General features: G+C 46.7%; 23 non-coding genes and 1 pseudogene across 23 annotated transcripts; 13 read left to right on the plus strand and 11 right to left on the minus strand.

Annotated features, from left to right (window-relative positions):
- The first annotated feature begins 2,405 nt into the window (after positions 1-2,405).
- Trnan-guu lies at positions 2,406-2,479 on the plus strand. The gene has a single exon. It is a non-coding gene; the product is annotated as a tRNA-Asn (tRNA).
- Positions 2,480-7,704: 5,225 nt separating this feature from the next.
- On the plus strand, positions 7,705-7,868 carry LOC121451154. Its single transcript, XR_005974686.1, has one exon. It is a non-coding gene; the product is annotated as a U1 spliceosomal RNA (small nuclear RNA).
- Positions 7,869-12,058: 4,190 nt separating this feature from the next.
- Trnav-cac lies at positions 12,059-12,131 on the plus strand. The gene has a single exon. It is a non-coding gene; the product is annotated as a tRNA-Val (tRNA).
- Positions 12,132-12,772: 641 nt separating this feature from the next.
- Positions 12,773-12,963, plus strand: LOC121451173 (annotated as a pseudogene).
- A 5,562-nt stretch (positions 12,964-18,525) lies between these two features.
- Positions 18,526-18,597, minus strand: Trnaq-cug. The gene has a single exon. It is a non-coding gene; the product is annotated as a tRNA-Gln (tRNA).
- Positions 18,598-34,001: 15,404 nt separating this feature from the next.
- On the minus strand, positions 34,002-34,072 carry Trnag-ccc. The gene has a single exon. It is a non-coding gene; the product is annotated as a tRNA-Gly (tRNA).
- Positions 34,073-37,064: 2,992 nt separating this feature from the next.
- Positions 37,065-37,228, plus strand: LOC121451149. Its single transcript, XR_005974681.1, has one exon. It is a non-coding gene; the product is annotated as a U1 spliceosomal RNA (small nuclear RNA).
- Positions 37,229-41,850: 4,622 nt separating this feature from the next.
- On the minus strand, positions 41,851-41,922 carry Trnae-cuc. Its single transcript has one exon. It is a non-coding gene; the product is annotated as a tRNA-Glu (tRNA).
- A 392-nt stretch (positions 41,923-42,314) lies between these two features.
- On the minus strand, positions 42,315-42,386 carry Trnag-ucc. Its single transcript has one exon. It is a non-coding gene; the product is annotated as a tRNA-Gly (tRNA).
- Positions 42,387-43,103: 717 nt separating this feature from the next.
- Trnad-guc lies at positions 43,104-43,175 on the minus strand. The gene has a single exon. It is a non-coding gene; the product is annotated as a tRNA-Asp (tRNA).
- Positions 43,176-43,566: 391 nt separating this feature from the next.
- Positions 43,567-43,649, plus strand: Trnal-cag. Its single transcript has one exon. It is a non-coding gene; the product is annotated as a tRNA-Leu (tRNA).
- Positions 43,650-44,396: 747 nt separating this feature from the next.
- Positions 44,397-44,467, plus strand: Trnag-gcc. The gene has a single exon. It is a non-coding gene; the product is annotated as a tRNA-Gly (tRNA).
- Positions 44,468-49,431: 4,964 nt separating this feature from the next.
- On the minus strand, positions 49,432-49,503 carry Trnaq-cug. The gene has a single exon. It is a non-coding gene; the product is annotated as a tRNA-Gln (tRNA).
- Positions 49,504-53,030: 3,527 nt separating this feature from the next.
- Positions 53,031-53,104, plus strand: Trnan-guu. Its single transcript has one exon. It is a non-coding gene; the product is annotated as a tRNA-Asn (tRNA).
- Positions 53,105-57,585: 4,481 nt separating this feature from the next.
- On the plus strand, positions 57,586-57,657 carry Trnae-cuc. The gene has a single exon. It is a non-coding gene; the product is annotated as a tRNA-Glu (tRNA).
- Positions 57,658-62,207: 4,550 nt separating this feature from the next.
- On the plus strand, positions 62,208-62,279 carry Trnae-uuc. Its single transcript has one exon. It is a non-coding gene; the product is annotated as a tRNA-Glu (tRNA).
- A 986-nt stretch (positions 62,280-63,265) lies between these two features.
- On the plus strand, positions 63,266-63,337 carry Trnah-gug. Its single transcript has one exon. It is a non-coding gene; the product is annotated as a tRNA-His (tRNA).
- Positions 63,338-66,474: 3,137 nt separating this feature from the next.
- Positions 66,475-66,548, plus strand: Trnan-guu. Its single transcript has one exon. It is a non-coding gene; the product is annotated as a tRNA-Asn (tRNA).
- A 16,706-nt stretch (positions 66,549-83,254) lies between these two features.
- Positions 83,255-83,418, minus strand: LOC121451157. The gene has a single exon (XR_005974688.1). It is a non-coding gene; the product is annotated as a U1 spliceosomal RNA (small nuclear RNA).
- Positions 83,419-89,359: 5,941 nt separating this feature from the next.
- Trnan-guu lies at positions 89,360-89,433 on the minus strand. Its single transcript has one exon. It is a non-coding gene; the product is annotated as a tRNA-Asn (tRNA).
- A 1,043-nt stretch (positions 89,434-90,476) lies between these two features.
- On the minus strand, positions 90,477-90,640 carry LOC121451150. Its single transcript, XR_005974682.1, has one exon. It is a non-coding gene; the product is annotated as a U1 spliceosomal RNA (small nuclear RNA).
- A 5,869-nt stretch (positions 90,641-96,509) lies between these two features.
- On the minus strand, positions 96,510-96,581 carry Trnah-gug. Its single transcript has one exon. It is a non-coding gene; the product is annotated as a tRNA-His (tRNA).
- Positions 96,582-101,024: 4,443 nt separating this feature from the next.
- Positions 101,025-101,095, plus strand: Trnag-ccc. The gene has a single exon. It is a non-coding gene; the product is annotated as a tRNA-Gly (tRNA).
- Positions 101,096-102,600: 1,505 nt separating this feature from the next.
- Positions 102,601-102,759, minus strand: LOC121451165. The gene has a single exon (XR_005974695.1). It is a non-coding gene; the product is annotated as a U1 spliceosomal RNA (small nuclear RNA).
- Between the last annotated feature and the right edge of the window lie 40,219 nt (positions 102,760-142,978).

The raw sequence follows: 142,978 nt of genomic DNA on the forward strand, positions 1-142,978 counted from the left end.
ACCAATAATTGACTGGAGAGCTGTTGCCAGATCAGATGAGGTAAGAGGTCATTTTGACCCCATTTCCCAGGGGACCGAACCAAAACATACGTATATGGGTAATTATTCAGGAACTGAGTACGTGTGAGTGTAGCTGTTTGGTCCTTGGTTCCCAGGGGAGGAGGGGAAGCACTATGGCACAGAGGCTGAGAGGATTCAGAATTGTCAAAAATGGCTTCAGGGTTGTCTTAAAGTCTTACAACCACTAGCTATGAGAAGCCCTCTTTTGAGTTGTTGCTTAGAGTCACCTCTCTCAAAAACATCACAGGTGATTGCAATTATTCTTGGTTGTCCCCTGGAGGTAGAAGGAAAGTCCCCACCGCTGAAGATACTGTGTACTTCAGACACAGGGCCCAGAGGACCCTGAGCTGGAACTAACCTGAGAGCCCTCTCCCTAAGGAGTTGTTTCCACGATACCAGAAGGCACCACACAAGCTTCCACAGGAGGAAAATAACCAACAGTCCTCCCCAGCTACAAATCACAACAATGACCAGCATTGCAAACAGGCATACACAGCAACCAACAGCTTTCTAATTGGACTTGAGGGAGTCACACCAACAGGCCTGGCTACCTACTAGGGCTAGTGAGATCACAGATATTGGAGGAGAATCTACAACCCCCCTTTGCTAAACCAGCATTATCCCTAATTTGCCTTTATAACTGCAGATAAACTGGGCAGTGGTGGCACACACCTTTAATCCCAGCACTCGGGAGGGAGAGGCAGGCAGATCTCTGTGAGTTCGAGGCCAGCCTGGTCTACAAGAGCTAGTTCCAGGACAGGCACCAAAGCTACAGAGAAACCTTGTCTTGAAAACAACAACAACAACAATAACAACTGCAGATAAGTGTAGTCCTCTCCTCTCAAGAAAACTCTTTGAAATAGAAAATCATGAACCAATCAAAATACGGAATTTTGGAGCCCAGTCCCAGTGGATATATCTATAAAACTCTCCAACCCCTAAGGCTCGGGAAACTTTTCGGAAGAGGGGCAAAAATACTTGAAGAGCCAGGGGATCAGGGAGTTTGCTGTGAGATTGTGTCGCCTAGTAATGTCAGAAGTGACATGAAGTCTCACCAGCAGGTCTGCCTCAGCGTGAACCGACCAAAGACAGCAACAATATGCTAACACCAGGCAGGATGGATGGGAGAAAGTCTACGAGGCCTCAGCCTTACACAGAGAACTGCAGGTGACCGAGGAATGCTGGGGGCAGGAGAAATAGCCTTCCCCAGGGAAGAGCGCAGCCGTCGGTTCCCTAATACCAAATGGTCAGCCCTGAAAACATACAAGCCAGTAAGTACACAGACCGAGTGGTTGTATTTAGGAACGTATATGTTTACACACCCACAGATGGAATTAACGCGAAAAGAGGCCATGCATTTGAAAGCGAGCAAGAAGGGGTCCATAGGAGGGTTTGGGGGGAAAGGGAAGGAGGAAATGATGTAATTCTAATCTCAAAAAAAAATTTAAATAGTAATAAAAAAATGCTGGAGACCATTCCAGAAAGGCACAACCAATCAAAATGTAGTTGTGGAGTCCAGTCCCAGGGCACACATCCACAAAACACTCTCAGACCTAAGTGATCTCAGGGATCACTGTAGAAGACAGACTGGAAAGACTGTAAGACCCAGAGTGCCTGGGAGTTTGCTGTAAGATTGTCTCCTAGTGATGTCTCACCAACGTGAGTGCCTAAGCCTGTTGAAGAGCGCCGGAAAGCCTCAGTCCTGCACAAAGGGCTTACTACCTGCAGCTAAGGAATGCTAAGGAATGGGTCCTTTCCCAGGGAAGAGCACACCAATTGGCGATCCAGTACCAAATGCTCAGCCTGAAAACATACATACGACTAACAGTATACAGAAACGAGCAGACTGCATTTATGTGTTTAGAAATATAGACCTATGCAATACAGTGAATATGTATATGTAACAACAATGGCAAAAGAGAGCGTGAGTTTGAGAGTACGGAGGGTTTGGTGGGGGAGGAAAGGCAAGGGGGAAAATGATGAAACTTCATTATCTCAACTAATAACTATTTAAAAAAGAAGAAAAGAGAGGACCGGTCCAACAAGTTCTACTGGAGCTCCCAGGGTGTTAGCTTCACGCAGGTCCCGCCTGGGCAGACCCGGATGGCAGACTTGTCGCAGGGCGGGACGGGACTTCTGAGTTTGGGAACGCTAAGGAGAAGGGGCGTTTCGGCGGCTGTTCAGGATCAAAACGCAGGCTTCAGCAGGCTTCAAACGACAAGAATTCGCCGTTCCAAACACTCCAGGTCTTCAAGGCGCTGGAATTAACCCAGTAATTTTGCAATAGCTGTGCGCTATTGGTTAGTGGGCACTCTCCATCAGGATGTAATGCATGAAGCAGCTGTGTTTCTGTGGCGCAATCGGTTAGCGCGTTCGGCTGTTAACCGAAAGGTTGGTGGTTCAAGCCCACCCAGGGACGTCCCATGAACTTTATGTTAAAGTCTGCAACAGGACGGACTTTCTTACAAAACTACTTTCTTGACCTCTAGGAAACTTGATTAGGTCCGCTGTTAACTGAGCAGATCGCCCCACCTCCAAATAAGCCCCTTTCTGTGTGGTCTTGGGCAAGAGGAAACGTTCTGTACCAATATTTTGTTTTTGTTTCTCTGTCAACTGTAATGTTAATATAATAATACATACTGCATTATTTACAGGACAAGGTGGCTTTAGTAATTGCTCCATCCCATAATGCTGCCAGGAAGGGCAAAAGTTCATTATTATCATGTTTGTCTGATATTCCTGAGCCCTGGGTTGATCCCCAGCACCTGAAAGGAGTTGTTGGAAGATTTAAGTTATAGATGAATGGATAGGATAGGTGTTGCTCCTACAGAGGCCCCGAGTTCAGTTCCCCACAACTGTGCCAGACATCACATTATCAGCAGGAAAATCCACCAGCGTCTGCCTCTCTAGGTGTCTATGCACACATACACAAGCCCTTTCTAAAAGTCTAATAACTGTGCCTCTTCTTCCTCTGTTGTGCCAGTATCTATTCCTACACAGGTGGCTTTTAAAATTAGGCTATTGGCCGGGCGATGGTGGCGCACGCCTTTAATCCCAGCACTCGGGAGGCAGAGGCAGAGGCAGGTGGATCTCTGTGAGTTCGAGACCAGCCTGGTCTACAGAATGAGTTCCAGGACAGGCTCCAAAGCCACAGAGAAACCCTGTCTCAAAAAACCAAAATAAATAAATAAATAAATAAAATTAGGCTATTTCCATGATTTTATGCTCACACACAGTGCTAGCCCAGCCATTCTCATACAAATATCATTTGCCAGTCATCCAAGTGTTTCTAGGAGGCTGAGCCCTAGACTTACAAATGTTGTGCCTCAGAGATTACAGCATACTCCGACTAGGAATGGCATCCTGTGAGAGTGTCGCTCTCCTTGGAAGTAGGAGGAAGGCACAGCACACAGCAAGGGCTAAGTAGGGTATCTCTCTGTCTGCCCATCAGCTACATCTTCAAGGTACTTTGTATAATTGTCATCTTCTGGTGACCTGGTCAGCCAGGGCTAGGGTGAATGCCCAGAGTGGCTCCTTGAGTAGTTTATACTCAGCCATCTTACCCAAAAGGATAACTGTGTCACTGACCCCTGATGTTTGTGCCTCCTCTCTCTCTCTTCTGTCGATGACAGGAGAGAATCAGTAAAACTCGCTCTGTTATTCAAAGTTTTCCAAGGGAACAGAACCAACTTCTATCTGTCTATTGATCAATCAATATTTATTTTAAGATATTGGCTCACGTAACTGTGGAGGCTCAGCAAATCCAAAATTGGCCGTGTGACCTGGCAAATGAGTTCTGGCAAAGTTTTGGTTTAAGTGTATCTTCTAGGACTAGTAATGTAACGTTAGAATTATATAAGTATGTTATGAAATTAATATATATAACTGATTCCCTCTTTGGGAAGGACAGCCATTTTAATTAAGGCCTTCAAGTGATTGGATAAATGTTGTGGAATATTTGTTTAATTAGTTAAAGATGTGTTGCTGCTTTATCTCTCCTGCCTAGGCACCTGGTCTAATAAAAAGCTGAACAGTCAATAGTGAGGGAGGAGGTATAGGCAGGACTTCCAGGCAGGGAGAGTAAGTAGTAGAAGAAATTTAGGCCCAAGGAAGAAAGAAAAAGAGATGCCAGGGGCCAGACAGACAGACGTGGAGGAAGCAAGAAAGTAGGATATACAGAATGAAAGAAAGATAAAAAGCCCCAAGGCAAAATGTAGATAAAGAGAAACAGATTAAGTTAAAAGAGTTAGTGGGACAAGTATAAGCTCAGCCGAGCATTTATAATTAACAATAAGCCTCCGTGTCTTTATTTGGGAGCTGGTTGGCAGCCCAAAGAAAATCCCAGCTGCAGATGAAACCACTCACATTCCGTTTCATTCAACATTTACTGATTTAAAAATTGATCTCACTTAAAATATACCTTTGCACCAGGCAGTGGTGGCACACACCTTTAGTCCTAACACTCAGGAGGCAGAGGCAGGTGGATCTCTGTGAGTTCGAGGCCAGCCTGGTCTACAGAGCGAGTTCCAGGACAGGCTCCAAAGCTACACAGAGAAACTTTGTCTCAAGAAAGAAAACAAAGCAACAACAACAAAAAAAATACTTTTGCCTAGTCTACACAGTGAGTTCAGAACAGCAAGGACTATGTAGAGAGGCAATGCCTTTTTAAAAAAAGTAAATATGCCTTTGCCAAAACATCCAACATCTTGTTGAACCAATTATCTATGTTCTGTGATCTAACTAGGTTGGCACATAAAATTGACTATGATGCTGTCTCTGTTATCTCTTGATTAGAGGGAGTGCTTTTTCCGTATAAACTGTTCATTCGAGGCATATGATAGTCAATAGAATCCCACACCTTTTGACATGGGTACAGAAACAGCTCCACAGAACTCATTCCTTTATCTGTAGACTCCAGCTCTTTTTGGTTTGTTTTTGGTTTTGATTTTTGTTTGTTTGGTTTTAGTTTTTCAAGACAGGGTTTCTCTGTGTAGCTCCGGCTGTCCTGGAACTCACTCTGTAGACCAGGCTGGCCTTGAACTCGGATCTGCCTGCCTCTGCTTCCTGAGTGCTGGGATTCAAGGCAGGCACCGCCGCCACCACCACCCAGTAACAACTTTTTCTCTCTATTGTACCCTGTCGGTTCTTCTTCTCCCATCAGTGGTGTGCATGTGGACTTCTGGTTTGATTTTGTGAACCGAGTGTCAGGAATGCTCTCTGCTGAGCAGTGGCCAGCACTGTTCTTTTGGTTTGATTTTGTGAACCGAGCGTCAAGAATGCTCTCTGCTGAGCAGTGGCTAGCACAGTTCCATTCTCCGTCAGGTGACACCCAGCAGCTAATGCATCTATGGGTTGTTTTTTATCGGCAGTTGATTTGTTCTGAGGTATTTGTTATGTTTTGAGTTTGGTACTCCTGGTATTTGACTCTACTGTGTTGAAATGGTTCACATTTTAGCTAACACTGGATAACAATTCTATGCGCCCAGCAGGTGTCAGTATATGTCTATAATATGAATGCTCTTCGGTCACCATCTGCTCCCTGAAGAACAGGAATGCCCATACGGGTGTCCCTGGCCTCCAGCAGAGCCATGAAGGAAGGGCTCGAGTGTTAGAATACTCTTACAGTTGTTTAACTGGGTCGGAGGAAGGCAGAAAGAGATTCTGTCATTGTCTGGCAGTAAATAAACATGTGGTTTGTCACGGGATCCAATGGGCACAGACCCTCAAGTCTCTGAGACTGGGGCTTTATAACACAGCCCTTAGGGGGACACTTAAGACCCAAGCTCTATGGCTCTATTGCGAGTCATTAAATGACTTTCTGAGTCTCAGAAAGTCAGGAGCCACCCAGACCATGGACACAGCCACCCGGACCATGGACACAGTCACCCGGACCATGGACACAGTCACCCGGACCATGGACACAGTTACCCGGACCATGGACACAGCCACGCGGACCATGGACACAGTCACCCAGACCATGGACACAGCCACCCAGACAATGGACACAGTCACCCGGACCATGGACACAGTCACCCGGACCATGGACACAGTCACCCGGACCATGAACACAGCCACGCGGACCATGGACACAGCCACCTGGACCATGGACACAGCCACCTGGACCATGGACACAGCCACCTGGACCATGGACACGGCTTCCTGGCTGTTCTAATTTCTAAACTACAAAGCAGTTTCTTTCTTCCTATGCTGGAGATCAAACCCAGAGCAAGTACACAACGGGATAACAGGCAAGTACCCTACCACCCCAATCCTAGGAAAAAAAAAAAAAAAGACCATCTCACTGTGGGATGCAGGCAGCCTCAAATCCATGGTCCTCCTGCCTCCACTTCCAGAGTGCTGGGAATAGAGGTGTGGGCCACCATGCCTGGCTTCTTTGCGGAACTTGACAAGGGCTAGAGTTGATGGTGCACACCTGGAACCTGAGCCTTACCTATTATCCCCACGCTTAGGAGTCTGAGGCAGGAAAACTGAAAGTCCAGGGACAACCTGGGCTACAGAACAAGATCTTGTCTCAAATAAAAGCCTAACTGTCACAATAAAACCCATCTACAATTTTTTCCCCTTTCTTGGTTTTTCAAGACAGGGCTTCTCTGTGAGTTCGAGGCTATCCTGATCAACATGTGGAGCTCCAGCAAAGCCAGGGCTATGTTGAGGGATATGCTTCAGAGAGAGACAGAGAAACAGCGATTTTAAGGTGTCTGAAGATGGCAGAAAGGCAAGGGCACTCGCCATTAGGCCTGACCATCCTAGAGCTTGATCCACGGAGCAGACACAGCAGAAAGAGATCCGACTGCTGCAAACTGTCCGCTGGCCTCCACACACGAGTCATGGCACACACACACCTGCCCCTCCCACACAAACACAACACAGAAAAGAGTACTTATTTATTTTGTGTATATGTGTTTGTGCCTGGGTATATGTGTGTACACAACACACATGCAGGAGCCTGAGGGGGACCAGGAACACAGACTGGGGTCACCCCAAGTCCCGACGTAGTGTCAGTCTCATGGTGTTTCTGTAGAAGGAACAGAGAAATCCATACATCAAGAGCCTTGTAAAATGCAGTGGTGGAGACATGCTGTAGGCAGGTGCCAGCGAAGCTGGAGACCTCTGCTGTAGGGCTGGCTCTCTTGCTGCCTGGCTTCTCTAACATCGTATTGGCAGAAGATAGGGGTCTGCCGGTACACACCGAAACCAGCGACAAGGCTGTTAGTCCACGGCTGTAAGCAACCATCGGCTATTTGGGGATTGGAGAAAATTCAAGATGATTTGTTTCTGGTCCTGCAACACTCCATCCAGCTCTCCTCCGCTAGCAAGAAAGTTTACTAAGCCAACGGGTCGAGGGTGAGGGGTGTGATGTCACCCTTGGGTGCCGGTTGGGGGCGTGGTCTATGCAGATGAGGGTCGCGCAGGGGCTGCCGGGTCCGCATCGGCTGCGGAAACGCCAACGATTTCTAGGATCTCTAGTGGCGTGGAAAGAAGGAAGCACGGGTCCGCGGGTGGCATCAGGGCGCAAGAATTGGATGCGCGTCCGGGGAGACCGTGCAACAGGCATGGTTAAGTGACCGTGTGTTAAGAGTGCAGGGTCGGTGGGCCTGAGTGGGGGTTGCGAGGGAGAAAAGCATACTTACCTGGCAGGGGAGATACCATGATCACGTAGGTGGTTTTCCCAGGGCGAGGTTCACCCATTGCACGTGGGGTGTGTTGACCCCTGCGATTTCCCCAAATGCGGGAAACTCGACTGCATAGTTTTTGTTAGTGGGGGACTGCGTTCGCGCTCTCCCCTAGTATCCCTGGTGAAAAATAACAGATTGGTCTTTCATACATACTTAGGTTAGCTGAAGCAACTGTTTCTACCTGCTATGAAACAGTTTGAAGTAAGTACTGAAGGTCAAAAGTATTAAGCAGGTTCCTATTTTTCAGTCTTACTTTCCTTGTAAAAAACTGAGCAGGTAGGCTCTGTATATACGCTGAAATAGTTCCAAGAATGTAAGATTTTGTTAAGGTTGCCCCAACTGTCAAGAAAATTAAGGCATTGGTTGGGCTTAGAAAGGAGTTTTATATTCCTTGTAAACCATATTTCAACAACTTTAGCTGCAAGACAAGTCAAATGGTCAGTTTGAAAATTGTGCTAGCTTGCTAATTTTATGTCAACTTGACATAAACTAGAGTTGTCTGAAGACATATTGGTGTGGGGTGGTGCCACCTCTGGGCAGGTAGTCCCAAAACGTAAGGAAGCAGGCTGAGCAAACCTTGAATACAGAGAAATTAGCTTTATCTTTCCATATAAATACTGTGCAGTATCAGCAGAAGGGTACACAGATCCTAAAACAGGTTGATGACAGAGGCCTACAAGGAGAATCAACATAGGTCTCCGTGGAGAACAGGGTTTGGTTTGGTTTCTGGGTTTTTCCCCCCATGGTAATGCTATTTTTTTTTTTTTTTTTGGTTTTTCGAGACAGGGTTTCTCTGTGGTTTTGGAGCCGGTAATGCTATTTTTATTTCCATGTTAGCAACACAGATATTTGGTAATATTTTACACTTGACTCCAAGTGCTCCCAGAGTCCTCTGTTTCTTTCAGCCTCTATGTATGGCCTATCTGGTGGCACAGGCCAGTAGGATTTGCTGATGGAGGCAGAGCCAGGAGCGTCTGGAGTTGAGATGCCTGTTAACATCTCTCTCAGTGCTGGCATCTCAAACTTTTTCTATCTTTCTGATTCTTTCCTTTCTTTCTTTCTTTCTTTCTTTTGGTTTTTCAAGACAGGGTTTCTCTGTAGCTTTTTTTTTTTTTTTTTTTTGGTTTTTCGAGACAGTATTTCTCTGTGGTTTTGGAGCCTGTCCTGAAACTAGCTCTTGTAGACCAGGCTGGTCTCGAACTCACAGAGATCCGCCTGCCTCTGCCTCCCGAGTGCTGGGATTAAAGGCGTGCGCCACCACCACCTGGAACTAGCTCTTGTAGACCAGGCTGGTCTCGAACTCACAGAGATTCGCCTGCCTCTGACTCCCTAGGCTGGGATTAAAGGTGTGTGCCACCATTGCCCAGTTTATCTTTCTGATTCTTAAAAGTTTCAAATTATAAAAATTATCCCCTGACTTCCAAAGAATCATTCCCTATGCCCTTTATCTTAAGTGTAGGAATTTAAAAATTAATCTTTTTGCCCTGTTCAAACTTCCTTTATCTTCATTCACTGATCTCATTGTTTTCCTACCACTCAGAGCCTCACTCACTCTGAGCCTCCTCCGTATCTTCCTGTAAACTAGCAGGGAGGTTTGTGCAGCGTGTGTATTCCTAGGAACTTCTTCAGTTTCTAGTGAGCATTCTGCATGCTGTGAGGACGCTCACCCCTCAGAGATGGGTGGGAATGGGGGTAGAGACTCACATGGATTGAATGATATATTTTTATTAAATTCTTGAAGCAAATTCACCAATCACGAAGTCTGTTCATTTAGTTCTGTAACTGAGGCTTCATTGATAAGTATTTCAGAATATAAGCAGCTTGAGTAAATTGCCAACTACTGTGTAGTTTGTAAGTGCAGAATCAGGATTTATCCGGATTGTACCCCCGCCCCCCACAGAAACTGGACTTGAACTCCTGATGCAGAAGAGAAACACCAGCACACCGAGCTATGAGATGGCTTTTATTTCTATCTCTAGGGAAAGTCCATTAAATTAATGCTTGTTTTTCAACAAATATATATAAATGTTTATGAAATGTTTTCTGTGACAGGCATTGTGTAAACACGCAGGTTATGAGGTAAACTCGGAAGCCCTTCTTTTCAAACAAAGATACTCGGCACTATGTAAACATCTCATTGTCATTGTGATGTATTATTCATTACTTGACAACTAAGAATAAACAATAAGCCTAAATAATGGTGCCCAGAATAATGAATAGGTCCTAGCTAAGACTCAGGGAGTACCTCAAAGTCAGACCAACGAGACACACAGCAATACAGTATTATATAGGGAGTGTCCACAAGTGGCAGAGGGTGTTGTCTTGTCTGGGACACACCTCACAACTGACCTGAAGATGTGCCTGCCTCTGCAAGGTCATGGTATGGAAGCTACACTAAGGGTGGGGGACCCGGGCATTAACCAGGGTGAGAAGGGTGGACCTTGGAGACCTAAGATCCCCCACATCTTAAAGGAATCTGAAGGATGAAGGAACTGAGACAGCCAGGATAGAAAGCTGCATCAATGTTTGGCTCCAGGGCCCTCAACTGATCCAAGCTTCCCTCTCTCCACGATGCACCTGGCGCTCTTGCAGTCCTGGGCGCCCATTCACCTTGAGTTTCTGTGAGAATCTAAGGCTCTGCTGCTGTTGTCCTCCGGACATTTTCCATCAAGTGTGTAGATCTTTGTCCCCACAATCCCTCCGTTTGTGAACTCTAACTTTGAGCAAAAGCTTTAACTGGAGTCTAAATTGACCTTGGAAGCGGTTGAATTGGTGTTTTCTTCGAAATTCTGGCTCTGTTCCCTAGAACCAGCAAGAGGAAGGACAGAGGTCCATCCAAGCGGCTCCTCTCTGGAGCAGAACTGCATACAGCTGCCGTTTCAGCCCGCAAGCTCACCAAGTCTACGGAACATGAAGGGCCAGGTGTTGAAGTGGGAGCCTCTGGCAGTCTGTGATCTCCGGGCCCACCTCCCTTCCAGCTTAGGTAGCAGAATGGGCATCTGCCACCTGTCTTGTCTTTGTTGGACCCCAAAGGACCTAGACGGGACCGAAGAGGAGACCTCTCTAGGTGGAAGTGGGTGTGGGGAGACAAACTATGAAGGGTAGGAGAGAAAAGTCCCTCGAGATTTCTCCATTTAAAGCTACCAGGAAGTTTCTTTGGGTACAGAGGAAAACAGGATTGGAGAAACTGGAGCGAGATGGATACATTGATTAATCTTCTCAGCTCGGCCTCTCTTTCCCTCTACTGGCAGCAGTTGCTCTTAGGTGAACTGTACTGGGTTAAAATTCTCATTTTATTCATAACCAGTTGAACAGGAAAATAACAAAATAGTAAATCAAAACAAGCAAACAAAAGGTGCTTCCAATTTTGTAAAGAATAAATTAAAGCTGTCATCCGAAAAAGAACCTCAAGACCAATTAAGTTCTGAAGTTGGCCTTAGGGATCCCAAAGTCTCCCAGTGACCTGGAGGCAGGATCCTAAAACCAGTACAATCCAGGCTGCAGACGCCTGGCTTGACCTGGCCTGGTGTTTGGCATTAAAATATATTTCTTAACTTGTAAGGTGATTGATTGAGTACTGGATTTTGAGTTGCACCGACTAAATGACCGCAACCGGAACCCAAGTGGGTCGCTAGGTGGAGGCACTAAAAGCTAAATTCGAACTTGAGAGGAGAGAGTGTGGGGTCAGGCCACTCGAGTCAGGGGAGAGAGCAGAGCCAGGGGAAGAATCCTACCGCTTCTGGGTGGAACGGACGCATCGATCTTAGTTCGAGAGTCAAGAACATTTATTGATTGCTGGTGCCGTGAAAAACGAATGAATGAATAAATGAATGAATGAATGAATGAATGAATAAATAAATAAATAAACCACCCTGTAGCTGCCGGCTTCTCAGGAGCGGGAGATAGTGAAGTGCCCAGAAGCTGCGACACACCCAAATGCCCGGGCTCCACAGCTTCTGAGAGCTTCCGAGTCCACCCGGAGAATAACACCTATTTTCAGTCCATGAACGTGAACCCTGGTGAGCCGCAGCATTCCGACCCACAGTGTGCGGCCCCAGGGCCTGCGCCCTCGGCGTGGGCAGACTTTGAAGACAGAGCTGCTGGTAGGCTGCTGTCTGCCTGTCTGAGGGATTGCTGGTGTGCGCAGGGCTGCTTCCTTTAAAATTTAAAAAGCCTAATCCTGCCTTGAAAAAACAAACAGACAAGAAATTTGAAATGCCTTTGGATTTCATCTGTTAGAAACTGATGGAGATAGCATGTCACCGTTTTCACAAAGTCTCTTAGGGCCGTTCTCATGCGCAGTTTCCGTAGTGTAGTGGTTATCACGTTCGCCTCACACGCGAAAGGTCCCCGGTTCGAAACCGGGCGGAAACAGGTGGTTATTTTTAACAGACTGAAATTGCAACTCTTTCATCTAGTGAACAATACACAAAAGCTGGCCCACCACAGTAGGGAAAGCCCCCGCTAGCTCTTTCTTGTGCTGCTTCTAAGTACTGGATGTTTTGTGGCGCCTTCAAGTGTCCCTAAATGAGGAAAACCGCGAGAGCTGTCTCTCCCTCCCTAGGGTGGTCTTCCTATTGGGAATAGGAACCACAGCTAGCGTAAAAGCAGCCATTGCAGTTGTTTAAAGTGTAGCCTTTGGTATTTTGTTACGATAACCTGAGCTGAAAATCCGCTGTTCTCTAGAAAACCCGCTGGCGTGGCCCTATGGAAAGTTCGGGTCTCCAGTGGATTTCGGTACTGCTGAGAGGCTAAGACTGGGCCTGGGAAGAGGAAGGACGCCGATGCTGGTGCACAGGTGGGGTATGCAGATGAGAGGGTCCAGGAGCTTAGCGTCCCGAGCCTCAGCTAAAACGTGGTCTGCTTGTCTGGACAGTGCGACATCACGTGAATGTCATGGAGTCTCCTGCACAGAGCGACCTGAAGCTATAATGACATTCGGATTGGAGGGAGAGTCGTGATCTTCGGGGAACATGACGATAGACGAGGCTTTAAAAGTGTCCCCAAGAGCACTCCTACTTACCTGGCTGGGGAAATTCCACAATCAACAAGGTTGTTCTCCCCGGCGAAACCCGCACCTCTGTAACTCCGGAGGCACTGGTCCATGCGGCTTCACCGTATAAGGGAATTTCGGCTGCATAATTTACGGTATTGGCGGACTGCAACAATACACTTTGAAGATCCACTCTGGCTGTGCTCCCCCCCACCCCAAACCAACTTGGTCAGGTATTGTCAGGTCTGTGTGGATGACTTGGGGGTTGAGGGGAGCGGGAGTGGCGCTGCTCTGCAGGCTTCTGTCTTCTTAGGTCAAGTCGCTCCAGCTCTGGTCCAGTAGGGTGCAGCAAAGTACTGCCCGGAAAAATCTGGGCGCATCGTGATCTCCCCAGTTCTGTGCGAGTGAATTTAGTCCCAAGTGTCTATTCAAAAGTCTGTAGACTGGCCCACGGCCCAGTGCACCAAACTGAGGCTCTCACCCAGTGTGGGGGTCTCCATCCTGCAGGCTCTGGCTGCTGGTACCAGAAAACAAGGCGCACGCTAGTCTGGGCATACTGGTTCATTCCCTTAGTTCTAGCACTCTGGAAGCAGTGTCGGTGGGTTCAAAGATAACCAAAAGAAAACAAACAAACAAAATCTACACGGGGCAGTTCAGCTTTCTCCCATGTCTCTCCTCATTTTCTTATAGTCTCCCACTTAATGAGGCTGTTTTCTTCCTTCCTTTCTTCCTTCTCACCACCGCATCCACAACTCCCTTCCCTGTGCTCTTCCTTTTGTCTCAGAAGAGCGAAGCAGGCGCAGTCTCTCAAGAGTGCTCCCTTCTCCCCTCTCTCTATTCAGAAGCCAGAACAAGAGAGCTGGTGCAGTACTTGTTGCTATTTTCTACTTAAAGGAGACACACAGAGAAAATCCAAGGTTTCTCCCCACCAGAACCCTGACATGCGCGCACACACACACACACACACACACACACACCCTCCCGCCCTCCAGCCCTATTCGGCTGCGGCCAGTGGTGTGACGGGAACTGGAAAAAGGCGAGAGGGTTAAAGGGGAGTAGAGAAGAGATGGGGGAAAGTAGATCAGAGGCACCGACCAGGTTCAGAGAAATGAGTTCGGATAAGAAGAAGAAAAGGGAGATGTAAAACTTTAAGACAATTCTGAAGCCATTTCTGACAATTCTGAACCCTCTCAGCCTCCGTGCCATAGTGCTTCCCCTCCTCCCCTGGGAACCAAGGACCTAACAGCTACACATGCATGTATGTTCTCCAGAAATTGGGGCAAGATAACCTTTAAGATGTTGACTCAGTTCCTGAACACATACACATAGTATGTTTTGATTCTGCCTCTGGGAAACCGGGTCAAAATGTCCTCTTACCTCATCTGATCTGGCAACAGCTCTCCAGCCAATTATTGGTAATAACCCTTTTGAATAAGCCAATCAGAATAGTCAAAGAACCGTGGCCTTCTCCTTTAAAAGTAGCCTGTACCCGCTATTCGAGGTCTCTCGGCTTCTGGCTTCCCGAATGCTGAGGGACCCTGTCATGACAGAATTAATAAAATCCCCATGCTTTTCCATCAGCTGTGGTGTGAGGGGTGGTCTCTAGGGGTGACTCCTCCTCGGTGTTTGGACTGTAGGGTCCAACAGGAGATACCAGAGAAAATTGAGACTCTCCATCTATAACATAGTAAAGTAGATTTTTTTAAAAATATTTATTTAGTTATTTATTATGTATACAATATTCTTTCTGCATGTATGCCTGAAGGACAGAAGAGGGCACCAGACCTCATTACAGATGGTTGTGAGCCACCATGTGGTTGCTGAGAATTGAACTCAGGACCTTTGGAAGAGCAGGGAATGCTCTTAACCGCTGAGCCATCTCTCCAGCCCCCTAAAGTAGATTTTTTAAAGTATAAATTAAGTCTGGTGGTGGTGGCACACGGCTTTAATCCCAGCACTTGGAAGGCAGAGGCAGGTGGATCTCTGTGAGTCTACAAGAGCTACGGCCACATCGATTCTGATCTGAGACCTGGTAGTGCCATATCCTCTCTTTGGCCCACTGGGGCTAACTCGGTATCTTTTGGTTTTCATTCAGTCCACACAGGCAGTCAGAGAGAGAGAGAGAGAGAGAGAGAGAGAGAGAGAGAGAGAGAGAGAGAGAATACTTTACCTCCTGCTGCCAAAATCCTAGCAAGAGCAGCAGGGCATGTGCAGGGAGAAAAAGCGAAAAAGCGGAGCCCAGCCGGAGGCAGGTGACCTGCTTCTTCAACAGTAGAACCTAGTACTCCCTGTCGCAATTGGTCAGCGAGTTTGGCCCATAACCAAAAGGTTGGTGGTTCGAGTTCACCTGGGGTCTTACTATTTTTTTTTTTATTTTTTATTTTTTTTGGTTTTTTCGAGACAGGGTTTCTCTGTGGTTTTGGAGCCTGTCCTGGAACTAGCTCTGTAGACCAGGCTGGCCTCGAACTCACAGAGATCCGCCTGCCTCTGCCTCCCGAGTGCTGGGATTAAAGGCGTGCGCCACCACCGCCCGGCTCGGGTCTTACTATTGAGAGGAGGAAAGTCTTGAGTACTTCTGGGAAGAGAGAATACTTCTCTCCCTTAAAGCTTCCTTCTTTCTGAATGCCACCCTATTTTCCAAGTACAAACGCCTTTCAGGTCCTTAAAAACTAAGTTCTGTGGGTAGGCAGAACCAAAACTATAAGATTTCCTTCCTATTGTTTTGCATCTAATATCTCTTCCATGGACTTTTGACATTTGGTCTCGTGTTTCATTGTTATAAATCACGATAACAGCCATTCTTGTGCACCCATCTGCAGTTGCTTGCGCAAACGCTTTGGTAAGGCAGTCCTGGAGAGCAATGCTAGTGGGTGGATTAAGACAAACAAAGAAGCAATTATCTCTTCTGTTGCCTTATTAGCTGGAACTCTTCTTTTCTTTTCCGAGGCAGGGTTTCTCTGTGGAGCTTTGGAGCTTGTCTGTAGGTAAACCAGGCTGTCCTGGAACTCACTCTGTGTTTTCTTTAAAGATGCTGCAAGCCATCTTTTTTTTTAAAATATTTATTTATTTATTCTGCACACAATATTCTGTCTGTGTGTATGCCTGCAGGCCAGAAGAGGGCGCCAGACCTCTTTACAGATGGTTGTGAGCCACCATGTGGTTGCTGGAAATTGAACTCAGGACCTTTGGAAGAGCAGGCAATGCTCTTAACCCCTGAGCCATCTCTCCAGTCCCCTGCAAGCCATCTTTTTATTACTTTTGTTTAGGGTTGCCAATGTTTAAGGGGATGGAAATAGGAAGACTACACTTGATCTTAGCCAAAAGGCCGAGAATAGCAAGACTAGAGATGCTATGCTCACCATTTTATTTGCATCGGTGTCCAACATGGAGACCATTTACAATGTTCCTCATTCTTAGTGTGCATACAGAGTCTCAGCTAGTGGCGGCTCCAGTCAGCTGGAAGACTCGGTTCTAGTGTGTAGAGCAGGAGGGCTGTCGCCCTTGACTCCCTCTCCCAGTCCTTTAAAGGTGAACCACTGATCTTTGTGCTTCGTGTATGTACCATCGCTTATCCCTCTGACTCATTTTGAGATTTTTTTTTCCTTTACCAATAAGTTTTAACCATTTAATTCTATGTGCTCAGATGTGGTTTTCCTTGAGTGTCTAGTGAGTAGGGTTGTTCAAATTCTTAGGTTGGTGAATCAATAATTCTCATTACAATTGGAAAATTTTCAATCACTGTTTCTAAAATTTTTTTGTCTTCTCCTTTGGTCCATTTAAGAGTCTTAGTTACTGGTTTTTAGGCCTCTTATACTGCTCTAATGTTCATTAATGCTCTTTCATAGACCATTCTCTCTCTCTCTCTCTCTCTCTCTCTCTCTCTTTCTCTCTCTCCTTTTGGTTTTCTGGGACAGGGTTTCTCTGTGCTGGAACTTGCTCTGTAGACCAGGCTGGCTTCAGTCTCATAGATTCTCCAGCCTCCAAGTGAACTCCACTTGAACTGCAGAGAAACTAAAATCAACTGAATTCTGCAAAGTGGCAAGCCCATTTTCAGGGAGAGAGGGAGAGAGAGAGAGAGAGAGAGAGAGAGAGTGTGTTTGTCTTTGGGAACTTCTGCACGTAGGAATATTACAGTGAATAAAGTTACACAGACTTTAACAATTTTGTTGTGGTCATATGCTAGTAACTCTAATGGGTGAGAACACCAACAAGTTCCCATCACAGGCCAAGTCATTTCAGGAAGGGTGAGTGGCAAAGGGAGGATTTGATCACCTAGAAGAGTCCTTGAGCAGCCTTTATTAAAGTGACTGTGCCGGGCGGGCAGTGGTGGCGCACGCCTTTAATCTTACTTAACATTTGGGAGGCAGAGGCAGGCAAATCTCTGTGAGTTCAAGGCCAGCCTGGTCTACAGAGCTAGTTCCAGGACAGGATCCAAAGCTACAGAGAAACCCTACCTTGAAAAACAAAACAAAACAAAAAGGTCTGTTCCCTGGTCTAGAGGCCAGGATTCGGCACTTTCACCACTGTGACTCAAGTCTGGTTCCTAGTCAAGGGTGCGTGTTTTGTAAACTTAGTCCTGGGGAGTGTTAAAAATTTAGACAATTGAGACACCATCCATCTTTCAGGAAAGGAGAAATGGACCTGCTCCAAGAGACGGCCTTACTTCAAGCCCCTCTAGGTGCTATTATTCTCTGTTAAGTCTTTCCTGCTTCTGAATTCTAACTTTGTCTAAAGGCCTCCTTCCCTTTCTGTCTCCCAGGATACTGGCTGAAACCCACGTATGTCTGCCCTGACACATTGAACATTCTTTCTCGGTGTCTGCCCTTTCTCCATTCCCTTCTTGCCCCGTTCAGGCTTTCACAGCTTGGCAAGCATTCGCGAGGCTCTGGGTTAATTCTACATAATGAAAAGGAATACAAAGGGAAATATAATGGTAATCTATTTTAAAACAGGAAATCTTGGAGACAGGAACAATGAGGAACTAAATGCTCAGTCTGGAAGAATGTTCCAGATTTGATTACATGATGGAAATGACAGGAAGTTAATGCACTTGGGAGAAATAGAAATCACAGACACGAAGCAGAGAGGGGACTGGGACAACTTTCCTAAAAATTAACAAAACTTAGGGACCTGTGGGAGTGATAGCAAAGGTTTCAACATTCAGGAAGATGAAGGAAATGTGGAAAAATCGTTGCTCACTACCACATTAGTTGAGACCGGCTATTGGCTAGCGCCTCCAGAGTACCTTGTTCCAGGAGAGGGTGTATGACCACAGACAACTGCAGCCTTCACACAGTGGAGAACATGTGTCATGGACCTCGCCTTTCCCGTGTCTGAAGGATCGCCTTCAGTCACAGCGTAATCTACACGTAATCAAGTTGATGAGGTCGAATTTGAATATAAAGCCACTTCAATCCGTGAATGACAGGGATGTGCAATAGAGCTGGAATAACTGCCTCACCAGGAGGCTGTGGTGACAGGATTTAGCAAAACCATTCAGAGAATATGCGAGCCCCAGGGAACTGCAAAAGTGTTCTAACAGGAGGAGGGCCGTCTTCCCAGGGCTGTTCCTGCCTGGTCCCAGGTGAGTCTGGGAAAGGAGTTGCCTCTTCCTGGAACACAATTGACCTAGGGCTGTATTCTTCCAGAGCCTCACCCCAACTCACTGAAGAGAACTTAGTACTTTCTAGTCTTTGGGAACCCGCAGAACGCCTGGAAGGAGCAGCTAAACTCAAATCTTGCATGAACACAGAAATGAAATGAAGAAAAGGGAAGAGGTCCCACCGAGATTTGAACTCAGATCGCTGGATTCAGAGTCCAGAGTGCTAACCATTACACCATGGAACCTGTATATGTGGCATCTCTGTATCATCCTCTTGGTTGTGTGAGATAACATTTATCCATTTTCTTATTTGTTTTGTGTATTTTATTTCATCTGTACCTCAGGAAATGAGGAACTAAAGTCAAGTCTCATATGGTCTTAAAACCAAACAAGAGCCCCCGTCAAAAGCAACAGGTTCCCTTCATTTACCACACTCTGTCCTGAGATGAAATTTCCGAAAACCAAGATGTTTATTTCCTTTGCCTGTCATTCTCTCCCTCTTCCTCCTCCGAGGATGCTGAGACGAAAGGGTGTGATCTGGGACTTCCTTCTTCCTTGGACGACTGGCCCTATTGATTCCATTCCAATTTCCTTATCATAACTAAAAATTTTCATTAAAGTAGATACTATCCAAAGGTACCCAAATCCCTCACTGGAGGGCCAAAGGCTATATGTATCCAAGGCGTCATAGAACACATAGATTGTCAGGAGCCAATTTCCTCCTAAAATCATTGCAGAAACCATCACCCTGGGGAGTCTGCAGAGAACCCCACACCCCTAATTGTGTTAGGAATCGTTCTATTGACAGAGCCTACCCCACACCCAAATTGGCTGTTAATGGAGAGCTATCTGTTAGCGGAACTCACCCCACATTCCAAACTATCTAGAGAACTAGGTGTGTCAACTCGTGACTTCCTGGCCTAGGTGACCTGACCGAAGGTAACCTCCGGACCATGTGACCAACAAGAACCACGTGGCAAGAGCCCAGGCCCCTGTGCCATCCCCCAACTCCTTACCCTATATAAGCTGTACCCCATCTCTAATAAACGGAGGCTCTGACAAACCTAGCATGGCCTCCTTCCTCTCTCTCAGCTCATATCTTCCAGATAGTGCCTCTCCGGGACCCTGGAATAACTGACTGCAGGGTGGGTTACAACCCCTAGACTGAGTAGCCCACCCAAAGGCAATCAACAATAGATAAAAATCAAAGTATCTCAAAAAAGTACTGTGCGCATATTGCAGGAACAGTCTCCAGGTGGCCTTGGATTGTTAAAGATAAGCCTGTATTCGTTAAGGTTTTAAATAAAAATCCTTCCATCACTCACTTATCTTTAATCTGAGCAGAATGTGGCAATTTTGTGCTTTTCAGGGAGAGGAAAGAGAGGAGAGAGTGATCATGAGAAACAAAGCAAAATAAAAAATTATGCTTGATTGGTCAGAGTGGAAGCCACTTAGTTAGTCCTTTATGATGGAGAAAGTCCCTGCTTTTGTTTATATCTGGTCTGAACTGTCTGGTTTGGAGCTAGGCAGCTTCCACCTCCCAGCCTTCCTGCCTCCGCCACCAGTGTACTGGGATTGCTGACACGCATGATCAACTCTCGCTGTTTATCCTGGGCTTCCGTGAGCTTATGCAGGATCCCAGAGATCAAGGCTTTCTTTCACACCCACCACACTTGCTTTCTACATTGTGTGTGCACACGCACACGAGTGCAGGCACCCATGGAAGGCCAGAGGCATTGGAGCCCCTGGAGCTGGAATTATTAAGGATTGTGAGCAGCTTGCCTGAATGCTGGGAACCCAAACTCTGGAAGAGCACTCAATAGATTCTTATTATTTGTTTATTTATTTATATTGTATACATAATAAATAAATACAATGCAATATTCTGTGCTGGGATTAAAGGTGTGTGCCACCACTGCCTAGCCAGGAGAGTTTTAATGGTCACACTTTGACTGTCTCTGGTCATGACACGGGACAATCTCTGGATGGCCCATACAGTAGACCGAAAGAGTGTCCTCTACCTTTGGAATACAATTTCCAGACCCGTCTTGTGATGTTTCAGGAACTGGGAAGATTATAGTATATATCAAAATTGTAAGGCTCCTGGGCTGGACCAGAGCCTGGTATTTCCAGAGTGTACCTAGAAATACATCATCCACTAAGCTGTATTTTTTTTCTAAAGTTGCCTAAATTTTTATTATGTGACATCAGAAATAATCTTTGCATGCAAAAATTGGGCTAGTGTTTATACAAGTACGGCAAGAAAATGATGGCCTGGCAGGGCATGGGGGTACACACCTTTAATCCCGGTACCCAGGAGACAGAGGCAGAAGGCCTGGTCTAGACAGAGAGCTTTGGGAAAGCCAAAGCTACATAGTGAGACCTTGTCTCAAAACAAAAGCAAAACAAACAAAACCAAAAGTTGATGGACTTTTGGCTCTTTTTCAATGACCTTTGATTTCTTTTTTTTCTTTTGAGATGGGTCTTGCTGTGCAGCATAGGTGTGTGTGGTGGTTTGGATGAGGACGGTTTCCCACAGGCACACGTATTTTGAATGTTTGTTTGCCAATTGGTTAGAAATGCCTGGACCAGCTCTCTGCGGGTCCGAGAGACTGGAGAGGAGGTGCGGCACCGGTGCAGCTGGGCACACCCACAAGAGACTTTGCTTAATTCTTCGTTTTCTTTTTCTTTCTTCTGCTGTTCCTCCTCTCTTCTGTTTTTTTTTTCACCACTATACAAACGAGGATCTCTTCTGTTTTTCTATCCTGTTGCTTCCCTCTTCTTTTCCCAGTTATTCTCCTTCTATCCCTTTTCTTCTACTGCTCTTATTTTTCTCCTATCCCTTTTGTACCTTCTAGGACAACAATTTCCACACAAGAAAAGATTCCCTCACAACCATAGGTTACATATTTTCCAGAAACAAGTTAAAATCTTTACACAGGAAGAAATCACATTATGATCATCACAAGTTACATTTTCCTTAGAAGCCCACAAGTAGTTAAACGTTTTCCTTTGTGTTAATTTTCACACCATAACGTCTTCACCCCAGAGCAATGATTCTTTTATTGCTGATTAATTTAACTAAGTTTGCCTCAGCCACTTCTCTTTGTGCTGGTGGGCAGGTGTTTGCAATTTCAGTGTAGCGGATTCGATTCTACAAAAAACTTTCAACAAGTGGTCTAGTCAACCACCTATTTTTCTTTACACACAATAGGGGTCACTTAATTTCCTTTTACAAATTTGTTTTTTCAAGGTGCATGCCAGAGCCTGTGGTTAATTCTGTAAGGTACATGATGAAGGAACTCAGGCTGAAGCTTGGGTATGGGGACGTAATTTTTTTCATCATTAGCTTGTTTTTCCACAGGCAGAATTCACGGGTCTATAATGCATAAGACTTCCTTGTTCTTACTTTTTTTTTTTTTTCCAGACAGGGTTTCTCTGTAGCTTTGGAGCCTGTCCTGGAACTAGCTCTTGTAGACCAGGCTGGTCTCGAACTCACAGAGATCCGCCTGCCTCTGCCTCCCGAGTGCTGGGATTAAAGGCGTGCGCCACCGTCGCCCGGCCCCTTGTTCTTACTTTTAATCCTCTGCAAATTTCACATCTAACAAGGGGGAAAGGTGACTTTCAGCCCATGTTTGCCTTTTTTGTATCTCTCATTGGAGCAATAGGCAGAATAACCTAAACCTTTTCCCTAACTGTTTTCACCGAGTTGCACCTGCATCTTTTAGGCTGACTCAGAAAGTTCAATTAAACCATAGATCTAACCAATTATCATTGTTCTTATGAAATTATCTTCATTGTGATCTGTAAATAAATTGCTCAGCGAGGTGTGGGATTTTCCCAAGAAACACTCACACTATACTAGACACGGTGGGATCCTTTCACATAGGAATCACACCGGAAGACCAGGAACTGTGGAGTTGCAGTTGGCTGAGAGAGCAGTAGCCTAAGGTCCAGCCACCGTCTCAATGATAAAACGTTTGACGCTCAACATGGGACCCAAATTTTTACATAGGGCCTGGGAAAGAGATATAGATAGATAGATAGATAGATAGATAGATAGATAGATAGATAGATAGATAGAGAACTAGCTCCTTTAAGAGGTGCTTTGCAGCCGCCGATCTCTTGAAGCTGGCACAACGCTAAGTAAAAGCGCCTGCCACAGTGTGGACACCAACTTCCTAGAGCTGGCTCAGTTAAATGTAGTTCTTTTTTTTTTTTTTTTTTTTTTTTTTCAGGGTGAGGTTGAATGTTTATTCAGGGGGTCATGGAGGAGGAAGGGTGAAGGGGGGACAGAGAGAGAGGGAGAGAGAGAGTGAAAAAAAGAGAAAGAGACAGAGAAGGGGGGAAGCGGAGAAGTGGGAAGAGAGGCAGAAGTGAAGCTGCCTCTCCGAGAGGAAGATGGAAAAAAGAAGCAAATGTAGTTCTTGGTTAAACGCCGCTCTCGCTCTCGGCCGGGCCCACAAGCTCCCTTAAGGCTCCTCTCTCCCGGACCGAGGAGGGGGTGGAGCCAACTGCCAGAAGCACCTGGAGGGCCCTTGGCTGCCTCTCAGCCCTTTAAGGTTTGGTTCTCGTGGTCAGAAAAGGCTACATCTACACAGTAGATTAAGACGCAAGAACACAGCAGCAACAAGCAGTAGGAAGCCCAGCAGAAGAAAGGGGCGTTCTGGAAACAATCTTCCCGGGGCTTTGCCTCTCCAAGATATACCCATCATAATTCCATAAGCTCCATTGCTGACTGCAGCTCCCCTGACGCGGCCACTGGCAATTAGGAGGTGTGACCTTGGACGATTAGAGGTTGTGTGTCATTGAGGGTGAGCTTTCAAAAGTCCTTGCCCAGTCTCTCCCCCCCTCCCCCCACTCCTGCCTGTGGATCAAAATGTAAGCTCCTAGGTACTGTTTCAGCCTCATTCCTGCTGCTCCCAGGCTCCCAAATATGATGTTACGGATTAACCCTCGGGAACTGTAAGCAAGCCCCCAGTTAGAAGCTATATTTTATAAAAATAGCTTTGGTCAGGATTTTTGTCACAGCAATAGAACATTAAGACAATAGGCTAACATCAAATCCACTATCTTCCTGCCTCAGCCTCCTGATTAGATCAGCTAAGACTAGAAGCATGTGCCACCAGAAGCAGGTTTACTAGAATATTTAATAACGAATCTTCAGACTACAGGCATGGTGGCGTACACCTATAGGCAGAGACAGGAGAATTGACCATGACTTTTGTGGGAGCCAGCCATGAAAGCTAAGTCTGGGCAGGTCATTCGAAGGAAGTCCTTTACTTTACTTCCAACCATTATCACCTGGGACTCTGGCCATCGATAAATTTAAATGGAGTCTGGATTAATCCCAGCACTAGGGAGGCAGAGGCAGGCGGATCTCTGTGAGTTCAAGGCCAGCCTGGTCTACAAGAGCTAGTTCCAGGACAGGAACCAAAAGCTACGGAGAAACCCTGTCTCGGAAAAAAAAAAAAATGGAGTCTGGAGTCTCAATAGTTTACCCTGAGACAATGCCTGGCAGGCTGAGATTACCTGACCCCACCCAAGAGCAGACCATTCAAAGGAAATTCCTGGCATTCCAAGCACTGTGGTTAGAAACACCTGCCAGTACTTCACCAGGACACCCTAAACAAATGTCAGCCAATCAGAGGTCCTGAACCTCAGAGACCCTTCACCCCCACCTTTACTACTATAAAAACCCAATTCTAATTGAGCTCGGGGCTCTCCGGTTATTCCAATACGTTGGACATGCAGAGAGACCGAGTTTGCAAACTTGATTAAAATAAAGGCTCTTTGCTTTTACATATGGGACTCGGTCTCCTTTGTTGGCTTTTGTGGGGACCCAAGGATTTGGGCTTAACAACTTTGAAGCTAGGCTGGTCTACATAAAGTTCCAAGCCAGCTAGAGCGTGAGAGTCTGTCACACAGAAGCATGCACACACACATGCACAGGTATACACACACGCACATATATACACACACATGCACATATATACACACACAAACTAAATTAAGTTTCCAAAACCCTCTTCTAACTAAAAGCCATTGCTATCCAGTTTGTCTATAATGCCTCAGATTTGGATGAATTCTTCTCCCAATGTCCTCAAACTAGCTATAATAATCTCAGGTCCTCCTTCCATAGAGTGAGGATAGGTATCAGGTTTTAATGACGAGTTTATTGTCTCCATAAAGTCCATCTTAGTTTGTTAGCTGCTTGGTGACATCGGATTCAATAAGACATCAGATTTGATGAACATTTTCAAACGTCCTGCTGGAGTCCAGCTCCAGCGGGGTTCGGGTTCCAAAGAGGAAGTGTGAAGTCAGTGAGGGAAGGAGACGAACACACCTAAGGGTGAATCAGGATGGCTGCTGGTTTACTGAAAACAGGCTACATCTCCCACACTTTGGAATTACATCGTAGTTTAACCACAAGCAATACTGAAAGCAGACTTAATGACTGGGATTCATTGTGGCATTTTTTCTTGAAGCAAAACTCAGTAAGTTCAGTAAGAACTTAAATGCCTATTGTTTTCTAAGGTTCAATAACCTTGCCAGGTACCTTTAAACTTCCTCAGCCCTTGTGGTCAGGAGGTGTCAGACACTGAGTTCTGAGAAACAAACCCATACGAGCCGTTTTTATTCCTCAAGAGCCGGATGCGGCATCTGTACCATGGAGCACAGCAAACACTGAGCTGTTTCCTAACTGCATTCGTATGTGCCTTGGTCTTATGGCTTGTTCCCCTCATAAGCTCCCAAAGGGGAAGGACCTGACATCTTACTCTTTTTCCATTATACTATACCATTCTGATTCCTTCAGTGTTTGCTTCTGTAATGGCAGAGGGGGATCAAGCCAGCCCAACTTCTTAACAGACTCTGTTCCTCGTGGGGTATACCAGATCTTGCCATTCATCCAGTAAGCCACTAGTCCTGGGCACTTTTCTATACTTTCTGAATTCTTGCCCTTAATGGCCTCTGGTTCTGGAAAGCTTTGCCAGTATAAACAGAACCAGTATTTCCTGTAACACCCGATTTTGTGTTACCCCCTCGGTACAGTTCGCACGCCACTGTACCGTAGGCGAGTTGGGCAAGGGCCTGGAGATTGAAAGAACACACAAAGAGACCTGGGTCATTCGAAGGAGATCAGCTGAATGCCGTTTATTCAACCTTGGGGAAATCCTTATATACCTAGCTGCTGCACAAGGATTTCTGCCCAGGCAGGTGGGAAATTACCACGCCAAAGATGGAGTCAACAATGCCCTACAGCTAATCACCAGGAGGGGCAGAGGGAGCACAGGAACAAGCAGAATGCTTTAGTTAGCTGACCAGAAACTGTCCTCAAGAAGAACCCCAGGAACAAGGGTAGGCCCGGGCCCTACAATTTCCAGGTATGTTCTGTTACATTTACTTATTTGTGTGTACACCAGTGTGTTGTTCCCATGTTGAAAAGTCAGACGTGGTGGCCGAAGGCTGTAATCCTAGCACTCCGAAGATGAGATGCAAGACAGAAGCTGGCCAGCCTGGGGCAGCAATAATGAAAAAGATTACAAGAAAGTTGCCCTCTGACCTTTACATGAATGTTGTAGCATGCATACCTATGAGTGTGCATACACTCTCTCACACACAAAAATAAATAAATCGATATTTGTTCCCAAAGTTTATCCTTATATTTGGAGAACATGACATTAGAACAATGTTTGAAACAAACACTACTTAAATGAATAATACTTCATCCAAAAAATTGGAAAAACCACTAATTATATTTCATCAGTTCATTAAGTCTCAGATAATTTTTGTCCCATTTGATGTTGACTTAACAGATTTATGAACTATCTATCAATCCTGAAACCTTACCTGTCAAATGGTATGACATTTTCAAATGATTTATTTTACTTTATTTTATTTGTATGGTGTTTTGCATGCATGTATGTCTGTGTACTCTGTTCATGCTTGGTGCCCACATTGGCCAGAAGAGGGTGTGACGTCATCTCTCCTGGAACTGCAGGTACAGATCATTGCTAACCTACTTGTGAGTTCTGGGAATCGAACCCTGGTCCTCTAGAAAGAGCTGCCAGTGCTCCTAACTGCTAAATAGTCTCTCCAGCCCCAAGCAGTATGATTTTAACTCTTAAAAAAAAAAAATGCGTGTCAATCCATTCCATGAACTTCTTGGAAGAAGAAAGAGTTTAGGTTGATAGATGCTTGGGAAAGCAACCGAACAAATCAATGAACTCTGTGGAAAAGATGACGTAACAGGGCCAGGGCTAAAGATCTGGTGAGAATCCATTACCGTGACAGTCCAGCTAACAAGAAAATTAGATTATTTCTGTGTCACACACTAGGTGAAGGTAATAGACTATGACTCTGTTATACCAAGACATAGTGGGTTTCTGAGGGATCACAGCAGTTCACAGAACCTGGTCACTAACGTGTTTGTTTGTGAGTATAACCCAAAGACAGTAAAATGCCATTTATTCTTCTGTGCTGAAGATGAACCCAAGGCTTCATGCAGGCTAGGAATTTAATCTACCATCAAAATATTTCACTAGGGGCCGGGCGATGGTGGCGCACGCCTTTAATCCCAGCACTCGGGAGGCAGAGGCAGGCGGATCTCTGTGAGTTCAAGACCAGCCTGGTCTACAGAGCTAGTTCCAGGACAGGCTTCAAAAAGCCACAGAGAAACCCTGTCTCGAAAAAACCAAAAAAAAAAAAAAAATTCACTAGGCCTTATCTAATACCACTTCCTATACAAATTAAATATAGCACGTAAGCATTATTTAGTGTCTATTTTTTATAAAGAAAAAGAATCATTTTTTTGTTTGTTTGAGACGGTGTGTAGCTCTGACTGGGCTGGAATTCACTGAGATCCTCCTGTCTCCGCCTTTAGTGATGGAATTAAAGGTGCGTGCCCCAAGCCTTTTGAAATTGTAACACATTTTAGATCATTTGTGGACTCTTTAGAAATCCTCAAAATTAGTTAAATATCAGATTTCACTTAGAGTTTGATGTTAGGAAATTTGTCCAAAATATTAACAAAGCCAGACATGGTGGCACATGACTTTAATCCCAGCACTGTAGAGGCGGAGACAGGAGGATCTCTGAGTTTAAGGCCAGCCTGGTCAATAGTATCGAGATTTATTGAGGTGTCTGCCCCCTAAACCTCTCAGGATCCAGAGGGAACAGTACAGCAAGCGAAAACTGACTGAAAGGGTCTGAGGGGAAAGCTCATGTGTCTTCTGTTTATGTCCCACTTCTGTTTATGTCCCACTTCTTCTTCCAGTGCTCCAGCAATGTTCTTGATGTTCTCTGGTCCCACAAGGTCTCCAGTTTATATACCCACAGGGACACAATTAACAGTTCTTTGACAATAACAAAGATGCTAGGCAGGCATTTCACAGGGCCAAGAATCAGATAAGGCAGACGAAGCAGGTGCCTGTTATCCTATTTACATCTCCGAGGGGGCGGGGCTGTGAAGCACCCGGGCATTATCTGACAAGGGTGAATAGAGGAAGGGGCTGTGATAGCTACATTGTGTGGTGAGTTGAGCTAGAAGTTTGTAATAAATGCGGAGAAGGGGACAGAAACGCGGTAGCGCTGTGCATCCTAAAAACACTTCCATTCCTGCACAGCTGGGAACACAGCGATTGTGGTAGCCATGGCAACCAGCACGCATGGTGGGAGGAAAATGGATGGCATTTGATCCCTATTGGTATTTTTGCCAAATGCTAGCTGAAGAAAGGGAATCTCTTCACCCTGGGTTAAAGTGAAATTTATGTAAATTATTAGCCCCAGGCTAAGCGGAGGTACTCACACCTGCTGACCCAGGTGAACAGGAATTCCTTTCTCGGGCTGGGTTAGAGAGCCAAGCACCTTTCCTGTATCTCTAGGACTATGATCTTATATCCAATGAAACCGAGATAAGGTAAGTACAGAATATTGATAGCTGGTTAGGGTAGAGCAAAGGCCAGTGGGTTACACTCTCCTGAGTCAGTTGTTAGAGAATCCGGGGCCACCCTGTCCTGCTTATCAGTAAGGGCAGACTCTGTCTCCCTTCAGTGCCTGTCTTTTGAGGTTCTATGCAATCTATTTGCAAGGCTTCTCTCCTTGTTGGATGCCCTGCTATAAAAGATAATTGGGGGATGGGGGTAGCTTTAGGTAGATTTGCCTATGAGAACGAAGGTTTCTTTGACTGAGTGAATACTTTCACACCAGGGCCCCACAATGGGGAAAGGTCATCCGGTTACCAGTACAGAAAGGAGTTATGCTCAATGAATGGTTGAAACACTGCTGAGGTGTTTCTGGATGAATCCCACTATGGGAAGGGGGGGACGCCATGGCTTCACAAGGGTTTAGCAGAAATGACAGCAACTACTCAAAAGACAAGTATTCCCGAAGCTTTGTAAATCGAGCTTCCTCCGCTGGGATACTCCTGTGGGCGAGTCTAGAGGAGAGTCAGCTGTGCTTTTCACTGTATGGTCCTGTGCACCATGGCACAACAGAGTAAGTTCCAGGACAGCCAGGGCTGCACAGAGAAATCATTTCTTGAAAAACCAAACCAAAAACAAAACAAAACAAAAATCCCCAAAACCCAAAAACAAATCAACAACAACAATAGCAACAAAAACCCACAATGGTTTACAATGTAAGTTCGGGACAGGAAGTATTCCCTATGCTAGAGCAGAAGTTGAGGATATACAAGGCTTTGGGTTTAATCATCACCACTCAAAAGTCAATGGCTTAGATTGAATAGATACTGCAAATAATAGGTCCCGTTTTAAGAGAAATGAGATTTATACATTATGAGAGAAAAGAAAGTCATCCTCCAGCCTCCACACCCATGTGCCTCTAATAAATAGGTGTAAATTTAAACTTTTTTTTTTTTAGTTGAAGAAAAGGATAGTAACAGAATCATGGATGGAATTTTTTGTTTGTTTTAAGACAGAATCTCACAATTTGGCTCTTCTTGTCCAGGAGCTCACTATGCAGATCAGGCTGGCCTTGAACTCACAGATATTTGCTTGCTTCTGCCTCTCAAATGCCGGAATTAAAGGCGTGAACCACCATGCACCAGCTTTGACTGGGATTCTAACGATGTTCCTGGGCATACAACCCAGAAAAACAACCATTGTGTGACCTCACAAACTCTTGAAATTGAATCCCCCAAACCCTATTCTAGATCAACAGGCTACAGAAGCAACCAGAATCGGGTGGCTTTGTTGTTGGTTTTTGTTGTTGCTGTTGTTTTAAAACATCATTCATTCCAAAATTTCTGCAGTAATAATTCTCAGAGGTTCCTTTCGCTTTGAGACTGCTACAAGACCACTTCTCACGCCTCGGTTGTCCCCTTGCTTTTCAGCCTTCCTCTGCCTCACTTTCTGCGCCCATGAAAACCCATTGTTCTGCCTGTGCAGCCCAGGCTGAGAGCTGAGAGCTGCTGAGGATCCAGCCACATCTGGGGTGGCCAGTACCTCGCTGTGCCTGCTCCGGGTCTTTAAGGACCCAGCACTTGGACTCCTTCTCCAAGTCCTGCTGGGCGCCCTGGCTGTAACCAGGTCAGCTTAAATCCTGGGAATCTCTGGAGACAGCAGGATCCAGTAGCATCCGGGAGGTGCCGTCTGGTCTGTGGTGCCCACACCCTCTGTAAGAGTACAGCCCTGCAGAGGACAGTTAATTGAAATGTTCAAAGTTCACACCTACCTCGGGACACCTACTGTCATTTTAAACAGCTTTTTTCCCCCTCTATCAAGGTCTGACAGATAAACACAATCGTCAATTACAGATGGATAAACACGAAAAAATGATACCTTCCTAAGGTTCGGGCCACCTAACCCTGCTGGTGGGATATCCGTGTTAAACCTGTAAGACTCACAAATTCCTGAAACTGCTGCCCTTCTGCCCAGTTCTAGATCAACAGATCTTTATCTCTTTGCTAAGCCTCGGACCCCTAAGTCATGTGCCCCCCCTCCCTTTCATCTGCAAAATGAGGTAGTGGACAGAGACATTCCAAGAGTAGCAAGGTACCTGAATTTTAAGTGATTGCTCTGGCAACGATGTTACCAGCACAGAGAACATCAGCATGACCACTCAACTGCACACAGTGCTAGTACTGCCACATTTTATGTTAGATTTTGTGAATTCCACACTGGTCCGGAACTCAATTTTTTTTCTTTCTTTTTTTTTTTTTTTTAAGATTTATTTATCTACTATGTATACAGTATTCTGCTTGCATGTACGCCTGCAGGCCTGAAGAGGGCACCAGATTCCATTATAGATGGTTGTGAGCCACCATGTGGTTGCTGGGAATTGAACTCAGGACCTTTGGAAGAGCAGTCAGTGCTCTTAACCACCGAGCCATCTCTCCAGCCCTGGAACTCAATTTTTCGACTTAGTCTCCGGGCCTACAAGTGTGGGCCACCACACCACGCCCCACTTTATTGCTTGGGAAAAGAGCACATCTTACTTAGTTTGCGCACTATGTTGCTTACACTGTTCCAAATTTTTTAAAAAACCGGATTGTTTTCCTGGTTATTTGGTGGCTTCCACAGATGTTTATTTCTATAGTGGAGATGCCTGCACCATAGCCACATGGTAGGGTTTATGTTATGGCTTGGCTGTACTCACACCAAGGGTCATTTCCAGCCTTTTGGACACTGCAGAAGAGCCATGGAGAGAGGGTCTAGGAGACAGCGCCTGTGAAATGACCAGGGGCATTTCTTCTTCCTTCTTCATCTTCCGTCTTAGTTGGTCCTCTCTTCACAGCTGCTGCTGAACCAGCCTGGTTCCATCCTAGGCTCGAGAGCCATTGTACAGCAGAAAACAAACTTGGTTCATTCCTGTTTACAGTTATCCCTATTTCTCTAGGACGGGGCTATGCCCCACTGTAAGCTTAATTACAAATTGTTCTGGGCTGCCTGCTTCAGGAAATGACAGCCATGCCTTTGCTTCAAAAAGTTATGACCACCTGTTACGACTACGTTGTAACCATGTCTTTGTTTCAGGAGGTTATTATGACCAACCTCTGTGACTCTACCTGTTTGGGACCCCCTACTTCTGAACTATAAAATCCCTTATCTTCCCCATGTCTAGTGCTGAACTCTTGAACCCTGTCTTTAGGGAGAAACAGCCCGTGTCCACAAATTTTAAAAGACTTCTAATTAATTTGGCCATGACTTGCTTTAGTGGTCTTTCTCCTCTAATCTACGGAGTACCTAGGCTTTCTAAAGGAGGGTGGGGCAGGGCTTCCGGTGTAAATGCTGTCTCACCAGGCTGCTGTGCTTGAGCTCTCTGCACATTGCTTCTCGTCCCCTTCCTCACTGTGGCCAGGTCTGGAGTCACTGTTGAATCTCCGGCATACTCTCCCACTGTCAAGCAGGATGTTGCCGCAAAAGGACCAGGAACCACAGTGGCACGTCTACTTTAATGGCAGCCAGAGTGCACACGGTGGAGGTTCAGTTTCATGGATGAATCCTCGAGGGATAGTGTAGGCTTTTTCTCCTGGTCCCCTCAACTTTTTTCCTAACACTTGACAAATTCCTGAGAGGCACATGCTTGCTTTCCCTTCAGTAATGTTTACTTTAAAACAATTTTCTAAACGAAGAGACAGAGGAAAAGGGGGACAGAGGAAAAGAAAGAGGAGGAAGAAAGGGGTGTGTGGGGAGGAAGAGAAAATGACAGACCCTCGGGAGCGGTGAAGCGAGCAGAAAAGGAATGACTATGGGCTCCCCACCCTCTGTTGCCCGCTGTGCTGTGCTGTGCATTGGGGCACAGCAGGAAGCACACATCTCTTGGCATTAGATCCAGGAATCTGCAGTTTTCATCTTCCCAAGTCGCTATAAGTCAAAGTGTCTAGTGTCTAAAAACCAGAAAGGTTTTTTTCTGCTGAAACCCATTTGCTTTCTTCTTTCCCTAAGCGCAACCGCAGAGCATCTACTCAGGAAATCTCAAGATGACTAACTGCTGTCATGATTGAGATGTTCAGTGAAGAAATGGAGCTAGCATGCCAGTTGCTCCCTCGAGTCAGTTACCATATAAGGAACCTGAAAGACCGTGTTGTTCACTAACACCCGAATTGCTGAGTCCCATCCAGGAATCCAAGGCATCAAAGGTCCGGACGAGGAGCGAGGCGTTTTCTTGAGAGTCGAAGCCATCGGTGGAGTTAGAGCGAAGTGAGAACTATGAAAATTAGGGGTGCATGTGGTGCCGTGTCCGCACTCACTTTGGAAGCGCGAGGAAATTCGCACGGTGTGGGAGAGAGCGTGGGTCAGTGGGTGACAGAGGAGCGCAGGAGAAGCGTGTGTGAGCGGGGAGGTCCGCTAGCTTGCGGGGCAAAGCGTCAGTGCGTTCAGAGGGCAGGGCTCCTGGGGTGAGTCGGGGCTGGGGGTGGAAACAGAATACTCACCCGGTGGGGAAAGCACTGTTATCCCGAGGGGGATTTTCCTGGAGACTCAGTGCCATTGGCGTGTGCTGATACCTGAGACTTCCACAAAAGCGGGGAAGTCGGCTGCATAACTCGTAGTATATCTGGAGCTGCGTTCAGGCTTTCTTCTTATCATTTGTCACGAAAGGTAGCTGATAGAAAAATAACTGATAAGAGTTCGGAAGGGTTTTTGATGAGTCGTCACGCGGAGCTACAGGAAAGAGAGGAGATCGAGAATTCTTCTGTGGTTGCTGAGCATCAAACCTGGATTCTTCGAACAGTTCTCAGTCTGAACGCCCCCTCCTCCCGCTCCTTATTAGAGAATTTCTTGATGGAATTTAATCTGGGCTGTTGTCCTCGCCCAGAAGAATTTTTGCGCTGGTGAGACATTGGAACCCTTATCCAAAACTTCTTACTTAAAAGCTACAATTCAGTAATACCGAAACCTCAGGACAGGATCCCTAGGGATGAAAACCTTTCTGGTTGTTTTTTTGAGATAGGACCGCACTATTTAGCTCTGGCTGGCCTAAATCAGGCTGATTTAGAACTCACAGAGATTCTCCTGTCTCTGACTCCAGAATGCTGGGGTTAAAGGCTTGTGTTGGTTTTAACTCCCACAAACCTGGTAGTAACCCCCTTCCCTGCTATGGTTTAAAAGAGATAGGCGGAAGCCTCTGAATAAAAATGTTTGAATGCCTTCTACCTGCCCGTCTTATCCTCTTTTTCCTGCCTAGAATGTCGGTGTGTGGGCATCTTCTGCCATGAGAATAAAAACCTCAGGCTAAGGTGTCTGAACGGAAACAGGAAGAACTTGAAAACAGCTGTGGGCCGGGCGGTGGTGGCGCACGCCTTTAATCCCAGCACTCGGGAGGCAGAGGCAGGCGGATCTCTGTGAGTTCGAGACCAGCCTGGTCTACAAGAGCTAGTTCCAGGACAGGCTCCAAAAACCACAGAGAAACCCTGTCTCGAAAAAACCAAAAAAAAAAAAAAAAAAAAAAAAAGAGCTGTGGTGGTGATATTCGATATTCTGTATCTGTAAGCTTGTGCCTGGACTCTTTGACACACGGAAGACATTACTTATCTGCTTGAGCCTCTATTAGTCAAATTCGCTGCCAACGTTTCAGCCAAAAACAGTCTGAAAGAATGGAACTGGGTCCTAATCCTGTTTTCTCTGCTCACACCAGAAAACCTTACAGGTGGGTGGTAGGCAGAAGGGAAAGAAGAAAAAATTTAGACTGCACTGGCCGGGAATCGAACCCGGGTCTCCCGCGTGGGAGGCGAGAATTCTACCACTGAACCACCAATGCACCCTGCTGGTGGTACTTGACAGCACAATAAACAAAAGAATCCATCCCATCCATCTCCATTTTCACTGACAGCAATGCAATCCACTATCTCCATATGTAAACTGTAAATACAGTATCTTGTGTATTTCTCAGTGTTCAGGAGGAGGAAATGGCCTCCTACATGCTAGGCAATGAAAAAACCCAAGTCCTCTCCCCTATCAGTCTGGGCCAGGTTTGCCCCTCAAGAAGTTTTGGCTCTTGTCCCACTGAATTCCTTCGAATTCTGCCTGTCATGACACTGAAGTTTCAGCTCATTAGACGGGAAATGCTAATTCCAGTTCAAACTCGTGGCTCTGAAAAGCCTCCCTGGAAGTTTACCAGACCTAAGTAAGGATACCACTCAAGTCAGTGTTACAGGAGTGTGGGAAAGGGGTGACGGCTCATGAAAGCTAGAAGCCTTTCCTCTCCCTGTAGAGCATCCTGTGTCTTAAGGAGTCCTCACCCCATGCCAGCCAGCATGGAATGTTTCTACCAGGAAGAAGTTGCTACATCCCTCAGAATGCAGCTGAGTGCACAGCGCAGCTGCCTGCAGGTAGCAACACTGCATGTTTTGAGCAGAAACTAACAGGCACTTCGGAGCCCTCCAACAATCGCAATTGCTTTCTGGGGCGTCCTACACTAAGCTCCAAGGAAGCCTGGCCAGAGAGACCTCTTAGATTTCTGCCATGCTGCTTGTCCAGGGAGAAGAAAATCCAGATAGTTCCAGTGATTCCCCCCTTGCCTCGAGAGCCGCCCGTCTTTACGAAGCCTGCTTTCCTTTCCAGTAGTTGAGAATAATCCAAGGCCAGTGTTTGCTTCCCTGCCGTGAGTAGGGTGGGAATCAGGATCTGGTTAGTGCCACTGCCCCCATTCCTCTTCATCTACAGCGCTACCGGTTGACAGGAGTTCAGGGTCTCAGAACCAAGCAGTTCCTAAGGAAGCCCATTCAGCTCAGTCTCCCCCACAGCACAGCTTCAGAGAACAGAGAAACCAGACAGAAACAACCAAAGGAAAAGGACCCTAATTCTACACCTCGACTTTAGGAAGACGCACGAGGTATTCTTGAGTGGGGAACCACATTCTCAAACTCCCCTGGTTTTCCAGTTTACTTGCCTCTTATTAAACCTCTTATTATATATGTTGTGATCTAGCTGCCCTCACTCCCCCTGACCTACAGCGGAACTTCTTTGTGGTCCGTAATTGACAAGGATGTTTCTGTTCTTTCTGGCTGGTGGTTTTCCACAGAAGCAGTAGAGGTATGAAAGGCTGGGGCAAAATAAAGGTAGCTGTTCTTCCACCTGAAAAGAAGCCTCCGTGTCTCAATCCCAGCACACACACACACACACACACACACACACACACACACACACCCGCCCCGCCAGTCTTGGCATCCAGGCTGCGCTGGCGCGGCAATTATACATACTCCTATTTCAAAGAGAAAGAAAAGGGCTGTGTGAGTGTGCAGTCCCTCTTAAACCTACAGTTAGTTAATCGCTGGGTAGCTCCAAATCAAAAGACTGTGCATGAGTGTACTAGACTCCCATGCTGCCTGTCCACTGGGTGATATAGGAATTACAGTGCATATCCCTATCCTACAGGAAAGTTCTAAGGGCCTGTACTTGAGTTCCAAAGATTCTGGTTGCATTTAAATAAATGTATGCTGCAGACGACTGTAGAAGCCACTCCTCCATTCGATGCATTTCTAGGCAGCACCTTTTCACTTTTGGGAATAAACTGCTCACAGTCTGCACCCCACGGGGGGTGGCGGGGGATGGTGATATTCCCTACACAACACACATCAGGAGTCGTGGTGGCGGGGGATGGTGATATTCCCTACACAACACACATCAGGAGTCCTGCGCTTCATCTGTACCAAAAGCGAAAGCCACATTAGGTCCCTGATTTCATTTGCTTAAATAACAGAAGCAAGCGTCTGCAGGTGACTCCCTGGTTGGTGTCCCCTCTTTCCTTTCACCCCCCAATTTATGTTTGTACTTTTGTTGGTTACAACAGACTTTTGGATACCTTGCTTTTTGTTTTAAAACGGAAACAAAATTGCCAGGCTGCCTCTGAGGGCTGAGATTAAAGGTGGACACCAGCCCACTCTTCCCAAGAAATTTCTTACCACATGTGCCATAGTTCAACGTGGTCTCATTTAATATGTTGTGGCTTTTGCCAACTCCCTGTTAAGATTTTAACAGCGATAACACTACAGCAGTGGTCTCAACCTTCCTAACGCTGGGACCCTTTAATACAGTTCCTCATGTTGTGGTGACTCCAGCCATACAATTATTTTCCTTACTACTTCATAATTGTAATTTTGCTACTGTTATGAATCGCAATGTAATTTTCGCTGTTTCCCGATGGTCGTAGGCGACCACTTAAGGGGTTGCGACCCACACGTTGAGAACCACTTCTCTGCAGGCTAAGATGGTGTGTTGCAGATTCTCTCCCAACTGCCTGACATAGGCGACTATTTAGGGGTTTAAGATAATTCAAGATGATTTGTCTCTGGGTCTTCAACACTCCAGCTCTCCGCAAGCAGACAAGTTCAACAAGGCAATGGAGTGAAGAGGAGGGGCATGGCATCTCCCCTGGGTCGGTGATGGGCGTCATCTATACAGATTAGGTACCAGAAGGAGCCGAGCAAGATGACATCGTTACCTCCCAGGTGGCGGGTACGTTTGTTGGCCAGGGACAGGGATGACTTCCTTCTTGAGGCCACGAATGTGGGCGGAGCCTATGCAGATAAGGGTCGCGCAGGGGCTGCCGGGTCCGTACCGACTGCGAAAACGCGAACGATGTTTAGGATCTCTACTGGCGTGGAAGAAAAGAAGCGCGGGTCCGCGGGTGGGAGCGGGTCGCAAGAATCGAGTAGGCTTCCGGGGAGACCGTGGAGCAGGCACGGTTAAGTGACCGTGTGTTAAGAGCGGAGGGCCGGTGGGGCTGAGTGGGCGCTGCCAGGGAAGAAAGCATACTTACCTGGCAGGGGAGACACCATGATCACGAAGGTGGTTCTCCCAGGGCGAGGCCCACCCATTGCACTTGGGGTGTGTTGACCCCTGCGATTTCCCCAAATGCGGGAAACTCGACTGCATAATTTCTGTTAGTGGGGGACTGCGTTCGCGCTCTCCCCCGGTAATTGTACAGAGAAGGAAGACTGTTTGGGACTACTAAATTAAGTACCCAGTGACCGTGAAGAGTAGTTTTTCATTCTCTCTCACCCATACACAATCCCTACTCATGAGGAACACACACAGACGCAAACTTAAGGAAGTCGACTCCGCGCAGCAAATCTATTGGATGTTCTCCTGTGCCAAGATGGCTCTTCCTCGCAGGTTCCGCACTGGCTCCTGGCCTTCTGAGACCTAGGCTCATGTAGGCTGCTCATTGGCAAGTCGTCTGTCCAGGGAGCTTAGCTTCCCTATCCGGGCCCAATCGACCGGTAATGCTCAAAGCCTTCTCCAGCGAGCTCAGGGTGTCCAGACTCTGTGTTGCGCACCTTCTCTGGCCTCCCAAGCCTAGGACCGTGTGTCCCTTCCTGCGGTCCTAATCCTCTTTGTGCTCGACTGCGGTGGGTACCACGAACGAAAACGTTCACTCACCTGTCACCGGACTCAACCACCGCCCACCGGCAGAGAAAGGGCCTGTCTCACCACAGGAGACAGACTGCCCTCTGCCACTTGTCAGTCCTTGACCAGCCTGAACAAAGGCGAGTGGGAGTGGTCGTGACCACCGCAGCTTTTTTTTTTTTTTTTTGTCTAAAGAGAACCCAGGAACAGAACCAAGTGGGGCTCTTCAGTTGACTCTTGTTGGCAGTCACAGCTCAAACAAGGTAGCCGAGCAAGAGAGACCCAACGTGGTGGCTTAGAGATGGGGATTTTACCCTGGCTGCTGCTGGTGGTGGTGGTGGTGGTGGTTTTGAGGTATGGAAGCGTTGGGTTAAGGGGGCGTTGGAAATGGATGGGAGCAGAGACAGCCTGATCTCCACTAGCAGGTCCTGGGACCATCTGCTGTGTTTCCTGCACATTTATTTCTGAGTAGGGACCAGGATCACGTCATATTCTGATCAAATGTGTGACTTAGAGAAACCTTGAGGCCGGGCGGTGGTGGCGCACGCCTTTAACCCAGCACTCGGGAGGCAGAGACAGGCGGATCTCTGTGAGTTCAAGGCCAGCCTGGTCTACAGAGCTAGTTCCAGGACAGGCTCCAAAGCCACAGAGAAGCCCTGTCTTGAAAAACCAAAAAAAAAAAAAAAAAAAAAGAAAGAAAGAAATTGGACACCAAAACAACACATAATCCAATAAAAAAAAATGGAGTAAAGACATAAACAGAGAACTCTCAACAGAGGAATCTAAAATGGCTGAAAGACACTTTAAGGAAATGCTCAACATCCTTAGTCATCAGAGAAACACAAATCAAAACAACTCTGAGTTTCCATCTTATACCTGAAAGAATGACCAAGATAAAAAACACTGATGACAGCTTATGCTGGAGAGGTTGTGGGGAAAAGGGAACACTTCTGCATTGCTGGTGGGAATGCAAGCTGGTGGGTACAACACTTTGGATGTCAGTGTGGCGATTTCTCAGAAAATTAGGAAACAACCTTCCTCAAGACCCAGTAATACCACTTTTGGGTATATGTCCAAAAGATGCTCAATCATGCCACAAGGACATGTGCTCAACTATGTTCATAGTAGCTTTGTTTGTCATAGCCAGAAACTGTGAACAACCTAAATGCCCCTCGATCGAAAAATGGGTAAGGAAAATGTGGTACATTTACACAATGGAGTACTACACAGCAGAAAGAAAAAAAAACTCAACAGCTTGAATTTTGCAGGAAAATGGATGGAGCTAGAAAGCGTTATTTAGAGTGAGGTAACCCAGACAAGAAAGATTATCACATGTATTCACTCATAGGTGGTTTTTAAACATAAAGCAAAGAAAGCCAGCCTACAAACCACAATCCCAGAGACCTTAGACAACAATGAGGACACTAAGAGAGACTTACATAGATCTAATCTATATGGGAAGTAGAGAGTAGAAAAAGACAAGACCTCCTGAGTAAATTGGGAGCATGGGGACCTTGGGGGAAGGTTGAAGCGGGGAAGGGAGAGGCAGAGAGGAGAGCAGAGAAAAATGTAGAGCTCACTGAATATCAATTTTAAAAAAGGGGGAAAAAAATCATCTCATGGAGGCATCTGCTCAGCTGAGAGTCTCTCTTCCCAGATGAGTGCAGGGTTTTGTTAAGTTCTCCAGAAACAAGCAGCACGGTTGACCCTGCCCCAACGCGGCACAGAAGCCGGCGGTTTTTTGTTTGTTTTTTTTTTTTTTTTTAAATATTTATTTATTTATTATGGACACACTATTCTGTTTGCATATATGTCTATAGGCCAGAAGGACACCAGACCTCATTACAGATGGTTGTCAGCCACCATGTGGTTGCTGGGAATCGAACTCGGCTCCTTTGGAAGAGCTTGCAATGCTCTTAACCACTGAGCCATCTCTCCAGCCCCTTTTTTTTGTTTTTTTGAGACAGGATTTTTCTGTAGCTTCGGAGCCTGTCCTGAAACTCCCTTTGTAGACTAGGCTGGCCTCGAACTCTCAGAGATCCGCCTGCCACTCCCTCCCGAGTGCTGGGATTAAAGGCGTGCGCCACCACCGCCCGGCAAGCCGGCGTTTTTTTGAACCATAACCATTCCTTTCTTGTTCATCCCCAAGAACTCCTTTTATTCCCGAAAGCACGGGATCGGCTCTGTCCCAGCAATACCCCACTCCTGGTACCTATTTCAGTCTGAGTCAGGCTTGGGATTGTTGCCATCAAACACCACGACCAAAGGCAGCTTGGGCGGAGAAGTGTCGGTTTCTTGGGCTCCTAAGTCCCTCACAGAGGGCAGCCCCGGTAGGAAAGCAGAGGCAGGACCTGATGCGGTAGGTAGCTGTCGGTGGGGGAGGTGCTCCCACCTGGCTTGCTCAGCCTGCTGCCCTACACCTCAGGACCACGTGCCCAAGGATGGCACGCCCCTGGCCACAACCACCCCGGCTCTGCCCCCGCACCCCAACCACCATCCCTACCGCCTGTCTGCTGTCTGTCCCACAGCAATCATTCGATCGTTCATCGCAGGCACATGCTAGAAAGACCTTTTCTCCAAGCAGAGTCCCTCTTTCCAGCCAGAAGGGCCGAGCTGAGGAGAAACCAGGGAGCATAGAGGCAAGCGTGGATCCTTGCCTTTGGCATGCGACGGCCCCATTCGGACACCTGCCAGCGTAGGCTTCTCCGATGTCTTTTTTTCCCATAGCCTTTTCATGGGAACCACACAACTGGCCCGGCAGCTTGCTGGACAGACCCTTCCCAGATCCAGCTCGACACGGGTATCTCTCCGTGTCATCTATTGGGAAGGCTTCAGGGCGGGACTGGGTTGAGGTCGGGTGGGAAAAAGGCGTGTCTGCCCCCCCACCCCCCCGAGTGGGCACAGACTATGCCTCCCATCGAGGCGGAGCCGAACCCAGCGGTAAGCACACCACCATCTGTCTCCGTGCCCCGGACCTGCTGACAGGGTCACGACCGAGGGGACCCACCCGGCAACGGACCCAAAACCTAGGTGGGCAGAGGTTCCGCTCCAATTTCCCGACTCACACAGGTACCTGCACCGCTTGTCCGCGCACACAAGGAGCCGCAGAAACAGCGGCCTTAAAAGAGCCAGGCTTGGCCTCAGCTACCCCCAAGCCATTCTGGGGGCTTTCTAGGAAATCGGGCCTAGGGTCGGGCACTGTCCGCCCTGCGGCGATGCGGAAGCTTAGTAACCACACCAGGTGCTTTCCGCATTCACCCTGTCTGTTTTCAGCACCGAATCAACACCACCCCACAGAGCACCCCCACCCACGGACGGACACGCGCTCTCCTCCCGATTCCATATCAACACTGCCACCATAAACGATCACTTAGAGACCCTGGAGTTTTGCAAGATACGCATGCCTACGCTCACACACATACACACAGAGGACAGAGAGAGACAGACATATTTACACACACACACACACACACACACACACACACACACACACTGTAGACTGGAACGAATCACTGCATTTGCTTGAAGTCGGCGCTCAGTTGTGAAGAGCAGAGGAAAGGTCCCAGGGAGCGTGTGATGCAGGTGTGGCAGGTAGGGCAAGCAAGACTGTTTCTTGGAGACCTAAGAGCAGGCGATAGAATGAGGTGGAGACTCAGTGGGCTCCATGAGTGGGTCGGAAGCTTGCGCGAGAGCGCTGCGTGTCGGGTGTTTGTGTGTCGTCGGTGTGATAATGGCGGTGTGTAGGCTGGGTGTGTCGGGCCGCAGCAGGGCTTAGCTGGACAGGCCCTGAGGATTTGGTGTGTGCAGGAAAAGACGGTGGGCGTGAGTGGGAAGCAAGGAAAAGGGTGGTGAGTATGCGGGTAGAAAGCGCCAGTGAGGCTGCAGGCTGTTGGGTTGCAAGGGAGGGTGTACGTACTTACGAGTGGAGCGGAGCAGCAGGGACTGGCGGCGACGCTCTTGGGCAATAGGTAAGAGAGGTGATGTGGGGATAGTGCCTCCCCCCCGTGCAGGGCAGGGCAGGACAAGTGTCAAGAAGGGGGCGAGGTGGCGAGGTGTCCGGAGGCAAAGATGCCAGCAGGGTGTCGCGGCGACGCTGTTGGGCAAAAAGTGAGAGAGGTGAGGTTGGGGCCTGACAGGTGTCAAGAAAGGGGAGAGTTACAGAGAGTTACAGAGTGGAAGAAGAGAAACTTCCCTGACCGGGAATCGAACCCGGGCCGCGGCGGTGAGAGCGCCGAATCCTAACCACTAGACCACCAGGGAGCGACGGACAGAGTCTGACGGTGCGCGCCTCTCGTGGGCAGCCAGAATCTTAGCCAGTCTGCCAAGTTGACTGACTACCAGCCGCTCGCCCCAACCGCCCTCCCGCCTGCCCGGCCGGCAATACGCGGCTGGCATTGGGCGCCCATGCGATCGATCGGCGCCTGCCCGTGCCCCCTGGCCCTGCCCGTCTGGTGCCCGGTGCCCTCTGTCGCTTCTCCGGCAAGCCGGGCGCCACTTCCCGCTAAGACGCCACACTCTCAAAAGGTCTAGAACCTCCTCCCATTGTGTGGTCGTTCGGCCCGCCACGGCGCAGTGCAGTCTCGGGACAGGCGGAGAGTCGCCGCAGAACAGGGCCACTGTCGGCCCTGAACCTTGGCAAAAGGCGGATCCTGTGCGTTGGCCGGGAATCGAACCCGGGTCAACTGCTTGGAAGGCAGCTATGCTCACCACTACACCACCAACGCCGTACTGACACGATGACACACACACACACACACACACACACACACTCACTCACACTGACACGATGACACACACACACTACGCAGGGGACTGCCGCCAGCCAGCGGACAGCGACGATGTCGCGGTCGCCTACCAGGTCTTCCCACCCTGCCCCAACCTCAAAGTCAAAGCCGAAGCCGACACCGACGAAGACACCGACACCCACGCCAACCCCAACTGGGCCTCCGCCGCCGAGCACGCGTTGTTCCTCACCGTCCCATGCCACCCTGTGCTGCGCGGCGCTCTCGCCTCCTGACTGCAGCAACCGGGCCAGGGCAGCTCACGCAACAAGGGCCACAGGAGCCAGGGAGCAGCCGGGACAACACCGAGCGGGCACGTCACCACCCAGAGCCGCCTGGCACAGCGGTGGCTCAGGCACCGAGGGTCGCACGCCCCCGGCTCTTACACACGCCCGGCCGCCTCTTCAGTGTGTGTGTGTGTGTGTGTGTGTGTGTGTGTGTGTGTGTGTGTAAGTCGCCTCCCCAGGCGTCAGAGCCCTGGGCCAAGCGCCAGGTTAGGGACCCGACGGCCGGGAGGCATGTGGGCCCGCCTGGCAGTGGGCGGCCCGAGCCCGGCTCTTGGGCCAGAGGACCACTGTCCTGGCATTGGGTCGAGGGACCAAGCAAGCAAGGATGACCAACGGGCCAAGGGCCGCCGTCTGGCTAAAAAGGATGATGTGTCTCCCCGTCGGGGAATCGAACCCCGGTCTCCCGCGTGACAGGCGGGGATACTCACCACTATACTAACGAGGACGACGACGACGACGCCACCCTCCCTCCCTCTGAAGCACCGCGGACCTCCGCACCCATCCCCAAAGTCTCCCCGACGCGGCCAAACGCCCCTCCCACCAGGACGCAGACCCGCAGCCACGTGCGACCACCGCGTCCCAGCCCCCTAGTCCCGCCCATGCCCGCGGGAGACTCTGGTCCCGTTCCTGGGTGGTCCCGCCTGGGCTGGGGTGGTGTGGGGAGCCAAACTGGAAACGGGACCGGGACCGGGACGAGACAGGGAACGACTTTGGCGCCTAGTAACACCTCGACGTGGACCCGGTGGACACCGCTCCACGCTTGCAGCTTGATCACCCAGACCCACACTAGCCCGGGTGCCCCGACACGACAGATCCGCCGCGTGTTCACACTCGTAGTCAGGATGGCCGAGCGGTCTAAGGCGCTGCGTTCAGGTCGCAGTCTCCCCTGGAGGCGTGGGTTCGAATCCCACTCCTGACAGCCTCGCCTTTTTGCCCCACCCCACCAAACCTGTGACTGCCTCCTTCCACCGCCTCTCCGACGCCGCCCAAACTCCCCTCACGCCCGCAACCTTCTCACACGCCTGCGCCTGGAGGAGCGCCCTGCTCTGAACACCCGACACTTACTGGAGGGCAGCGGCAGCGGCGCGTGCTGGATACCTTGCTAAATTAGCCACCTCCGGGGGGTGCGGAGGGAGAGGCTCGATTCCTTGAGGGCGCCGATCCTGAGCACCCCGCCAGCCCAGCCGGCCGGCCCAGTGCCAACAGAGGACCTCATCCATCCCTACCCGACACCGGCACTTCTTGGCCCGGCCCTCGAGCTCACCACCCCTTTCCCGCTCGTTCCTGCTCCTCCAGCTCCTGCGGGAGAAGCCCACTGCGCCCATCCTCTCGGGCTGTGCTCGTCCAGGCTTCTTCTGTGCGCAGGTGGCCGTCGCCAGCGCACATTTGCCGACCCTTGCTGCGCGCACCACCGGCCCGCAAGCTCGCTGGCTCGCTAGCTCCTCGGCTGGCAGCAGGAAGAAGCAGGGTTGATGTGGGACCTAGGCGTCCCGGAGATGGGAGAGTCGCGGCTCAGCCGCGAAGCCTCAGTCTGGTCCCGGGACTCTCTTGTCCGTGGCCCTTGTGTTTGCCTGCTTGGTCCATGGGGCCAAGTCCCGGCATCTAGGTGTCAGGGGGAAAAGAGGAGCTAGCTGGTCCTGGAACCCAGCTGCCAGGCCAGGCCATGGCATGGGTGGTTCAGTGGTAGAATTCTCGCCTGCCACGCGGGAGGCCCGGGTTCGATTCCCGGCCCATGCAGGGTCCAGTCCCTTTTGGTCCTCATGCACCCAATGCCCAGGGTGCACAGCGACAGCGGACTACCACTAACCCAGTCATCCAGAGCCTACCCAGCAGCCTAGTCCTCTCTCCTCAACTGGGACGCCGTCACCCGCCCTAACCATCGCTCTGCTACAGCTACCACTCCACTTCAAAGCTCCTGACTCACCATCCCAGGTCCACACAGTCGCAGCCGCCATCCAGCGCCTCCACTTTTCTTATAACTCCACCTCGCGGCACTCACACCCCACACCTCCAGCCTCCCACTCCACAGTGCCGTCCACGCACAGCCTGGCTCTCCCACAATCGACACTTACTTGGTGAACCTCTCTTGGCCGGGACCTCAAAAACCTCCCTAGCCCCAGACCCTGTTCTGCCTCCGTTGCCAAGGGACAGTCACGCAGGGCACCAGGTGCCTTCTCTCCCCTAATTCTTCACCAACAGCAACTCTTGAAGAGCCCAGAGAGCTTCAGAGTTCCCGGGCGACGGCAGCCGGCAGGAGGTCTCTCTCTCTCTCTCTCTCTCTCTCTCTCTCTCTCTCTCTCTCTCTCTCTCTCAAGATGTACTTTTTTCGCCGGGCGGTGGTGGCACACACCTTTAATCCCAGCACTTGGGAGGCAGAGGCAGGCGGATCTCTGGGAGTCCGAGGCCAGCCTGGTCTACAGAGCTAGTTCCAGGACAGGCACCAAAGCTACAGAGAAACCCTGTCTCGAAAAACAAAAAACAAAACAAAAAAAATTACTTCTTTTATCCTATATGAAGTGAGTTTTTCTTGCATGTATGTTCCTGTACTACATGCTTGCCAGTATCTCCATGAAATTTGGAGTTCCAGAAGGTTGTGGTCACCATTTCCTCTGCAAACCGAGGTTCTCTGCAGGAACAACAAACCCTCTTAACTCTCTTGCCTCCCCTCTCTAGCTTTTTTGCTAGTTTTCTGTCTCCTGCTTTCTGGACCTTGAGGGGGGGGGGGGCAGAGCCCTCATTTTCTGGGTCTGACTCTGAGTCTCTTTCTCTTGGTGTCTGCTCCCCACTCTCTGAGTGTAACCACTGTACACCCTGTCTCTGTAGAGCCTAGACTGGTGGTCACTGGTTCCAGCACAGACTATGGCAAGGGAGGGAGGTGGGGAGAGGAATCAGGATGAAGACATCAAAGAAGACAGTGGCCAGAAAGTCTGGGAGCTCCTAACCACAGGCTGCATGTGAAGCAAAGGCCAGTGACGGCACAGGATAAAATGTTGAAAACGGTAGGCTTCATAAGTTACACATGAACTCATGGCTCACATGACTCTTGTGACCCTCTGTGATAGAGCTGGGAAGTGCTTTTAATAAATTCTTTTTTTTCTGGTTCACACTGACTTGGGAATCCCAGCAGATGCTCTTTGAACTCCTAATTCATGCCTCTAACAGGACTCTGCTCCTTCCCAGTGCAGATTCTGCTCTCCCACTGCTTAGGACCATATGCACCCGATGGCTGAGAACAAAATGGAGCAGGCTGTCACCTGTCAGATGTACCTGTTCTGTCGCTACTGATCTCCCTCTCCTGCAATCTCTCTGTCCTCTTTGACCACTACTGATCTCCCTCTCCCGCAATCTCTCTGTCCTCTTTGACCACTACTGATCTCCCTCTCCCGCAATCTCTCTGTCCTCTTTGACCACTACTGATCTCCCTCTCCCGCAGTCTCTCTGTCCTCTTTGACCACTGTTGCCTGTGCACACAACAGCTGCTGGTGCCGTGGCTTCCTGTCTCCTCACTGACACCCGCCCCTTCTGTCCATCCCCTTCCTCTTTCCTCTGCCCTCCCCCAACATCCCGGCTGCCATCCTGTGTGGATCCCTGTTCTCTACGAATATCCACACTCCTCTCTCTCTCTGCATCTCTGTGACTGCTCCTTTGGGGTCTTCCTCCCTGCCTCACATTAGCGAGCCATACTTCCTCTTCTTCCCTGTCTCCTTAATTCTCTTAACTGTGGACAGATCTCTTCCTGTGCAGGTGTTTCTTGGGGCCCGTCTTTCCTTGTTCCTCTAACATTTAAAGAAGCGTGCTGACATGGCACTGTCCTATTGAAACCCCTGCTTGCCTCTGTACAAACCGGGAAACTTCATCGGCCCTATTTCCCCAACGCCTCCCACTCTGAGAAAACTGAACAAAGGAATGGCCCTAAAAACCCAGTTCTAAATTTCTGGCAGTAGATGGAATCCACCTTTTTGACGAAGCCAGTCCACCCAAGTGCCCGCCCAGCAGCTTAGCTTTTGACCATACTTGGGCACAGTCCCAGCTTCTGGCCGGCATATCACCCCTTGCCTATGATCTATAAAACCTCGCTGCCAGCCGGGCGATGGTGGCGCACGCCTTTAATCCCAGCACTCGGGAGGCAGAGGCAGGCGGATCTCTGTGAGTTCGAGACCAGCCTGGTCTACAGAGCGAGTTCCAGGACAGGCTCCAAAGCCACAGAGAAACCTGTCTCGAAAAACAAACAAACAAAAAAAAAACCTCGCTGCCTTATCCCAGGCACTCGACTTCCCTAGTGCCATTCTCTGGGACTGGTGAACCTGCCTGGGAGCGATGTCCAATAAATCTGCATTTATCTGGTTTTAATTTGGTCTGATCTGGCCATTTGTGCTGGCAGAAACCTATAAACCTATCAAGCTGTCGTAAGGAAGAAATGAATGAATGCACCCACAGCTCCTCAGCAGTGGCAGGCACCTGGCGTACTTACTGCATGGACTTGGTGAATGGGAACGTTCCTGCTTAAGGCACGACATCAGAGACAAGACATTATAAAAACTGATGGCATTTAGGTTACATCCTCAGTACTCAACCGTGTGGCAGACCCTGTGACACCTGTCCTTCCTGTTCTGCAGCCATTCCTGGGCTAGGGGAGTTCCAGAACCCAAGTCCCCAGCAGGTCTATCTGCTCTCATTATATCCCATCCCTTCCCACCTTGTTCCTTTTTCCTGTCTTTGTCTCTTTATTATTGTTTTTTATGTGCATTGGTGTTTTGTCTGCATGTCTGTCTGTGTGAGGAGACCCCGGAACTGGAGCTACAGACAGTTGTGAGCTGCCATATGGTTGCTGAGAGAAGTGAGCCGGGCCATCTCTCCAGCCTGCCCTGTCTTTATCTCTTATTCCCTGCCCTTTGTCCCTCTGGGGCAAATAATTATCCTTTGTTCTGAGAACTTACTCTTGGGGTGTCCTGTGCCAAATACCAGTCCCTTCAGTTGGCTCTGGGCTGAAGCAGTGAAAATGGCTGGCAGTGCTGAGTGGCCCAAGCCCAGTTCATTATCACAACAGAAGGGTCTCCATCTCAGGGAGGAACAGGTGAAGCAGAGGATTCAGACAAGGGCTCTGATGAAGAGCAGACCGTGGGGAAGAAATATGACAGGGCCAGAGGTCTGTGACACACGGCTAACACTCAGGGAAACTCGACCAGGCTGGCGGCTCCCTCCTGTGTTCCTGTCTTCAGGTCCTTGCTGTGTGACTCTCATCACCCCACAGAGTAAACCTACTCATCTCAGTCAGGGAACGGAGAGTAAAACAAAGCAGGGACACCACCAAGACCACAGGGCAAGCAGTGAACTTCACTGGGGTTGCTTACAGAAGCAGAAACTGCTCAAAAGACAGTGGCAATCCAAAAGGCCATCACAGCAAGGATGACACTTCACAAAAGCGGGGAACCTGGAGTGCAGGAGCCTGCAGGCAGCTCAGGTGGTTTGAGAGTGTCTCTCTGCAGCCCTTACAGCTTGGTTGGATGCTTGTGGAGGGAGGGCCCTCGTGAATCTGCTCAGTTTCAGGGACTTCCTGAAGCGATTGGGCTGTTTACTCTTGAACTTCCTTGCAAGGATTTCCTTCCTTCACTGCCTTTTAACACCCTGTTTTAAGTTCCCCTTAGAACACCCACTGTTCCACTTCCCTTTTAAGTCCTATCTCTTAATCAAGCCCAGGCAACACTGAAGGTTTTAACAGCTACACAACAGCTCCTCTCCCTGGAGCCTTGGCACCTGCTTGGAGTGGGGAAAGGGGATGTGGGGGAGGAGCGAGAGCACTTCCAGCTTCTGCTTAATATGATTAATGTATCAAGGTGCCATGCTTAGGGCCCGTGTGTCCCAAACCCAGCATACCTAAGGTGCAAACCCCAGAATCCAAAACAGCAATATAAGTCTCTGAAAAGATTAATTTCAAGTGCTTACATTTATACAAAGGATTGAGTTTTGATTTACTATACATTCTTTTCTCTCAAGTTTATGCGTCCAGCCGGGCGGTGGTGGCGCTTGCCTTTAATCCCAGCACTCGGGAGGCAGAGACAGGCAGATCTTTGTGAGTTAGAGGCCTGGTCTACAAGAGGTAGTTCCAGGACAGGCTCCGTAGCTACAGAGAAACCTTGTCTCAAAAAAAAAAAAAAAAGTTTATGCGCCCAAATCTTATTATGAAAACAGCAGTCCCCTGAACACTTGAACACGTCCCCTAAGAAATGCTGTTATCCAAGAGTGCAGTCGTCATGTTGTTTGGTATTTATCTCATCTCTGAAAACTATTGTTTTTTTCTTGGGCCTGTAGAGGTAACTTGGGAGTTTGTGGGTTCCCTCCCTAGGCCGTGCTGAGGGAGACAGCAAGGAGTCTACTGCATGGAAACCTCTGAGCCCCGGCCAAGTGAGGAGGCTTTCGAGGCAAAAGCCGTTGACACATGCCTGGGTGGTCGGTTCCAGAGGACCCCTGGGCCACAGCCGCTCAGCTCTTCTCCCAGCACTACCCGAAAACAGTTAGTAAACCAAGATCCAGGACAATATAAACAGGCAGCTGCAGTCTCTGCTCCCGCCTGAACTGCAGCAAAGCCTGCTCCTGGGCATCCAAGGACTCAATAGCCTCAGGTCAGGTCGCCCTAAGAGCTTTGCAGGGAACCGAGGATCTCCTCATTTAAATGAAAGAAAAATCTCCCAAGGCAAACATAAAGGTCCCACCGAGATTTGAACTCGGATCGCTGGATTCAGAGTCCAGAGTGCTCACCATTACACCATGGAACCAACACACTGTGATCTTTCCCTGTCTAACATTTCCTGGGTTGTGGAATGGATTGTCAACCATCCAATCTTTCCTGCTGACTGCCCTACTGTATTTCATCTGCACCTGGGAAAAGATGGGGAGCCCCTCAGCTCAGAGCTGGGAAGGAGTTCTTCCAGCCTGCATCATCTGTCTTAGATTGCCACTCCCTCCCATAGGCCTGACATCTGCAATAAATGGTGTGAGTCTTGTCGTTTGCCTTTTCCCCTCCACCCAGGAACACCAAGAGCAAGATTTGGAAGTTCCTGCCTTGCTTGGTCACCTAGCAGCCACAGTGGTCCTCCGCCACTTCCTATAATCTGTAAAAGTGGGTCAGCAGTGGAGGGAGATGGGACGTAGGGGAAGCTTCTTATTTTTCGTTATATATACGCATGTATACACATTTGGGTTTTGTGTTTTCTACAACAAATGTTTAAAAAAACAAAGTTAAACAAGCAGTTACATAAAGCATTCAAGATAGCGTTAATCCCCAAAAAAGTGAGGAGAAAGAGCACCTACTTAAATCATCACGGCCAAATGAATTAAAGCATGCAATTAATCAAAGCAAGCTTTTTTGATTATGTATGCCTTCTGCCTCCCTCAAATGTGGGCTTCAAGAGGTTAGCATTGGACATAAGGAAGACAGGGATTTTATAGTTTGGGGGGTTTACAAATGGGGAATTTGGTGGGCAAAATAGGTGGCGTTACAGAAATAGAACTTAACAAGGTGTCCATAACAACCTTAAAAGAAAGACAGGGTTGCAAGATGGGCATTCCATTCCAGCGGTTTTTTTTTTTTTTTTCCGAGACAGGGTTTCTCCGTAGCTTTTGGTTCCTGTCCTGGAACTAGCTCTTGTAGACCAGGCTGGCCTCGAACTCACAGAGATCCGCCTGCCTCTGCCTCCCGAGTGCTGGGAGGAAAGGCGTGCGCCACCACCGCCCAGCCCATTCCAGCGTTTTGAAGCAAAGGCATGGCTTCTGTTTCCTGGAACAGACAGCACAGGACCACTTGTTAAGGTGGGGCATCGCCCAGTCCTTGAGAAACAGAGGGTTAATCACGAACAGGAATGAACCTAGTTCGCCTTTACTGTAAGATGGCTCTAAGAGACCAGTATTGGCTCAGGAGCCCCAAGACCAACTTCCCAGCACAAAAGAGATTTATTTGCCCCAGAAAAAGGGAAGGGAAAAGGGAAAGGAGAGAAAAGGGCAAGGGAGAGGGGGCAGGAATATTTGTCCCAGAGGGACAAAGGACTGTCTCTGGATAGACAGAAGATGGACATGACCCACAGGCAAATGGTGGTTTATAAAGGTAAAAGGGGAATGCTCATGTCAGGGTGAAGAGTTTAATTTTAATTGGGTATGTTAATTAGGTGAGTCAAATAGGGATTTTGATTGGTGGACTTTAATACTTTGATAGCTGGACCTTGGTAGTCAGCCTCAGGAGGAGGAGGAAGTGGCCAAATAAGGGACCAGACAGACCTTGGTGGCTAGCTTTAGGAATGTAATCTAAAGGTTTTTTAGCAAGGCAGAGGGAATGGGGGAGAAGAGCAAGGCCTGCCAGAGCCATCGGCTCAAGGGGGCTGGTTTCCTTCCAATGGCACGAGATGGAGGCACGAGATGATGGAGGCGCGAGATGATGGAGGCGCGAGATGATGGAGGCGCGAGATGATGGAGGCGCGAGATGATGGAGGCGCGAGATGATGGAGGCGCGAGATGATGGAGGCGCGAGATGATGGAGGCGCGAGATGGAGGCATGAGATGGAGGCAGGCTGGCTCATCATCAGTCCATACTTGCTATGTTAAAACACCATATGTCAAACTGGAAAGGCTGACTATTATTTTCTGACTTACTTTTAATAATTGATTATAAACCTAGTGTGGAGGCATTTACCTTTTATCCCAGTACTTGGGAGGCAGAAGCAGGCAGATCTCTACAGAATCAATTCCAGGTCAGCCTGAGCTACATGGCTAGATATTGTCTCAAAATAACATAAATAAATTCAAAATTATTACATTGTAGTGTATTTGCTCATGCTTTGCAAAAAAAAACATTTTTCAATAACAATACACACATTCGTCTCTTGAACAAATAGCTGTGTGACTCGCTGTGCGAGACAAACGCCTGCTCACTCCTGGGTCTCCACAGGTCCTCACTCCTGACCGGGCGGCTCCCACCTGACTGCTGGGAGCCACGCTGCCTAGTTTCAGACCAGTATATGAGTGTTTGTCCAACGGGTCTCCGGATGAGGCAAAGCCCCCGGGGACAGTCTCCCTCAGCAAGGACCAGTGGACTTCGGGACAGCGCAGAAGGCTGCTGGGACCATGCGGCCTGTACGCTGTTCCCTCTTACAAGGATTGGTGATTCTCTTGGCGGTTTTGGTGTCATTTTGTTAATCACGCATGGGACAGACATGATCATTCCTGGAAACCTCAGTTTTTCTCTAATATCTTCCCCTAAAATTCCTTGGGAGCTGATGCTTCCCCGGGTTCTTGTCTGGAGGTGTCAGTTGTCACTGCAGCCCCCAGCAGCTGTTCTAATTCAGGGCTGACAGATGGGAGGCAGAGCACCACGTTTGCTGTAAATGTGTTTTGAACGGCACTGTTATTTTTGAAAATGTGTGCCTATGTCAATCACCAGTTTTGTAAAGACAGGATGTACCTGGCTCCATATTCGGCCAAGCTAACAAAATTTTTGGTTTAAAGATGTTTTGGTGTAAAAGTTGGAAGAAAACATATTTTGCATATTTTTCTTGGTTTTTCGAGACAGGGCTTAATCTGTAGCTTTGGAGCCTCTCCTGGCTCTTGTAGACCAGGCTGGCCTCAAACTCCCAGAGATCCACCTGCCTCTGCCTCCCAAGTGCTGGGATTAAAGGCATGCGCCATCAACCTCCGGGTTTGCATATTCTTTTTTGCGGGAGATTAACGTTGGAGGATGGGGAAATTTGTTAATGTGGAAAAACATGCTTGTTTTGATGTATAAATAAAGACGGCTAAAGTTATTCGGGGCCAGCCACTGTGTGAAACTCATATGGCAGTCGGACAATTTATTTCTCGCGCCGAGCCCCTTTCTGACTCAGGACCTGAACCCAGGGTGGACCGCGGCACCTGTTCTCCCCTTCCTACCACCCATGGCCTTTCCTACGCTTGCCTCCCAGGCCCAAGCCCTGGACAGTGCAGTGACTCAGACACACGCTTAGGATGACCAGCCCCAGGGAACGATCGATCCTATAGCGTACGGGGGGCATCTTCACCCCGACAGCGTGGGGCCCCCCAGACTCCACGCTGGAGTGGCTGCGCGACCCCAGCATAGGAAGGTGCGGGCAGGACATGCGGGGTTCATGACTTCCGGGTGAGCTCGGGAAGCAGGCGGGGCTGCATCCCAACTGCTGCAACGCAGCGAGCACCGCGACCCTCTATTGAGGACCGAATTCTCTCCCGTGATCACCCCAAGGCGTGGTGGACTTGGTGACGCATCACTCAACATCCTGCCAACCTATCCTTTTTCTTCAGTGTCTCTGTGGCGCAATCGGTTAGCGCGTTCGGCTGTTAACCGAAAGGTTGGTGGTTCAAGCCCACCCAGGGACGGCTACGCCTAGTTTTAATACGTTCCTTACTTACACCTCAGAAAACTTAAGAGAAACCATCCCAAGCCACAAACCACTCCCACCACCTCTAGGGTCAACAGTACATAACACTTCTCATCTACACAAAGGAAGTTTACAGACGTATCCAGGGCAGGGTTTAGACTGTGGGGGAGTGTTCATTGCTTACACTGTTCCTATCCATTTTATTTAGTTTCTTTTAGACAGGGCTGGAAATTTCTCACCAGGCTTTCTCAAGTCCCTGATGCCTCCACCGCAGCAGACGTGATTAGAGGCAGGAAACATCACACCTGACAGCGACCTACTGTGAACCAGTTATTCCCCTGGTATTGTGCCCAGATTACGACCCCCAGAGAGGGACCACCAGAGAGGTCCAGACTGTAACTAATGTGTGTTACATTTGTGTGTTACTAATGTGTGTTACATTTGTTTATGTTGTGTGTTACTAATGTGTGTCACTAATGTGTGTTACATTTGTTTATGTTGTGTGTTACTAATGTGTGTTACATTTGTTTACATTGTATTTCTTTCATTTTGAAAAGAAGTGATGCTGTTTCACCTTGCCTGCCTAAGGCTATTGTTGTAATAAAAAGCAGACTGGCCATAGCCAGGTGGGAGAAAAGATAGGAAGGACTGGCAGCAGAGAGAATTAGCAGGAGAATGAGAGAGACAGAGGGAGACACCTAGGGCTAGAAGTCAGGCAGGCCAGCCAGCCAGACGTGAGAGCAGTGATAGTAAGATACACAGAAAGAAAGGAAAGAATGGTGAAAAGCCCCAAGGCAAAACATAGATAACGAGAAACAGATCAGAATAAGAGCTAAGCTAGACGGAGCATTCATTTTTTATTTTTATTTGTTTTATTTTATTTTTTGTTTTTTTCGAGACAGCCAGTTCTGGAACTAGCAAATGTAGATTAGGCTGGCCTTGAACTCACAGAGGTCCGCCTGCGTCTGCCTCCCCGAGTGCTGGGATTAAAGGCGTGCGCCACCATCGCCCAGCAACCGAGCATTCATAACAAATAAAAAATCTCCATGTCAGGATTTGGGAGCTGGGTGGTGACCCAAAAGAAAAAGCTTCTGGGTGATTCTCCTTTTTCTGCCTCCACCCTGCGGCAGGAGTGCTTTGATTAAGTGTGTTCCGCCACATCAGCCTTTTAACCTGGGGACATAGTTCAAGTCTAGATCTGTAGGGCAAGTACTTTTACCTTCTCTTTCTCCTCCCACTTCTCTCTCATTTTATGGACAATTTTATTGCATTTATTTATTTACTAACTGGGGTTGGGGTGGGGGACACAGCAGGGCTATGGAGGTTAAAAAACAGCTTGCAGCAGGGAGGTGGTGGCCGGCACCTTTAATCAGGAGAGGCAGTGGATCTCTGAGTTCAAGGCTAGGCTGGTCTACAGAGTGGCTCCAGGACAAAGAATCAGCCCTCTCCTCCAACAGTCCAGGGCAGGAAACTCTGCTCATCAGACTTTGCTTTGCTTCTTTCCTACTGCGATCCCGTGTGATGACAGAAGCAAAACGAGGAAGGGCAGGCTGACTCTGGCTCACAGTTCAAGGTCCATCATGGTGGGGAAGCCAGAGACAGGGACTTGAAGCAGCTGGCCCTGTCAGGAAACAAAGAGGAATGAGTGCCTACGGTCACCCAGCTCCTCCCTTCTCTCGTGTAGTCCAGGACCCCAGGCCGGGACTGGTGTCACACACAGTGAGCTGGTCTCATCATCCCAGCACAATCACAATAACCTCCATATATATTTCCTAGGTTATCATAGATTGTGCCAAGTGACAATCATCCCTGTCCATCACAGACATCGACACAGGAGCCTCAGCTCAGCCCTCCAAGATATTAAGCAGCTTGTAAATTGAGGAGGACATTCCTGGGAGGTTTGCTCCTTGTGTATGTATTTCTGTATGTTCCAGGGATCCTTCTGCTGTCACTTCCTGTTGGAGGCTGCAGACCCTTAGACCCTTTACTTTCTCTGCCTGCCCCAGAACCCTTTGCCTGCCGGAGTGAACGGCCTGTTTTCCTGTGCCTGCAGCTGCTCTGAGCACGAGACTCTCATGGGTTCCTGATGGCAGGGGAGTGGTTTCTGGTGGGTTTACAGCTGAAAATCCCAAGAGCTGGGGTTAAGGATCCATATATAAGTTTCCCTGGAGCACAATAAAGTTGGCATTCTTGTTTCAAGGATGACCCTTGTCTCTGTCTGTGTGTGTATGTGTTTCAATCTCCAGCCCCTTGCCTGGCTCACGAACTGTCCAGTAGTCCGGGGCTACAACTTTCTTTCTATTTAGAGCACTTTCAGCCAATCCTTTGGGGTAGAACTGCTAGAGGTAGAGTCCCTGATTTTCCTAACTCCAAGAATCCTTTGATTTTTCTTTGGTTTTTGAAAACTGTTTTTGCTGAATCCATGAATTTGCGGTGATGATGTTGGGTCCGGGAGGGTCACACAAATGATGGAGGGACAGTCCACCGAGTCTGTTACATCAGGGGCAAACTTTATCCCAGAAAAAGAAAAAAAAAATCTCCACGGACACACAAAATTTATCAGCTATAGCTGTGACCATAGCCAGAGATGGGCTTGCATGGCTGTGGCAATGGGTGGTTTCCGAACTCCCCTTTTTTATAGCAAGAAGCAAGCTTTAGGCGTGAACAAATGAATTCCTACAATCTCGAGGTAATACTCAGATACAAATTGCTTTTTGTACCACGTTCACTAACAGGGTTTTCAGTTAAACTGTGTTTGTTTTTGCCCATTGTTTCTCTCTGGCCGTAATGGCCTGGGGTGGGGTGTTATCTATAAAAGCTGACCCTCAGTTTGCCCAAATCCCCAAAGTGTAATTGGATATTATTTATAAGCCAGAGCTGTGGGAATCTCTGTGGACCAAGGGCTAGAGCTCTTCAGGCCGCGGATGTGAGGAGGAGAACCGGGTCTGAGGTTCTCACTGCTGGAAGCGATCATCCCAGGAAAAGCTCCAGGACGCCCGCGGCCGCAGTTCTCACCTGGTCCCCCTCCGCCGAGGGACCCAAACTGGTCCACTGTCATAGGCGGCCGCGATTACCCTGGGTTCGGACGTGGGGCCCGGCGGCTCATGTAAGCGGTGCAAGCGTGGTGCAAGCGTGTGGCCACTTCGTTGTGGAACGGGAAACATTCTTGACATTCGGGACCGCAGGCCAGTGCGGGAGTTCCTACGTACGGTCTTGCGAGGAGGAGGAAGGGCGGTCTCTCCTGGGTGGGTTCCTCCGGTGCCGGCCCGGGGTCCATCGGGTCCCCAGTCTCCTGGTCTGGAAAGATCGTCAGGCACCTGGCGCACGCTTCAGCTGGAGAGCACCTGCTCTATCGAACCTGGACACGAAGTGGCAGGAGCTTTGCGGGCAGCCAGAGTTGCACTGGGTACAACACAAGACTTTCCTGGCGACATATTCACCAGGGACAGCGTCGGCTTGTTCTCCTGACCCCTTAGCAGTTTCCATACATGCCAAACAGGACCTTGTTCGCTATCCCACAGACACAGTCGCTCAAAAAAACGACTTTGTGGGACGCGATGGGGGGCACGACCCTCGGGAGGCAGAGGAAGGCGGAGCTGGGTGAGCTGGAGGTCCAACCTGGTCTAAAGGGGCGTTCTAGACCAGTTAGGGTTACGTAGTGAGATCTGTCTCAAAAACAGAAAAGAATAATTTTCTAAAAGAGACGGAGAAAGATAGAAGAGGCAGGAAGATGAGGGAGTGGAAAGGAATGTGAAGATTAATGAACACTGCGACGCCGACAGCAACTTGCTCCCCGCTGGGATCCATCTGGCTTTCCGCTGTAAGACGGGGACCAAGGTTCAGCAGCCGGAGCCGTCCCCGCAGCCTTAGATCCAGAAATCCATCTCCTTCCCCTCCGCCTAAATCCCTCCAGGCTGACAGGCGTCAGGGGTCTGAAAACCAAGGGGGTCTTCCTCCTGATGTCCGTTCGCCTGGATCTCACCCTGAGATCTCACAGCTGCGGGCCAGGCTGGCTGGAGCCGCAGAGAAACCAACACGGTGAGAGGAACGAGCCCAGTCTGATCCTAGAGTACTTCGGTGCCTGTCCGCTGTGTGATGGAGGTGACAAAGAAGGACAAGGAGCCCCTCCCTGCGTGAGCGTCCCGTGAGCCGGTTCCCACGACAAGAACCAGGAGGACTCCGCTCACCACGCTTACCCGACAGCTTCCCCACCAGGACGCCGAAGGTCGGAGGAAGAGATGTGCCATCCAGGCGCACGTGGTGCGAAGGCTGGAGTGGAGTGGGTTCCATATGCGCTCCCTGTCTGTGGGTTTCAGAGACAGACCTGTACCCAGTACCCAGGCAGTAAATGGGAGAGACGATGATGATGGCCAGGGACGATAGGAGCGAACACAGTGCTTGGCCCACCAACCTAAAAAAACGAGAAAGGTTTCCTCTTCGGTGTTTCCTCAAGGCGGTCAACCTAGCGGGACATCTGTATCCCTGGTGGTCTAGTGGTTAGGATTCGGCGCTCTCACCGCCGCGGCCCGGGTTCGATTCCCGGTCAGGGAACACCTTTTAAGCAGCTTCTCCGCGGTTTTCTTTAACTTCTTAAGTTGTGCTCAGAACAGGATTACAATAGTCTTGTGAATCTTCACTGAGTTTCAAATAAAGGGGTTGAGAGAGGGGAATTGGGGAAACAACAAAAGTTGCGGGAACAGTGGCAACTTTGGAGTCTGCTTTGGAGTCTTCTCCATTTTACAGATTTCCCCCGGGGCATTGGAGAGTAATTCCCACCATCAAGATCTCTGGGTTGGGCTACCGTGGCCCCTTTCCTATGCCAGTGTCATTTCAAAGTTAGTGTTTCCTCTAAGACCAGGGAAAGGCTGTGTCCTCCTAGAGGAGCCCCCTCGTGTCCCTCAGAACCTGGCACCCACTTGGTCCAGACTCTAGGATAACACTGGCCTGAGCTCTATCCTTTTGTGATTTCTAGATTTCCTAATTTTGTAGAACTTACTGGTGGCATTTTATCTTAGCTTACAGAAGTCTTAACTTTATTTCCAACTCAAAGTCCTAATCATGCTGAATTTGCTAAATTTACAATACCAACTTTACCTGTGTGTATGTCAGTGTAGAACATGTGTTTGGTATGTGTAAGGTCCTATTTGAGCACTCAACATCCCTGCTCCCCTGAAAAAGCTGAACAAATAGGTGAATGTTTAAGTTTTGTTGATGCCAAAACACATCTCTTACCTCAAAGGGTAAGAGTTCAGTTAATAAATACAGAGAAATCAGAATGGTACAGAATAATGGGAAAGAGTAAGACAGCAGGACCTTCCCTCTGGGGAGCGTTAGAGGGGAACAGACCTGTATAGTAAGACTTAGAAATGGTTGTTTAGTGTCTGCTCCCCAGGAGAAGTCCTTTTCCCAAGGTCAGGCATTTGGATAAGGGTCTCCTTTCCCTTGGGGCTTGAGGAAAGTTCCGGTTTATTAAAGTGAGCATTCTTTAACCCTGGCCAGAACTTTCAGCCCTTAATTAACAGCTGGGCTGGTGCCTACTGTCAAGGTCAAGGCTAGCTTCCTCAAGCCCTGATTTCAAGCCACACCCAGCTCACGGTCTCACAGTTAATCCTAAACGCAACTACAGAGTATAAAAGGTGTAGTCTCCCCCCCACCCCCCAATTAAACGCTGCTGGCAGCCATCCTGATTCACCCTCAGATCCTGTCGCCTCCTGAACTCCACACTTGGTCTTTGGGACCTGAACACCTTTCCCCCACCCCCTCACCCTTCTCACCCCCACCACCTGCCAGAGCCCCTCTTCTCTACACTAAACAACAGCTGAAGCAAATCCAGGGCCACGCTGTCTAATTCGTCCCTGCTGGGTGCTGTAAGGGGATTGGAAAGATCCAGCGTCTGAAAACTCCCTTCGTAGTGTAGAGAGGCTCAATCTGTTGGATCAGGCGTCTGCCCCTCTGAGATCTGAAGACACACTGGGAGCTGGCACACTGGGAGAAGGAAGAGCTCCCTGATGAGATGGGAAAACTCTGACCCAGGCCTGCTTAAGCCTTTCAGACTCAAGCCTATGCTTCCGGTCATTTGTCATATTGATTTAAAGCTGGGTCTCACTGAGGGAAGCCAAGCCGGGAACTGAAGCTATGGAAGACCACTGCTTTCTGTTCTTCCCAGGATTTGTCGGCCTGCTGGCTTCTCATTCATTCTTTCCTCTTTATTTTTACTTACTTACTGGAGACAGAGGTCTCACTATGTAGTCCCAGCTGTCCTGGAACTCGCTGCTCCCAGATTCACCTTCCTCTGCTAGGATGAAACGTGAGTTGGCACCAAGCCCATCTGAGGCATTTTCTTGATTTAAAGATTTTCTTGATTTACAGATGTTCGTATGGAAAAACATGCTTGTTTTTGAAATATAAATAAAGACAGCGGGAGCTTTTCCCACCCGTCTCTTGTGTAAACCCATCTGGTGGTCAGACAGTTCATTTCTTTGTTCCCAAGCTCCTCCTCGACTCAGGACCTGCAGCGGCGGAATCGTGGGGCAGGAAAAATTGGAAAAATTCTCATCAAAGCAACAGCTCCGCAGCCACTCACCCCTGCAACAAGTACCTGCCTATAAGCAAGCGGTTGCCTTGACAACACAAACACTCCTACAAAAAGCTATGATGCTCGGTTACGTGGATTTTAAGAGTAAGAAAAGTTAATCCTGGGCAGAGAAATCAAAATGGTGACTGTGACGAGGCTTGGGGTTGGGATGACAAGAAAGGACTTAGACTTTTTAGGCTGTTGGAAATCAGTGGTTGGAACTAGAAGACGATGGTTTGTCTTGTCACAATTCATCAGGCTAAACTCTAGATATCTGTGCCCTGCAATCTGTATGAATTATACTCCAATCACTCACTGTGAAGAAAAAGTAGTTGGGAAGTGTCTTGGCGTTTAATTTTAGTGCATTGGTAAGATTATTTAAAATATCGCCATTGCGTGAGAACTCCGATCTCACTTCTAACTTAGAAGTCGAATATGGCTTGAGATAACAAAACGGAAACAAAACTTAAAAATGGATCTGGCCGCATCATGGCATTAAAGCGCTTTGCAGCGAGACTGACCGAGAGGCAGCCCCTCCTCCCTTGAGCCCAAACCAAATTCTCTTGCCTGTGCCTTGGGTGTGTACCAGGCAGTTTCCTTTCGTTATTCTGCCTCAGAATCCTAGGCAAGACTTGCATTGTAGTCGGAGGCAAATGCTGCAGTAACTGGATATTGGAAAGCAAAAGAAAACCATAGTCGCTCCGAAAAAGCCCATTCCCCCGTCTCGGATTCGAACAACAGTTACAGTGTTACTCGCAAATTACTAATAGCTACGCAATAGCTCGCGGATCCGGGCATCTAGGCAAGCATGAACTGCATGCAGTTCTTGAGTTTTCTTAGCGTGTGAGTGTAATGATCGTCGGCTTAGTTTAAAAATTCAGACAGGTAAAGTGCTCCGTCGCTCCTTCCCCTGCCGGCTCTTCTGCCTTCCTCTCGCTAGCCTTGGGCGCCCACAGAAACCCATTCGCGAAGCCTCGCCAGCCAACGAAGTCATCTAGCCTGGGGTTTGGACTCCAGCAGCTCCTGCGGTGTTCTAACCTAGCACAGCGTTCCCTCTCTTCTTCCCCTCCTCCCGCCCTTCCTCTCTGATCAACCTTTCCCACGATCGCCCCAGGCCGAGAGTGGTGCCAAAGCTCCAGTCCACAGCCCCGGCCTCCCCAGAGCAGGCTCTCGTGTGTAAGCACTCTGGATCTGCGAAGGACTGGACCCTAAAACGCACGTGGTTTCTTTCGACAAGTCCTGTCGGGGCCCCGGTCGCGCCCTGGTCGGCGTGGAGACCCCGGCAGCTAGGTGACTTTGGGCGGTGTCTTCGGGGTGTTGTCGGGTTCCCAGCGCCAGGGAAGGGTCGAGGGAGAGCGCGGGACTCATACACTTTGGGAGACTAAATAGCTATCACTGGATTCTTGGTTAGTTTCTTCCTGGCAGTTATCCTGAGTTCGTGTTGAACCGCGGAGCGATATTTTTGTTTGCCACCGTGTAACCCTGGCTGGCCGAGAACTCACTATCTGACCAGGCTAATTGAGGACCAGAAAGTCGCTTCCTGGCTTGTCCGATGACATTAAAGGAGTTCGCCACCACGCCCCACCATTTCTTCTTCATTCTCTTAAAAGTAGTTCTATGAAAGAGACGGAAAGGAGACAGAAAAGCAAAAAGGAAAGGAAATTGAAAGGAAACTCGAAGGAACGCAAACCGGAGATGCGGTCACAAGAATTTTTTTTTTTTTTTTCCTGAAAGACTGAAAGGAAGAGACCGGGAAATGAGTCAGGTAGGGAGAGTATTCAGAAGCGAAGGAGGTAACAGACCTGCGGTCACATACAGGCGTTCTGCACCCTCAGCTTCCCACTCACTATCCGGGGAATCCACGTGGCTCACCGCTGTAAGACGGGGACCAAGGTTCAGCAGCCGGAGCGGTCCCCGCAGCCTTAGATCCAGAAACCCACCTCTCACTTCTGCCTAAATCCGTCCAGGCTGACAGGCGTCAGGGGTCTGAAAACCAAGGGGGTCTTCCTCCTGAAGTCCGTTCGCCTGGATCTCACCCTGAGATCTCACAGCTGCGGGCCAGGCTGGCTGGAGCCGCAGAGAAACCAACACAGTGAGAGGAACGAGCCCAGTCTGACCCTAGAGTACTTCGGTGCCTGTCCGCTGTGTGATGAAGGTGACAGGAAAGGACAAAGAGCCCCTCCCTGCGTGAGCGTCCCGTGAGCCGGTTCCCACGACAAGAACCAGGAGGACTCCGCTCACCACGCTTACCCGACAGCTTCCCCACCAGAACGCCGAAGGTCGGAGGAAGAGATGTGCCATCCAGGCGCACTTGGTGCGAAGGCTGGAGTGGAGTGGGTTCCATATGCGCTCCCTGTCTGTGGGTTTCAGAGACAGACCTGTACCCAGTACCCAGGCAGTAAATGGGAGAGACAATGATGATGGCCAGGGACGGGAGGAGCAGGCGCAAAGCCTGGCGTCAGCCTTAGAAAGTAAGGTTTCCTCTTCGGAGTTTCCTCAAGGGGACCAACTTGACAGGTCATCCGTATCCCTGGTGGTCTAGTGGCTAGGATTCGGCGCTTTCACCGCCGCGGCCCGGGTTCGATTCCCGGTCAGGGAACGTCATTTTAGCAGCTCTTATTCATTCCATGGTTTCTCCTCTAGTCTTTAAACAGCATTTTGGGGACACAAAATCCCCAGTCTTGGCCTCAGAAGACCCCAGAAGTGTTGTCTTTGCTGAGTTTGAAATAAAGGGATTGAGAGAGGGGGAAATGGGATGTTAGTTCCAATTTTTCATTTTCAAACAAGAGGAAAACGAAACCTCTGAAACAACAAGAGTTGTGAGAACAGTGACTCTTTAATTCCCATAAACTTCCAACTCAGCATCTTTGGAGTCTTTGGAGTCTTCTCCATTTTACAGATTTCCCCCGGGGCATTGGAGAGTAATTCCCACCATCAAGATCTCTGGGTTGGGCTTCCTTAGCCCCTTTCCTTTGCCAGTGTCATTTCAAAGTTAGTGTCGTTTCCTCTAAGACTAGGGGAAGGCTGTGTCCTCCTAGAGAAGCCCCCTCTTGTCCCTCAGAACCCGGCACCCACTTGGTCCAGACTCTTAGAGAAGCTTCAGGTAGATGCTATTTGGATTTCCCCGAACAGGACAGGCCCACTTTTCCAATGAGTCTATTTTAGTCACGGTTTCTGTGGCTCTGATGAAACCCAATGACCCAAGCAGTTTGAGGAGGGAAGGGTTTGTTTGGCTTATACACCCACATCGTGGTCCTTCATTTGAAGGACGCCGAGACAGGATCTCCTCAGAACAGGAACCTGGAGGCAGGTGCGCCTAAGGCGCCGACAGACACGTGCACTCGGTGCAGCTCCCAAAGCAGCAGGGAGAAGTCACTTCTGTTTAGGACCGCGAAGCCTCGGAAACCAGCAGAGACCTATCGGGCAGGACTGTATGGATCCCAAAGGGGCGGACGGCTCACCCCTCCCTACCCAGCGCTCGGCGAGAACAAACAAAGAGAACAGGGCAGAACCAGGCTGAATGGGACAGAGGCTTGGTCAACAGCACCAGCGCCAACGGGACAACCATCGCCGGGCGCGTGGCACGCCGTGATCGTATAGTGGTTAGTACTCTGCGTTGTGGCCGCAGCAACCTCGGTTCGAATCCGAGTCACGGCACTATCGTCCTTCTGCCCAGCGATATTTTGCTACAAGCTCACCTGCGCGATTCTTGGATCACTGCGTTTGTGCAGCTCACAACAGCCTGTTTCCAGAATTGCCCCCAGGGGGTGGGGTCTTCCCAATTAAACGGGATAAACGGGACGAAACTGAACGCCTTCCAAGCTGTGTGTGCGTTCTATTATACTGCTGCCGTGTTTTTGACAAACGTTATTCACACCCAGGTCAGGTTACTTTTAGTTACTTTACTACAGCAAGACCATTAGTGACTACTGACCTATTCATGACCGACTTCCCTCCCTTCCCTCTTCCTCTCTTCACCTTCCTTAATATAGGGTCTCACTATTTAGCCCTGATGGACTTGCAAGTAGTTCAGGCTGGACTCAGACTCAACGGAGATCCACTAGCTTCTGCCTCCCAAACGGTGGGACTAAAGTCTGTGCCACCATGCCTAACCTAAGTCTTATTTCTTGATAGTAGCATGAATATATGGACCATCCACCTTGATTCTCAAAAAATGTCATGTTACTTCCACGCGTTTGAAGTCCGTTTGTGTTGGTGTACTTATCACGCCTTCATTTGATATCCTTTCTGTTTCGTGGGGTGTGTGTGTGTGTGTGTGCGCGCGCGCGTGTGCTTACGAGCACACTGTGCATTCATCAAAAGGTTTAGGGCATGCTAAGTACTTTCTTCACCCTTGAGCTACAGAGCCAACCCTGTATCTTTCTCCGTCTTCTATTTGAGTAATGTCGCCCTCTTCTGTCTGGTACTGGAATGTGGAGTTTCCTCCTTCAGCTCAAGCCCCAGGAGAAACAGTGTACATACATAAAGACTTCTGCTCTTGATGAAGGGCAACCCATGCTACTTTAAATATATATTCTGTTTTGTTTTTTGTTTTGTTTTTTTTTTAGAGACAGGGTTTCGGGGCTGGAGAGATGGCTCAGTGGTTAAGAGCATTGCCTGCTCTTCCAAAGGTTCTGAGTTCAATTCCCAACAACCACATGGTGGCTCACAATCATCTTTAATGAGGTCTGGTGCCCTCTTCTGGCCTACAGACATACACACAGACAGAATATTGTATACATAATAAATAAATAAATAAATATTTAGAGACAGGGTTTCTTTTTGTAGCCCTGACTGTCCTGGAACTCACTCTGTAGAGCAGGCTGGCCTTGAATTCAGAAATATACCTCTAGCTCCAGAGTGCTGGGATTAAAGGCGTGCACCACCACCTCTCAGTTAAATAGATCCAAGGAGGGAACAAGCAGATCGGGGTAGATGCATGGGACTGAGACATTGTATGGGGTGGTGGGGGATTGGGAGTGTCTGTCAGAACAACAATAAATCACATGGGTAATAATAAAAAATTTGTCAAAAGCTTCAGAAGAATACTTTCCAGCCCTCACAATGTTAGCAAAGGCATGACCAACTGTTTGTAGTTAAGACTGAATATACCTAAGCCTGGGCATCCCAAGGGAGCACCATCACAACAGGAACAAACACTGACAGAAAGAGTGATGGCCCATGCCTGCACTCTAGCTAGAAGTAAGATGATTGGCTAGCGAGAGGAGAGGATTCTACCTTAGGGGTCACTGACATGCAGCAATAATTGGTGGCCCCTGCCCTGCAAGAGGTTGTGATGTAAAAAGTGAGAACCTCCTGCTTTGTCTGGGGGACGTTACTCTCCCTCTTTTTAGCGACACACAAACAAAAGAAATCCAGTGACGGTGAAGGGCAGGGCTGGAACTGGAACCACTGTGGTCCCTCTGTGCTTCCCACGCAGAGGCCGAGGGAAAGCAGAGGGCCCTCAGCACAGCAGTTGAAGCCTTGACCATCCCTGGCTCTCTGCCACACACACCATCAGAAATCCTCCACTCTGGGTCTGCTCTTTAGTAACTCAGAAAAGCAGAAGAGGACATCGCTTCCCAGGGCCTGTGCCATACGTCCCATCTACAGCCAGAGCCTACCTGCTTCTCATGGTCTGACCTGTGCCACTGTTGGCACTGCAGACACCACTGCATGGGACCTTGCTCCTCCAGACCCTCCATCAATCCCCACAGTGTCCCTATCTGATACAAGTGGCTGTCCAGCTCTTTCCCACTTTTGTGGAGTCTCAGGATCTGACCCTGTCTCTTTGGCTCTCTTATGTCCACTCTCATGTCCACTCCTCTTATGTCCACTCTGTTACCAAACTAGCCCCAGCTGGCCTGTGCCTCACATTCCCTTTACATTGGTCTTAGGAATGACATCTTTAAGAAATTATGTCCTGAATTAGTTAGAACATCCCTTCGGGTCTGGAGTTTTTGTCTTAAAGTCCAGGAGCACTTGTAGGAAACTATGTCTCACATTTTGGTTTGAGACTCCAGAATTTCCTTAATTCGTTCCTGCACTTAACACGCACTAGACCCGGGCTCGGGACCAGCACACCCCTAGCTGAAAGACAGAAGCCGTTGCTAGAAGCAATTCTTCTGGTTAATTCAAAACAAAATAAAACACCCCTCATGATTTTATTGTCTTCCTATCGTAAATTAGCTTCAAGCTGCAACAGCTCAGTTCAAAGAAACCTTTCTCTCGGACATGCCCCGGGGCTCCGCCGGGCTCCGCCTCCTCTGGTCTCCGCGTTGCGAAGTCCCCAATCCCACCCCCAGACCACCCTCGCTACCGCCGGCACCTCTCCACTCCGGGTCAAGTTCGTCCATCTCCATCCCGTCCGGACTCCCTGAGCACTGGCACCTCACTCGACGCCTTTCCCACACGTGTCCCGCTGAGGTTCCAGCACACACCTGGGGTGACCAGTCTTCGCGCGTCCATGCTCGGGGTCTCAAAGGACCGGACCCTAAAGCGCACTTGGGTTCCTTCGCGGAGTCCTGATGGTCTCCGAGACCGCGAGTCCGCCAGCGTGGAGTCCACGGAGGCCACGACCCCCGGGTGACGGCGGGGTCCCAGCGCCCCGGAGTCTCCGGGTTCATAACGTTCGCGCGAGTTTGGGAAGCGGCCGTGGGACACGCGGGGCGCTCGGCCAGTTTGCTTTAGGCCTCCTGTTCCGGATACTCGGCCGCGGCACGGTGAGTATCCCAAGTGTGGGCGCCGCGGTGACGGCTGACTCACCAAGGCGAGCCGTCAGCATATCGAGCACCGTCTCTGTGGCGCAATCGGTTAGCGCGTTCGGCTGTTAACCGAAAGGTTGGTGGTTCAAGCCCACCCAGGGACGATTGCTTTTAGCCAACAGCATGCACCCTCTTACATCCTTCTTACAAACTTGCGAAGGGCACGAAAAGCCCTACATCACGTGTCTACTAAGCACTATTTATGGCCAGGCCGGGTAGTGAAAACAAAAGAGTCAGTTTTTATTTTGGCGGAAAGGGGGACACCTGTCTACAACCCTCTCCTGCTGTCTTTGGTTTATGGGGATGGCTAGAGTGGGAATCCTTTCTTAATAAAGGAAAATTACGGACAAGTCACCAAAGCACAGGAAACCAGACCAGATTTTAATAAAACAGGTAAACTACTATACACCACTGGCTAAAGATACGCTTATAACAAGGGCGGCCGCAACGTAATTCGTAATCACAAAATCCTAGAACCGATTTGGAAACACACACACACACACACACACACACACACACACAAATCACAAAAATGGGCAGGCCGGGTCGTGTTGGTAAGGAGTCTAGGGACTGGCAGGAAAGGTTTTGGCCTCTGCAGGTGAGCAGCGTCTACGGAGGCTCTGGACCGCTAGGTGGTTTGCTCCCCAGCTCTTCGGAAGAACCACAGAGCAGTGCGTGCCCTCCCCAGGTGCCCCAGACACCGCGGAGAGGAGGGTGATGGGGGGGCTATCAGGTGCTGGAGGGAAATACTGCACTTGCAAGAGTGGCATCGACCCATCGATTTCACCGTTAGCGACGGCCCTCACCACCCAACCGAGGCACGGGCGCCTGTACTTTGTGCCGCTCCAAACCTCACTGGCATTGGAAAAAAAACACTTCTGCAGGACAGGCCGGTTGAAGGAAGCCTCGGAAACCCGTCCGCGCCGGGCTGAGCTTGACTGAGGCTCAAGCGAGCACCTACCACAGTCAGGCGCGTGGCTGACCTTGATCGTATAGTGGTTAGTACTCTGCATTGTAGCCGCAGCAACCTCTGTTCGAATCCGAGTCACGGCAGTTGTTGCCCTGTCGGTCTGGTGTGCTGCTTTCTTGCCCCCAACCCAGTCTCCCTAGTTCAAAACACTATTATTACAGTTTGCCGATTCACGCTGTCTTCCGTGGACTCACAAAATCACCTTCACTGCCAATCACCCTAAGACCCAGGGCATCATCTTTGAGCAACACCCTACCTCTAGTTTTGGTCATGTCAGCATGATGCAGGGTCTGACTGTTCCTATCTGGTATTTGTCTTAGTAATAACACATTAGTGGGAAATCTTGTTTTCTTTGTCCTGCCCTCCCTTTATGTGTCCTCCCCCATTCCTAGTGATGGCTCCTAGTAATGGAGTCTCAACTGGCCATCTCCTTCACCAGGCAAGGATTCCAGTGGTAGGACTGGGCTGCATTCAATTCAGTTGTTGGTCAAGGGTGCCCCATGGAAATCTCCAAACCACCCAGGCTGCTGCTAAGACACAGGGCAGATCTCCAGAAACTGCCAGCAGGACCCATTGCTGAGGTAACATCCACACATGACATGGGGATCATCTGGGTCATACAGGAAGCCTGCATCCCTACCTTCTAGTCTCTTGGGTAAGGGAGGGTACTCTACGGGCTATCGAAAGAGAAAAGCAGACGCCAACCAACCCAGTCACAAAACCCTTCACCTACAAAATGTCCTGCCTAGAAAATATGAAGGACAATGGTGGCCCAGAACTTGTGGGAATAGCAAACCAGTGTCTGAATTGACTTAAGGCACACTCCACCAGAAGGAACTCACACCCAACAAACGCCTGGGTAACCAAGAACCAGAGTAGATAGGTAGATAGTAGATAGCACAGTAGTAGTCATCCCAGAGACAGAGACCAAGGGTAAAACCATACACTACTGGTCTCTGGGTTTCAACTATTGGGCTACCAACTATCTATCTATCTATCTACCATACCTCTCCTTGTTTATAGTCTTGCACAGAAACACTCTCCACAGGAGGTATGTGGCCCCGATACAGGCTCCTTTTACTCCAATTAGTCATAAGGCTCCTCATAATATTGCTTTCTTAGACTATCAAGAGGGGTTCCTTACCCCACCTCTCTACCCACAATACGATCTTCTCAAATTCTGCCTTTGATTAGACAGTCCTAACCTGTATTGTCAACCTAGATGAGAGATGAAGAAATCCATTCCAATCAGACAGTCAGCGATGCTGGGTCTGGGTCCGGAACCGATGTGAGCCCTGCATGGATATATGGCAGCCTAAGACAATTAGCATGCCTGCTTCATGTGCCTGTCTCTACAGGTCTCAAGAAACTTCTGTCTTTGGTTGGAGCTGATCCAATCTACTGATAGAGCACATAGGACTGGGAGGACAAAGTCAAGTGCAGGGACTGGAGAGATGGCTCATGCATTAAGAGCTCTTTTGACTGTCTAAGAAACACATGACAGCAAACAAACCTCTTTAATGTGCTTTCCAGGTGGAAACCACTGCCCTCATTTGGACACTGTGGGAATTGTATGTATGTGGTGGCAAAACACCCACAAGTAGAAATAAAAGCACCACAAAATGACCCAACATATCTTGGAGGACATTATTTCTGCTGTGCAGTTATAACTTCTGCATATCACTCATATTTCAAGAAGAACAGAGGCAGATTGCATTGCATTTCCTGATTTCTTTTGTACATTCCTTCGTTGAATGTTCTTATTTCCTGAGAGGCCAGAAACAATGTAGTTGTGTGATGTCAGACTCTCCTCTGTATGCTGTGAATATGTTTTACTACTATTGGTTAATAAGAAGGCTGATTATGCCAAGAGTCAGGCAGAATATAGCTACACAAATCCTAACAGAGAAACAGAGAGAAGGAAGGCAGAGTCCAGGAGATGTTATGTAGCCAGCGGAGGAGTGGGATGCCAGAGAATTAGTGATAAATCAAAGCCATGTGGCAATACACAGCTTATAGAAATGGGTTAATTTAAAGTAAGAACTAGCTATTAATAAGCCTGAGTCATTGGCCAAACAATTATAATTAATATTAAGCCTCAGAGTAATTACTAAACAGTCATGGGACAGGGCAGAACACAGAAAAGCTTCCGACTACAGTTAGTTGTGTTTCCCTTCAGTTTGCTCTGCATGATGATGTCATGAACATGTTGTACAGTGTGTGTACTACATTCTACTGAAGCTAAATATATGATCTCTGGGATGCAATATGTCTAGTTTCTCTGTAGACTAGTGGGTATATACAGAGTAGGCCATGCCATCCGTATCTATATCCAAGGTGCCATCTGCCTGTGTAGACCATGGCTGGGAAATCACTGTGAAGCCCAAGCTACCTGGAACTTGCAGTTACAGATCCACGCCTGTGAGTTGTGGGTTTACAGGAGTGTGACAGCTCACCTGACTAAAGAAGACTCTTAAGAGTGAAAAGTTGGAAATAGCTTTTTACTCATAAAACATTCATTTTATTCAATGGGGGCTTTAAGACAGCGATCATTAAAGACAGTGTGTAACCTTAGCAAACTATTAAAACAATGGTAATAATAAAAGAAATAACAAAAACTTACACTAAAATGAAGAAAACCAAAAAAAACTAATGCACAGATATACTAAGATATAAACCAAACCAAACCAAAACAATCTAAAACATAACAAAAACAACCAACCAAATAAAATTAAGCAAATTTCCCACTTTCCCTTGGAATATTAAGAAAAAGCATATCAATAACATAAGACACGAGGAAGTGGATTAGTCTCTGTAGTGAATTATCATCACCAACACTTGTGAGTGATATGGGGTCAGCATCAGCTCTGCACTAGAGAGAATCTTGGGCTTTTGGGTGTGGTCTGTCTGGATAGCAGTGTGACAGAGTCTTCCTTGTCAGATTCCACATCACATACGCAGTCAGCTTGCCAAAGCCCTTGACAGTAGCTGACAGAATGACTCTTGCTCACCCAAGTATCTCCCTCCATGTTGTTTTGCCCACTTGGTGATGGATGTTCGGCTTCTGAGTAATTTGTGGGGTGTCCTCTGAATCTCAAGCTTATTTCTGATGCAGTCTTTTCTCTGGAAATTGTGAGCCAACAGAGGTGAATCAGATTGTGGCTGGATCCTCTAATGATTGGTTGATATTTGCCTCAATGTTGTGCTCACAGCAGAAAGGGACATGGCTTTTTCAGAGGAGGCCTGGATCCTGGAGTGTAGAATGTCATGCCTTCAAGGTGTCTCTGGTTTCCTCTGGGCTTCTCAGTTCTCTTACGAGGTGCTGTCAGAGAAGAAATAGAAATCAGACATAGAAACAGTCTCTCTGGGGGCACTGGCAAGAACAAAATTGGGGCTATTCACCCCTAGTAAAGAAAAATCAAGGAAGAAAACCCACACTGTGAATCCCCTGGTTGGTGGGAATGGGGCTCAATGGTGGCTCACTTGCCTGGCACATAGTGCTCCTGCTGCAGCAGCTCCATCTGCAGGAGGCTCTCCTCCTGGGCTGTGGTCTGTTCCAGTTCATGCTGGAGATGTTCAAACCTAGAGGAGGAAGGCAGCTGGAACACAGGCCTGGTGGGGCCCTGCCATGTCAGCTTTTGAGTCCCCACCAGCTAGACAACCCAGCATCACCTTTTAGCTGAGCTCAATGACTGCTTCATCAAGGGAAAAGGGTCAGAGGCCCCTGGACTGGATTTTTTCTTCAACGTTTAAAAACTGCTATGAGTTGAACTGGAAAATACACTGTTAACAACATATTTTCCAACAGTCCATAAACTTTATTTTGGAGGAGTATCAATGTCTGAGTCAGATATTCCTGGCCTTGATTGGATACCAGGTGAAATGTGAGCAACCTGTAAAACTCTATGTCTGCCCTCTAGTGGAGCCCACACAACACTGCAGGGAAGGCTCTGATTATTCCTACAGCCCAGAACCTGCATGGGCTAATTTGTCAACTCCTAATCTGTTTAGGGCAGAGTAAATCTTCTCACAGGAAACTGACGAACCCTGCAGAGAGCCTGCAATCAGCAGGAGTGTGCTGTGTTCAAATCAGTCAAAGACTAGAAATTTATCTCTAAATGTGATGTTTCTGAGGGAAAGTAAAGTGGCAGAGGACACACTGTCCTTCACAATTTACCTGCCGCTTCTCACAGGAGAAGAAGGGGACACAAACCCCAGAAGACCAAAACCAAACATATTGTTTTCTGGACAAAACTTCCCGGTGATTAGCCAACTCGATACTCTGAGATATTTTTTCCCTGAATGTGGATGGGAGCCTTGCCAAATAGACTAAAACCCAAACAGGTCAGAGACCCCGAAACAGAGAATCCACTAGACTACAACTGCTTCTGTCAGTCCGTGCTCCTACCTCATCTGGGACTCAGTGAAGTGATGCTGCAGCTTTCCTGCCAAGTCCCTTTGCTGGGTAACCAGTTTCTTCCGCTTCAGCAGGAATTGAAGGTGTTCCTCCAGTCTTTGATGTTCCTATTCATTAGAGGATTGTGTTCTTAGGGCAGGGTTGTCTGTGCACACGTACACAAGTGTGCATGCATGTTCACAAACACAAACACACTTACACAGTCGTGTTCATCACAAGTACATGGATGCTCACATACAAGCACACTGCATTGCATCCACATGTGTAGTTCCTAGCTAACAATATGGAAGAAGAGATCACCTGGGAATCTATGAAGAAGAGAGTTAACTTTCATTAGCCCACCCCACCCCCCCCGTATTATAGACCAGGTACAGGGATGTGTTGATATGATGAGGAATGTGTACTTTGTCTTTGTTTTGATAATTTTCATTATATGTCTACTTTATATGTGTGGGGGTTTTGCCTGCCTGTGTGTCTATGCACCACATGCACGCCTGGTCCCTGGGAGAAAAACACAGTGGGCAGAGCAGTCAATGTAGTGCTTGCCTTGTGCACCCAGGCCACAAATGATGGATGTCAGGGTTCCTTGATCAGTTATCTAAGCTTGCATACAAGTTTTCCAGTCTGTTCATTAAAGTCTTAGTTCCGTGGTACAGGACCACTGCCTGATGGTGGACCAGCCCCTTCCTCTCACTCAGTACTTTCCCGTGGCTCCAAGAAGGGCAGCTTCCTCCAACAAGAACGCTCTAAACCACAGGTTACCTCATTTTCTGCCCAAGGAGTTTGAGCAATGAGCTCAGAAATCCAGAAAATCTCTACAAGCAGGAGTCAAAATAAACCTTTCCGTCCAGTGAGATGATTGTGTCAGGGATTTCTCTAAGTAACAGAAGGCTGACTGACTCCTGGTCAAATAGTACATCTATTACTTCATACTTAGCAATATTCCATGGAAGGACTTGACTTCATTGAATTTTTACTCATCATTGTTGGGCATTTGAATATTTTCTGGATTGGGTTGCTCTGAGGAATGCTTCTATAACCCAGGTGTCCCCTAGATTCTCTGTGACCCTTAATTCTCATTTTGAGATTACTGCATCATTTGGAGACTGCAATTCAAGTTTCTGAAAAATTATACATAGCTTCTCACAGGGCTACACAATTTTCCTTCCTAGCAATATCTGAGGATCCTCTTTTCTCCCAACCCCCATCAGGCCAACTTGAACTCAGTGTAAAGAAGCTTGGAATGAAAGCAGCTTCTGAGCGCTGCAGACACAACATGCAGTGAGTGCTTTAGACGATGATGAGCCTGAGTGGGCTGCACTAAGACAGCCTGTTCTCACAGCTCAGCATGGCTATGGGACTTCTGCTGGGGGAGACACCTCTGCAGTTCAGCATCTCTTAAATGACAAAATCCACGCCAAGATCCAGAAACAAAGTGAACCAACTCAAGATTGGACAAGGGTGAAAGGAAAATGGCAGCAGGCAATGATGAGGAGAACGAAACAGGATGCAGAGTCGTTATGGGCAGTCACCTTTCACCCAGAGCAGAGAAGGACACACATCCTAAACCAGGCTTTCCTGCTCTCAGGCACCTTGATTCACCTCAGCATCCTCTTTCTCACCTCAATGTCCTGCATTACCTTGGTTTTCTGCAAAGGATTTCTTTGCAGATGAATATTTATGTCTCTACAAACACCTGAAAATCTTTTAGCTGCATGAGTTTTGTGGTCCTTTGTTCTACTTAGCTGGGTGGACATGCCAAAGATGGGAGCTCCATGTACTCTGTGACTGATGCAAACTGATGCTGACCAGAGCAGGAACAGTACTTTCTATTAACACTGGTCTCCGTCATCCTTAAAGATGTCCATCATTCCATGAGTGGACACACATATAGAAGCTTAAACACATATTCTCAAACCCACAAAGATACATATAAACACAACACACACACACAATAGCACACACACACACACACACACACACACACACACACACACACACACACATTCCTCCTGAACCCAGAAAAGCAAAGGAAAAGACTACAATGTTGCAGCACCTTTCCTGCTGCAGGGGGAGGCAGCGGTCCTCAGTGCTGTCTCTCAGTGCTCTTAGCACTGGCTTCTGCCCTAGTCAGAACTTCTTTCCCCTTCCAGGAAAGTTCTTCATCTCAAGACTCACTGATCATACAGGTGAGTGAAAAACATCTGCACACCTGAGCTTGACCACAAAAGACCAAGTCCCAAAGGAAGACACTGCACATGAAGCCTCTCGATAGCTCTAAGCTGACCCATTATAGTCTCCTAAGAAATCTTACCCAGGCTCCTCCAGAGAACACCTTGATAGCACTAGAGAATGAGACTGACCCATGGTCATGACCCAACAACTTTGGACCATAACACAGAACATATAATATGAAAATAGCCTCAGATTAGTCAGTAGGAGCCTAGTGAGGTCAGCACAGTGTTGTTCTGAAATGCAGCTCTCTGTACAACTATGAGGGGATCTGTACTAAGACATAACCATGCGCATGATAGAGTGAGCATCACATGTCAGCAAAGAGACAGACTGCAGGTTCCTTGTTGTGAAGCCAATGAGACAAACGAGACATTTCCTGGGAGGTTGCCTCAGTTCAGTGAAAGGAAAGATCTACTTTTTATTTTCAAAATAGCTCTGGGGTTTGAATTTTCTTTTACAAAACACATTAGTTCCAAAATAGTTCTTTGTCTTCCTTATAAAACAAAGCAGTTAGCAATAAGATGAGACAGAAAAAGATAGGAATCTCTATCTGTGAGGAGACAGGAGATCCAAAGAGCTCTGGCCTGGTAGCTTAAGCAGAACAAAAATATTATGTTCTAGCAAACAAATGATCCCCAGGTCCTTGTCCTCGCTCGCTCGCTCGCTCGCTCGCTCACTCACTCACTCACTCACTCAAAGCTCTGTGATTCTCCCTATGTGGCTCCCAGCATAGAACCCTTCCTACATACTGACATGTAGGTGTGTGATATGTGATTTACAAATCCCCTCAAAGAACTGCAGCTTCTACCAGAGCAGGATGGTTTCTTTTCCAGTCAGGTTGTGTCTTCCCAGAGGTTACTCCCCAGAAAGACTTGTGAAGGATCCCATAAATGAACTCTTAGATGGAATGGAGGTGGTCAGCTGAGTAACTGAATGGACGGTTATATGGCAGTGTACATGGGTGTGGGTTTGTGGCTAGATAGGTGGGCAGCTTGCTCCTGCTGCTTCAGCTTACCTGCTGCTGCTTTGTCAAGAGGTCACAGATCTTCTCAAGGGCCTCCTCACAGAGCTTCTTTGTCTCCTCACAGGACTCTTGCAGGAAGATCTGCTCCTGCTGCAGCTTTCTGTTGTCCTCTCTCAACATGCCCACTTTTTCCTTCATCTGTGTCCTTTCCCTCAGAAGCCGGCTGTGGAGGGTGCTTAACCATCACAAATAATGATGAGCTCCAGTCCATCTCCATTTGCCACTCCTACCTACTAATACCACCTTCCTTGCAAGGTTCTATGTCCTCAGACAGCCCCAGACTGCAGCCCACATTAGCTATGTCAGTATCACCAAGATGATGTACCTCTGAGAACAAGATTCTGCACCCCCAACACATGCCGGTCCTACACTGATCATGGTTTTGGGAGAACATTATCAGGTATAGAGCAAACCTTCTGAGGGAGGACAGAGGACCCAAGAGGAATACATTCCACATCTGTGTCCCATATCAACAGGCTCTTTAAGTCCCTGTTAAAGTCCCAGACACCATTCATGGTGCAAACCATGTTTTCTATCTAGAAGTTCTGAGAGGTGACAGGACAGTGTTGGGAGGGGCTCTCAGACTCCTTGCAATTGGGAGAAATCAGTCTTGGAGGACAAGCTAGAAGCACAGCCCTCACTCTGGTTCAAAGAGAAATAAGTGCAGCAGCTGTCCTTCCCAAGTGCGGGGTCCCATCCAATCAGACACTCACCTGTATGAGATTGTCTTCTCAGTCAGCTCCTTGCACTTGCAAGAGTCCTCACTAATTTCCTTGGGGAATTTCTCCAGCTCTGACGTCTCCTTCTGATGATCCATTTTCAGCTCCTCAAGCTCAGAATTCAGCCTGTGGTAGAGCATGGGACCAGGAACAAAGAACCCCATGAACACAGTCATCAGAACCCCATGAACACATGAATTACGGCTGGGTCTTGGATTATCCTAGTGCACTAGATGTCATGTCCTGAATCCTAGGTACTAAGACCTGTTGATATTTATTAGACTTGATAAACTGCTCCAGGGCCAGGAAGGCAGAGCAGCAGGATGGAGACAGACAGGGCTACATGAGCTTCCTCATAGGCCTGGAGAAACAAACTAGCTCTTTATAAGATGTCCCAGGAGTCTGTGCTATGGGTCTGGGCCTACCTGAAAACTCTGATGTCATGTCTCCTGTCTTCAGAAAAAAAAATATTTATTCTGTGTTCCTGTTATCACAAGGATACTCAGAACTCATAATCAGGATTTCCATGGAGGAGACCGTACAGTACAATGACTCTATAAACTCCCCAGGGAATTCCATTCAGTCACCAAGGCGAGCACAAAGAATGAGGGCAGGGATGCTCAAAGTGGGACTCCAGGGCCTGAGCACTTATATCACCTGAGACTCTGAGGCAGACAGATCCTCCGCCCTGCTACCAATCTCTGACTCACAGGATCTGGACAGATAAACACATGAACACACACACTGTCAGGGAACCCCTCAGAGACAGTACAGAACACACCAGACACCACAGCACAAAGGAGATTTATGGACTCAGAAGAGCAATCATGGAATAGGTACGCTGCCTCTGAATCAGGCAAGAATTGAGAGCAAGCAACCAGTGTTTTTTCTCAGCAGTGGGTTTTTAAGAAGATAAGGGGAAGTCTGTGCTAGGATGAGTTGGTGAGACCTGATTGGACAGCTTAGCCAGAATAGCCAAATAGTGAATTTTGATTGCTGGACCTTTGTGTTTGGCTTCAGAAATGAGTCAGTGGTCAAATAATGGTATGAACCTGGAGGACAAATTTTAGAAATTTGATTTAACGTTATATCAAGTGAGAGGGAAGTGAAAAGGGCAAAATCTGCCACTGCCATATTGGCAATGTTTGGGCCTGTTAGCTCTTCACACACATAAACCCATACACAAGTAGAATGCCAGAGACATGCAGGTAGGTGGCATTATCTCAGAGTATAAGGAACAAGAGCAGAGAGATGCCAGGATGAGCTCCAGGCCTTCCAGTCACACACTAAGATAAACCAAGTGGGGTCAGGCCCTGCTCCCAGAGCAACCAGCTAGAAATCTCCCAGTCAAATACAAAGACTCCCATGAACTCAGCACCCAGCATATCCCACAAGTCAACACCTGTCAAGGCCTCTTTGAAATGCGTGTTGTGAGCTCACACACTGGTGCTCCATCCATAGAATGTGACTCAGGCCACAGGCTCTGCTTTTCATTGGGAGGAAGCAGAACAGCCTGTGTCCCCATCTCACTCCTACCCCGGCTTCAGTTCTGCCTCTCAGATGCACTCGGGAAAAGTAGTTTGGGCAGGAGAACACCTTGGAGGTGCAGCCTCAAGTGCCATGAGGAATGCTGGGGTTGACATAGGAGGGTCAAGACAGTCACCAGAGAACTGGACATAATGACTACCTGTTGTTCACATCATTGTTGGTATAATTGGCCAGGACTGCACGAAGTTCATTCCTCTCCTTGGTCATCATCTGAAGTTGAAGGGTCAGTTCATCAACCTTGTTCATTTGCTGCTCCTGCTCAGTGAGGGAGGCTGAGGTCCGTGCCTTTCCAGTACTCCCTGCAGGTAGATAAACATCAGTGAATTTGTACAGTTAGATGGTACAGGGCCATGAGAGACCATGTTGAGTCCCCAGAAGAAGCCTGAGGAAGAGGGAATGCGTGGAGCCCACTGAAGTCCACAAAGAGCAGAACAACTATCCTCAAGTTGGGACCCATAAGCCATGTCTCCATCCCCAATCACTATTGCTCGATATGTCCATCAATGTTGGGAAATATTATTTTCAGGTGTATAACTTTCCTTTATGCTGCATTTGTTTAACTCTGTGAAGCTGTGTTACTGTGCTTTTCTAAAATACCTGATGGTCCTAATAAAGATATGGACAGCCAATAGTGAGATAGGAGCAGGGATAGGTGGTATTAGCAGGCAGAGAGTATAAATAGAAGGTGAACTCTGAGAGGAGAATTAGGAGGAGCCCAAGAACAAGAGAGGAGGACTCTAGGGGCCAATCACCAACTCACTCAGCAGCCATGGAATAAGAGTGGAAGTAAGATTTACAGAAGAGAAAGATAAAAGCCCAGAGGCCAAAGGTAGTCTGGATAATTTAAGTCAAGAAGAGCTGAGAAGAAACATACCAAGCTAAGGGCAGGCATTCAGAAGAAAGAAGAAGCCTCTGTGTGTGATTTATTTGGGAGCTTGTCTGGGGGACGTTACTCTCCCTCTTTTTAGCGACACACAAGCAAAAGAAATCCAGTGACAATGAAGGGCAGGGCTGGAACTGGAACCACTGTGGTCCCTCGGTGCTTCCCACGCAGAGGCCAAGGGAAAGCAGAGGGCCCTCATCACAGCAATTGAAGCCTTGACCATCCCTGGCTCTCTGCCACACACACCATCAGAAATCCTCAACTCTGGGTCTGCTCTTTAGTAACTCAGAAAAGATGAAGAGGACATCGCTTCCCAGGAACTCCCACCTCCTGAGTCCACTCCTGAAAGGATCAACTGAAGCCTTCATCCTTCAGGAATCTCTGTCCCCTGCCCAGGACTCACTGCGCTTTCTCCAGAACCATTTATTTCTTGATGTGTGGCTCAGAGACTGAAGGCCATCTTCCCTGTGCCTCTCTCTGGCCTCCCTGCGCTCTCCATCCTGTCTCCCAAGCAGCCTGTTCAGTCGTGTCAGCATGGCTGTGGGTGAACCACACAGGCACTGAACGAATGCCTCAAGGGCAGTTGGCGTTGCCACAACACAGGTGACATCACAGAATTCCAGGCTCTCCAGGATACAGTAGAATGTCCAGGTGGGGGACTGCTGATGTCATATGATACAGCTCTTCACCCCTGCTAACTACTTCACCCAAAAGTGACCTGAAACTAAGGTGCCATTTCCAAGAGCCTCTCTGGGGACACCAGGGAAGCCTTTAGGCACATTGTCTTCCTAAAGCCAGAAATCTAGCTCTCTGCTTCTCAGGTGTTATGTGAGAAACTGAACGATCACTTCCCAACCACTGCCCAGGGATGGCTTTTCCCTCCTTAAGATTCATACTCAAGTAACATGAGAAACAAAGGATGCCTAGAAATGAGGTCAGGATAAAGGGAGTAGAACAGATGAGATCTCTGAAGTGAACGAGCACTGGTGCCGATCCTCAGACTTTTAGAGACTGGAGGGTTCAAAAAAAAGAGAAGACACATAGGAAGTGATGAAAATTTCACTCAGAGTGTCACTAGAGCTCACTCTGTTATGCCCAAATCTGAGGGTCCCCCCAAAAGCCAACGAAGGAGCCCGAGTCCCGTATGTAAAAGCAAAAGGCCTTTATTTTAATCAAGTTTGCAAACTCGGTCTCTCTGCATGTCCAACATATTGGAATATCTGGAGAGCCCCGAGCTCAATTAGAATTGGGTTTTTATAGTAGTAAAGGTGGGGGTGAGGGGTCTCTGAGGTTCAGGACCCCTCATTGGCTGACATTTATCTAGGGGTGTCCTGGGGAAGTGCTGGCAGGTGTTTCCTATCTACAGTGCTTGGAATGCCAGGAATATCCTTTGAATGGTCTGCTCTTGGGTAGGGGTCAGGTAATCTCTGCCTGCCAGGCATTGTCTCAGGGTAAACTATTAAGACTCCAGACTCCATTTAAATTCATCGCTGGCCAGAGTCCCAGGTGATAATGGTTGGAGGAAGTAAAGAACTTCCTTTCTGCCCAGACTTAGATTATCATGGCTGGATCTCACAACTCAAGCTATGAGGTTGGTAGTGAAGATGTAACTAGCTCTTGGCAGGTCTACCTGGATCCACTGAGCCCAGGTGAGCCTTCAGATATTGAAAGCAAACAGTCGTAGAAAGAGTATGATGGCCCCAACCTTGAATCAATAGACTGAGGAGAGAGTAGTGTCAACCAGAAGTCAGTGTGCACCATCTAGAGAAGTCGTTAGCTATGCAGATGCAAGCACACACACACACACACACACACACTCACACACATACATACAATTACAATTATGGTGCAAAACATGCTGTAGATCACTGCTATGCTGTGTCAACCAGCAAACAAAAGCCAAGTTCCTTGGTCTGGAGCCACCTGTTCCAATTCCCATGCTCTTCAATAGGTGGCGCTGCTAGCTTTGAGTGAGCATGGGAAGGGCAGGCAAGGGGAGAGACTCAGAGTTCTTGCACCATACAGGTGTTTTATAGCCATCACCAACATTCTAAGTATCCTGACAGTCCTTGTAAGGGAAGCCAATCCGTGGTCAGCCTGAATTGCTTGTTCTCCAGATCTCGGGACGTTCTCCACCAAAATATGGTACTTGCATCTTAGGACTGATGAGTCTGTCAAGTGATCTGTGTTATTTCAGATGGTGAGCTCTAATTAATAAATGTCTACCTTCCTGGGAACCTAGAAGTGGGTTCTGGGTTGTCATAAGTGGCTACAATCCACATCACTTAAAGCAACAGGGATGGATTTTCTGGTTCTGGTGACCCAAAGTCCCAAATCCTGGAGACTGCTTTCTTTAGAGGATGCAAGTAGAGGCTCCTTCCTGCCTCTTCCAGGATCTGGGACGTGGATGGCCTGAGTCTCAGGTCACATCCCACTAGTCTTCATCTCTGCCTTCCTCTGAATTTGTGTGTTCTTTATTATGTCTTCGTTTGAGACTTGGTCTTGATGAGTAGCCCTGCTAGTCCGAACTTCTAACCCCCTGCCTCAGCTTCGCTAGTGCAGGGTCAGTCGTGGGCTATAGCTCAGAGGTAGAGTGCCCAGTGTGTGTGAGGTTTGGTTTCCTTTCCCAGTGCTGGAGAAAAATCCCAAAAGGTATGTTCCCTTATGTGACCTTTTCCCTTCTGAGGTTGACCACAGACCAAGGTCTAGCAATCAATTATTAAAGTCCCATCATCCAAAGCCCCCTTTTGCTCACCAAATCTACCTGCCCAATTAAAATTAAAGACCTCGGTCTTAGGGTGAATGACAGTGAAGGTGATTTTGTGAGCCTGCCTGAGAGAGAGAGAGCAAACTGTAATAATACTATCTTGAGTTCCTCCATGTCCACAGGACTTGAACTAGGGAGAGTGGAGTCTGTGTCAAGACATTAGCTAGGCATGGGGTGCATGGGGCAAGAAAGCAGCACACCAGACTGACAGGACAACAACTGCCGTGACTCGGATTCGAACCGAGGTTGCTGCGGCCACAACGCAGAGTACTAACCACTATAAGGTCACGGGCAGCCACGCGCCTGATTGTGGTAGGTGCTCGCTTGAGCCTCAGTCAAGCTCAGCCCGGCACAGACCGGTTTCCGAGGCTTCCTTCAACCGGTCTGTCCTACAGAAGTGATTTTTTCCAAAGCCACTGAGGTTGGGAGCTGCACTGCCTCGGTTGGGTGGTGAGGGCAGTCGCTAACTGTGAAGTCGGTGGGTCGATGCCACTCTTGCAGGTGCAGTTTTTCCCCCAAGCACTTGATAGCCCTCCATCGCTCTCCTCTCCGCGGTGGCTGGGGCACCTGCGGAGGGCACGCACTGCTCTGTGGTTCTTCCGAAGAGCTGGGGAGCAAACCAGCGGTCTAGAGCCTTCCGTAGACGCCGCCCGCCTACAGAGGCCAAAACCATCACTGCCAGTCCCTGGACTCCTTACTAAACACGGCTTGGCCTTAGGAATAAATCGGTTCTAGGGTTCGTGATTACGAATTACGTTGTCGTCGCCCTTGTCATATGCCTATCTTTAGCCGGTGGTGTAAAGTTTACCCGTTTTATTAAAATCTGGTCCGTTTCCTGTGCTTTGGTGACTTGTTTTCCATAATTTTCTTTTATTAAGAAAGGATTTCCACTATATCAATCCCAAAATAAACCAAAGACAGCAGGTGGGGGTTGTCCACAGGTGTCCTCCTCCCCCTCTCCCCTCCAAAATAAAACTTGGCTTTATTGTTTACCCTGCCTCAGTACAGGCCATAAATAGCGTGTGACAGAAAGCAGAAAGGTAAGGCCTTAGGTACCTTAAGTCCATAGGGCTTTTTTTTTTCTTATTTAGTGGGCTTCCGGTATTTCAGAGAAGTAGGAGTGTTTCCATTGCCAAGTCAGCACACAAGGAACTGTAAATTTAGAAAGCTCTTTGTTAAACGCCCAAAGATCGTAGTCCCTGAGTGGGCTCGAACGACCAACCTCCCGGTTAACAGCACAACGCAATAACGCATTGCTCCACAGAGACTTTGACATGACAAAGCCGCCTCTCCTTGGTGAGTCAGACATCACCATGGCAGTCACACCTGTGATGTCCACCGTGTCGCGGCCGAGCATCCGGAACAGGAGCCCTCGAAGCCAACTTGCCGGGCTCCCTGCCGGCCCCACGGCAGCTTCCCGAGCTCGCGCGAACGTTATGAACCCGGCGCCTCCGGGACGCTGGGACGGGGCCGCCTAGGACTCCACGCTGGCAGAGTCTTTTTCAGGGCGCCCATCAGGACTCCGTGAAGGAGCCCAAGTGAACCTCAGGGTTCGGTCCTTTGCAGACCTCGAGCACGGACGCCCGACGGCTGGTCACCCCGGGTGTGTGCTGAAGCCTCCGCGTGGACGGCGTGGGAAAGGCGGCGAGTGCAGTGCCAGTGCTCAGGGAGTTCGGACGGGAGGAACTTGACCCCGAGTGGAGAGGGACAGACGGGGGCGAGGGTGGCCTGGGGGTGGGATTGGGGGATACGCACCGAGGAGACCTGCGGAGAAGCCAGGTGGAGCCCTAGGACACGTCAGATTGAATGGTGCATTTAAACTGAGCTGATGTAGTTTGAAGGCAATTTATGTTAGGAAGACAATAAAATCATAAGGGGTGTTTTGTTTTGAATGAATCAGAAGAATGAATTCCTAGCAACGATATCTGTCTTTCAGCTAGGGGTGTGCTGGTCCCGAGCCCAGGTCTGGTGCGGGTTAAGAGCAGAAAAGAATTAAGGAGAGTCTGGAGTCTCAAAGCAAAGTTTAAGACAAGTGCTCCTGGACTTTAAGACAAAAAGTTCAAAATTGAAGAAATGTTCTCCTGAGTCTAAGGACCAACTTCCTAAAGATGTCACTTCAAAGGTTAAGACCTTAAGTTAACTTGGCACTTTTGGCCACATATTTAGAAGCATAGAAAAGAATAAAAAAAGACCAAGAGGAAAAACAGCTGTAGGAAGAAAAAGGCCTTTTTTTAAAACAAAAGGTATCAGGGAAGAGCGCGAACGCAGTCCCCCACTAACAGAAATTATGCAGTCGAGTTTCCCGCATTTGGGGAAATCGCAGGGGTCAACACACCCCAAGTGCAATAGGTGAGCCTCGCCCTGGGAAAACCACCTACGTGATCATGGTATCTCCCCTGCCAGGTAAGTATGCTTTGCTGTCTTGCAGCCCAGACTCAGCTGCACCGGCCCTGCACTCTGAACACACGGTCACTTCGCCGCGCATACTCCAGGACCTTATTGGACGCGCACCCCATTCCTTCGACTCGATGCTCTCCGCGGGCCAAGGCACCCTTCCACGCCGCGCTGGAAATCCAGCGTGTTCCCGCAGAGTTTGCGGACAGGACAGCCCCTGCGCGCCCCTCATCTGCATAGACCACGCCTCCAACCGGCACCCACGGGTGACATCACACCCATCCTCTTTTCCCGTTTGCTTAGTGAATTTTTTTGCTTGCGGAGAGCTGGATGGAGTGTTGCAGGATCAGAGACAAATCATCTTGAATTATCTCCAATTCCCAAATAGTCGATGGCTGCTCACCGCCGTGACCTAACAGCCTTATAGCTGGTTTCCGTGTGTAGCGACAAACCCCTATCTTCAATCAACACGAAGTCAGAGAAGTCAGGCAGCAAGGGTAGCCAGCCCTGCAGCTGAGGTCTCCAGCTTCGCTGGAACCTGCCCACCTCATGTCTCCACCACTGCATTTTACAAGGCTCTTGATGTATGGATTTCTCTGTTCCTTCTACAGAAACACCATGAGACTGACACTAAGTCTGGACATGGTATTTGGGGTGACCCCAGTCTGTGTTCCTGGTCCAGGGGATCCACTCTGCCCTCTCTCGGTCTCCTGCATGTGTGTCGTGCACACACATACAATCAGGCACAAACACACATACATAAAATAAATAAGCACTCCCTTTTCTGCGTTGTGTTTGTGGGGGAGGGACAGGTGCGTATGTGCCATGACTCGCATGTGGAGGCCAGCAGACAGTTTGCAGCAGTCGGATCTCTTTCTGCCATGCTTGCTCCGTGGATCAAGCTCTTGGATGGTCAGACCTGATGGCAAGTGTCCTCGCCCTTGCCTATAAGCCATCTATCTGTCCCTTTAAAACCTCTCCCTCTCTGTCCTTCTCTGCCTCTCTGCACTCCCCCTCAAGCCACCACCACCACCACTCCAGACAGGGTCTATCTACATAGTGATGCAATAAGAGCTTGGTACCACCCTGTCTGACCCCCTTAAAACCTCTTTAGCCCACGTGCAGACATAACACAGCATTTTAAGGATTACAGATGATCATACTGTTTATCATGACGTCATACATGCACTTTCTCTTCTACAATGTTTTTGGAACAAGAATTTATCTGTAGCTTCAGGTGCAGAGAAGGATAGAATGATTCAGCTGAAATACTCATCCAATGATGAACATACACATCACAAAGGTAAAATTACCGGCCGCAAGAACGGATCACAAGACATACAAGTGAATCCACTTTAAGAGTTTATTAGAGGGGGCTGGAGAGATGGCTCAGAGGTTAAGAGCACTGGCTGCTCTTCCAGAACTCTTCCTGAGTTCAATTCCCAGCAACCACTTGGTGGCTCACAACCATCTGTAATGAGGTCCGGTGCCCTCTTCTGGCTTGCAGGCATACACACAGAATATTGTATACATAATAAATAAACAAATATTTTTTTTTAAAAAAAGAGTTTATTAGAGAGAGAGAGAGAGAGAGAGAGAGAGAGAGAGAGAGAGAGAGAGAGAGACGCGTGCGCGCAGGCCTGGGGAGAGCTGATGCTGAGAAGAAAACGTGGAGTGGGCGGTTCCAGTGGTTAGACACTGACACTGCCTGGCGCGTGCGCATAGGGTCATAGCGTTTGTTGCTGTAGCTTTGACAGGAGCAAATGAAGATCACACAGGGCTTGAGGGTCCTGGGTGGCTATGTAAGTTGCCAGAATGTTGGATGATGCATGCGTGGCCGTGGATCCCGGAAGTGCCTACTCTTGGGGTGGCTCGACATTTGCCATAACGCTAAGTGACGGAAATGCTGACATTTCACCCTTTTGTTTATTATAAAGATTCGGGGGTTAAGGGTAGCAGATGGGTGGGAATGAGGCGTCGCGTCTCTCAAGACTGCTTCCTGTTGGTTTGTGTGCATTGGGAAGTTGGGGTGCTTGGCCACATCCTGGGGGTAGCTGGTTACTTCAGTGTTTTCCAGGCTTTGTGGAACTGGCTGGCTGGCAGCTTGACCCTGACAAGATGCTGGCAATGCGGAAGATTACGTTTAGATCCTGGGGATAAAATCTGAGATCCTGGTGATCAGGGGAGGAAGGTTCCAAGATGGAAGGGGGTCCCCAGAGTCCCCAAGATAGAGGAGGGAGTTTCCCAGGAGTCCCAAGATCAAGGAAGGAAATGATACTTATTCTGGGCAAGTCTGGTCTGTTCATTTGGGTCCAATTTGGCTCTCTGGAGTTCGTAGGAATGTTTGCATTTTTAAAAAGAGATAAATTTCAGACACATTAAGAAGCTTGTGGTAATGATTCTATAGCATTGGAATTAGTTTATTAGGATTTTATTGGTTAGTGTTAAGATTGTGGACAGTTATATAGTGAGCGGGGAGAAAGGGGAGTTATATTTAGTTAAGCCCACAAACATACAAGTCTTGATATTTGACAGGTCTCACCTCTCATTGCTATCCATGCTATTAATATTTGGTAGATTAAAAAACACAATTTTGTTAAAAGAAAATTTCAAACTACTGATGTGGGAGTGATTTCTTATTAATAAAGAAACTGCCTAGACCCATTTGATAGGCCAACCCTTAGGTAGGCGGAGTAAACAGTACGGAATGCTGGGAGGAAGAGGAAGTGATGTAAGATGCCTCAGACAGAGACACCATGCTCCTCTCTCCCAGGCAGATGTGATTCAGCTCCTGCTAGGCCCACCCAGAATTCTGGGAGAAAGAAGCTGAGTCAGTGAGTCGCCATGATTCTCACACTCCAGACAGAGGCAGGTTAAGATCATTCCTGTTAAGCCAGCTCGTGGGCTACAGCAGATTATTAGAAATGGGCTAGTCCAGGTGCGAGAGCTAGCCTAGAAGAGGCTAGATAGAAATGGGCCAAGCGGTGTTTAAAAGAATACAGTTTCCGTGTAATTATTTCGGGTAAAGCTAGCCGTGGGGGCGGCCGGGTACCGGGGACGCAGCCCTCCGCTCCTTATTTCAACAAACTACTGTATTGGGAGCTAAAGACGTGGCTCAGCTGTTAGGAGCAGTTGCTGTCTGCAGGGACCCAGCTATATTCTCCAGCATCCACAAACTGTCCAGCAAAAGGCCACGACTCCAGTTCCAAGAAATCCAGAGCCCTCTTCTGGCCTCTGCAGGCACTTGGCATATACTCGGTATGCTACACACTTCAGGCAAAACACTTGTACACGTAAAACAGAAATCACATAGCCCACAGGGTGTGCCCGGCCTTAATCCCAGCACTCAGAAGCAGAGGCAAGTAGATTTGTGTGATTTCGAGGCCAGCCTGGTCTGTAGAGTGAGCTCCACGCTAGCCAGGGCTACAAAGTGAGATGCTGTCTCTAAAGCCAAAACAAGTCCTCTGTAAACAAAACAACAACATAGTTATGTGATTTTTGTCTCTAATGTGACTTTCTCTTTATTCCCCAAACAAAGATTTGGTAATTCACACAATCACGTGGAAAGGTTACTAACTTCAGTACTTGGGTGAGACAGGATCACCCATTCAGTCAGAGGATTTGTTAGAGGTAAGAACCAGGGGCTGTCTGGTCTGCTTCTTTGATCTTTCAGCATTTACTTCCATATCTGACTTGGGTTTTTATTTATTAAAACCAATTAGAATTTTGCTGTGTGTGTCATGTACATGTGTGTCCACGGAGGCTGTGTTTCATGTACATGTGTGCCCGTGGAGGCTGTGTGTCGTGTACGTGTGTGCCCGTGGAGGCTGTGTGTCATGTACGTGTGTGCCCGTGGAGGCTGTGTATCGTGTACGTGTGTGCCTGTGTAGGCTGTGTGTCGTGTACGTGTGTGCCTGTGGAGGCTGTGTGTCGTGTGTATGTGTGCCCGTGGAGGCTGTGTGTCGTGTGCATGTGTGCCCGTGGAGGCTGTGTGTCGTGTACGTGTGTGCCTGTGGAGGCTGTGTGTCGTGTACGTGTGTGCCTGTGGAGGCTGTGTGTCGTGTACTGAGCATGTAACTTAAACATGGTCAGTTTTTATGACGTCCTGATTCTGCAGTGTGGGATCGAAGTAGAAGCGCTTTCCCTCCACAAGTCAGTGCCCTGTGCTGCATCCCGGCCACTGCTGAAGGGACAGTTTTTGTGTTTGGCTGGTTTGATCCTCATCACAGGTTGTGCCTTATTATTGAGAGCTAAGGAGAGACAGACTCCAATAGACTCTGGGGCCCGAAAAAGTGAGCGTATTTTCACCTTGAGCAAAGGTCAGAGAGTTGGAACTTAGCTCTTTTCCTTCAAGGTGACCGTCTGATTCTACCTCAGATAATGATCCCATCTAGATTTAGAGCCTAGAGTTCTGCTCTCTCAAGGTTATTGTCCGCAGGTGTGGCTAATATGCAGACCTTGTATTTCATGAATAGAGAAATAGATGTGTTTCTATCCCAAACGAAAGTCTAAGGATCTGACTAAGGTCCTACCCTAAGGAGATAACAATGGATTCCACCCAGGGAGTGGTTTGCCTACAGAATATTTTGGTCTAGGGTGTGAGCTGAGCCTTCTTTGTCTTGTTCTAGTGTCAGAATGTTTACCTAAGAATGTAGCCCACGACCTTCAATTGGTGTGTTCTTTTTCTTGTTTCCTGGGGGGGGGGGGTCATGTTATCCCAGACTTGAGTGAGAGTCTTATGGTGATTGACAGTGAAGGCGATTTTGTGAGTTCACCTGAGACTGTGTGATTGACAGAGAAGACTGCAAGCAGCAAACCATAATGATAATGTTTGAGTTCCTCGGTCAACTGGGCTTGAACAAGGAAGACTGGAGTCTGTGGCAAGACATTAAATTAGCTTGGCGTGGGGTGCAGGGGGTAAGAGAGCAGTATGCTGGGATGGGCAAGAGAGACAATAGTGCCATGACTCGGATTCGAACCCAGATTGCTGCAGCCACAACACAGAGTACTATAAGACCGTGGCTCAGTCCAGATGTGCATCTGTTCCCTTCTGGCATCGGTGCTGGGGCGGAGGTCAGCACTGAGCGCAGGCCAGCCTGAGCTGGTTTTCGAGACTTCTGACCGGCCTGTCCTGCAGAAGTGATTTCTCCAACGCAGCTGGGTTGGGAGCTTGGGAGCAGCGCCCGCACAAGTGAACGCATCTGTGCCTCAGTTGGGTGGTGAGGGCGGTCGCTAACTGTGAAGTCGGTGGTTCGATGCCACTCTTGCAGGTGTACTATTTTCCCCAAGCACCTGATAGCCCTCCATCGCCCTCCTCTCCACGGTGACTGGGGTACCTGGGTAGGGGGCGAACTGTCCTGGGGTCCTTCCGAAGAGCTGGGGAGCAAACCAGCAGTCCAGAGCCTTCCTAGACGCTGCCCGCCTACAGAGGCCAAAACCATCACCGCCAGTTCCCGGATTCCTTTACCAAACACCGCCGGGCTTGCCCGTTTCTGTGGTTTATTTTGGCGTTTCCACACCACATGGTTTTCGAAATCGGTTCTAAGGTTTGTGATTTGGAATTACGTTGAGATCGCCCTTGTCGTACGCAAATCTTTAGCCGGTGGTGTACTTTATCTGTTTTATTAAAATCTGGTCCGTTTCCTGTGCTTTGGTGACTTGTTTTCCATAATTTTCCTTTATTAAGAAAGGGTTCCCATTCTACCCATCCCCAAGTCAACTAAAGACAGCAGGTGGGGTACACAGGTGTCACCCTTCCCGCCCAAAATAAAAATTAGCTTTGTCGTTTTCCCTGCCAGCGGGCCAGGCCGTAAAAACGTACGACAGGCACTTTAGTAAGGAATTTTTGGAGGCTTGCTGAGAAAGCGGTAGAAGCGTGCACTTTCAGACTAACAATCAACATGCTCGCACACGAGCGACTGACCTGTGTTTTTAGACTGTTTAAAGCCTGAGAGCCATCGTCCCTGGGTGGGCTCGAACCACCAACCTTTCGGTTAACAGCCGAACGCGCTAACCGATTGCACCACAGAGACGATGCCTAAGCGAATGCCCTGTCTCCTTAGTGAGTCCGGCGACACCGCAGCGGCCACACCTGGGAAGACCCCCCCGTCCGCAGCCGAGCAACCGGAGCTGGAAGATTCAAAGCCAACAGCCCGGACGCCCGGACGCCCGGACGCCCCGCTTCCCGACCTCGCGCGTACGTTAAGACCCCGCCGCCACCCGGGGGTCGGGGAAGGAGCCCAAGTGTGCTTTAGGGTCCGGTCCTTTGCAGATCCCGAGCACGGACGTGAGAGGGGCTGGTGTGTGCTGGAACCTCGGCGGGGCCTGCGTGGGAAAGGCGGCGAGTGTGGTGCCCTTGCTCAGAAAGTCCGGACGGAAGAGGTGGACGAACTTGACCTGGAGTGGAGAGGGACCGGCGAGGCGAGGGTTGGTTGGGGGTGTACGTGTGGCTACGCACCGCGGGCATCAGAGGATCCGGAGCCCGGTGGAGCCCCAAGGCATATCCGAGAGAATGGTGACTAGTAAGCCACTGGAGCGTGTTGGGAAGACGATATTCCACTAGGATAAGGGGTGTGTGTGTGTGACAGTAAAAACACCTGAGGAGGGACGGGGAGAGAGAGAGAGGGAGAGAGAGAGAGAGAGAGAGAGAGAGAGAGAGAGAGAGAGAATTGCTTCCTAACAACGGTATCAATTAGGGGTAATTTAAAACACTCTTTGAGAAGGGATGGGCTGTTCCCGAGTGAGTCAGGGTCTGGTGCATGTTAAGCACAGGAACTAAGGGGAAAAAAAAGGTAGAGTGGAGTACCAACCTAGATTTTGACAGTTGCCAAAAAGTACTCAGGCTTTCAAGTAAAAAAACTCATAATTTCAAAGCTTTCGACGTTTTCTCATTAACATAGTACCTGATTTCCTAAGGATAACTTCTATAAAGCCAATACCAATTTTCTTATCAAATAGGAAAAAACAGGTGCGGCGAAGAGGAAAATAAAAATCCGGTAATACATATTTCCCACGTCTATTTCAGTTAGCTAGAGGCACAAACGCCACTTATATAGCCTTTTCTTTACGACAGTATCAGGGGAGAGCGCGAACGCAGTCCCCCACTAACAGAAATTATACAGTCGAGTTTCCCGCATTTGGGGAAATCGCAGGGGTCAACACACCCCAAGTGCAATGGGTGAGCCTCGCCCTGGGAAAACCACCTACGTGATCATGGTATCTCCCCTGCCAGGTAAGTATGCCTTGCTGTCCTGCAGCCCAGACTCAGCCCCACCGGTCCTGCGCTCTGAACATATGGTCCTTTCGCCGTGCATACTTCAGGACTTGCCCGGACGCGCACCCCATTCCTGGGCACCGCTGCTACTCGTGAACCCGCGGTGACTTCCACGCCGCGCTGGAAATCCCTCGCGTTTCCGCAGAGTTTGAGGATGTGACAGTCCCTGCGCGCTCCTCATCTGCATAGACCCTGCCTCCAACCTGCACCCAGGGGTGACATCACACTCCTCCCCTTTGCCCCGTTGGCTTGGTGAACTTTCTTGCTAGCGGAGAGCTGGATGGAGTGTTGCAGGATCAGAGACAAATCACCTAGAATTATCTCCAATCCCAAATAGCCGATGGTTGCTCGCCGCTATGGCCTCACAGCCTGTCGCTGGTTTTGGTGTGTACCAGCAGACCTCTATCTTCCACCAACACGAAGTACATGAGATCATTCGACCCCTGTAGAGAGAAAATTCTCTAAGTTGCTGGGCAGGTTTTACAAATCTCATTCACCTGTGATAAGTGGTTGCTGAGTTACAACACAGCAAAAATAGCTCCATAGGCCATTCTGAGAAATCTTGTACAACCAGGGCAATTCTTAAACTAAAATAAATAGCCACAGGTACCAGACCTATGTACCTTAAGATGGAGCCAGTGCTGTGCCCCAAGGCGCAGAGACCGAAGCTACTTGAACAGCAGATCTGTTTTCTTTACATGTGTTAGACGAGTTAAATTCCTCACCTGGGTCTGGCATGACCCCCATGTTTGCCAAAGGAGTCAGTGAATCTCTCTAAGTAAAGCAGGAGATAAAACATTTGCTTTTGGGAAAACATGTAGTTATACTTTCTCATCAGGTTCAGCAGCCCTCAAGTAACTACATGAAGACTTATTAACACTTATAAAAAGCCTGGCTATTAGCTTAGACTTGTCCCACTAACTCTTATAACTTAAATTAACCTGTTTCTTTTCTTTTTTCTTTCTTTCTTTTTTTTTTTCTTTCGAGATAGGGTTTCTCTGTCGTTTACGAGGCTATCCTGGAACTACCTCTCGTAGACCAGGCTGGTCTCGAACTCACAGAGATCAGCCTGCCTCTGCCTCTGGAGTGCTGGGATTCCTGTTTCTTTTAGTCTGCATTCTTCCACGTGGCTTGGTTACCTCTGATCTGTACCTTATGTCTGACTTTTTACGAGTCTTTGGTGAAATCCAGTTGCCTTGATTCCTCTTCCTCTCTCTCCCGGGAAATCCTCCTATCCTCTCCTGTCTAGCTATTGGCCATTCAACTCTCTCTTTCTTTTGTTTGGTTGATTGTTTTGTTTGTTTGTTTTCCGACAAGGTTTCTCTGTGTAGCTTTGGAGCCTGTTCTGTGCTAGGATTAAAAGCACGCTTCACCGCTGCCTGACTGGCCATTCAGCTCTTTCTTACACCGACCACAGCAATACACCTTCACACAGTGTACAGATATCCCACAACAGAAACATGGACTTGTAAAGTCTGTCATAGTGGGGTTGTAACCTTAGAGGTGGTTAAAAAGCATGAGGTTGTAAAACCTGTCACAATGATGATTAAGGAATGATACCAAGTGTGTCCTAGTCTTAAGGTTATAAACATGCCGCCTATTCCAGTTGGCTGATCGTTCGCTAAACTCTTCTGTAAACAGGCAGTTCTGCTTTTGTGAGGTTGTGGATATTCTGTCCGTCCTGATTGGCTGACCTATGGTTGACCCCTGCATCTCTGTATTCCCCCATCAATTGTGTGTGTATCCCAATATTGCTGCCACTCCATCCCTCTTCCAGTGGGGAGTGCCTAGGCCCGGTGCCATAATAAAGATTTTTACTTTGCAGCTCTACTGCTTCTAAGAGTTCTTTGATCTAAAATCGGGGACACAAGAGTTTATTGCAAAAATGTATTTAACTTGACAAGTATGGTGACCCACGTTGTAATCCCAGCGCTCAGGAGACAGAGGCAGGTGGATCAATGAGTTGAGGCCAGCCTGGTCAACCGAACAAGTTCCAGGATAATGGGGATCACACAGAGAAACCCTGCCTTGGAAAACATTAACAAACAAACAAAACCAAACGTTTGCCACATATTGGGGTCACCATATTTACAAAAATAGAAAAAAAAGAATCGCATGTAAATGAAAACTATAAAGTGTCCTTCATTTATCTGCTGCTTCCAGTGACCTGTCTGCATGTGCCCATCGGTGTCCTCCAAAACCAGGTGTCCAGACGCAGGCCCTAAGTTCAGCTTGCTGAGTCTAGCTTATGCCTCCTCCTTGTATCTCAGCTCGCACCACTCACTTTCCTCACTGAAGTGACAAGGACCCGGCAGAGCACCCTAAGGGAAGAGAGGTTTCCTCTTGTTTGTTTCGGAGACTGCAGAGCATTGCAGGGGAGAAGGCAGGGCAGCTACAGTGGCTCAGTCCTTGCACTGTGCGTATCCACATCTTGGTGGGCGGAGAAAGACAAGCTCTCTGGATAGCCCCTTAACAGGGGAACATGTGCTCCATCCCGAGAGCCTGGAGCGGATATTTTATATTCACGCTGGAACACTCTGCTCCTCCTCCATCAGAGCCATTTCATATAGCAAAGGGCATTCAATTCACCTTCAAGAGTCCCGTAGTCTCAACAGTTCTAGCACCATACAGCAGCTCAGTCACTTTTGAGACTCAAGACAATTCTTAACTATTGTTGGGCCCATAGGGGTAGCGCAAAGATAGGGACAGACCACCAAAGTCTAGTAAGCCAGAAGCAGACTTTATTCCAGGAAAAAAATTAAAAATTAAAAAAAAAAATCTCCATGGGGCACAAAAGCTTACCAGCTAGCTGAGGCCACAGCCAGAGATGGCTGTGGTCATGGGCTGTTTCCGGGCTCCCCTTTTCATAACAAGAAGCAACAAGAAATTTTTACAATTGCGAGGTAAAACTCAGATACAAATTGCCCTTTTTTACTATTTCCATGGGCAGGGATTTTAGTTACAGGAGCGTTTGTCTTTAAGTTGTCGTTCTCCCTGGTGCTCCCCAACAGTGTCCACTGAAGTACTGCCCTCCTCCGATGCTGCCAGTTTTACAGAGCAGGGACAGTGTAAAACCGAAAAGTCACATACACCCCATCCTTTCAAGGCTAACTCGGCTCACATCAGTTGTTGGTCATGAGTGGCTGGGGTTATCTAAAAGCTGACCCTTGGTTTGCACAGGGCCGCTTCAGCCTTGCAGACAGAGCTATGGGTTGTAAAGCAAAGTACCCCACTGTTAACAATTAATCCTTAAGCTGTTAAAAAAGCTGCTGACATTCTTCTGGGCTTACAACTTTATACTTCTGTATTTCTACATTTTTACTTGTGGGACCTATATTTCTTTATTCTTTTTTTTTTTTTTTTTTGGTTTTTGAGACAGGGTTTCTCTGTGGTTTTGGAGCCTGTCCTGGAACTAGCTCTTGTAGACCAGGCTGGTCTCGAACTCACAGAGATCCGCCTGCCTCTGCCTCCCAAGTGCTGGGATTAAAGGTGTGTGCCACCACTGCCCGGCTATTTCTTTATTCTTATTCTTGGATTCTTCACTATGAAATCAAAATCTCAAGTTACACACTTTCAATATACAATGGCAGACCATAAACATCCCCATTCCAAAAGGGTGAAATGAGTATAATTGACTGGACAGAGAAACTACCCAATTGGACTACTCTGTGGGTAGAAAAGATCTATTGGGGATCACCCTACCAAGGCCTACTGGGGAGGGGAGACAGAGAGAGGAGCAAAAAGGCAGAAAAGCAAGCAGATTTATATGACAGCAGGGTTGGAATCTGAGCTACTACAGGCTGCTGGATTGATCCGGAGCTTTGTGCCTGTCCTTGCTGGAGGTAGGCCTACAAGCCTGGCATCTCCAACATCTTCGGCTCTCCATTCCAACTTAGGATTCACCAATACAGCATTATATATTGGTCTGTAAGTGTGTTCCATGTTGTGAATGTTTTACTCTTGGGGGACCTGCCACCCAGCTCCTAAATAAATCACACATACACAGGCTTATTCTGAGTTATGAATGCCGGCCTTAGCTTGACTTTTTTCTTAAATTATTCTGACTACCTTTTGCCTCTGTGCTATTTCCTTTTCTTCTGTATATCTTACTTCCACTCTTACTCCATGGCTGGCTGGCCGTATAGCTGGCCTGATGTCCTCCTTCCCTTGTTCTCTCATTGCTCCTTTCCTTCCAGATTTCTCCTTCTATTTATTCTCTCTGCCTACCAGCCCTGCCGATCCTTGCTTCTGCCTCACTATTGGCCGTTCATCTCTAGAGAGTTTGTTTGGAGGTTCTAGCAGGGGAGCGCAGCTACTCATATACCCTTAATTGAAGACCCGTCCTCCTCTATTCAGGGAAGGTCGTCCTCTTTGACTGAGCGCAGCTTCTGGAGGGACGCACATGGAGCGGTGATGGAGGAAGGGGACACCCGCCTAGCCATCCAGATCAGCCGAATCAACCCTGGCGATCAAGGGGGTTACAGATGTCGCAGCCAGATCGCCCTTACATCCAGCTGTTCAGCTCTTTATTAGACTATCAGGTGTTTTACACAGGCAAAGAACCACAGCTTCACAGAGTTAAACAAATGCAGTATAAACAAAAGTCACAAACCTGAAAATAATAATTCTCCAACAGTCCCTGCCTGGCCTACTGGAGTTTTTGGCCACAGGGGACAACCAGCCCATATTGGAAGGCATGTACTCACAATGATTGTGAAGGGTAAGATCCCAGAATATTTTGAACTATATAAGAAGATGAAATATAGGCAGACATAATGGCACAACTTTTTCCATACAATGTATTTTTATTGTTTTTCCCTCCCATGACTCCTCACGAATCCTCCCAACCACTCACGTTCATGCCCTTTCTTTCTCACATTCTTCAAAACAAAACACTGAAAATAATAACAGATAAACACAATAAGACAAAAAAAAACCACAATAAGACAAAAGATGCCAAAACAAAACAAAAAGTCCACAAAACAAATGAGAAATTCATTTTTGCTGGACAACTATTTCTGAACACGGGCCTGCTCAGGAGTGTGGTTGCTATGCCCAGTGGTGTGTCGTTGGAGGAAAAGGACAAACTACTTGACTTTAGAGTTAGTGAAAGCCACGTCAGACTAGACAATGGGTGAGTAGCAACAGGAGGCACAAATACATAAAGGATGAATAATGAGATTTGAAATCAATTCATAGTTCTTTAATCAATTGGGTTTAAGCTGAAGTAGTTCAGAGAGGGAAAGAAAATAGCGTTAATACATGCTGTCAGAACAATTTAACACGGTGTCCATGGTGGAGAGCAAAATGTCATCAACTTTATTTCTGTAGAACACTATACATAAACATGAATTTGAGGCTGTGGGTATAAAGTAGTATAGTGCTTGCCTAGCATGTACAAGGTCCTGGGTTTGAACCCTAGTATCACCCAACTTAATTTGATGTGTCATAGACCAAACCTTAAAATTTTAGTGATAAAGTACTTAAAGGAGATGGTGATACGTTGATATACAAATGTATGCTAAATAGCACCTAAGAAAATATAAATACAAAAAATGGAGCTGAATTTGGAAATCTGCCTGAATCTCAGATCTTGGGAGGTGATTCTAGGAACATCTGTGAGGCTGAGTGCCTGCTGGCCCTAGTGTAAGGTTGCCACCTGCTGGCCGCTATTGTAGATAATGGAGTGGAGGAAGTGGAGAGGGGGAATGTTGTCTCCCCTCCCAGAGCTTGAGAGAGCAGTTCCCCGTGTTTGTGCTCTGCAGAGCAGAGGAGAGCATTGGCAGGGACGAGCTCAGAGCTGGAGCAATAAATCGCCGGGCAGAAGGACGATAGTGCCGTGACTCGGATTCGAACCGAGGTTGCTGCGGCCACAACGCAGAGTACTAACCACTATACGATCACGGCGAGCCACACACACGGAACAACACGGACGTCACCGGCGCTTGTACAACTGGTCAAGCCTCGATTCAGTTCCGCCTAACACTGACCCTGGCGCCCGCTTCTCCCGGGATGCCTGCGCGGTAACTCGACTACCCGCTGCTCCGCTGGAAGCGAGCGGGGCGCGGATGGATCTGTTTCTAGTTATCGTCTCCTTTGAGTGGCCTGTGACACCGAATGCTGTGGCTGCGGCTAGCATCGAGCTAGAGACTTCCTCTTGCTGCAATGACAGAAAATACTCCTGTTTTCTTCTGTGGTTCAGTTGGCTAGTGAGGGTGTGTGATGAGATGAAGGTAAAAAGTTCCGTCCTCGCCACTTTCATTTTCTTTTTGTGCTTTTATTCGCAAGACATTTTCATTGCCTTCCAAGTCTTTGCTGTGTCTGGTGCACTTCGAGAAGCTACGACCAGCCTGGCCTTCACAGTGAGTTCAGCCAGAGGTACACAGTAAGACCCTACTCAAAACAACAACGGGATAATCAAATAAAAAATAAAAGTTAAAAGTCATTCCCTGGGATCCTTTCAAAGAGCCAACGAGGAAACCCGCTGCACACAGACTCTGAAATAACAAAACAGGCACCGCAGTCACCGGCAGTCTCGGAGTTCTTCACAATGGAGGCATTCTTTTTTTTTCTTTTTTCTCTTTTTTTTTTTTTTTTTGCCATTTTTCTGTGTCAATTTGAATTAATTTGGTTCTGACATGAGCTTTGGTTCCCATTCTTGTCCCCATGTCTTTGACCAATGATCTAAGTTTTTCTGGGGGTGAGGGAGCCCAGTTGCCCTATTTTAGTGTTTATATATTTTACTTTTTAAAACTTTCATTAATTTTTTTCTCTCCTTTGGAGGTGTATTTTCTAAAACTCTTAATACTTGCTATAGGGTTGTCTGACATCCTTTTGTTTTCCACAGACCATGTTTAAGTGACATTCTTCCCTTTCCAATTTAAGCAGTGTGTCATCTCTCAGTGAAATATTTCAGCACCTCCGGAAATGCCCTTCTTTAGATGAATTATTTTTTAAAGTAGGACCTTATGTAGCCCAGGCTGGCCTCAGTTCCTTATGTGTAGAACATGGCCTTGAACTCCCCATCTTCCTGCCTCAGCTTTTCCAATGTTGGGATTTCAGGTTTATGCCTGAAATTTTTTTATCAATTTTTAGAAGATAAATATTATTTTAATAAGTCTTTTTCTATTCTGCCAGCCAGCTCCCAAATAATGATATGGGTTTATTCATTAGGAGAGCTCAGCCTACAGCTCAGGCTTGTCCCACTAGCTCTTAGAACTTAAATTAACCTACAATTGCCCTGTGACTTCTTACCTCTCTTCCATCTTGTACCTTCTATTTCCTCTCTATGTCCTCTGATGTCTCTCCAGAGCCTAAGTTCATCTCCTCTTCCTCTCTCTAGCTGGAAGTCCCATCTAACCTCTTCCTATCTCTCTTTCCTTCTCTCCGCCCCCCACTCTTCCTGCCTAGCTAGCTACTGGCTCTTTATTAAAGCAATCAGAAGGCACCTCGGCAAAGACACATCTTCACAGTGGACAAAAAGATTATAGCATAAAAGATTATGTTATAGCATAGGTTTTCCTTGCTGTGTCCTCTTTTACATGCCGTCAGATGGAGTCTTAGGAATTGCAGAAAGAAATCTGACATGCGTTTCCTCTCTGTTCCTGTGCATATACAACACTGTTTTCCCTGGAGTTGACTACAGCCTGTCTGGGGCTTTTTCCGCACAATGACTCCTGGACTGAGTTTCTCAAGTCTTTGCATCTCTTCCTTCAATTGCAACAGGCCCAGACCTCCGTTAGCCCACTCCGCTCGTAGACAGCTGCGCTTGCCAAAACGAAAACAATGACCTAGTCCATCAAAGTCCACAGGTCTGAGAAAGTCTATAAATGTACTAACCTTGCTTTTCAGATTCTGTGGTTCTGCTTCTTGCGAACTGTTCTTGTTGACTTAGGCGTGTCACCCCCAGAATGAGGTTTTTGTGCTTAAAAGCTCACCCTGAGAAAGGTTCCATCTACACTGGGATCCTGAACACCCAGTGTGGTCACCACCAGCTCCTAATCATGACTTCCTTTCTTGTTTTTGTTTTGTGAGACAGAGCTTTTCTTGTGTAACAATTGTTATGGAACTCATTCTATAGATCAGGTTGTCCTCAAACTCACAGAGACCCGCCTGGCTCTTTTCCCCAAGTACTATAATTAAAGGCCTGCACCACCATGCCTGGCTTACTAATGCCTTTCTATTGGTCTAAACCCATGTCTGAGTAGTGTTGGAGAAGGGGTTGCTTGTTGGTTCCCGGCTACCTGGCTAGCTTAGACCCGAAATAATCACGTAGAAACTGTATTAATTAAGTCACTGCTTGGCCCATTAGCTCTAGCTTCTTATTGGCTAACTCTTATATTAATTTAACCCATTTCTTTTTATCTGTATATTGCCATGTGGCTGTGGCTTACTGGCTAAAGTTCTGGTGTCTATCTCTGGCAGCTCCATGGTTTCTCTCTGACTTTGCCCTTCTTTCTCCCAGCATACATCCTAGCTTTCCCTGCCTAGTTCTGTTCTTCCCTGCCATAGGCTCAAAGCAGTTCTTTATTCAATAAGCAATAAGAGCAACAAACTCTGGTGTTTGAGAAGGACCTCCCACACCAGAGTAATCTTCTCTGGCAGATACTCCACACTATAATCTTTGCCATGGCTGGGGTTTTCAGCCATTGTTTCTTCAAACATTTTTCCTTCTCCTCTACCCACAGTTTTCATGAGGCCCAGTTTTCCCATATTAGATCATTTAAGTTTGTCTTAGAATTCATGCATCTGTCCATTTTTAAAAATTCTTTTTTGTCCTTAAATCTCAGTTTGAATATTTTTTTTACATTTTTAAGTTTTTTATATATGTATAGGGTTTTGCCAACATATATAAATGCACAACCCATGTGTGCCTGATGCCCTAGGAGGCCGGAAGAAGGCACCAGACCCTGAGACTGGAGTAAGAGTTATGGGTGACTGTGTGGATGCTGGGAATTGAACATGGGTCCTTTGGAAGAGCAGTCAGTGGCCTTAACCCCTGAGCCATCTCCAGCCCCAGATTGGACATTCTCAATTGCTCAAGGATATATTTCCCTGATCAGGTGTTCTGCGATGTGTAACTTGCGACTAATCCCTCTAGGGAAGCTGCCTTCTCTAACATCTTACTTTTAATCTCTGCTGTCTCCCTTGGTTGATTTTACACATTCTGAATCTCGTTTTGAAGATCTGGACCTATGGAATTTAGGCATAATAACTGAAAGTCCTGTCTCCTAATGCTAACCCCAGGACATGTCTGATTCTGTTTCACTGATGGAAATGGCTCCCTGGGCCTTGGCATGCCTGGTATTCCATGGTTGCTTCCCAGTGATGATAACTGAGTCCTTGGGGTTGGCACAGGACCAGAGAAGACTGACTGAAGTCAGCCCACCTCCCTCCTGCAAACAGCTTGTCCAACAGAAAGGGGAAATTTGATGGTCCCAGACATTTGTTCCTCATCTTTTTCCTTTTTCTTTTCTCCTTTTTTTTTTTTTTTTTTGGACAAGGTCTCTCTATGTAGCCCTAGCCCTGACTGACCTTGAATTCATGGAGATCTGCTTCCCAAATTCTAGGATTAAAGATGTAAGCCATGCCCAGTGCTCTTCTGTTTTCTTTATGACTTGCTTTTGTCTGTGTTGGATGTGGGGATGCATGTTCTCTCCGTACAAGCAGAATTATCATGCTGACAACCTTCTCTATTATTCCTCGGATTGGTTATTTTCCTTGTTGCTTTGACCAAACACCTGACATTAGGAAAATTAAGAGAGGAAGGGTTCTTTTGGGCTTACAGTACAAGGGGACACAATTCCTAATAGAGGTGAGGGCAGGATGGTGCCTGAGATGTACTGAGTACAAACCAGGAAGCATATGCAGAGAGGAAGTAGGCTCAGGCTTCGTTCACACCTCTCCCTCTTCCTGTCTACTCCAGTGGACCGAGAGTGAGGCCTGCCCGAGAAGGGTGTTCCTCCGTCTATTCACACAGATAGGGTGTGGTATAGAATTGTCCCCAGGATCTACATCCAGGGTGTTTCCACGACGTCTGAACTGAGCATGGTTTGGACACTGGCAAACTTAAAAGGAGGCTTTTCAGAGCCACGTACGAGTTTGGAACCGGAATTAGCATTTCCTTTCTAATGAGCTGAAAGTCATGCCCCGAAAGTCCTTGAGTGGCAAATCTGGCCCAGATTTATCACAGTCTAGCATGTAGGAGGACATGTGTTTCCTTGTCAGGAATGGAAAATTCAAAAAGTCATGAGGAAAACGTTTACATAGCTGTTTTCAGTAAAAATTCACTGAGACACGTGGTTTCTCTCACGTTTTCTCAATGTGCTGTCACAAAGCCTTCTTGAGGATGCATTGGTGGTTCAATGGTAGAATTCTCGCCTCCCACGCGGGAGACCCGGGTTCGATTCCCGGCCAATGCAACTTGTTCTTTTCTCCTCTTCTGCCTGCCACCCTCGCAATTTTTCTGTGCGACCAGAGAATGGACCAGTACTCTATCCTTTCAGACTGATTTTGGAAATGTTAACAGTGAACTTAATTAGCAATGGCTCAAACAGCTAAGTACTCTCATTTGTCAATGAGTACCGGCACAAATTTGTGAATATCGAATATCGCTACCACAGCTGTAATTAAACAGAGTCTTCCTGTTTCCGTTCAGACACCTTACCCTGAGGTTTTTATTCTCATAGCAGAAGATGACTTCATACCGATATTCTGGGCAGGAAAAAGAGACTAGGATGGGCAGGCAGAAGGTATGCAAACAGTTTGTTCAGGGAAGAGTACCATCCCCAGAGGCTTCTGCCTATCTGCTCTAGACTGTAACTGAGTTATAGGGTAACACCAGGCTGCAAGAGATCCAGAAAAGGGAGGTGACTGTCAAGTTTATTGGGGTTAAAATGGACTGTAAATCTGGATGTGGTAGCACACATCTTTAGTTTCAGCATTCAGGAAATTTAAACTCAGCAGAGACAGGAGAATCTCTGTGAGTTTGAGATCATCCTTACCTACATAGTGAGCTCCAGGCCAGGAAAAACTGAAGAGTGAGACCTTGTCTTAAAAACCACAACAAAAGCCTTTCATGTCTAGGAACCCTGTCCCTAAAAAGGAAAAAAAAAAAATTCTCCACCACCATCACCCAAAAACAACAATAACAAAAAAGTAAGAAAAAAAGGAAAAGAAAAAGAAAAAAATAGTGGAATGATTTGGAAGGCTTTTCATGTCTGTGGATCCTGTCCTGGTTTTTCTCAGCATCCCTGAACTGCAGTTAATGGAGCCAAATAGAAGTCTCAGAGCTGGATGTCTCTCACTGCAACCATCCTTTCTGATGACAATTTTGTAGAGGACAGCAACTAAATAGTATCCTAAACGCAGACTTGGAAAAAAATAGGTTAGAAGACACAAACCGCAGAGCCCTAGGACTATTGTAATGCCAACTACACACTTGGTTAAAACTTACAGTCCCCACCAGGATTAACTCAGCATTCTCTCAACCCACATAAGGATTCTCTTCCGACCTCTACGGTACCAGTGTTACAACTGAGAAGTATTTCATGTACAAAGTAGGCAAAATATTCATACACGAAAGCTTCAAAAGCAAAACCTTTGTTGGCTTGTTTTATTACATTCTCATTCCAAGGGTTACAGACCGGAAAAGACAAATAAAAGCAGGCACTTGCCAGTGACAGAAACATCTTTACCGTCTTTGGGGGACGTTAGGATTGCTTTCGCTCCTTTTGTACACATCAAACGTACACCCACACAGGACGTTAGATGGAACTCGGATTAATATGACCACCGCAAGGAAAAGAAAGCAAGGAGAAGCGCATCCACAAGAGAACACGTGTCGAGCAGTGCTGTAGTTAAACATCAGCCTCCCCCCCACCCCCAAACAAAATCCGACCACCTCTTTTTAACTACAAGGAAAACTAGGGGAGAGAGCGAACACAGTTCCCCACGGCCACAAATTATGCAGTCCAGTTTCCCGCACTTGGGAGCTAAATCGCAGAGGTTAGAACACCCCAAGTGCAATGGGTGAGCCTCAGCCTGGGAAAGCCCACCCACCTGATCATGGTGTCTCTCCTGCTTTCCCCCTCCCCAGCCCCGACTCAGCCCCACCCACCCTGTGCTCTGAACACGCAGTCACTTCTCCGCATGCGTGTGCTAGCTTTCTCGGACGCACATTTATGTTCTAAGTCTATCTGCCACGTACAGCCCGGCTTTTCTTCCCGCGTCGTGAGAAATCTCCACGGTCTCCAAAGAGTTGCAGACCCTTGAGGCTCATGCGCGCCACTTACCTGCAAACATCACGCCCCTCTCGCAATGGGTCCTGCTTTTAGTTTGTGGGTTTACCCTCATGACATTTTCGCTATTTTATTGGCTCATTGGCCGTGATAAATTTTGAAATTTTGCTTTAAGGTTTACAGCACCACCTTTTACTTTCCCACAGCCTGTGCTCAAGGACTGTTCTTCCTTCCCCGTGCTTATGCGGTTCTTACCGTGAAGTTTGCTTCTTCCAAGTTTGTAGACCCCACAATTTATTGTTACTATTTTTGTCTAAACAGTCAATTTTTAAACTTTTTGTTTTATTGTTTTAAGACAGGGTTTCTCTGTGTAGCCTCGGCTGTCCTGAAACTCTCTGTAGACCAGGCCATTCTCCTGCTTCTGCCTCCCGAGTGCTGGGATTAAAGGCCTGTATCACTACTTCCTGGCACCAGTAATTTCCCCCCCAAACAAAATTTCAGTAATACCCTCATTTTTTTCCTTTCATTTTTCTTTTTTCCCCAGAGACAGGGTTTCTCTGTAGCTTCAGAGCCTGTCTGTCCTAGAACTAGCTCTTTTAGACCAGGCTGGCCTTGAACTCACAGAGATCCGCCCGCCTTTGCCTCCAAGTGCTGGGATTAAAAGCCTGCGCCACCACAAATGCTGCTAAGAGATGTGTAGCACCATGCCTGACTTCCAACAGTAATACTGGTGATAATAAATACAGGGACCACATCCATGTCTGTGATGAGAAAATATCTAGATAAATGTGCTTCGCTCTCACTACAAAAAGAACGTATTTATCTGAGAAGTTGTTGATGTCAATTCTCGAAACAGGAATGGCAGCACCCATTAATAATACGAACAAATACTAAGAAAACATTTCTTTCACTGAGTCCTCAGACTCCACGTCTCAGCCTCAGTGTCCTTTAATATTTGGGACCCCGTGTGAAGCCAGCGCTCCTACCAGTCTGCTTTACAGTCTAGATCTTGTCTGTGATTTTTGCCGGGGAATAAGGCAAGTAGACAGAATGACAACCATATTTTTTTATCTGCAGATTTGTTAACCATTAAGGAAGCCAAATAAAAGAAAATTGAACTTGTCAAGCTAACAGACGCTCTCAGGACAGTTAGCAATGGACAGAGATCACCTCTGTTTCCAAGTCCTAACAATAAACTCAAACTGGGGCCATCCTCTCCTCGTGTTGTGGATTTGAAACCACAGCTATACAATGTCTGGGCTTTCTCTGAGGGTGCGGGTGGGCGCGGGTAGGTGCAGGTAGGCGCGGGTAGGTGCGGGTAGGTGCGGGTAGGTGCGGGTAGGCGCGGGTAGGTGTGGGTAGGTCCTTATGGCCCGGAAATGTGTTGCTCCCTAAGGTGACGGCCATTGCTTGGTCCCAGCTCTGGGCCTGAGATCCTTTTCCTTGGCCCTGTTTCATCTCTGTTGTTAAAAGTGAGGCAGCAAGATGTGAGGCATGGAAACCACAGACATGACATCTGAAGCATCCCACAGCCGTGAATGTGTACACAGGAAGGATGTTTATTAGAGAGAGGAAAAGACACGTGCGTGCACAGGCCTGGGGAGAGCTGGTGCTGAGAAGAAAATACGGAGTGGGCGAGTTCAGCTTTGAAACCGCCTAGCATATGTGCATACTGACGTGGCTTACATAGCTGTAGCTTCTGCAGGGTAGATCAAGATCACACAGGCTTTGAGGCCCTGGATGGCTATGTACGTTGCCACAACACTTGATGGTGCGTGCCTTGCTTTGGAACCCAGAAGTGCCAGTGCTTCAGGTGTCTAGACATTTTGGCAGAACTACGGGTGATAGAAATGATAACATTTCACCCTTATATTTATTATGAAAATTGGGAGGTTAAAGGTAACAGATGGGCAGGAATGGGGCATCACGTCTAACAAGACTACTTTCTGCTGATGTGTGGGCGTCAGACAGTTGGGATGCTTGACCACGTCTTGGGGTAGCTGGTTACTTCAGGGTTTCCTGGTCTTTGGGGAACTGGCTGACAGGCAGCTTGGACCTGACAAGATGCTGGCAATGCTGAAGATTGTGTCTAGAAAAATTTTTTCTCCTGGTGATAAAATTTGAGATCCTGGTGATTGAGGGAGGAAGGTCCCAAGATGGAAGGGGGGGCGGTCCCCAGAGTCCCCAATAAAAAATATATGGCACAGACCTAAACCAACAATTCTCAACAGATGAATCTTAAAATGTCTGAAAGACACTTAAAAATGCTCAAGTATAACATCCTTAACCATTAGAGAGATGCAAATCAAAACTCTGAGATTCCATCTTATCCCTGTAGGAATTGCCAAGATTAAAAACACTGTTGACAATTTGTGCTTAAGAGAATGTGCGGAGCCGGGCAGTGGTGGCGCACGCCTTTAATCCCAGCACTCGGGAGGCAGAGGCAGGCGGATCTCTGTGAGTTCAAGACCAGCCTGGTCTACAGAGCTAGTTCCAGGACAGGTTGCAAAGCCACAGAGAAACCCTGTCTCGAAAAACCAAAAAAAAAAAAAAAAAAAAAGAGAATGTGCGGTAAAGGAAAAAAAAAAAACTTCTCCATTGCTGGTGGAAGTGCAAACTGGCACAGCCACTTTGGATACTAGTATGGTGATTTTTCAGAAAATTAGGCAACTATCTACCTTAAAACTCAGCAATACCAGTTTTGTGCCTATGCAACAAAGATGCTCAACCAATAAGGACATGCGCCAAACTATGTTTATAGCAAAATTACTTTGTCATAGACAGAATTTGGAAACTACCCAAAATGCACCTCTTCTACAATATGTTACCTGAGAGGCATCACCCTTTACAATAGCCATAAATACCATAAAATATCTTGGAGTAGCTTTAACCAAACAAGTAGAAAATTCTATATGATAAGAATTTTAAATCTTTCAAGAAGAAATTTCAGACACCAGAAAATGGAAAGATCTCCTATTCTCTTGTGAAGGTAGAACCAACACAGCAAATATGACAATCTTACTGAAACCTACAGATTCAATGCAATGCCCATTAAAATTATAGCAAAATTCTTCACAGACCTCAAAAGAACAATCTTCAACGTTGTAAGAAAAAAATACTCAGGGTAGCCTAAACAATCTTATAAATCCTGTAAATCAAGGAACTTCTGAATGCATCACAATCCATGGTTTTAAACTTCACTACAGAGCCACAGTACTGAAAACACATTGAGAAGGTATGAGGATCAAAAGAACTGGTATCAGTTCACCTTGGGTATGAATCCACATGCCTACTAACAGCAGATTTTTGACAAAGAAGCAAAATTGTGAACTGGAAAAAGAAGCATATTTAACCTGCTTGTTTATTTTTAATTGTCCTGAAGCTGCAGCTTTCTGAGGCTACTTTTTCAAACCTGCCTTTCAACTCCCTGCTGAAGCCAGGCCACTTGGCAGGGGGCAGGACACAGGCTCCCTCCGTCTGCCAGTCTGCCATCACAAGCTCTGGTGTGTATAGTCATACCGATTTTAAACTTTGTTTTTTTAATTTTAACTTGTAATCGTAAAATGAGGAGAATTCCTGAATCCTCTCCGCTGTTCTATTAGACGACTCTGGGCTACCAACTGTGTGGGGTAAAATTTGTTCTCTAAACGTACTCCCGCAGGTGGGTTAGATTCAGCTGGTTACTGTGTGCCCCCGGCGCCTGGCGTCTCAATCTTAGCAGTAACCTAGGCGATTCTTGGGCCAAATGCCATAGTTCCTTTACTTCTCCTACCTGTTTAGCTAGCGATAAAAGTTGCATTTCTGCGGCTAGCATGCTTACAGGCTCTAAATCTCTCTGCCTCTGTTTCTGCTCCAGTTTAACTCCCTTTAGCTATCAACATATCTACTGAATACTCCTTCCTTATCCCATATATGAAACTTATTATTTACAAATTTTTGCTCCTGATTTAAACTTCCCACTTCTCTATACTTCTTGAAACTCTATTCTTTATTTCTGAGTGCACATTACTCACATATGCACCTGTACTGCAATTTTTTTCTCGTGGGTTCCTCACGTTCTCCTCTGTACGTTTGGTCACTTCTTCCATGTTTTTTGGGGTTCACCAATCAGTCTCGCATACGGGCACCATTATGTCAGGGTCTGGTGCTAGCCTGGAGCCTAAATTATTTCTCCTGGACCTGAGGAGAGGCGTGGGAATAAACTCACAACTCAAATGGCTTTATCGGGAAGGAGATTCTCAGGAATCCCTCATGAAATCCTGAGTTCACATCCTGAAAATTCCTCTGCATTTTTTCTCCAAATAGACTTATATACCAGAACATAAACTGAGGGCGAAATTCATTGGCATTCTGCTTCCGAGGTAACCAGGCGAATGTCTCTGGTCTCGTCCCCACCTTTGACCACACCTTTCTATGCCCATTTTGTCTCCCTATCTTCCTGCACTGATGCCAGCTCTGTCACATAGGTCAAATTAGCATCTCTATCCCAAGCATCCTCCACATTACAAAGAAGGAGCAGAACAACATTAGCATATCCTGACCCTTTGTTAGGGAGGTGACCACCTCCTGTGCTGCAGGTGCAAACTGTGGCCTGGGATTCTGGTCGCCATACCATGTAGAAATATGGGTCTACAGTATGGAATATGAGAATGCCAGGGAATGTTAAGAGCCTTAGATAAAGTTTGAGAGATCTGGGAGGTAAACCCTGGACCATTATCTGACTGAAGAGAGGTTTGGATTCCAATCTGGGGCTATTTTCCTGGAGAAGAACATCAAAAGCTATCTGGACCCTCTTGTTAGTGGCAGGAAACACTTCAATCCACCCAGACATGGTATCTAACAAAACCAAGAGTTATTTAACCCATCTGACTGTGGGCATATGAGTAAAATCAAGCTGCCACTCAGTCCCTAGAAGGGAAACCCTGACCTGGTGGGTGGGAAAAGGGAAGTTACCATACTTGGACTTGGAATCTAACCTTTGACAGATTTTATAAGACACAGTGATCATTTTTAAGAACTTTAAGTCTCCCAGGTGGATTGGAGATGAGCCTTGACAAAGTGAGACAGAGCCTGACTATTTGGATGAAGAGTTGATGTAGGTAGGACAGAATTGGCCGAGTGTCAGGTGGTGACTGTGAGAATGTGGGCCGTACTGTATGAACCCCCTGAGGTGATTGAGGTAAGTCTGGGCCTGGAAGGCTGCTGCCCTGGCTGCTTGGTCAGCTTGGTTGTTTCCCTTAGAGATGATGGAGTCTGATCCCTTAGAGATGACTAGATTCTGATGAGACCAGCAGTGAATAATTCCTATAGCTCTGCGGAGATGGGAGGCCTTTAACATGGCCATAATGTAGCCTAGTTAGTTATGGATCCTCCTTTTGTTGTAAGAAGCCCTTGCTCTTTCTAGATAGTAGAGTGGGCAGGGAAAATAACAAAGCCAATTTTTATTTGGTGTGGGAAGAGAGGGGACCCCTGTGGAAACCTCCACCTGCTGTCTGGTTTATTTGGGAATGGGGAGAATGGGACTCCTTTCTTTTTTTCTTTCTTTCTTTTTTTTTCAAGACAGGGTTTCTCTGTGGCTTTGTAGCCTGTCCTGGAACTAGCTCTTGTAGACCAGGCTGGCCTTGAACTCACAGAGATCCGCCTGTCTCTGCCTCCCGAGTGCTGGGATTAAAGGCGTGCGCCACCACCGCTCAGCTGAGACTCCTTTCTTAATAATAAAAAAAAAAATGATTATGGACAGCAAGTCACCAAAGCACAGGAAAAAACGGGTAAACTTTACACCACTGGCTAAAGATATGCATATCACAGGGCAACCAATATGTAATTTGTAAACACAAAACCCTAGAACCAAGTTATTTAAAAAAACCATTTGGTGTGGGAATACCAAAATAAATCCAAGAGATGCAGGTAAGCAGCATCGATGGAAGGAAGGCTCGGGGCCACTGGTTTGCTCCACAGTTCTTCAGAAGGACCACAGAGCAGTGCGTGCCCTACCCAGGTGCCCCAGCCACCGCGGAGAGGAGGGCGATGGAGGGCTTTCATGTGCTTGGGGGAAATACTGCACCTACAAGAGTGGCATCGACCCATGGACTTCTCAGTTAGTGACTGCCCTCACCATCCAACCAAGGCACAGATGCCTGCACTCGGTACTGCTCACAGTGCATAAGCTTTGGAGAAATCACTTCTGCAGAACAGGCTGGTCTAAAGAAAGCCACCCGGCATGAGCCAATCTGAACTTGACTGAGACTCTGGTGAGCACCCACCATCAGGCGCGAGGCTCATTGCGATACTATGAGTGGTTAGTACTCTGCATTGTAGCCACAGCAACCTTGGTTCGAATCCGAGTCACAGCAATCAACATCCTTCCCATCTGGCATGCTGCTTTCTTGTCCCCTGCACCCCACACCTAGCTAATGTCTTGACACAGACTCCAGCCTCCCTAGTTCAAGTCCCGCAGACATGGAGGAACTCAAACACTATTAGTACAGTTTGCTGCTTGGAGTCTTCACTGTCAGTCATGCTGTCTCAGGTGGACTCACAAAATCACCTTCACTGTCAATCAGCCTAGGCCCAGGGCATAGTAAGCACCATCTTTGAGCAACACCCCTTCCCCTGATTTTGGTCATGTCAGCATGATGCAGGGTCTGAATGTTCCTATCTGGTATTTGTCTTAGTAATAACACGTTAGTGGGAAATCTTGTTTTCTTTGTCCTGCCCTCCCTTTATGTGTCCTCCCCCCATTACTAGTGATGGCTCCTAGTAATGGAGTCTCAACTGGCCATCTCCTTCACCAGGCAAGGATTCCAGTGGTAGGACTGGACTGCATTCAATTCAGTTGTCGGTCAAGGGTGCCCCATGGAAATCTCCAAACCACCCAGGCTGCTGCTAAGACACAGGACAGGGCTGCTCTCCAGAAATTGCCAACAGGACCCATTGCTGAGGTAACACCACACATGGAACATGGGGAAGTCATCTGGGTCATACAGGAAGCTGCATCCCTACCTTCTAGTCTCTTGGGTGAGGGAGGGTACTCTGAGCGCTATTCAAAGAGAAAAGCAGACATCAACCAACCCAGTCACAAAACCCTTGACCTACAAACTGTCCTGCCTACAAAATATGAAGGACAACGGTGGCGCAGAACTGTGGGAATAGCAAACTAGTGTCTGAATTGACTTAAGGCCCTCTCCACAAGAAAACCCACACCCAACACTTGCTTGTGTAGCCAAGAACCAAAATAGATAGATAGATAGATAGATAGATGATAGATAGATAGATAGATAGATAGATAGTAGTTAACCCAGAAGTAGATAGTCCAGGCACCTAGGGTAAAACCTTTTTTTTTTTTTAATGAACCAGTACTGTTTGGTTGTTGAACTTAAGTCTTCAGCCTTAATGGAAACTTTACTATTTTTTTCTGACACAATATGAACACACACACACACACACACATCACATCACATAGCATGTATGCAATCTTCATGGTTATTTTGGTACCTGAGGAGATCAGAAAAGGGATGAGGACCCCCAAGATCTGGAGTTAGATAGGTGTGAGCCTCCATGTAGGTGATGGGATTCAAACATGGATCCTCTGCAAGAGCAGCCAGTGCTCTTAACCAAAAACCTATCTCTTTAGCTGTTTAATATGAAGGCTTTTTCCCCTCTGTGTAGCCCTACCTAACCCATAACTCACTATGCAGACCAGGCTGGCCTGGAATTTAGAGATCTGCCTGTTTCTGTCTCCTGAGTGAAAGATGTATATCCCCAGGACTCTGATGAACATAAATGTTTTTATAGTTGTGAAGGGTGCCTCTAAAAATAGCTGATAGTTTAATTGTGTGTTTATCACAATTGAAATAACTGTGTGTGGGACAGGGCCTTGCTATGTAGCCCAGGCTAGTATCAGTTTCCTGCCCCTGCAGCCATCGCATTTTGTGTGCTGGGCTGACCTGTCCACACCTCCACAATCAGACTCATTCTCAAGGACCACCTGGGTGTATGGTAAAGCAAACATCACACAAGACAGACTTGACACTCATGGGGCCCATGAGAACCCCATTTCTTCTGCAGTGTCTGAAACCCACTGAAAGGTAAAGTTTCAACTCAGGACCCTCAAGACCAAGTTCTTAGCAAACAAGAGACTTATTTACCCCAGAGGAACAGAGGGCAGGAAAAAGAACGAGATATAGGAGATAGGGAATGAGGGAGAAGGGGACAGGGACAAGGGAAGGAGACAGGCATGCTTTCTGGAAGCACAAAGGACTGGCTCTTGATGGAGAGGAGACAGACATGGCACATAGGAAAATGGTGATTAATGAGGGTAAAATGGGAACCCCCATGTTAGGATGAGGTCTTTAATTTTAATTGGGCAGGTAGATTTGGTAAGCCAACTGGGGCTTTGGATGACTGGACTTCAAGACTTTGATTGCTGGACCTTGTTGGGTGCTCAGCCTCAGAAGGAGGAAAGGTCCTGGAGACAGCAGCCCTCCAAGACTGTGCTGGGCCACCCTAATTATCATCTGCCACCAACTCTGCCACCCATCTCTCCATCTCTCATGGCAGATCTCCCGTCTGGGGTCACCTGCCTGTGTCCTGAAAAGCCAGCTCCCCTCTTTAAATAAATCTCTGTGTCTTGACAGCTCCCATGTAGCCCAGGCTGGCCTCCATCTCACCATACAGCTAAGGCTAACATGCAAGCTGTGATCTTTTTGCCTAGATGGCAAGGCATGTTTACATGGTGCTGAATTGGAGCTTGGGGTTTAATGTCCTAGGGAAGCCCTCTACCACCTGAGATCCCATCCTGGTCTGTCTGTCTTCTTTGAACCAAAGTTTCTGTAGTCCAGGATGGTCTGGAACTCCTGATCTGCCTATGCTGTTGTCCCCAACACTGGCATGACAGGCTTGTGTCTCACACATCTTCCTTCCGGTCAATGAACAGCTCTCCAGCATCCCAGGGTCTGGTGTTGGGTCACTACCATGAGAATGTGTCCACGAGGAAGGTGAATGACACTAACCACCTGGGGTGCCAGGAAAAGGTGCATTCCCACACAGTTATTAGGCAGCCTGGACAGGACTGATTTGTTCAGACCATTTTTGGCTGCAAATTCTTGCATGGAACACTAGTGGCATGGATGAAGCCAGGCCCTCGGCATTGCTCGGGGTCCTCCGGTGTCGGGAAAACCATATGCTATAGCAAAGAAGGACTCGTCAGAAATATCTGAGGACTGGAGAGACCCACAAATCTATATGTCACAATGTGTCTTTGAAGTGTGGAAGTGGAAAAGCATGGAATCTGCAAGAACCAGACACAGCTGGAAGGATCCAGGAATATGAGGAACATTGTGGTTGGACCAATGTGAGGGGAATGTGAGCCACAGGCCAGCTGGGGCTAGTTTGGTAACAGACCATCCAGTGTGGACATGAGAGGAAGCAAAAAGACAGGGTCAGATCCTGAGACTCCACAAAAGTGGGAAGGAGCTGGACAGCCACTACTATCAGATAGGGACACTGTGGGGATTGATGGAGAGTCTGGGAGGGGCAAGGTCCCATGTAGTGGTATCTGCAGATGTCAACAGTGGCAGAGGTTATATCTGGAGAACATGCATTCCAGGCTGACCATGGACTGGCTTCTCTTTACAGGGACGGTCAGGATGCGTAGAACGGTGGTGATGGCTATAAAATACCTGTATGGTGCAACAACTCTGAGTCTCTCCCCTTGCCTGCCCTTCCTAAGCTCTCCTAATGTATCTTACACCAAATCTAGCAGCGCCACCTATGGAAGAACATGGGAATTGGAGCAGTTGCCTCCAGAGAAGGAATTTGGCTTTTGTTTGCTGGTTGACACAGCATAGCAAGGATCTACATCTCGTTCTGCAACGGAATTGTGTGATTATGTGCAGGTTTTTCTATTTACATATGTGTGTGAGTGTGCCGGTTTTCGTATTTATGTATGTGTGTGTGCTTGTGTCTCCATCGCTAATGCTTCCTCTAGATGGCGCACACTGACCTCTGTTCGACACTACTCTTTCTTCACTCTATTGATTCAAGGTTGGGCCATCATACTCTTTCTACGACTGTTTGCATTCACTATCTGAAGGCTCCGCTGGGCTCAGTGGTTCCAGGTAGACCTGCCAAGAGCTAGTCACATCTTCACTACCAACCTCATAGCTTGAGTGAGCTCTAGTGACATTCTGAGTGAATTTTTCATCACTTCCTATGTGTCTTCTCTTTGTATTGAACCCTCCAATCTCTAAAAGTCTGAGGATCGGCACCAGTGCTCGTTCACTTCAGAGACCTCATCTGTTCTACTCCCTTTATCCTGACCTCATTTCTAAGCATCCTTTGTTTCTCACGTTACTTGAGTGTGGAACTTAAGGAGGGAAAAGCCATCCCTGGGCAGCGGTTGGGAAGTGAGCTTTCAATTTCACATAAAACGTGAGAAGCAGAGGGCTAGATTTCTGGCTTTAGGAAGAAAATGTGCCTAAAGGCTTCCCCGGTGTCCCCAGAGAGGCTCTTGGAAATGGCACCTTAGTTTCAGGTCACTTTTGGGTGAAGTAGTTAGCAGGGGTTAAGAGCTGTATCATATGACATCAGCAGTCCCCCACCTGGACATTCTACTGTATCCTGGAGAGCCTGGAATTCTGTGATGTCACCTGTGTTGTGGCAACGCCAACTGCCCTTGAGGCATTCGTTCAGTGCCTGTGTGGTTCACCCACAGCCATGCTGACATGACTGAACAGGCTGCTTGGGAGACAGGATGGAGAGCACAGGGAGGCCAGAGAGAGACACAGGGAAGATGGCCTTCCGTCTCCAAGTCACACATCAAGAAATAAATGGTTCTGGAGAAAGCGCAGTGAGTCCTGGGCAGGGGATAGAGATTCCTGAAGGATGAAGGCTTCAGCTGATTCTTTCAGGAGTGGGACTCACTCTTACTCCATGGCTGCTCAGTGAGTTGGTGGCTGGCCACTGAATCCTCCCCTCTTCTTATGCTCCTCTTTATTCGCTCCTTCTATCTATACTCTGCTTGGTAGTCCCACCTATCCCTGCTCCTGCCTCGCTATTGGCTGTTCATCTCTCTATTAGAACCATCAGATGTTTTAGACAGGCACAGTAATGCAGCTTCACAGAGTTAAATACAGCACAAAGAAAAGTCCCACACCTGAAAATCATAATCCCCAACATTCATGGACATATCTATTCCATCAATAGCAACAGTGATTGGGAAAGGAGACATGGCTTATGGGTCTCAACTAGAGGATAGCTGTCTACTCTGTGAGGTCTTCAGTGGGTTCCATGTATTCCCTCTTCCTCAGGCCTGTTCTGGGGACTCAACATGGTCTCTCAAGGCCCTGTACCATCTAACTGTACAAATTCACTGATGTTTGTCTACTTACAGGGAGTACTGGAAAGGCACGGACCTCAGCCTTTCTCACTGAGCAGGAGCAGCAGATGAACAAGGTTGATGAACTGACCCTTCAGCTTCAGATGATGACCAACGAGAGGAATGAACTTCGTGCAATCCTGGCCAATTATACCAACAATGATGAGAACAACAGGTATTCATTATGTTCAGTTCTCTGGTGATGTCTTGACCCTCCTGTGTCCACCCCAGCATTCCTCATGGCACTTGAGGCTGCACCTCCAAGGTGTCCTCCTGCCCAAACTACTTCTCCCGTGTGCATCTGAGAGGCAGAACTGAAGCCGGGGTAGGAGTGAGATGGGGACACAGGCTGTTCTGCTTCCTCCCAATGAAAAGCAGAGCCTGTGTCCTGAGTCACATTCTATGGATGGGGCAGCAGTGTGTGAGCTCACAACACGCATTTCAAAGAGGCCTTGACAGATGTTGGCTTGTGGGAGATGTTGGGTGCTGAGTTCATGAGAGTCTTTGTATTTGACTGGGGTATTTCTTGGTGGTTTCTCTGTGAGCAGGGCCTGGGCCCACTTGGTTTTTCTCAATATGTGACCTGAAGACCTGGATCTCAACCCTGCACGTCTCTGCCCTTCTTCCTTGTAATCTGAAATCATGCGACTTACCTACATGTCTCTGGCATCCTACTTGTGTATGGGTTTATGTGAGTGAAAGCTAACAGTCCTAAATATTGCCAATATGGCAGTGGTGGGTTTTGCCCTTTTCACTTCCTTTTCCCTTGATAAAACATAAAATTGAATTCCTAAAATTTGTCGCCAAGGTTCATACACTTATTTGACTCCAACCAAACACTAAGGTCCAGCAATTAAAATTCATTATTTGTCTATTCTGGCTTAGCTGTCCAATCAGCTCTCAGAAACTCATCCCTGCACAGAGTTCCCTTTGTTTCCTTAAAAACCCACTGCTAGCCGGGCGGTGGTGGCGCACGCCTTTAATCCCAGCACTCGGGAGGCGGAGGCAGGCAGATCTCTGTGAGTTCGAGGCCAGCCTGGTCTACAAGAGCTAGTTCCAGGACAGGAACCAAAAGCTACGAAGAAACCCTGTCTCGAAAAAAAAAAAAAAAAAAAACCCACTGCTAGCCGGGCGGTGGTGGCGCACGCCTTTAATCCCAGCACTCGGGAGGCGGAGGCAGGCGGATCTCTGTGAGTTCGAGACCAGCCTGGTCTACAAGAGCTAGTTCCAGGATAGGCTCCAAAACCACAGAGAAACCCTGTCTCGAAAAACCAAAAAAAAAAAAAAAAAAAAGAAAAGAAAAAACCCACTGCTGAAAAATAAAACCCATTGCTTGCTCTCAGCACTTGCCTGATACAGAGGAAGCCCCCTCCCCCACCAAGTTCCATGATTCCTCTTCCGAGTGTGTGTGTGTGTGTGTGTGTGTGTGTGTGTGTGTGATCCACATCCTGTGAGTCAGAGATTGGTGGCAGAGCTGAGGATTTGTCTGTCTCAGAGTCTCAGGTGATATAAGTGATGAGGCCCTGGAGTCCCACCTTGAGCATCCCTGCCCTCATTCTCTGTGCTATGCTTGGTGATGGAATGGAATTCCCTGGGGAGTTTATAAAGTCATTGTACTGTACGGTCTCCTCCATGGAAATCCTGATTATGAGTTCTGAGTATCCTTTTGATAAAAGGAACACAGAATAAACATTTTTTTTTTCTGAAGACAGGAGACATGACATCACAGGTTTCAGGTAGGCCCAAACCCATAACACAGAATCCTGGGACAGCTTAAAAAGAGCTAGTTTGTTCCTCCAGGCCTAATTTGGAAGCTCACGTAGCTCTGTCTCTCTCCCTCTTGATGCTCTGCCTTTCTGCCACTGGGGCAGCTTAGCAAGTCTAATAACATCAACAGGTCCTAGTACCTGGGATTCAGGATGTGACAGCCAATGCACTAGGATAATCCGAGACACGGCCTTAATTCATGTTTTTGTGGGGTTCTTTGTTCCTGAGTCCATGTTCTACCACAGGCTGAATTCTGAGCTTGAGGAGCTGAAAATGGATCATCAGAAGATGTCAGAGCTGGAGAAATTCTCCAAGGAAATTAGTGAGGATTCTTCCAAGTGCAAGGAGCTGACTGAGACCAACTCCTACAAGTGAGTGTCTGATTGGATGGGACCCCGCACATTGAAAGGACAGCTGCTGCACTTATTTCTCTTTGAACCAAAGTGGGGGCTCTGCTTCTAGCTTGTTTACCTTGTCCTTGTGCTCCCAGTGCAAGGAGTCTGATCTCAACATTGTCCTGTCAGCTTCCAGAGCTTCTAGATAGTAAACATGGTTTGCACCATGAATGGTCTCTGGGACTCTGACAGGGGCTTTCAGATCCTTTTGTTAAGGGACACAGATGTGGAATGTATTCCTCTTGGAATCTCTGTCCTCCCTCAGACCATGTTTGCTCTATACCTGTTGATGGTCTCCCAATACCATGATCAGTGTAGGACCGGTGTATGTTGGGGTGCAGAATCCTGTTCTCAGAGGTACATCACCTGGGTGATACTGACATGGCTAATGTGGGCTGCAGTCTGGGGCTGGCTGAGAACATGGGACCTTGCAGGGAAGATGGTATTAGTAGGTAGGAGTGGCAGATGGAGGTGGACTGGAGCTCATCATTTTCTGTGATGGTTAAGCACCCTCCACAGCCGGCTTCTGAGGGAAAGGACACAGATGAAGGAAAAAGTGGGCATGTTGAGAGAGGACAACAGAAAGCTGCAGCAGGAGCAGATCTTCCTGAAAGAGTCCTGTGAGGAGACAAAGAGGCTCTGTGAGGAGGCCCATGAGAAGATCTGTGACCTCTTGACAAAGCAGCAGCAGGTAAGCTGAGCCAGCAGGAGCAAGCCTCCCACCTATCTAACAACACGCACACCCATGTACACCGTCATGTAACCATCCACTCAGTTACCCAGCTGACCACCTCCATTTCATCTAAGAGTTCATTTCTGGGATCCTTCACAAGTCTTTTTGGAGAGTTCACCTCTTGGAAGACACAACCTGACTGGCAAACAAACCATTTTGCTCTGGTAGAAGCTGCAGTCCATTAGGGAAATTGGTAAATCACATATCACACACCTACATGTCAGTATGGTAGGAAGGGTTCTATGGTGGGATCCACAAGAGAGAATCACACAGAGCTTTGTGTGAGTTAGGAAGTGAGGACAAGGGCCTGGGGATCATTTGTTTGCTAGAACATAAGATTTTTGTTCGGCTTAAGGTACTAGACCAGAGCTCTTTGGATCTCCTGTCTCCTCACAAGTAGAGATTCCTATCATTTTTTCTCTCATCTTATGCTAACTGGTGTGTTTGGTAAGAAAGAGAAAGGACTAGGTGTTTTCTCTCAATTTTTACACATTTTTACTACTTTGGAGTTAATGAGTTTTGTAATAAAAAAATCAATCCCCAGAGCTATTTTGAAAGTAAAAAGTAGACTTTTTTCCTTTCACTGAACTGAGGTAACCTCCCAGGAAATGTCTGGTTTGTCTCATTGGCTTCACAACACAGAACCTGCAGTCAGTCTCTTTGCTGACATGTGATGCTCACTCTATCATGCGCATGCTTATGTCTTAGTACAGATCCCTCATAGTTGTACAGAGAGCTGCATTTCAGAACAACACTGTGCTGACCTCACTGGGCTCCTACTGACTGATCTGGGGCTATTTTCATATTATATGTTCTGTGTTATGGTTCAAAGTTGTTGGGTCATGACCATGGGTCAGTCTCATTCTCTGGTGCTATCACGGTCTTCTCTCAAAAATTATACATAGTTTCTCACAGGGATGCACCGTTTTACGCCATTAGCAATAACTGAGGAGCCTCATTTCTGCCAACCCCCATCAGGCCAATTTAAACACAGTGTAAAGATGGTTGGAATGAAAGCAGCTTCTGAGCGCTGCAGACACAACACGCAGTGAGTGCTTTAGACGATGATGAGCCTGAGCGGGCTGCACTAAGACAGCCTGTTCTCACAGCTCAGCATGGATTTTATCATTTAAGATATTCTGAACTGCAGAGGTGTCCCCCCCCAGCCAAAGTCCAATAGCCATGCTGAGCTATGTATAATTTTTCAGAAACATGGATTGCATTCCAAGATGACTCTGTGATTCCAGAAGCAGAAGTAAGGGTCCACAGAGAATCTAGGCGATACCCAGATTATAGAAGTATTCCTCATAGCACCACCAAACCAGATAATATTCAATTGCCCTTCATTGATGAGTAAACATTCAATGAAGTCAAGCCCTTCCATGGAATATTGTTAAGCATGAAGCAATTCATGCACCCATTAGGCCGTGAGTCAGCCTTCTTCTCTTACTTAGACAAATTCCTGACATAATCATCTTACTGGATACAAAGATATATTTGAATCTGGTTGTAGAGATTTTCTGGTTTTCTGAACTCTTTTCTTGAACTCATTGGGCTGAAAATGATGTAACCTGTGGTTTAGAGAGCTCCTATTGGAGGAAGCTGCCCTCTTTGGAGCCACGGGGAAACACTGAGTGAGAGGAAGGAGCTGGTCCACCATCAGGCAGTGGTCCTGGACCACAGAATTAGGCCTATAAGGTACAGATTGTAAAACTACCTATGCAAGCTTAATTAATAGATCAAGGAACCCTGGCATCCACCATTGGTGGCCTGGGTGCACAAGGCAAGCACTACATTCACTGCTCTGCCCACTGTGTTCTTCTCCCAGGGACCAGGTGTGCATGTGGTGCATAGACACACAGGCAGGCAAAACCCCCACACATATAAAGTGGAAATAGAATGAAAACTCATCAAAACAGAGACAAAGTACAGAATCCTCACCACATCACCACACCCCTGTGCCTGGTTTAGAATACGGGGGGAGAGGGTGTGGGCTAATAAAAGTTAACTCTCTTCTTCATAGGATCCCAGGTGATCTCTTCTTCCATATTGTTAGCTAGGAACTACACATGTGGATGCAATGCAGTGTGCTTGTATGTGAGCATCCATGTCCTTGTGATGATTAAGACTGTGTAAACATATTTGTTTGTGTTTGTGTACATGCATGCACATGTGTACGTGTGCGCAGACAACCCTGCCCTAAGAACACAATCCTCTAATGAATAGGAATATCATCGACTGGAGGAACACCTTCAATTCCTGCTGAAGCAGAAGAAACTGGTTACCCAGCAAAGGGACTCGGCAGTAAAGCTGCAGCATCACTTCACTGAGTCCCAGACGAGGTAGGAGCACAGACTGACAGAAGCAGTTGTAGTCTAGTGGATTCTCTGTTTCGGGGTCTCTGACCTGTTTGGGTTTTAGTCTATTTGGCAAGGCTCACACCCACATCCTGGTACAAAATACCTCAGAATATGATTTTTCTAATCACCAGAAACTTTTGTCCAGGAAACCATATGCTTGGTTATTATTCTTCTGGGGATTGTGTCCCCTCCTTCTCTTGTGAGACGCAGGAGGTCAACTGTGAAGGACAGTGTGTCCTCTGCCAGTTTATTTTCCTTCAGGAACATCACATTTAAAGAGAAGTTTCTCATCTTCTTGCTAACTTGGCTGCAGCACACTCCTGCTGATTGCAGGCTCTCTGCAGGGTTCATCAGTTTCCTGTGAGAAGATTTACTCTGGCCATAAACAGATTAGGAGTTGACAAATTAGTCCAAGGCACCTTCTGGGCTGTAGGGATAATCAGAGCCTTCTCTGCAGTGTTGTGTGGGCTCCACTAGAGGGCAGACATAGAGTTTTACAGGTTGTTCACCTTCACCTGGTGTCTAATTCAGGCCAGGAATATCTTTTCTGAACTGTGACTCAGATATTGATATTTCTCCAAATAATGTTTTTGGACTGTTGAAAAAATGCCGTTTTCTTCATGTCCAGCACAGTGTATTTTTCAGTTCAACTAATAGCATTTTTTAAACACTGAGAAAAAAAGCAATCCCAGGGGCACTCCGACTTTTTCCCTTAGGGAAGCAGTCAATGAGCTCAGCTAAAAGGCAATGGATTTTCTAGCTGGTGGGGGCTAAAAAACTGACATGGCAGGGCCCCACCAGGCCTGTGTTCCAGCTGCCTTCCTCCTCTAGGTTTGAACATCTCCAGCATGAACTGGAACAGACCACAGCCCAGGAGGAGAGCCTCCTGCAGATGGAGCTGCTGCAGCAGGAGCACTATGTGCCAGGCAAGTGAGCCACCATTGAGCCCATTCCCACCAACCAGGGGTTCACGGTGTGGGTTTTCTTCCTTGACTTTTTTTTTTTTTACTAGGGTTGAATAGCCCTTATTTTCTTCTTGCCCGTGCCCCAGAGAGACTGTTTCTATTTCATTCTGACAGCACCTCGTAAGGGAACTGAGAAGCCTGAAGATAACCAGAGACACCTTGAAGGCATGACATTCTACACTCCAGGATCCAGGCCTCCTCTGAAAAAACCATGTCCCTTTCTGCTGTGAGCACAACATTGAGGCAAATATCAACCAATCATCAGAGGATCCAGCCACAATCTGATTCACCTCTGTTGGCTCACAATTTTCAGAGAAAAGACTGCATCAGAAATAAGCTTGAAATTCAGACGACACCCTGCAAATTAGTCAGAAGCCAAACATCCATCACCAAGTGGTCCTAGTGTGGGCAAAACATCATGGAGGGAGATACTTGGGTGAGCAAGAGTCATTCTGTCAGCTACTGTCAAGGCTTTGGCAAGCTGACTGCATATGTGATGTGGAGTCTGACAAGGAAGACTCTGTCACACTGCTATCCAGACAGACCACACCCTAAAGCCCAGGATTCTCTCTAGTGCAGAGCTGACGCTGACCCCATATCACACACAAGTGTTGGTGATGATAATTCACTACAGAGACTAATCTACTTCGTGTCTTGTGTTATTGATTTGTTTTTTTCTTAAAGAATATTTCAAGGGAAAGTGGGAATTTTAATTTTGTTTGGTTGATTGTTTTTGTTATGTTTTAGATTGTGTTTCTTTGGGTGGTTTATATCTTGGGATATCTGTCCATTAGTTTTTTTGGTTTACTACATTTTAGTGTAAGTTTTTGTTATAGTTTGTTATTTCTTTTATAATTTTCATAGTTTTAGTAGTTTGCTAAGGCTATACACTGTCTGTAATGACCGCTATTTTGAAGCGCCCATAGAATACAATGAATGTTTTATGAATAAAAAACAGTTTTCAACTTTTCACTCTTAATACTCTTTTTGGTCAGATAAGCTGTCACAATCCTGTAAACACACAACTTTCAGGCATGGTTCAATATCAACAAGTTCCAGGCAATTTGGAATACACAATGATTTTTCAACCATGGTCTAGACTGGCAGATGGCACCTTGGATATGGATACGGATGGCATGGCCTCCTCCTTGTATTCCCACTAGTCTATAGAAAATTAGACAAACTACATCCCTGAGGTCATATATTTTGCTACCATCAAAATGTGGTACACACACTGTACAACATGTTCATGACATCATCATGCAGAGCAAACTGAAGGGAAACACAACTAACTGTAGTCTGAAGCTTTTCTGTGTTCTGCCCGGTCTCATGACTGCTTATAAAGAATACTCTGAGGTTTAATATTAATTATAATTATTAGGCCAACGACTCAGATTATTACTAGCTCGTTCTTACTTTAACCCATTTCTATTAATCTGTGTATAGCCACATGGCTATGATTTACCTCTAATTCTCTGACATCCCACTCCTCTGGTGGCTTCATTACATCTCCTGGAATCTGCTTTCCTTCTCTCTGTATCTCTGTTAGGATTTGCATAGCTATATTCTCCCTTACCCTTGGCCAAATCAGCCTCTTTATTAAGAAATGAAAGTAAAACATATTCACAACATACAGAGGGGCGTCTTAAATCACACAACTACATTGTTCCTGGCCTCTCAGGAAATGAGAACATTCAACAAAGGAATGTACAATAAAAATCAGAAAATGCAAAGCAATCTGCCTCTGGTTTTCTTGAATTGTGAGTGATACGCAAAAATGATAACCGCACAGTAGAATTAATGTCCTTCAAGACATGTTGGCTCATTTTGTGGTGCTTTTATTTCTACTTGTGGGTGTTTTGCCACCACGTACAAGCAATTCCCCCAGTGACCAGATGAGGGCAGTGGATTCCACCTGGAAAGCACATTAAAGAGGTTTGTTTGCTGTCATGTGGGTCTCCTGAGACATCCATAAGTGCTCTTAATGCATGAGCCATCTCTCCAGTCCCTGCACTTGACTTTGTCCTCCCTGTCCTGTGTGCTCTATCAATAGATTGGATCAGCTCCAACCAAAGACACAAGTTTCTTGAGACCTGTAGGGACAGGTTCATGAAGTAGGCATGCTAATTGTCTTAGGCTGCCACATATCCATGCAGGGCTCACAGAGGTTCCGGACCCAGCCCCAGCATCACTGACTGTCTGATTGGAATGGATTTCTTCACTTTTATTTAGGTTAACAATACAGATTAGGACTGTCTAATCACATGCAGAATTTGAGACAAACATTCTATGGGTAGAGGTGGCGTAAGGAACCCCTCTTGGTAGTCTAAGTAAGCAATATTATGAGGAGCCTTATGACTAGCTGGAGTAAAAGGAGCCTGTATCAGTGGCCACATACCTCCTGTGGAGAGTGTTTCTGTGCAAGACTATAAAAAAGGGAAAAGATGATTCATAGGTTGATAGGTATAGATAGATAGATAGATAGATAGATAAATAGATAGATAGATAGTTGATAGTCCAGGGGATAGGTGGATAGATAAATAGATAGATAGTTGATAGCCCAAGAGATACGTACATAGATAGTTGATAGCCCAATATAGAGGTGGATAGATAGATAGATGATACCCCAGTAGATAGGTGAATTGATAGATGTATAGATATTTTATAGCCTAGCAGTAGATATCCAGAGACATATGGTAATATATATATATGTATATTTTATAAACCAGTAGTGTTTGGTTTTCCCTTGGTCTCTGGGATGTCTACTACTGGGCTATCTATCTATCTATCTATCTACTCTGGTTCTTGGGTACACAAGCAAGTGTTGGGTGTGGGTTCCTTCTTGTGGAGTGGGCCTTAATCAATTCAGATACCGGTTGGCTATTCTCACAAGTTCTGTGCCACCATTGTCCTTCATATTTTGAAGGCAGGACACTTTGAAGGTCAAGGGCTTTGTGACTTGGTTAGTTGGCATTTGCTTTTCTCTTTCAATACACCACAGAGTACCCTCCCACACCCAAATACTAGAACATAGGGATGCAGGCTTCCTGTATGAGCAAGCTTGACTTCATCATGTTCCATGGTTGGATGTTACCTCAGCAATGGGACCTGCTGGCAGTTTCTGGAGAGCAGCGCTGTGTCTTAGCGGCAGCCTGGGTGGTTTGGAGATTTACATGGGGCACCCTTGACCAACAACTGAATTGAATGCAGCCCAGTCCTGCCACTGGAATCCTTGCCTGGTGAAGGAGATGGCCAGTTGAGACTCCATTACTAGGAGCCATCACTAGGAATGGGGGAGGACACATAAAGGGAGGGCAGGACATAGAAAACAAGATTTCCCACTAATGTGTTATTACTAAGACAAATACAGATATGAAAATTCAGACCCTGCATCATGCTGACATGACCAAAACCTGGGCTAGGGGTGTTGCTCAAAGATGGTGCTTACTATGCCCTGGGCCTAGGGTGACTGACAGTGAAGGTGATTTTGTGAGTCCACCTGAGACAGCGTGATTGACAGTGAAGCCTCCAAGCAGCAAACTGTACTAATAGTGTTTGAGTTCCTCCATGTCTGCGGGACTTGAACTAGAGAGTCTGGAGTCTGTGTCTAGACATTAGCTAGGCGTAGGTTTATGGGGAAAGAAAGCAGCACACCAGAAAGGAAGGACAATGATTGCTGTGACTTGGATTCGAATCAAGGTTGCTGCGTCCACAATGATGAGTACTAACCACTATATGATCACGGCCAGCCATGCACTAGATGTTCAGTGCTCACCAGAGTCTCAGTCAAGTACAGCCCTGTTCAGACCGGATGGCTTCCTTCTGACTGGCCTGTCCTGCAGAAGTGATTTCTCCAACGCCTATGCATTGTGAGCTGCACCGAGTAAATGCCTCTGTGCCTTGGTAGGGTGGTGAGGGCAGTCACTTACTGAGAAGTCCATGGGTCATTGCCACTCTTGTAGGTGTGCAGTATTTTCCCCAAGCACGTGATAACCCTCTATGGCTCTTCTCTCCATGGTGGATGGGGTACCTGGAGAGGAGACAAACTGCTCTGGGTTCCTTCTGAAGAACTTGGGAGCAAATCAGCCATCCTGCACCTTCTGCAGATGCTACACACCTGCAGAGGCCAAAACAGTCACTACCAGTCCCTGGACTCCTTAGCAAACAAGACAGAGGCTGGCCGTTTATTGGATTTATTTCGGTGTTTTCACACCAAGTGGTTTTTGAAATAATTTGGTTCTAGGGTTTTATGATTATGAATTACATTTTGATCATTCTGCCATATGTAAATCTTTAGCCAGTGGTGTAAAATTTACCTGTTTAGTTAAATTCAGGTTATTGTGCTTTGGTGACTTGTCCATAATTTTCCTTTGTTAAGAATAGATTCCCACTCTCTCCTTGTCCTAATAAACCAGACAGCAGGTGGAGGTTGTCCACAGGGGTCCCATCTCTTCCCACACCAAATAAAAATTTGCTTTGTTATTTTCCCTCCCAATGGTGATATCTGGAAAGAGCAAGGGCTTCTTACAACAAAAAGAGGATTCATAACTAACTAGACCTCATTATGGCCATGTTAAAGACCTTCCATCTCCGCAGAGCTATAGGAATCATTCACTGCTGGTCTCATCAGACTTTAATCATCTCTAAGGGATCAGACTCCATCATCTCTAAGGGAAATAACTGAGCTGACCAAGCAGCCAGGGCAGCAGCCTTCCAGGCCCAGACTTACCTCAATCACCTCAGGGGGTTCATACTGTACGGCCCACATTCTCACAGTCACCAACTGACACTTGGCCAATTCTGTCCAACCTACGTCAACTCTTCATCCACATAGTCAGGCTCTGTCTACTTTGTCAAAGCTCACCTCTAACACACCCCGGAGAACTTAGAGTTTTCAAAACTATCATTGCTTCTTATAAAATCTATCAAAAGTCAGATTCCAAGTCCAGGTATTGTAGCTTCCCTTTTCACACCCACCAGGAAATGAGCTCCCTTATAGGAAGTGAGTGACAGCCTGATTTTACTCATGTGCCCACAGTCAGATGGGTTAAATATCTCCCGGGTTAGGTAGATACCATGTCTGGGTGGATTGAAAGGATTCCCATCACTAATAAGAGGGTCCTGACAGTTGCTGAAGTCCTGCTCCAGGAAATTAGTCCCCAGTTTCTAATACCAACCTCGCTTCAGTCGGATAATGGTCAAGAGTTTACCTCCCTGATCTCTCACACTATCTACGGCTCCTAACATTCCCTGGCATTTTCATATCCCATACCATCCTAGGTCCTCAGGGAAGGTAGAATGAACTAAGCATTTCTTAAAAAATGTTCTTTGGCCAGCGGTGGTGGCGCATGCCTTTAATCCCAGCACTCGGGAAGCAGAGGCAGGCAGATCTCTGGGAGTTCGAGGCCAGCCTGGTCTACAAGAGCTAGTTCCAGGACAGGCACCAAAGCTACAGAGGAACCCTGTCTCGAAAAAAAAAATGTTCTTTGTTAAGATGTCACAGGAACTTCTCCTTGACTGGGAAAAGCTTTTGCCTTTGGCTCTTTTCAGGCCACAGGCTCTCCCCAAAAGACCCGTTTCCATCTTGCCCTTTGAACTCATGTATGGGCAACCCCTCCTGACTGCGGGCCTCTCACCTAAATCTTCAGCCATCCCTGCTCACCTGCTCACCCTATTCTTTCATCACCTAGGCTCCCTCTTATGGGACTTTACTCACTACCCTAACCATGCGCCAGCCCTGTCCACCTCCAGTTAACATCGGGGATCAGGTCCTTCTCTCTCCTCCAGACCAACCTCCCTTATCCCTTTCCCCTAAATGGCATGGCCTCTTTAAGGTAATTCTTGTAACTCCCACAGGTGCCAAGCTTGAGGGCCTCCCTTAGTGGATTCACTAATCTCATAGCAAACCTTTTACTTGTTGAATTTTCTTGGATTGATAAATAACTAGGCTAGCTAAAAGATAAAACAATTATATTTTTTATTTATTATAGTGGTCAAACTCACGAAACAGGAACAAGAAGTCCAAACTCAGCTGTTCTTCAGGGAACCACAAAGAGTGTGCATCTGAGCCCTGTGGAATTTTTCTCCTGGTCTCAGAAAGTCACAACCTTACTTGTTCCCACCTCTTAAAGATAAATGGTTGACAAAGATTCCCCATCATCTCCCCCTTTTGTCTAAATAAGAACTATACAAACCCAATACAAAACTATACACAATATGAACCGATATCAAGTATAAAATTACAACCAACATATACAATATTAAGCAAGGAACACATGATAAATGTTTTAATAAACATTCTATTTTAAAGAGTCTAAGTCTTGCATTGGAAATTGGCTTAACCAAATCATAAGAAGAAGATGACTAAGACTATGTAATCTTCAACCCCATGGAAGGCCTGAGAAGGGAGATAATGTTACTTGAGTAGGCAGGAAGTGTAATCAAGCAGAATCCAAGCAAGCAGTATATGACAGAGAGATTGGCTACCTGAGCAATCACCCAAAGTCTCATTTGCAATGTTGAATCAATCAATTTTTGGCTAAGACCAAGCATAACTGACAGACCATTTTCAGAGGTATAAAAATTTTCAGAGCCGTCTTCCCCTGTCTTGGCAAGCTTTGGCAGTCCTTTTCCTTGTGTCCTGCTTATCCAGTCCAGACATCATGTACCTTGTCAGTGGTTGAGACATGGGCAATTTCTTGCCCAAAGGCCAATTGTGCCAAGAAGAAAACAAACTCCAGGTGGAGTGTCATCGAGGCTCAACATTCTCTCCGGAATAGATTGGTACTGACGTGCTAGTCAGCCAGTTCCACAAAGACCAGAACACACTGAAGTAACCCGCTACCCCAAGATGTGGCCAAGGACCCTAACTTTCTGATGTCCACAAATCAGCAAGAACCACTCTCGATACATGCGATGCCCTATTCTTGCCCATCTGCTGCTCTTAACCCCCTAATTTTTATAGTAAACATAAGGGTGAAATGTTATCATTTCCATCACCCATCATTCTTCCAAAATATCTAGCCACCCCAAGCACTGGCACTTCTGGGTTCCAGAGCCAGGCATGCACCATCAAGTGTTGTAGCAACTTACATAGTCATCCAGGGCCTCAAACACTGTGTGATCTTGATCTACCCTGCAGAAGTTACAGCTATGTAAGCCAAGTCCCTATGCACATGCGCTAAGCAGTTTCAAAACTGGACTCGTCCACTTCATGTTTTCTTCTCAGCACCAGGTCTCCCCAACCTGCGCATGGGTCTTTTCCTCTCTCTAATAAGTTCTTAAAGTGGGACAATAGAAACAGAAGGAACATTGCCAAACCCTTTCTATGAGGCTACAATTACCTGATACTCAAACCACATAAAGACATCACTAAGAAAGAGAATTACAGACCGATCTCACTCATGAACATTAATTCAAAAATACTCAATAAATACTGGAAAATCGAATCCAAGAACACATCAGAACCATCATCCACCATCATCAAGTCGGCTTCATCCCAGAGTTGCAGGGATGCTTCAACATACAAAAATCTATCAATGTAATCCACCATATAACATACTCAAAAATGAAAACCACATGATAATTAGATGGACTATTAGATGCAGAAAAAGTTTTCTACAAACTACAACATCCCTTCATGATAAATGTCGTGGAGAGAGCAGGGATACAATGAACAAACCTAAACATAATAAAGGCTATACACAGAAAGCCAACAGCAAACAGCAAACTAAACATAGAGACACTCCCAGCAATTCCTCTGAAATCAAGAACAAGACAAGGTTGTCCACTCTCCCATATCTATTCAATACAGTTCTTGTGGTCATAGCTAGAGCAATAAGACAACAGAAGGAGACCAAGGGGCTGCAAATCAGGAAAGAAGAAGTCGAACTCTCACTATTTGCTGATGATATGGTAATTGACATAAGTGACCCCAAAAGTTCTACTAAGGAACTTCTACAACTCAAAAATACTTTCAGTAGTGTAGCGGGACAGAAGATTAAGAAAAAAATCAATGGCCCTGCTTTACACAGAGGACAAATGGGCTGAGAGAGAAATCAAAGAAACATCACCCTTCACAATAGCCACAAATAGCAAAAAATGTCTCAGAGAAACTTTAACTAAACAGGTGGAAGACTTGTATAACAAGAACTTTAAATCTTTGAAGAAAGAAAATGAAGAAGACACCAGAAAGTGGAAAGATCTCCCATGCTTTTGGGTAGGCAAAATTAACATAGTAAAAATGATAATCTTACCAAAAAAACAATCTAGAGTCAATGAAATGCCTATCAAAATCCCAGCAAAATTCTTGACAGACCTCAAAAGAATAGGACTCAACTTCATATGGAAAAGCAAAAGCCCAGGATAGCCAAAACAATCCTGTACAATTAAAGAACTTCTGGAGGCATCACAATCCCTGACTTCAAACTCTACTACAGAGCTACAGTACTGAACACAGCCTGGTATTGGCATAAAAACAGACAGGAGGACCAATGGAACTAAATCTAAAACCTGGATATAAATCCATTCATCTTTAAACAGCTTATTTTTGACAAAGAACAAAAAAAAATCGAATGTAAAAAAAAGCATATTTAACAACTGGTGCTTAAATAACTGGATATCAACATGTAGAAGAATGAAATAGACCCATATCTTTCTCCATGCACAAAACTCAAGTCCAAATAGATCAAAGATGTCAACATAAAGCCAGACACACTGAACCTGATAGAAGAGAAAGTGACAAGTACACTTGAATGCATGGGCACAGGAGATCACCTTCGGAATATAACCCCAGCAGCACACACACTGAGAAAACCAATTAATAAATGGGACCTCCTGTAACTGAAAAGTTCCTGTAAAGCCAAGGACATGGTCCACAAGACAAAATGACATCCTATAGAATGGGAAAAGATCATCACCAACCCAACATCAGACAGATGTCTGACCTCCAAAATATATAAAAAACTCAAGAAATCGGTCGTCAAAAGAACAAATGATCCAATAATGTTCTATTCTGGAGAGGTTGTGGGGTAAAGGAAACATTTCTGCATTGCTGGTGGGAGTGAAAGCTGGTACAGCCCCTTTGGAGGAAACAACCTTCCTCAAGACTCAGAAATAAAACTTTTGCGTATATATCCAAAGGAGGCTCAATCGTGCCACAAGGACATGTGCTCAACCATGTTTATAGCTGCTTTGTTTCTCATAGCCAGAACATGGAAACAACCTAAATGCCCCTCGATCAAAGAATGAAAAAGGAAAATGTGGTACATTTACACAAAGGAGTACTATACAGCAGGAAAAATAAAGACAGCTTGAAATTTGCATGCAAATTGATGGAACTAAAAAACGTCATTTTGACTGAGGCAATGTTGCGGGAGGTCCTCCCGCTCCTCCAACCTATAGCTGGTGAGATACCAGCCCATTGGGGCATGGTCTCTTTCTCTCTTTAAAAAAGTGGCCACTTCCCTCTCCTCTCTCTCTTCACTCCCTGCTCCGCCGGCGACTAGACTCCCTTCCTGGTTGCGCAGAGGGCTGATGGTGATATGTAAGTTTTTTCCCCTTTAAATAAATACCACCCTATTAATCCTAATTCCAAACTGGTGTGACATTGTTTATGACTTACGCCTTCAGTTGGCACCCAGCGTTTGGTGTTAGGACCTCTCCTTACCCCGCTCGGCTGCCGGCCGTGAGTTCGGCTTGGTGCGAGCCTCCCTTCCTCAGCTGCCGTGGCCGGCAGGTGGCCTTGTGGCCTCTGTCTTGGGCTTGGAGCCAGCAGCTTAATAGCAATCATCACGCACTGGCTTTTATTGCTGCAGTTCTTTATATTTTCTCTTTAGACAACTCAGATTGACTTCCAGTCCCCACGCACCCTATCGTATGCCTCCCCACGTGGATTTAAACTCCACAGGCCTGCGTAGTCTCCTCCCGCATGGTTTGCTCTTTTCTGAGTCATTTTTAAATCTCCCTTGCAAGCACAGCTCTTAAGTGGCGCGAACCAGAGCACGCGGTTGCCGAAAGCTGCAACCCCTCAGGGTGACTCTGTCACATGGAGGCATAAGCGGCTTCCAGGTTGCTCTTTTCTACCCCTGGATTCTGGGTTTCTGGTTCTGTCTCTGGAATTGATTTAATTACATTTACTTTGTTGAGCAACTTACATTTTCCAGTTTTTAACAAATTCTAGGCAGACTCTGAAACAGGACCCTGTTTTCATCGTGATTTGGCAACAGCGCCACCTGCTGGATAATAGATAATATGGCAGTTTTCGTTTCCAACGCGAATTTTACTGTTCTGGTTACCAATACAATGGGTTATATCATGCTTGGTTTATATGACTATGGGGATAACTTATTTTACTGGTTACTAGGTTTCAGTATTCTTTTGCATATTCTATCATTTAGGAAGAATATGGCACTCCTAAGAACCATACAATCTTTACTAGAAACACATGCAGGTCAGGAGATTCAGGATTCAAAAGAGACAATAATAAAGACAATAATAAAAAGACTTGAAATGATTGAAGAAATGATTGGAGCTGGTGAACAGAGTAATAAGGCACAAGGACAGGATACAATGCCAACACCGGCTATTAGAACTCGCTTACCCAAGGTTTTAGCGGCATACCCTATACTTAATTCTGACAAAGCATCAACTTCTAAAGGCTCAAAGGGAGTCAGAGAAGCGAGATGGACACCAATAGCAATGAATGATCTAAAAGAAATTAAGCAAGCTATTGTTAATTTTGGCTTGCACTCTGCATATGTAAAGGAAATGATAAGGACTTTGGCTTCTAATGCTAGAGCTACCCCCCATGATTTCCATCAGTTAGTGTCTGCAGTTTTAGATAATGGACCTTCCTTGATGTTTGGAATTTATTTCAGAGAAGAATCCAAACATATGGAACAGCAAGGAAGAACAAAAGGTGTCGAGGTTTCCCAAGATTAAATTCTTGGTGCAGGAGAATATGCTGATCCACAGGTTCAAGCTCTTTATGACGACGAAGTACTGTGTCTATGTCACCAAGCAGCTTTAAATGCTTGGAATAGGATACAAGATCCAGCAAAAAGGGTTGGATCATATACCAGAATTAGGCAGGGACAGAGAGAACCCTTTATTGACTTTTTGCAAAGATTAATTAAGGCTCTGGACATAGGGGTAACAGACCCAGAAGCTAGACGAATACTTTTTGAATCTCTAGCTTTTGAGAATGCAAACATAGAATGCAAAAAGATAATTGGGACTTTAAAGTCTAGATCAGCACCTATGGATGAATGGATTCAGCATACGATGAATGTTGAGACATTTAGCTATAACGATGAATCTTGTGTAGGAGAAGCGATTTCCACAATAATGAGGAGACATCAAACTGTGGTAAATTAGGACATCTGAAAAGGGATTGCAGGTACAGAATTTCTAGGTATAATATCTCCTCTGGGAATGACAAAAATAGGAGACCTAGACCTTCAGGTATATGTAGGAGATGCGGAAATGGCCGACATTGGTCCAACGAATGCAGGTCAACAACAGACAAACAAGGCAACCCGATTCCATCGGGAAACTCCTTGAAGGGCCTCTCGCAGGCCCCCAAGCCAACAGTGGCCCAGGCATCCCCAGTCACAGTGGAGAACATGCCTCACCAAGGAAATTAAAAGCTCCAATTTCTGCTGTAAAAAGTAATACTGGTCTAAATGATGAATTACGTGTGGAGGATGAGTAAAAAAAAACCCAGTAGGACAGAGTAAACGTATATTTTGGCAGACTTCTATGAACGATCAAAGACCAAAGCTAAGAGTCTGTATAAATGGCACTTTTATTGAAGGCTTATTAGACACAGGTGCGGATGTAAGTATCATTACCCCAGAAACTTGGCATGCAAATTGGCCTCTTCAAGAGGTAGATGTTCAGTTCCTGGGAATTGGAACCCTATCTCGTGTAAAACAAAGCACAAGGTGGGTTGAATGCATAGGGCCCGAAGGACAAATAGGAAGACTAAGGCCATATATAGTCATTATTGCCATAAATTTATGGGGCCGTGACCTGCTACAGCAATGGAATATCCAGATTAACATTCCTGTAGTTCCAGGAACTCATAATTCTGGGAAGGATATGATGAGGTATTATGGAAAAAGGTCACCAGCCATTCAGGATGTACAAGAACATACAGCAAATACCAAACCTTTAGAGGTACCAACAGCCTTACCTTTAAAATGGCTAACTGAGAAGCCAATATGGATCAAACAGTGGCCTCTAGCTGAAGATAAACTACAGGCATTGGAACAGCTGGTGCAAGAGCAACTACATGCTCACTATATTGAAGAATCAACCAGCCCTTGGAATTCTCCTGTGTTTGTTGTAAAAAAGAAATCTGGTAAATGGAGAATGGTGACAGATCTAAGAGCTGTCAACAAAATAATTCAACCTATGGGCCCACTACAATCTGGAATTCCTTTGCCTTCTCTGTTACCAAAAGGATGGCCTCTTATAGTTATTGATTTGAAAGATTGTTTTTTCACTATACCGTTACAAGAAAAGGATAGAGAAAAATTTGCCTTCACAGTGCCTACTTATAATAATTCTCAGCCTAATAGGAGATATCAATGGACTGTCCTCCCACAGGGTATGCTCAATAGTTCTACATTGTGCCAATATTTTGTAAGTAAGCCATTGGAAATAATTCATAAACAATTCCCCAAGTCCATAATTTATCATTACATGGATGACATCTTGTTATCTGATTCAAATAAAGATACTTTAGAAAGGATGTTTGAAGAAGTAAAGAAAGTCTTGCCTAGGTGGGGATTACAAATTGTCCCTGAAAAGATTCAAAGAGGAAATTCTATTAAATACCTAGGTTACAGAATAGGGTTAGAGAAAATTAAATCGCAAAAGGCACAAATTAGGAGAGACCGGTTAAAGACTCTTAATGACTTCCAAAGATTGTTAGAGACATTTCCAGTCTACGACCAGCTGTTGGGATAACACCTGATCTAATAGTTCATTTAAACAAAACCTTAGATGGTGATAAAGATTTGAATAGTCCAAGAAAACTGACAGCTGAAGCAGAAAAGTAACTGACAATGATTGAGGAAAAATTACAGGAGGCACATGTGGATAGGGTGAACTCAAATCTTAGCTGCATCCTAGTCATATTGCCTTCCAGAATTTCTCCTACAGGGATTCTAATGCAGAGGGAAGATATTATTTTAGAGTGGATATTTATACCTAATAAACCAAGTAAAAAATTAAAAACTTATGTGGAAAAAGTCTCTGAATTAATTATAAAAGGTAAGCTGAGACTTCGTCAACTAGCAGGTATAGACCCAGCAGAAATTATAGTGCCTTTTACTACTGAAGAAATAAAAAAGTTATGGGAAGACAATGAACCGTGGCAAAGAGCTTGTGCTAATTTTTTGGGAGAAATTAATAGCAACTATCCCAAAAGTGGTAGACTTAACCTTATAAAAAGAACTTCTTGGATTCTTCCTAGAATTGTACGTGATGCTCCAATAACTGGAGGCCATATGTTCTATACTGATCCAAATAAATCAGGGAAAGCAGGTTACAAGTCAGATGAATTGAGTAAGGTGGAACAAAGCCCTTATAATTCTGTCCAGAAGGCAGAATTATATACCATTCTTATGGTGCTAAGGGATTTTAAAGAACCTCTTAATATAGTTACAGATTCACAATATGCAGAAAGAGTTATCTTGCATATTGAAACCGCTGAATTTATACCAGATGACACAGAGTTGACTTCATTGTTTATCCAGGTACAAGACATAATCAGGAATAGGCTTTGTCCGATGTACATAACACACATCCGGTCCCATACAGGTCTGCCTGGTCCTCTAGGCCAAGGCAACGCTGAGATTGATCAATTATTGATTGGAAGTGTGTTGCAGGCCTCAGAATTTCATAAGAAGCATCATGTCAATAGTAAAGGCCTAAAGAAAGAATTTTCCATTACTTGGCAACAAGCTAAGGACATTATAAAGAGATGCCCTACTTGTTCTTTCTATAATCAAACACCGTTGCCTGCAGGGAGTAACCCAAAGGGCACTAAGAGAAATGAAATTTGGCAGATGGATGTGTTCCAATTTATGGAATTTGGTAAATTAAAATATGTACACCACACCATAGACACGTATTCAGGTTTTCAATGGGCTACTGCCCTGAGCTCAGAAAAGGCTGATTCAGTAATCACACATTTATTGGAAGTTATGGCCATCATGGGTATACCTGCACAAATAAAGACAGATAATGGTCCAGCATATGTATCAAAGAAAATGAAACGCTTTTTTGATTATTATAATATAAAACACATTACAGGTATACCAAATAATCCTACAGGTCAGGCAGTTATAGAAAGATCAAATCGTACTATAAAGGATATGCTGAACAAACAGAAAGGGACTGAAAATACCCCCAGAAATAGATTACATAATGCTTTATTAACCTTGAATTTTCTTAACGCTAATGAGAAAGGAACGACAGCAGCAGAAAGACATTGGATAATGGAAAAGTCTGCTGAACTAAATCAACCGATTTATTTCAAAGATGTGCTGACCTCTCAGTGGAAGCCAGGAGATGTGCTACGTTGGGGAAGGGGTTTTGCTCTTGTTTCCACAGGAGAAGAAAAATTGTAGATACATTCAAAATTAATAAAGTTTCGATTTGAAGAGGAGAAACCTCTTGGAAGGGAGAAATGACAACTCATCCACAATGATGATATTCATACAGGTGGTAAGAAAAACATATAAAATGGGGGCAGTGTTCTGTTCTTATCTCCACAGGAAAACACTCATCTTTGAAAAATTCAAGGGACCCTGGATGTTTGGATACTGACAGAAGGAAAAATATTTGCCCAATAGGAAATATCAAGAAAACTGAATGAGTTGTGTAAGTAAAATATATTAAACCATATTTCTAAATTTATAAAGCTGGTTTTGAAGTTGGACTCTGGCTCAGTCCCTCTCCAATTCCAAGCCTGTTAGTAAGAGAAAAACCCAGAGTTTCTGGAGTTTCTGTCTCATATCAAGAGCCATGATATGGGACAGAAAGAAATATGAGTTTAGAAAACATCTTTGCTTTTCTTCATATCTATCATACTTTTCATTGAATATATCTATCATGCATTTCAATGAATATATATATGTCTATATATGTCTATATGATTAATGTTTAAGTTTTTCACAATGAACAATGAGTTTTTCCTGAAGTGACATTTGAAGTTTCCAGGAAGAAGATGGGGCCACATAAGAACAACTCCACCTGGTTGATATGACGTCATGATATTGATAGCACTACTACAAGACCTGCTTTGGGTACCAGCTGCACAAGACAGTTCCAACTTGGTTAGCTGAAATGGTGCACATCTTATACAACATTTTGGCCAGACCTGCACAAAATACTCAGAGACTATTGGCAATTTTAAAAGACATTGATCTTGAAATTTAACCATCATTTTACTTTCACAGGATCCCCCAGAAAGAACGTCGCGCCCATGACAGCTGGAAGTAATTCTAGAGCACGACGTCCCCTCTCCCAGTAAAGTTTGCCCTTGGGTTTAGGGACATCATTTAGGGGTTGATTATAATTAGTATACGATTGAGGGTTGGGGGAGGAATTTCATAAGCTCAGGGATCATTTTGAAAAAAAAAAAGAGGGATGATGGGATAATAGATTTGTAATTGTGAGTTACTGTTTTTAGACAAATATATTGGTATAGATTCTTGTATATTGATACAAAGTTAAATTATATTGACTATTGTATGCATGCATGTTTCTACCTCCGTTTAAAACATTTTTATGTATTCACATATATTGTATTGATATATATATATATTGTATATATTTACCATATTGCAGTGTACATTTCTACCTCTGATTAAGATACTTATATAATGTTTGTGTATTGATATATATTTACCTACTGCAATGTATATTTGTATATTGTTTATATTTGGAGGTCATTGTCCTCATTTGTTTCACAGTCATTTATTGTCTTAGTCTTTAAGTTAGATAGATATTGAGAATTATATAGACTAATAGTCATCTAAGTTTGTCATTTAAAATAAGACTAATCAGGTTCTTTAGATATATAGAGATTATACTCAGTATAGATAGATAATCTTCAACTTCTTCAAAGAGCTGTAGAAAATGGCCTTTAATCTAACTGAGAGTTTTGTGGTAGTGAGACACAATTGCTCCTGGCAACACCACTCTATTCCTGAGAGAATGTTGAGCACCAAAGACACTCCACCTGGAGCCTTTCTTTTTGGCAGAACTGGCCTTGGGGCAAAGAAATGCCCGTACCTCAACCACTGACAAAGATACAGAGCGTGCATCAATGGATAAAACAGGACTGTCATATCCTGCCAAGACAGGGTAAGATAATTTTGAAAAGTAGCTTGCCTTTGAAAATGGTATGTCAGTTATGTTAGGCCTTAGCCAAAGTTGGTTGCTTCAACGCTGCTAACGTGACTTTGGGTGACTGCCCAGGTAGCTAGTTGTCTCTGTGATTTGTTGCATATTTTGGAAGTTGTTTTACTGAACTTCCTAATTACCCAGGTAACATTATTTCCCTTCTCAGATCTTTGATGGGGTTGAAGACTATATAAATGGAGTTACTTTCTCTCATGACTTGGCCAAGTTATTTATTATACAAGACCTAAGCTACTTAGAATAGGATATTTGTACTTATTGGATATAATTTCATAGTAGGTTTAGAACTCTCTTATTTAAACAAAAGGGGGAGGTGTTGCGGGAGGTCCTCCCGTTCCTCCAGCCTATAGCTGCTGAGATACCAGCCCATTGGGGCGTGGTCTCTTTCTCTTTAAAAAAGCGGCCACTTCCCTCTCCTCTCTGTCTTCACTTCCTGCTCCGCCAGAGACTAGACTCCCTTCCTGGTCGTGCAGAGGGCTGACGGTGATCTGTAAGTTTTTTTCCCCTTTAAATAAATACCACCCTATTAATCATATTTCCAAGCTGGTGTGGCATTGTTTATGACTTACGCCTTCAGGCCCTCCTTTACACAGAGGACAAATGGGCTGAGAGAGAAATCAAAGAAACATCACCCTTCACAATAGCCACAAATAGCATAAAATGTCTCAGAGAAACTTTAACCAAACAGGTGGAAGACTTGTATAACAAGAACTTTAAATCTTTGAAGAAAGAAAATGAAGAAGACACCAGAAAGTGGAAAGATCTCCCATGCTCTTGGGTAGGCAAAATTAACATAGTAAAAATGATAATCTTACCAAAAAAACAATCTAGAGTCAATGAAATGCTTATCAAAATCCCAGCAAAATTCTTGACAGACCACGAAAGAATAGTACTCAACTTCATATAGAAAAGCAAAACCCCAGGATAGCCAAAACAATCCTGTACAATTAAAGAACTTCTGGAGGCATCACAATCCCTGACTTCAAACTCTACTACAGAGCTACAGTACTGAACACAGCCTGGTATTGGCATAAAAACAGACAGGAGGACCAATGGAACCAAATCTAAGACCTGGATATCAATCCACTCTTCTTTAAACAGCTTATTTTTGACAAAGAACAAAAAAAAATCAAATGTAAAAAAGAGCATATTTAGCAACTGGTGCTTAAATAACTGGATATCAACATGTAGAAGAATGAAATAGACCCATATCTTTCACCATGCACAAAACTCAAGTCCAAATAGATCAAAGATGTCAACATAAAGCCAGACACACTGAACCTGATAGAAGAGAAAGTGACAAGTACACTTGAATGCATGGGCACAGGAGATCACCTTCGGAATATAACCCCAGCAGCACACACACTGAGAAAACCAATTAATAAATGGGACCTCCTGTAACTGAAAAGCTCCTGTAAGCAAAGGACATGGTCCACAAGACAAACTGAGAGCCTATAGAACGGGAAAAGATCATCACCAACCCAACATCAGACAGATGTCTGACCTCCAAAATATACCAAGAACTCAAGAAATCGGTCGTCAAAAGAACAAATGATCCAATAATGTTCTATTCTGGAGAGGTTGTGGGGTAAAGGAAACACTTCTGCATTGCTGGTGGGAGTGAAAGCTGGTACAGCCCCTTTGGAGGAAACGACCTTCCTCAAGAATCAGCAATAAAATTTTTGCGTATATATCCAAAGGAGGCTCAATCGTGCCACAAGGACATGTGCTCAACCATGTTCATAGCTGCTTTGTTTCTCATAGCCAGAACATGGAAACAACCTAAATGCCTCTCGATCAAAGAATGAAAAATGAAAATGTGGTACATTTACAAAATGGAGTACTATACTGCAGGAAAAATAAAGACAGCTTGAAATTTGCATGCAAATTGATGGAACTAAAAAACGTCATTTTGAGTGAGGTAACCCAGATCCAGAAAGACAATTATCACACGTATTCACTAATAAGTGGTTTTGAAACATAAACCAAAGAAAACCAGCCTAGAAATCACAACCCCATAGAACTTAGACAACAATGAGGACTCAAAGAGACACATACGTAGATCTAATCTACATGGGAAGTAGAAATAGACAAGATCTCCAGAATAAATTGAAAGCATGGGGACCGTGGGAGAGGGCTGAAGGGAGCTGACCAGAGAATAATGTATTGCTCAATAAAATAAAATAAAATAAAAACTGTTAAAGTGGGTTCCGTTGTTTGGCTGGTGATCCCGTCTTGCACCCGGTAACTTTTCCGTTGTGATGTGTATGTTCATCATTAGTTGAGTATTTCAGCTGAATCATTTTATCCTTCTTTGTACCTGAAGCTACAGATAAATTATTGTTTCAAAAACATTGTGAAAAGGTTTTGGGACCCAATAAACCTCTCCACCAATGCAATAACCCATAATCAGACCAAGTCAAACTGTATCAGAGAAAGCCCATATTTTTGAATGAGTGCTAACGCTCCCAGTGGCCTTCCAGATCCTCAGAGGGGAGATGAGGAAATAAGAGAGCGAAACCACAAGTTTGTCCCTGGGGGGGGGGCAGTTTAAACACCCTGTGGGAGTGGTCTTGAGCATCTCTATGGAGGGGTCACCCTTTGGCAGGCTTTCTCTGAGGTGAATTCTGAACAGAGGCAACTCCCACAGGAGGGGATTTGAGGTAGAATTTTCCACTCAAACATTCCAGACTTTTTGTGTATATGGATGCCAGGGGCTGAGGTGTGGCCTCAACCCAAACACATTATAGAAGAGAAATTGCTGTGTATGATGCAATGATAAATGGTACGATCATCTGAAAACCTTAAATTGCTGTATTATGTCTGCACGTGGGCTAAAGAGGTTTAAGAGGATCAGGCACGGTGGCACAAAGCTCTTATTGCCATCACTATGTAGACAGACAGTGTCTGGGGTGGGGGTGGGGTCTTATGGAAGGAATGCAGAGAGGCAGAAAAGAACAGAGAGGGAGAGATTTTAAAGGGACATAGAGAGGGCTTGCAGGCAAGGGCTTGCTGTCAGGATTGATCATCCAAGAGCTTGATCCACGGAGCAGGCACAGCAGAAAGAGATCCGACTGCTGCAAACTGTCCGCTGGCCTCCACACACGAGTCACGGCACACACACACCTGCCCATCCCACACAAACACAACACAGAAAAAAGCACTTACTTATTTTTGTATGTGTGTTTGTACCTGATTGTATGTGTGCACGACATACATGCAGGAGCCTGAGGAGTCCGAGAGAGGGCAGAGTGGATCCCCTGGACCAGGAACACAGACTCGGGTAACTCCGAATACCATGTCCCAGTTTCATGGTGTTTCTGTAGAAGAGAGCAGAGAAATCCATACATCAAGAGCCTTGTAAAATGCAGTGGTGGAGACATGAGGTAGGCAGGTTCGAGTGTAGCTGGAGACCTCTGCTGTAGGGCTGGCTCTCTTGCTGCCTGGCTTCTCTGACTTCCTATTGGCAGAAGATAGGGATCTGCCAGTACACAAACCAGCAACAAGGCTGTTAGTACACAGCTGTGAGCAGCCCTTGGCTATTTGTGGGTCACAGAAAATTCAAGATGATTTGTCTCTCGTCCTGCAACACTCCATCCAGCTCTCAGCAAGGAAGAAAGTCCACCAAGCTATCCTCTGGTATGCAAACATCGGGAACTTCTCTCTCAAGCCCTGGGATGGGCAACAACACTCCCCCCTCTCCACTTCCACATCTCCTTTACCTGTATAGCAGGCCAGCTGGTGGCAACCTTACACTAGGGCCAGCCTTCACTCACAGCCTCACTGATGTTCCTAGCATCACTGAGGAAATTTTACATCAAATAGGAAGGAACGTCTTCAAATTCATCCTTACTATCTGCAGCAGGCGGTTAGCAAATAGTTTCCCTTTTTCATATCTGTATGCTAACAAAAGTATTAAAGCATCTTACAATAAAATGGTTTTTAAAAGTCAACTTCTGTACCAAGTTTCTGTGAATTCTTCTCATCCCAGCAAGGCCTGTGAGGGGAGGGGATAGAGAGCAAGGGGGACAGGGAGAGGGAGCCATGGTCAGAGGACAGTATTCATAGTTAAAGAAGCTGGCCTTCATCATGCTTGCTGGCAAGTCTTTTCATCCACCTTTAAAAAATAAGCCCCACTGCCTTTTCCATTTTGTTTTGTTCTATTTTTGACAGGGTCCCAGGCTGATATAACTTGAATTAATGATCCTCTTGCCTAGGAGCCTGTGTAGAATTACAGACTTTAGCCGACAATCCAGCCTAAGTTTTATTCATGGATAGTAACTCGAGTTACTGTGCTTTCGTGGCTCGTCTCAAACTTTAGAGTTTTCAGTTCTTGGAAATCTGTCCACTTTGGTGTGGTCGTCCCTCCCCCATTTTGTGTCCTCTCTGGTCTAAGTGTTATTCCTGCTGTAAGAGATGTCTTGACTTCAGCAACTCTTAGAAAGGAATACATTTAGCTAGGACTGGCTTACAGATACAGAGGTCCATTATCTTTCTTTTCTTTCTTTCATTTTTTCATGTAAATAGTTTTATTTTTCTATATCTACAGTCAATTAAACATAGTTATGTATCTTCACCAGCAGCTGGGGCGTCCCCGACCTTTGTGTTTCTCGTGGAAATTACTTGGGCTCTGAGCTCTGAAACCAGCTTGATGAGTCCTTTACTAAGCAGCTCCTGAAGGGCTGCCCTGGCCAAGGAACCCTGAACCTTGAGTCTCTCAGGGACCACAGCTGGAGTAATAAGCTTACAGTTAGGAACTTCCTTACAGAGTTTGTCATATGGAGCCTAGTCAAACAGGACTAGATTGTTGAGCCTGCCCTGAACTTTGCCTTTGGACCACTCCTTCGTTTTGCCTTGCCACCAGACTTATTTACTGGGCCTGTGTCCTTTTGGGCCGACTTTCCATCATCTTTCTTCTTCTTGCTACCCTTGGGCAGCATGATGGACCTCGGAGAGTGGAAAGGACACTGCAGCCTCCCTAAGATGTCGGGAAAAAGTCAGAGGTAGACAAGAGAAATATATAGCTCAGCAGACTTATTTTGTCATCCCACAAAGAAACAAAGAACACTTTTTATTTTGCTCTTCACACACACCCTGCTTTTTACCTGGTATTTGTTAAGAAAATTGATATTGAAAGAATATATTTAACAAAATTATAGAAGAAAACTTTCCCAGCCTGAAGAAGGATATTTCTACGAAGGTATAAGAAGCTTACAGAACACCAAATAGACTGGATCAAAAAAAAATCTCCTTGCCATATAATAATCAAAACACATAACATACAGAATAAAGAAAGAATATTAAGAGCTGCAAAGGAAAACCGTCAAGTAACATATAAAGGTAACCCTATCAGAATTGAACCTGACTTCTCAATGGAAACCATGAAAGTCAGAAGGTCTTGGATAGATGTGCTGCAGACACAAATAGACCATGGATGCTAGTCCAGACTACTAAACCCAGCAAAGCTTTCTTTCACCATCGATGGATAAAACAAGATATTCCATGACAAAAACAGATTTAAGCAATATGTATGCATAAACCCAGCCCTACAGAAGGGCGATAAAGTACTAGAAAGTACTCAAAGGAAAACCTCAACCCAAGGAAGGAAAAAATACCCACAATCGTACAGACATTTGATAACCATCCACAACACCATTTAAAGAAGGGAAACACACAAACACTAACACCAAAAAAAAAAAAAATTGAAAAACCAAAAAAAAACCAAAAACCAGAGTTAACAACCACTGGTCTTTAATATTGCTTTATATCAATGGACTCAATTCACCTATAAAAAGGCACAGGTTAAAAGAATGGATACGAAAAGAGGATCCAACATTCTGCTGTTTATAAGAAAGACACCTTAAACTCAAAGACAGATGCTACCTCAGAGTAAAGACCTGGGAAAAGATTTTCCGATCAAAAGGAACTAAAAAACAAGCGGTATGGGTATCCTAATTCCTAACAAAATTGATTTCACACTAAAATTAATCAGAAGAGATGGAGAAGGACATTTATACTCACAACAGGA

This window comes from Microtus oregoni, unplaced genomic scaffold, assembly GCF_018167655.1.
Source record: "Microtus oregoni isolate MIOR12 unplaced genomic scaffold, Mior012 000007F_ref0000211, whole genome shotgun sequence".
NCBI classification, from domain to species: domain Eukaryota; kingdom Metazoa; phylum Chordata; class Mammalia; order Rodentia; family Cricetidae; genus Microtus; species Microtus oregoni.